The sequence below is a fragment of the Bos indicus genome, chromosome 16 (genome assembly GCF_029378745.1).
Source record: "Bos indicus isolate NIAB-ARS_2022 breed Sahiwal x Tharparkar chromosome 16, NIAB-ARS_B.indTharparkar_mat_pri_1.0, whole genome shotgun sequence".
NCBI lineage: Eukaryota > Metazoa > Chordata > Mammalia > Artiodactyla > Bovidae > Bos > Bos indicus.
The window spans coordinates 47,542,436-47,681,983 of record NC_091775.1 but is presented as its reverse complement, the minus strand read 5'-3'; the positions used below and the strand labels follow the sequence as shown (position 1 = coordinate 47,681,983).

The 139,548-nt window shown below is 49.6% G+C and overlaps 7 protein-coding genes across 13 annotated transcripts in view; 4 read left to right on the top strand and 3 right to left on the bottom strand.

Annotated features, from left to right (window-relative positions):
* NOL9 (nucleolar protein 9) overlaps positions 1-9,184 on the bottom strand; it is a 21,122-nt gene extending 11,938 nt beyond the window's left edge. Inside the window, exons 1-7 of one of the 2 annotated variants that reach the window (XM_070768282.1) lie at positions 7,525-9,184; positions 6,082-6,632; positions 4,826-5,045; positions 4,194-4,321; positions 1,658-1,793; positions 1,438-1,534; positions 796-893 (exon numbers count right to left, since the gene is read on the bottom strand). In XM_070768282.1, coding sequence (XP_070624383.1) covers positions 796-893; positions 1,438-1,534; positions 1,658-1,793; positions 4,194-4,321; positions 4,826-5,045; positions 6,082-6,453 — 1,051 coding nt within the window. In that variant the 5' untranslated portion in view covers positions 6,454-6,632; positions 7,525-9,184. Of the gene's footprint in view, positions 1-795; positions 894-1,437; positions 1,535-1,657; positions 1,794-4,193; positions 4,322-4,825; positions 5,046-6,081; positions 7,382-7,524 lie in introns of those variants that run through there. The other variant, XR_002182450.2, reaches the window with a different exon arrangement.
* On the top strand, positions 7,367-15,467 carry TAS1R1 (taste 1 receptor member 1). Its single transcript, XM_019976160.2, has 6 exons — positions 7,367-7,601; positions 9,176-9,482; positions 11,207-11,968; positions 12,416-12,628; positions 12,925-13,045; positions 14,379-15,467. The coding sequence occupies exons 1-6, from the start codon at positions 7,411-7,413 to the stop codon at positions 15,308-15,310; spliced, it is 2,526 nt and encodes an 841-aa protein (XP_019831719.2). The 5' UTR covers positions 7,367-7,410; the 3' UTR covers positions 15,311-15,467.
* A 292-nt stretch (positions 15,468-15,759) lies between these two features.
* On the top strand, positions 15,760-23,950 carry ZBTB48 (zinc finger and BTB domain containing 48). Of its 3 annotated transcripts, none has more exons than XM_019976153.2 (11): positions 15,760-15,862; positions 16,456-17,152; positions 17,841-18,082; positions 20,858-20,972; positions 21,554-21,646; positions 21,969-22,055; positions 22,227-22,381; positions 22,774-22,910; positions 22,983-23,147; positions 23,412-23,500; positions 23,590-23,950. In XM_019976153.2, exons 2-11 carry the CDS (start codon positions 16,463-16,465, stop codon positions 23,884-23,886), a joined length of 2,070 nt encoding a protein of 689 aa, XP_019831712.2. In that variant the 5' UTR covers positions 15,760-15,862; positions 16,456-16,462; the 3' UTR covers positions 23,887-23,950. The 3 variants fall into 3 exon arrangements, with proteins under 3 accessions (XP_019831712.2, XP_019831713.2, XP_070624382.1); XM_019976154.2 differs by having other exon boundaries at positions 15,828-15,844; positions 20,861-20,972; XM_070768281.1 differs by having other exon boundaries at positions 15,828-15,844.
* A 1,963-nt stretch (positions 23,951-25,913) lies between these two features.
* Positions 25,914-42,348, bottom strand: KLHL21 (kelch like family member 21). 2 transcript variants are annotated; one of them, XM_019976158.2, is made up of 5 exons: positions 37,903-42,348; positions 35,075-35,480; positions 30,786-30,858; positions 28,965-29,291; positions 25,914-27,091 (listed from the first exon to the last, which is right to left on the bottom strand). In XM_019976158.2, exons 1-4 carry the CDS (start codon positions 38,921-38,923, stop codon positions 28,998-29,000), a joined length of 1,794 nt encoding a protein of 597 aa, XP_019831717.2. In that variant the 5' UTR covers positions 38,924-42,348; the 3' UTR covers positions 25,914-27,091; positions 28,965-28,997. The 2 variants fall into 2 exon arrangements, with proteins under 2 accessions (XP_019831717.2, XP_019831716.2); XM_019976157.2 differs by having other exon boundaries at positions 25,914-29,291; positions 37,903-42,347.
* Positions 42,349-46,317: 3,969 nt separating this feature from the next.
* Positions 46,318-54,726, top strand: PHF13 (PHD finger protein 13). The gene is made up of 4 exons (XM_019976787.2): positions 46,318-46,704; positions 49,322-49,423; positions 51,075-51,609; positions 52,132-54,726. The coding sequence occupies exons 1-4, from the start codon at positions 46,666-46,668 to the stop codon at positions 52,356-52,358; spliced, it is 903 nt and encodes a 300-aa protein (XP_019832346.1). The 5' UTR covers positions 46,318-46,665; the 3' UTR covers positions 52,359-54,726.
* An 843-nt stretch (positions 54,727-55,569) lies between these two features.
* THAP3 (THAP domain containing 3) lies at positions 55,570-61,284 on the top strand. Its single transcript, XM_019976430.2, has 5 exons — positions 55,570-55,726; positions 58,123-58,315; positions 59,827-59,889; positions 60,246-60,350; positions 60,573-61,284. Exons 1-5 carry the CDS (start codon positions 55,653-55,655, stop codon positions 60,855-60,857), a joined length of 720 nt encoding a protein of 239 aa, XP_019831989.1. The 5' UTR covers positions 55,570-55,652; the 3' UTR covers positions 60,858-61,284.
* Positions 61,285-61,658: 374 nt separating this feature from the next.
* Positions 61,659-132,138, bottom strand: DNAJC11 (DnaJ heat shock protein family (Hsp40) member C11). Of its 3 annotated transcripts, XM_019976429.2 has the most exons (16): positions 131,986-132,138; positions 107,252-107,381; positions 104,400-104,473; positions 94,993-95,094; positions 81,884-82,012; positions 80,825-80,947; positions 79,848-79,921; positions 76,637-76,826; positions 76,095-76,180; positions 75,651-75,767; positions 66,060-66,215; positions 64,920-64,989; positions 64,392-64,449; positions 64,120-64,262; positions 63,357-63,486; positions 61,659-62,957 (listed from the first exon to the last, which is right to left on the bottom strand). In XM_019976429.2, exons 1-16 carry the CDS (start codon positions 132,055-132,057, stop codon positions 62,932-62,934), a joined length of 1,680 nt encoding a protein of 559 aa, XP_019831988.2. In that variant the 5' UTR covers positions 132,058-132,138; the 3' UTR covers positions 61,659-62,931. The 3 variants fall into 3 exon arrangements, with proteins under 3 accessions (XP_019831988.2, XP_070624381.1, XP_070624379.1); XM_070768280.1 differs by lacking the exon at positions 80,825-80,947; XM_070768278.1 differs by lacking the exon at positions 61,659-62,957 and having other exon boundaries at positions 63,466-63,602.
* Between the last annotated feature and the right edge of the window lie 7,410 nt (positions 132,139-139,548).

Sequence of the window (139,548 nt, the reverse complement as noted above, 5' to 3'; positions counted from 1 at the left end):
CTTGAACCCTTATACTTAGTGAAAACAGCCTGACACTGGAGCACAAGTACTGCATGATTTCACTTGGATGAGGTGCCCAGAAGAGGCAGATTCACAGGGAGGGACAGGCAGCACACCAGAGGTCCTCAGAGGCTGGAAGGGGATGCACTGTTATTTAATGGACACAGCATTTCAGCCCAGGACAAGGAAAATGTTTTGGAGGTAGACAGTGATAATGATTATACAGCGCTTCGAATGTGTTTGATGGCATGGTACTGTACATGTATCAATAGTCAAAATGATAAATAACATGTTATGTACATTTTTGTATTAAAAAAAGCAGCATGGGACTCTGATTTGGATTCTGAAACATAAAAAGGGTATTAGTAGGGTAACTAATGGATTTTGAAAAAATCTATAGATTAGTTTATTAACTATATAATATATATAGTTATATATATAATATATAATATATATAACTATATAATACTATTGTATTATATCAATGTCAATTTCTTGGTTGAGATCATTGTGTAGTATTATGTAAGATGCTCGTATTAGAGGAAAGTGTTTCTAATTTACATAAAATAAAATGGATGGTAGTTCCATTTATTAAAATAGAACTCTAGAAAGGTATCATTGGGTTTTTAGGGGTTTTTTTTTGAGACCAGAGGAATTCTTATGGGAAGACCATAAGTTTCATGGGGAGATGTGTTCATCTTTTTATATTTTATACTTTTGTACTCTTTGACTTTCTTGTATCATTATTTTTGTACTGTGTAAAACCAAGACATTTAAGAAATGTAGAATACATACCTAGAACTGGTTCTGTAATATTAAGCAAAGAAATGCAACCCGGAGGAGTAAATTCTGTCTGCCCCAGATCACATTCCAAATAATCAACGCAGGATACACTGAAAATTTAAAAGAAAGAAATCTTAACTCGTTTTATTTACCATGTCCAAGGTAAATCAGAACATAAAGATTTTATGTGACACACAGGCATACCCCACCCCGCACAGCCTTGCAGGCAGAATGCTCCGAAGATGACACCAGCATAGAGAAAATATCAGTGAAGAGAAAACGGGATGCAGGCCTGGCTACAGTGTCTATTCGCTATATGGATACAACTCTGCCTTTCCTCAAACTTTATTTTTTAAATACCATAGACTTTATCCCTGCTCCGACTCTCTGGGTTTGGACAAAAACAGATTCTGAGATCAACTGATGGCTCTCGTGAGCTCCCTGACCGGCAAGGTGGGCACACCTGAGAGGGCCATAGCTGCACCCCCAAACGGCACAACCAGGAGGCCTCCTCAGCTGAGCGGCTCTGTACAGACTTGTATGTCATCTCTATGGAGGAGCTGAGATGCAATCCCGTCTAGCTTCTCAAATCAAAAATCCTACTTCCTGCTGAAAGTCTGGCAATATGTCACAACAGGATTAAAACACTCTTACCTATTTAACAGCTGGTTAATGAGGTATCTATTAAACGTTGACTTTCCAATGTCCTGGCAGCCACAGACCAGAATGACGGGGCAGCTGTCTGCTTCTTCTGGAGGGGAAACAAACATTGACCCCTGACACGAGCTGTCGTCTTTAGGACTCTGATCATGAACAGTAATCCTCTGAGGCTCTGGCGGACGAACTCTAGACTACATCAGTTTGTATCACTCACCGCTAGAAATGCTCACTAACTCTTCCATAACTGCAAAGGCGCTCTCCGTTAAACGCAAGCCAGTTTTTTTTTTCTCTCTTCTAATACCCACAGATCTCAAGGCAAAATACTCAGAGTTAATCTGGAAAGTCCGGACCTGAAAATGATAACATAATGTGCTTCTTTTACTTTGGTTCGAAATTAATAAGCCTCAAATAGTTGTGAGCTACAAAAGATAACTTTGGGGACTTCCTTGGTGGTCCCATTGGCTAAGACTCCACACCCCTAATGCAGAGGGCCCGGGTTTGACGCCTGGTTAGGGAACTAGATCCCACAAGCCGCAAATGGGACTTCGCATGCCATAACTAAACATCCTGAGAGGTGCAACTAAGACCTGTTGAGGCTAGATAAATAAACATTAAAAAGGAGAAAAAAGATAACTCTGATCCCTTCTTTCGTCTCACCTCTCAGTTGATTCTCAACTATCACTGAGGGCAAAATAAGAACATCTTATAAAATGAGATAATCTAAAGGTTACTCTCTGCCTTATATGAAAATACAATTCCAGAAGGTACTAACACATAGGCATGGGGGGAGGAGGAAGTTATCCAAGAAAGATCATAAGGAATCTAAATAGTGGTGCTTGAGTAGTTGCAGGAAAAAAAACAAACAAACCTGAAAGTAAGTGAAAAAGGAACAAGTCTGATCACAGCACCTGAAACACTCACTGCCAGGTGGGGTCTCCATGTCCACCGCTGTGGCCCTCCCAGGCTGCTAGATTCTGCACTGACTAAATTAACGTGACCGCAGAAGCCCGTGCATCATCCTGCCTGCATTTCTTAGCTTCTCCTTCCATGTCAAACCCCCAACCCCTGCCTACTCCCTATGCCTCCGCTCAGTGATCCCCCGAACCATTTCACAGAGTAAGAGGAAACAATCAGAAGAGAGCTTCGCTCCTCCATCCCTGTCCTGGGCATTTCCTCCAGCCACTCTCAAGGAAGCGCCTCTGCTCCCAAGGCCAACAGACCACACAGACACTGGAACCCCTCCCTCCATCCTCTCCCCACGGCACCATCAGCGTGCTCTTCTGTGGCTTTTTCCTACAAGCTGTGTTCAAGCATGCGGTTCTTTCCATCCATCTTAACAAAACCCAGAACTCTCTCGACCAGGCTTACTCTTCCAACCTGTTTCATCTTTTTCTTTCCTTTATAGCTAAACTCTCTAAAAGCAAAATCCCTAACCACTGAACCCTTGAGCTCCTCCTTCCCCAGCCCTTGATTCCATTCCAATCAGGCTGGTCTGCTCAGCAATGCCATAAAACCACCCTGTCCAGAAGGTGAGCCTGCACGCAATTCCTTTCTCAGGCTTCATCTCACCATCAGCAACGTCAGGCACCCCCACTTCCTTCAGAGGCTCCCTGATTACACTCACCTGCTCTCCTTTAACATGAGCACTACCACTCCTCAGTCTCTCTGTTGCTCCTCAGGCTCAGACCTTGAACTTATCATTTCTACCTGCATCAACTTCTCAGTGTCATTATCCCATCTCATGGGCTTTGGAACCCTATTCTGATAAGAATAGATACTACACTTGATCTTAGTCCAAAGGCCAAGAAGCGATGGAACCCTATTCTACTGAAAGCACCCAAATTTACATTTGAAACCTCTTCTCTGGGCTTCCTGGGTGGCTCAGTAGTAAAAAACCCTCCTGCCAATGCAGGAGACATAAGAGACACAGGTTTGATCCCTGGGTCAGGAAGATCCCTTGGAGGAGGGCATGGCAACCCACTCCAGTATTCCTGCCTGGAGAATCCCATGGACACAGAAGCCTGGCTACAGTCCCTAGGGCCACAAAGACTCAGACACAACTGAAGCGACTCAACACACACCCATGCACACAACCTCTTCTCTGAATTTGACTCACACATTCAACTGCCCAGCAGGCATCTCCAATTGGATGTCTAAGAGGCATCTTTCAGCTACAGATCTAAGTCTCCTCCTACAGCCCCATGTCTCGGCGCACTCAGACAGTCCGGCCAAAAAACCTGCTGCTGCTCCCTGATTCCTCCTCACACCTCACGTGAAGTCTGATGTTCCTATAGATTTGGCTCAATTTACTGGCTCATGGGAGACAATTTTAGGAACCAATCTGACTTCAGGAAATTAATAGTAAGGACAGCAAAAATTTGGAAATGAGGAAAGGAAGAGATGGGACAAAGTGTAAGTACGCTGAAATTACTCAGAATTTATAAAGAATTCATACTGTCTCAAGTTGGTGAATCAAAATATAAAGATAACCATTTTAAAAATATCAAAAGGCATTTAATCAACTATAACAGAAAATGGTGACTTTATCTGGGGAATGAAGCTAAGTGGCGTAGAAGAGACAATTTTTCTGATATATCCTTCTATTGACTTTTTTACTGTACACATGTGTTACATTCTGTATGACTTATAGCACAACATGACAGACAGATAAGACTAGGGGCATCCTACATAGTCATCTGACTGTTTTGGTGAAAGTAATGAACAAAACTCTGAATGAAAACTGGTTCTACCTCTTGTACGAAAATGTAAGATAAACCTGGATGGCTGATTATAAAGTTCACGGTGGAGGTTTTCAGACGTTCCAGCAACACGATGGAACACAGAGGAGAAAAACTGCTCATCAAACAATATCTGTCATCTGTAAAGAGAGACATAAGCTGCCTTAGAAACAGCACTCCATCAAACGCTATGCCCCGCGGGACTTTCCTCTCCTCTGCTAAAGTCCACACCTTTTGAGACTAGGAATTATGTATGACAGCCTTTTTCAGGAGGCCATACTGCATGACAGAAACACACCTGGATGGAGAAATCAATCCAGGTTTGCTACCTGAACACTGTGTGGCCTTGGTGACTTTCCTCATCTGTGAAATGGTAAAAAGAGCTTCACTCTCCAGACCTTGAGGGTTTAAATACATATAGTAAAGAGTGCAAGTTTGAGGCCACAGTAAACAACTAAAAATTATTCGCCTTGGGTCTTCCCTGGTGCTCCAGTGGTTAAGACTCCAAGCTTCCACTGTAGGGGACATGGGTTCTATCAAGGGAACTAAGACCCCACATGCTGCAGGGTGTGGACAAAAAAAAAAAAAAAGTTTTTGCCTTATTATGATACATCCTCAGTAAGTCACTCAGTTCTCTTCATTACCTTGGTTCAGATAAGGTCTGAGCAGAACTCGGGCTTCTCTCTTCATCTCCTTCTTGCTTTTCTCATGCACTGAATAATGAACAGCATTGATGGTCAGACGAGAGTGGGTGTAGGTGGAGAAGACATTTTGGGCAGGCTGGCCCTGGCTGATGGTAAAACCAAACACCTGCACCTGGCCGTAGAGGCAGGTCACACGACAGATCCCACTAAAAGTAAAGCCCTGGAGGGGACGAAAAAAGAAAGGAAAAATAAGCTTACAGATTCTGCTACCAATGACAGAAAACTTCTAAGATTTTAACTGGCTCTTCAGGTTATCAAAAGGAGATGAATTAAAAAAAAGAGAGATTTATCGCTAAGTAACAGAATAACTTGTAGGTAATGATGTATTTTAAACTAATAGATTAAAATGTGAATACTTTTAATCTAAGATCATATCCGGAGCAGCCAAAGGGACAGTCTGACGCACACTGACCTAAGGGGGCCCCCTGAACTTAGTTCTGCTGTTCTCACGGCTCCCCGTCCTTACAAAGCTATAGTGCGGGGGACCTCCCAGACCAACGCCCAGGTGAAGGGTTTGACTGCTGGCTCTGCCTCCACTTATATCTTTCCGGCAGGTTACTTAAGCTATGTTCTGTTTTTCTTTAAACATTCCTAGTGGTAATGACTCCATAGAGCATGTAGCACTAAATGAGCTCAGATACCCATAACACTTAGAGCCTGACATTTCTGAGCACTCGATAAATGCAACCTATTATTACTATTAAAGTCCTTTCAGCCCCAAAGACGGAGAAAGCAATGGCACCCCACTCCAGTACTTTTGCCTGGAGAATGCCAGGGACGGGGGAGCCTGGTGGGCTGCAGTCCATGGGGTCGCTAAGAGACGGACACGACTGAGCGACTTCACTTTCACTTTTCACGTTCATGCATTGGAGAAGGATATGGCAACCCACTCCAGTGTTCTTGCCTGGAGAATCCCAGGGACGGGGGAGCCTGGTGGGCTGCTGTCTATGGGGTCGCACAGAGTCGGACACGACTGAAGCGACTTAGCAGCAGCAGTAGCAGCAGCAGCCCCAAAGACCTAGAATTCCCTCAGGAGGATCCTTGTTACCCTCTGTCCAGCACCACAGCCCGAGGAATGCGACTGACCCGCGGACAGAGTACCCGCAGGGGAAAAAGGGCCTCTCCCAGCCTGCAGCTCCCGGGGCTGTATCCCCACCCTCCCGCGCTGCCCGCCCGGCTCCCCCGGCGCGACCCACCTGCCCCAGCGGCAGCAGCAGGACAGCGCGGCCCGAGCCAGCCGGCCGCACCGGCGGGATGGGGAGGATCGCGGGACCACTCGGGACCGGATCTTCGGCCGGCTCGGGGCTGGAGGCCCGCCTGCGAGCCGAGGTCTTCAGCCTCTGGAGCGCCGCGTCGCCGGACACCAGACAGCCGCCCTGCAGCCAGTCCGCGCCGGCTGCCTGGGCCTGCAGCAGCCGTCGCCGAAGCCGCCTTCGGCTGCGCCAGCGCAGGTTCCGGAGCCGGCGGCGGGGCCGGCGGCTGAGGATGAGCTGGGGCCGGGCCTTGCGGGCCCGCAGCCACGTGTGGCGGGAGGGAACCCGCTTGAGCAGCAGTAAGGAGTCCGCCATGCTGGCTGCCGGGGCCGGTCGCTCGAGAATCTCGCGAGATCCCAACGCTCCGCCCTGCGGCCCGTCAAGGTTCTGGAAGGTGCGGGCGCCCTCTGCCGGCAGTCTTGGTGACGCACCCTGGCCTCCGCAGGCGCAAGTGTGACTCAGGCCCGTTGGAGGTGGTGAAACCTAGGGAAAGCCTGGGCGACACCCGGCCAGGCAGTCCCAACGAGAGCCCCATTTACATTATGCAAAAGCCTCACCCCGGCTGCGTGGAGAGGGAAAGTCAGATACCCCAAGTCCAGGGCCACCTCTCCGGAAATCCAGCTAGGATTTTCCCGACCCCTCCCCGCTCCGCTCCCCGCGACTGAAAAAGCTCCAGGACTGACGTTTTAAACAAAACCTGTCTATTTGCATACCCTCTGTTTGCATGCATTTGTCTTTGAGCTGAAGGGACCGACTGTGTTTAAGGAGGCGAAATGGGGACGATTTACTCAGAATTTCAATTTCAGGAGACTGAGGATTGGGGTGGGTCACAAGTATAACTCAAAGCCTTGTCTCGTTCGGTAAACTGAGGCCCAGGTAAACGGTTCTAAAACCTGCAGCTCGCTGAGAGCAACCTTTCACACTCTGTTCCTCAAGCCCCTCCCCAAAGAAGCTGACCCCCCTCAAATCCCGTTCTGAACCAGGTGATGCCACAGGCACCAGAGCAAGGACAGAACCCACAACCGTCCAGAGGAAGGGTCAGTGGGTGCCACCTGCTTTGCACCTGTGCCTTTACCCTGCCCAGTTCCTGAGGAGGACCGCAGGCCCGGAAGGCAGAGGCAAAGAGCCCTACAACTGGGCTCTAAGCCCGCCCCCTTTCATAGGCATGAGACTGGGAAGCATCTGGGCAACTGCTGACCATTCTGTTTAAACGGCCCAACCTGGTCACAGGGCGTGGCGTGGCCATGCCAGGCGCGGGGCTGTCTGGCCAGCATGTCACTCTGGGGGGTGCGCCTGGTCGGCCTGCAGCTCTCCCTCTCCTGCTGTTGGGCTTTCAGCTGCCACAACACCCCGTCCTCCCCCGACTTCAGCCTCCCTGGGGATTACCTGCTTGCAGGCATGTTCCCTCTCCACAGTGCCCTTCCAGAGGCGAGAGGAAGACCCATGGTGACTTTCTGTGACAGGTGAGTGGGGGGGAGGTCAGTAGAACTGTCACGTGGGGGGAGCCTGTGCCTACAGGTCCTCTGCCAGCCTGCCTCTGCAAGACCTTGTGGGTTCTATCTCTGGAGTGACCATCTGGACTGCCTCCAATCCCTACCCAACCCACAGCCAAGCCACCACCTTTAAGGGCTGGCTAGCCTTTCCCTGGCACTTTTAACACATTCTTTTGTCCTGGCTGTTAAGCGTCCTTTGTATTATAATTCCAGGTCAGTTGTTTCCTGGCTTTGTAATGTAACTAGAGAGCAAAGGTTAAGCAAGGGCACCTTTCCCTCTTCCATCTCCTATCCTACCCCAATCCTCCCCAGTTCACACTTCTTAGTCTCTCAGATGGCAAGTATGGTTCTCCAGGGGGAGAGAAGTGGGGACATATAGCAGAAGATGCTTCAGTAGCCTGAATGACTTTGGTTGGTGCCTTCCTGAAGTGGACAGTCTAGGTAGAAAAAAAAAAAAAAAAAGCAACTGCTTTTCTTATAAAGGGAATAGTATTAGATTCGGTCAGCTCGAGGATGTCTCATGGCTCAGTGGCCCAAAATGTAGCATACCTGACAGCCAGCCTGGGAGGAAGATTCTAGAAAGCCTAGCGTGGGAGGACTGGCCCAAAGAGCTACAGTTGGGAGCCTGGGAAGAGGAAATTTGAGGGAGGAGGAGATACATGAAAAACCAGGTTCAGGTGACTGAAGGGCTGTCGCGGGCAGGAGGTACTACGCTTCCTTCCAGTGACTCAAGGACAGAAGTGGTAGGAATGATGGGGGAGCCTCCCAAGAGGCCGGGAGGCTGGGAAATGGAGCAGGCTGGCACACTGCTCAAGCAGAGCTGAGTCACGGCCCTAGTGTGCCCGTGTCTGTGTTTCCCAGAGAGGCCATGAGGAACACAGGCCCCCACCACAATCACGTGTCCCAGTGAAAGGTACTGGTTAACCGGGTATAAGCGTGTACTGTGGTTAATTTCATGTGTTAACTTGGCTAGGCCCTGCGGTCCAGGTGCTGATTAAACACCAGTCTAGATGTTGCTGTGATGTGGTTAACGTTTTAGCCGTGGTTAACGTTTTAGCCGTGGTTAACATTTAAATCAATAAAGCAGATGCTCTCCATAGTGTAGTTGGGCCTCACCTAATCAGTTGAAGGTCTTAAGAGAAAAGATGGAGATCCCGAGGAAAAGATAGTCCTCTCTTTTGTTTGCGCTCCCTCTCTCTCTGTGTATATATAGCTGGCTAGCTAGCTAACTAGATGTATACATATGTGTCTCATCTTGGTTCTGTTTCTTTGGAGAACCCTAATATAGCAGATATCTCTGCTACAGGACTTGGGAGCCCTTTGATCCTAATATGCTTTGTGGGGGGCATGGTATGTATACTTTGCCAGTTTGCCCCCTACCTCTCCCAAGGCCTGTCAGCAGAACTGTGTGTGTGGTCCAGGACCCATGTTGAGGTCATGGTTGTAGGGGCTGCACAGATGACCTCAGAGGTTCCTTTCTACCCCCAAGCCTAGGGTTCCAGGAAACCAGAGGTTCTTAGCTCTCAGCCTGGCTTTCCCTACAGGTCCAACAGCTTCAACGGCCATGGCTATCACCTCTTCCAGGCCATGCGGTTCAGCATCGAGGAGATAAACAACTCCACTGCCCTGCTACCCAATGTCACCCTGGGTTACGAGCTGTACGATGTGTGCTCAGACTCAGCGAACATGTACGCCACGCTAAGCATACTGAGCACATTGGGGAGGCACTATGTGGAGATCCAGGGAGACCCTGCCCACTTTTCCCCTGCGATGGTGGCGGTGATCGGGCCTGACATCACCAAGCACGCTCTTACCACTGCAGCCCTGCTGAGCCCCTTCCTGGTGCCCCTGGTAAGCTGGAGCCCTAACAGTTCACTCATCTCCCCTCCTGGTGAGTCCAGCGTGGGCTGGGGTGGGTGTGCAGGAGCTGCTGTGCCCAAGGTGAGTCTGGACTTCAGGACCTCCTGGGCAGTCACTGCTCTTGAGTCACTCATCTGGAGTTCCTTCTTCTCCAAGTGCTGCTTCCGAGATCTCCCTGCTTCTGTGCTCACCGGAAAGTCCTTTCTCCTTGGAAACCTCTGCTCGTCTCTCTCCTCCTGCTGTCCCATCACCCCACAGGCTTCACATCTACCCCATCCTCCTCCTCCCGTCCGTTCCTCCAGGCTCAGGCTCAGCTGTGTGGTGCCCTCCCCTCCTCTGCTCATCAGCCTCTCCAGGGCCTCCTCCTCTGCTGACACACTTGCCCTGTCCCCCTCCATCCTCCGGGCACTTCTCCTCAGCCTGGCTGACCTCCCCTTCCAAGGAGACTTCTCTGCAGCCTCTCCATTCCTGCTTGCTTCTCTCTTTGCATTTACTCCTCCCTCCATGGCCTTGGGCTCTGTCCTTTGAGCAGTGCTTGAAGGTGATGACTGCGGGTTGGGTAGGGGTTGGAGATGGGTCAAGTGACCACCCCAAGGCAGAACCAGCAAGGTCTTGCTGAGAAGGACTGGTGGAGGGCCACAAGGTCTCCAACCCATCTGACCATTTTGACACTTTCCCCCAGCATTTATGACCTCCCCCTTTTCCCTTGTGCCACTTCCTTCTTGGTTTCCTTTAGGGAATTCTGTGCCCCCCTCCATCCCCCCCAAGAAGGAGGTGACTGTCTAGGACACACCCCTCCCCTTCTCAGGAAAGCAAAAGGCCCTGGCTGAATTCCCATCTCCACCTTCCATCTCCACTCCTGAGAACCAGCTTTGTCTCCAGAGCCTCACTCAGTGCCTCCACTTAATGGAGCCACCAGGGCCCCAAATGAACTTACCTACCTCATAACAAAAGCCTCTTGTCTTCCTACATCCCCTCCCCAGCCTGTCTGGCAGAGTGACTGTCTCCAAGGAAGCCAGTGCCCGCTGCATTCCCTTCTCTGCTTCCACGTCTAGCCCATCACCACGGCTTCTGCCATGGGGCCCTCTAACCACTGCCAGGTCCATCCCTTCCCTATGGCCACTGCCCCAGCTTTAACTGACTGCAATCCTCTCCCATCTAGATGATTCCATCAGTTCCTTGGGGTTCTGACTCTGGCCTTGAGCCTTTTCTAAACAGGTTCTTCATTGATCAGAGATACACTCCTACAAGTTTGATGTCACTTTGCTGCCTAAACCCTGAGGGGCTCCCTGTGGCCTTGGGGTAAAGCCCTAGCACCTCAGCTAGGCCGAGTAGGGGCTAAGTAGGGGCTAAGGCTTCCTGCCCTGACAGAATACACAGGCTCATGCTCTCCTTCCTGGATCTGCCCTCCAGCTTTCCAGCTGAGTGGAAGTCCCTGGAGGGCCCCACACATATACTATTTCACTCCCTGCTTGCAGGTTGCATTCACTTTGTCCACAGGCCAGAGTCTCCTTCCTCTCCCAGAATTCTCTCTGGGGACCTGCCCCCTTATCCATGGGTAACTTAGCAGTGCTCTGCTTGAGACCCCAGGCCAGGACCTCATCTCCATTCCCCCTTCTCCCTCCCCTCCCGCTCCTATGTCCCTGCACCAAGAACAGGGCTGGCCCTGGGGGGCCCTCAGTCGAGGCTGATGCCACTGAACTTGAACTCCACAGGTCAGCTACGGAGCCAGCAGCATGGTGCTCAACGCGAGGCGGCTCTACCCCTCTTTTCTGCGCACCATCTCTAGTGATAAGCACCAGGTGGACATCTTGGTGCTGCTGCTGCAGAGGTTCGGGTGGGTCTGGATCTCCATCGTGGGTGGCGAAGGTGACTACGGGGAGGTAGGGATACAGGAGCTGGAGTACCAGGTCACCCGGCAGGGCATCTGTATTGCCTTTAGGGACATTGTGCCTTTTTCTGCCCGACCGGGCGATGAGCGGATGCAGAGCATGATACGCTGCCTGGTCCAAGCCAGGACCACCGTTGTAGTGGTTTACTCTGGCAGACAGCTGGCCAGGGTGTTCTTTGAATCCGTGGTGCTGGCCAAACTGACTGCCAAAGTGTGGATCGCCACAGAAGACTGGGCCATCTCTAGTCACATCAACAGTGTGCCTGGGATCCAGGGCATCGGCACAGTGCTGGGCGTGGCCATCCCGCACAGGCATGTCCCTGGCCTGAAGGAGTTTGAAGAGGCCTATGTCCAGGCCGACAAAGGAGTTCTCAGGCCTTGCCCCCAGGGCTCCTGGTGCAACAGCAACCAGCTGTGTACAGAATGCTGGGCTTTCACGGCACAGGCAATGCCCACGCTAGCAGAGTTCTCCATGAGCTCTGCCTACAACGCATACCAGGCTGTCTACGCTGTGGCCCATGGCCTCCACCAGCTCCTGGGCTGCTCCTCTGGAGCTTGTTCGAGGGGCCGGGTCTATCCCTGGCAGGTAAGGCACCTACCGGCCACTGGCACCCACTGTCTGCCTTCCTAAGGCAGGCAGTGTGGTTACTCTTCAGCTACCCTAAATGCTGGGGGTGGGGGGCAAAGGGTGACCGCTAGAGGCTGATCCCTTCTCTGAGGCTCCCCTTGGTCTTCTCTGAGCTGTGGCTCTACCCACCCACTAGGCCTGGGATCCAGGGCTTGAAAGCTCTGGAAAGGGCTGCCTTCTTAGAGACTTCTCTCACTCAGGAGGCTGGTTAGGAGGGTCAAGGGGCCTTTTAGGAGGGGAGGTGGGCTGAGGAAGGGACCAGAACTTCCAGGCAGGCTGAAATGCCCCAGGTAGAAGCTCAGCAAGGCCCCATGCACTTGCTTCCTGGGCCATCTGGGTCTGGAAGGACGCAGGAGGAGCAGCCAGTGTCATTGGCACCAGCTCCGTTATCCCCGTTTGTTTCAGCTTCTGGAGCAGATCCGCAAGGTGAAGTTCCTTTTACACAAAGACGCTGTGACATTTAATGACGATGGCAATACCCTCAGCAACTATGACATAATTGCCTGGGACTGGAGTGGCCCCAACTGGAACTTCAGGGTCATCGGCTCCTCCTCTCCATTTTCAGTATTGCTGGACATAAATACGACCAAAATCCGGTGGCATGGAAACGACAACCAGGTAACAGGGACGTGGTCACTCACCAAGTGACTGCCTGATGGGCAGCCTGGGGGCAGTGCTGACAGCTCACACAGAACATGAGGTTGGATCCCAGGTACCAGGCTGCCCTGCCAGGGAAGCTCCCAGGGCTCAGAAAGACAGATGCCCAGTTGCTGCTGGTTCACATGACCAAGCCGTCTGCTCTGGGAGTGAGCTGTGAGGGCAGATGCCCAGAGACCCCGTTTTCCATCCCATGTGTGACGGTCCCTTGACATGAGCATCTCCACGTGGCTGCAGAACACCATGGCTTCTTGCAGGTGCCTACGTCTGTGTGTTCCAAGGACTGTCCTGAAGGCCACCAGAGAGTGATCACAGGTTTCCACCATTGCTGCTTTGAGTGTGTGCCCTGTGAGGCCGGGACTTTCCTCAATAGGAGTGGTGAGTGACCAGTGATGAGTGGGTGAACCACCAGCACTCCTAGGGTCTGTAGAACAAATGGAAGTGCCTCCCTTGGGCCACATGTGTGCAGAGCCAGGGTTCTGGTCACTTTCCTGCCAGTTAGGGACAGTTTGGAGGACACCTTCCACCAGACGTAAGTTCTCATCAAGCAGAAAGAAACAAGCAGTTGAAGGCCTCATATCTAGCTGTGTTCTTTTTAAGAGAGCTCCAAACCAGCACCTAGAGAGACAATTTTATCCTAAACTCAGCATCTTTATCCAAACAGATGTGAGTTTCATTCCCTTTGTACCCTCCCATATTGTCCTTTGTTTTCTTTTTTCTTCCCATTTTATCTGTATGAAATCCCATTTATTGACCATATCAGTGACACCCACTGCCTTGAACAGCTTGGCTTGAATGCAGACACTAGCATGTCTGTGGCAGGACAAAAAGTTCTTCCATCCTGCGATGCAAGGTCAAGGGCAGAGGGCAGACAGAGGTAGCTAAGGGGCTCAGCCCAGAGCTGGACTCCAGGGGCCACATGCCTTCTTTTTACCATCTTGGTGGCAGTGGGAATGCATCTCTTCCATACTGAGGGAATCAACTCAACTCAGAGAAACCACAGAGTGCAGCTCAAGAAGGTGGATTTGGCTAGGGAGAGAGCCCTGGGAGAGATGAAAATGCCCTTCCTTTGGGGCTGGCTGCTTGCCCTGGATCACAGCCTCAGGGTGGTGTGGGCTGAGCTATAGGGTAAGGCCCTCTCTATGACCTCTTGGCTTGCCAACTCCTTCTGGGATCAGGAGTCACAGAACTGACCCAAATGTCTCCATGATCTGTAGTTCACACAGGCATATTAAGGAAACACATGGCCTGGGGGCTCTCACTCAGGGCTACCCTCATCTTGCTGGGCCTGGCAGAGCCCAGCTGCTGTGCTACAGCCCCACCAGCACCTTGCAGGGTTGTTGTTGTTGTTGTTGTGCAGTCACTAAGTTGTGTCTGACTCTTCGTGACCCTGTGGACTGTAGCACGCCAAGCTTCCCTGTCCTTACCTTCCTCTGTCTTTCGGAGTTGGTCAAACTCATGGATTCGAGGAGCCTGGCAGGCTGCAGTCCAAGAGGTTGCAACAGCTGGACGTGACTTAGCAACTAATCCACCACTACCATGTCCATTGAGTCGATGATGCCATCCAATATCTCACCTTCTGTTGCCCCCTTTTCCTCCTGACCTCAATCCTTCCCAGCATCAGGGGCTTTTCCAATACAAGGGTTGTACAGCCTCCCTTTCCTGCTGTCCTCACCTGGCTCTCAGGAACCCTCTCCACCTTCTCTTCCAGATCCCTATAGATGCCGGCCTTGTGGGAAAGAAGAGTGGGCACCTGAGAGAAGCCAGACTTGTTTCCCACGCACTGTGGTGTTTTTGACGTGGCACGAGCCAGTCTCTTTGGTACTGCTGGCAGCTAATACGCTGCTGCTGCTGCTGGTGGCTGGGACTGCTGGCCTGTTTGCCTGGCACCTAGACACCCCCGTGGTGAGGTCAGCTGGAGGCCGACTGTGCTTCTTCATGCTGGGCTCCTTGGCAGGGGGGACTTGGGGCCTCTATGGCTTCTTTGGGGAGCCCACACTGCCCACGTGCTTACTGCGCCAAGGCCTCTTTTCCCTCGGTTTTGCCATCTTCCTGTCCTGCCTGACGGTCCGCTCCTTCCAACTTGTCTTCATCTTCAAGTTTTCTGCCAGGTTACCCACCTTCTTCCGTGCATGGGTCCAAAACCGTGGTGCTGGCCTGTTTGTGATGATCAGCTCAACAATCCAGCTGCTTATCTGCCTAATTTGGCTTGCAGTGTGGACCCCACTGCCGACCAGGGAATACAAGCACTTCCCTCAACTGGTGGTGCTTGGCTGCACAGAGGCTAACTCACTGGGCTTCATGCTGGCTGTTACCTACAATGGCCTCCTCTCGATCAGCGCCTTTGCCTGCAGCTACCTGGGCAAGGACCTGCCAGAGAACTACAATGAGGCCAAATGTGTCACCTTCAGCCTGCTCCTCAACTTCGTGTCCTGGATCGCCTTCTTCACCATGGCCATTGTCTATCAGGGCAAGTATCTGCCCGCGGTCAACGCGCTGGCCATGCTGAGCAGCTTGAGTGGAGGCTTCAGCGGTTATTTCCTTCCCAAGTGCTACGTGATTCTGTACCGCCCGGACCTCAACAGCACCGAGCACTTCCAGGCCTCCATCCAGGACTACACCAGGCGCTGTGGTTCCACCTGACCACTGGATCGGGCGTGGTCAAGCCTGGCGGGGCGGACTCAGGGGCGAAGGTGGAACGGGGGCGTCCAGGACCTGGGTGTCCGGGAGGCTCCTCAGCCTTGGCGTGCGAAGTGTAAGCCCACGGGAGGGCTCAGTCCGGGCTGCGCCGGCTGCCAATAAAAAGATGAAATGTGTGTCTTCGTTGCGCTTCCTCTCTAGGGCGACGGTAGAGCGCTACCTCTTCAAGCCTCAGGCGCTGTGCGGCCCGGCTAACCGCAGGCGAAACCTCGGGACTCCCAGCAGGGCAAGACCTAATGGCCCGCTTGGCGTTGCTAGGCAACCCAGGGAGGCGGTCCCAATGCCGGGGGGCGGGGGGAACTGGATTGGTTCCGCCTCTCTCTCCATCCCATTGGCTGCTATCTATGTGGTACCGCCTCCAGGGGCCGGATTCGGAGGTAAAGGCCTGCGCCCCCGAGGCGTCCCGCCCAGGCCGGCGCGCCCTGACGTCACGTCCGGCGGCGGCGACGGCGGCGTCTCTGCACTTTCGCCGGGCACGTACGGCCGGGGGAGTTGGTCAGTGGGGTTGTGGGGGCTATCTGGCTCGGGGCTGGAGGGGTAGGCGTAGGGAGCATGGGCCAGGGTGAGGAGGTCGATGGGCAAGGGACGAGGGAGGGGGCGCTGTGGGCCGCCGTGACTGCTGATGGAGTGTGACCGCAGCCGCCTTCCGCCCGGCTGCTCGAGACGTGTGGGCGCGGCGTGGGTTCCTCTCACCTGTCTGCAGCCGCTGTCCTCCCCTGCCTCCGGTCCTCTCGCTGTGCCAGGCTGATAAGTTCGCGCTGATTTAGCGCCTCTTTTCCCAAACTTTTGATTTCCTCCCACCAGCACCCTTTCCCGACTGTGTCCCCACCTAGTCTTCCCGCACCCCCGTCACCCACACTCTCTGCCCACCTCCGATATGGCCTGTTTACTTGGACCCCGCCCCCAGGGAGGCTCTCAGTCTCTTCCCGCCTCAGCTTGCACCTTCTAACCTTGAACTAAGTCCTGGTTGTAATAAACGTGAAAGAATAGAGTCTGTCTCCCTCTACCCTGGTCTCAGCTCCAGGGGCTTTCTCTTGCTGCCTCTGGGTTGGACTGGTCAGTGTCACTGCCGTGTTTCTTCCCTTCAGAGGGACCATGGACGGCTCCTTCGTCCAGCACAGCGTGAGGGTTCTGCAGGAACTCAACAAGCAGCGGGAGAGGGGCCAGTACTGCGATGCCACCCTGGATGTGGGGGGCCTGGTGTTCAAGGCACACTGGAGTGTTCTTGCCTGCTGCAGCCACTTCTTCCAGAGCCTCTACGGGGATGGCTCAGGGGGCAGTGTTGTCCTCCCTGCGGGCTTTGCCGAGATCTTTGGCCTCCTGCTGGATTTTTTCTACACCGGCCACCTCGCCCTCACCTCCGGGAACCGGGATCAGGTGCTCCTGGCAGCCAGGGAGTTGCGAGTGCCAGAGGCTGTGGAGTTGTGCCAGAGCTTCAAGCCCAAAGCCTCGGTGGGACAGCCACCAAGTGGCCAGAGTGGGCTTGGGAAATCTGCCCCCCGGGATGTGAACAGCCACCTCAAGGAGTCTGCGGGTGTGGAGAAGGAGGAAGTTTCAAGGACTCTGGGTCAAATCCCCAGGGATCCGGAGCTAAGCGGTAGTCTCAGCCCCCAGAGGCCCCGGCTTGGCCTCCCTGCTCAGAGTGAGAGCCCGTCCTTTCTCCGTGGGAAACTCAAGCAGGCCCTGAAGCTCTGTCCCCCTGGGGACAAGGAGCCTGAGGATTGCAAAGTGCCCCCAAGGCCCTTCGAAGCTGAAGGTGTCCAGCTGCAGGGCGGGACTAATGAGGTACTGGGCTCAGGGTGTTGGAGAAGGGGAGATGGGGAGAAGGGACTGATACTTTTCAGGGGTAATCTGGACCCAAAGGTACAGTCTGTTTTGTGGGTTTAGAACAGGGTTTTTCCAAATATAGGGCTTCCCAGGTGGCGCAGTGGTAAAGAATCTGCCTGTCAAGGCAGGAGATGCGGGTTCAATCCCTGGATCAGAAAGATCCCCTGGAGAAGGAAATGGTAACCCACTCCAGTATTCTTGCCTGGGAAATCCCATGAACAGAGGAGCCTGACGAGGTACAGTCCGTGGGGTTGCAGAGTCGGACGTGATGTCTCCTAATGCAGGAAGCCAGCTCCATCCCACAGCCTCAGGCTGACCTTCCTGCCAGTTGTGTCTGTGGTTGGCAGCTTCTTGGGGCCGACGTGGGCGGCATTAGGTGTTTCCCCAGGGAAGTGAAATCCAGGTGGACCTCCAGTTACCCACATACAGAGCTCCTGCTCTCAAACCTGGGATTGGGATGTTGCTGCTGCCCTGGGACCTTGAAGGGAACAGGCACTGATGAAGGAACGGATGCTTCCGGTGGCAGGCCTGGGTTGGGACTTGAGATGAAACCAGATGGAACTAGCCACCCTGTAGACCCATCCCCAGAACCACTGCTGATTCAGTTTGGTGACCTTGCCCCCTCCTGCTGCCTCTTCTGCTCTAGTGGGAGGTGGTGGTTCAAGTTGAGGACGACGGGGATGGCGATTATGATTCTGAAACTGAGACTGTGCCAACCAAGAGGAAAGCAAACGTAATCAGAAAGCCTTGTGCTGCTGAGCCGGCCCGGAGCGTAGGTTCCCTGGCAGCCGAGCCTGCTGAGAACAGAAAAGGTACAGCGGTGCCAGTTGAATGCCCCACATGTCATAAAAAGTTCCTCAGCAAATATTACCTAAAAGTCCACAACAGGTAAACGTTCTGTTTTTCTACTTTGTTTTCCCATCTGCTGTTCCTGTGTTGGGGGAGGGGGCCCGCGCTCCCCACTTGCGGCCCACGTAGGGGGGCTGGGGTGCCATCTCAGACCCACACGGTGCCTGGCATTGGTATCCTCTGACCATTGGGGAGTGAGACTCTGACACTGGATGGCTTCCTTCTTCCTCCCACTCCTGTGAGCTCTCTGCTGGGAGCGGGTTTGGGGACACCCAGGTGGCGTTAGTGGTAAAGAACCCGCCTGCCAATGTAGGAGACATAAGAGACAGAAGATTGCCTGGAGAAGGGCATGGCAACCCACTCCAGTATTATTGCCTGGAGAATTCCATGGACAGAGGAACCTGGCTGGCCACAGTCCATGGGGTCGCAGAGTCTAGCAGGATTGAAGCGGCCTGAAGCAGCTGTTACATCAGGCTCCACCCACTGTGGACCTTGACCTCCAGCAGGCTTCTCCCAAGGAGGTGAGAGCAGCCTGAGGGCCCATGCTGTGGCTGAGGCCTGACCGCAGGTATTACTGAAGCCTGGCAGCGTGGGCCTGGGGCCAGGATGTCCATCTGTAGGGTGGGTGCTACCTGCGTTTCTGCAGACAGGTTAAGTCTCAGGTGTCAGCGGAGCACTAGGGACCCTTTGTCGAAAGCTGCTGTGTCCGGTAAGGTGTTGACTTAAAAAATAATCACAACCTAAAAGTTGAGAGTTATGTTTTATTCAGTGGGAATTTTTAGGACTTCAAGCCCAGGAGGCAGCAGCATCTCAAGTAACCCTGAGAGAACTGCTCTGAGGAAGCGAAGGGAGGAGCCAGGTTATATAGAAATTTTTGCAACCAAGGGTATATAGTCTGAACATCAAAAGATTATTGTTAAAGAAAACCAGATATCCCAAGTTAAGGAATTTTGCACTTTTCTGTGTATGGGAAGATGTAAGCTTCTGGGCTCACTGAACTCCTTGGATATGCACCTCAGCTATCTGGGACAAGTATCCTGTGTTTTTCCACATCTTGAGTGTCCTTGGGGCTCACCTCAGGAAGTGGCTGCATTTTGGTGGCCGCAGGTAGCAGGTATTCTTCTCCTGAGTTCCCTTAGGGCTCACTGGCTCTCCTTGGAGGGCTACAATGACTGGTGCCTGTGACATCCAGATTCCACAGGAAGCTATTTTAACTTAAAAGTAATTAAAATGAAATAAGTTTAGTTCCTAAGTCATGCTAGCTTCATTTCAAGCGCTCAGTAGCTACTTGCAGCCCTAGCAGCTGAACGAAGGCCACAGCATGGACGTGGAGTATTGGAGTATTTCTATCATCCCGTACATCCTTGTGGAAGGCACTGCTCCCGAGGCCTTGCTTTTCCTAGGGCTTGCAGGGGGGCAGCTAGGTGATGCGCCTTCCCTCCCTGCCCCTCTTCAGCCCCAGACAGCACTTGGTGCAATGTCTTGCCAAGCCAGGCGGGGCCATGCACGTTTTCTCACTACGACACTCTCAGAGGCCCTTGTGACTGAATGGAGTTGGAACTGAGGACAGAGGCCCCTTGCTCTCCCTGCTTTGGGGGCAGCTGCTGCCAGTGGAGCCTTTGGGCCAGTCACCCTGGGGTGACCTGTATATGCCTGCACACTCCCTAGTGTGAAACTTGGGTGCAGGTACCAGCCCTGTCCTCCTCTTATGCTGCAGGCCACTAGACTGACCTAAGAACTAGGAGGGGGTGCCAGCTGAGGTGCCAACTGAGGCCTTGTGGGTGCGGGACAGTCAGTGTATCAGCAGGGATGAGAGAAGAGTGCCTGTGGCAGGCTGTCAGTGTTCTTCCCACACTATTCCGGGCTCTGAGGTCAGGGTTCACTTAGTTCATTCAGTGAGCTGTCTGCCAGGTGGCTGGGCGCTTCAGATACCTTCATGAAGAGAACAAAGGGACCTTGTGGAGCTTGCCTTCCAGCAGGGCGGTGAGACCCTGAACGACCAGATAAGAGACTCTGCAGTGTGCTGAAGGGCTAGAAGTGCCATGGGAAAAAAGAAAAGGATAGGAGGGCTGGGGAGGGGGACCTGGGGAGTTCAGGGTCGGGTCAGGTTGCAATTGTAGACAGGAGACTACCCAGCAGGTTCAGAAGAAGTGAGAAAGCTTGCAGATGGCTGGGGAGCAGCTCTGGGCTGGAGGGAAGCTGGAACAGAGGCTCGGGTGGGAGGGAGGCAGCAAGGTAAGGGGCAGCAACAGGCCTTTCTCGGGGCCAGATGCCAAGTGTTAGAGGGTTGAGTAAGGTGATGAGATCTGGTTATCCTCGAGGGTCCATCCGACTCCTAAAGTGAAAACTTGTTGGGAGGCCTGCATGGAGCACAGGACCAGGTGGGAGGCCCAGGCAGTGGCCTGGAGGTGGCGCGGCTGCACTGGGTGGTAGCCCGGAGGCCAGGCCGAGGTGGTCAGATTGTGGCCATGGTTTTGAAGGCCAAGCTCACAGAAGCCCCAGGCAGGCTGAGAGGTTTCTCCAGGGAGTTGGGGCCCAGAGGTTATGTCTGCCTTTGGAGAGACACTGCAGCTGGCCCTCCCAGTGGCCTGTGGTTCGGGGGTGTCCCCTACAGTGGGAAGCTGTCCCCTCCTTTGCGGAGTCTCCTGGAGGGAGGAGGGTTTCTGGACGCACCCCACAGCTTCACCAGCCATGTGGAGAGCCTCAGGCGTCAGCGCGGGCAGCTCAGCACTGTCAGCAGAGGTGCCAGAGCGGGCCCTGTGTGAGGGAGGGCGGCGAGTCTACTCAGTCTCCACACCCCTTGGCTTCTCCCAGCAGGAAACACACTGGGGAGAAACCCTTTGAGTGTGCCAAATGTGGGAAGTGTTACTTCCGGAAGGAGAACCTCCTGGAGCATGAAGCCCGGAACTGCATGAACCGCTCAGAACAGGTACCTGAGGGCCAGCCAGGGTCCTGCTGGGCAGGCACACGCTGGCTTCTGTCTCTCTTCCACCTGGGAGGGGCCCCCAGGGGACTGGCCTGACAGGACTGTAGACTCGAGAGCCGCAGGGTCCTTGGATGTCATCGGGTCCCCTGCCTGGTATGACAGTGGGGACATAGGCCCCAAGGGCAGAAGGGACAAGCCCAGGAGGGACACTGCAGGAGGTATCTTGGGTTTGCCTGCCTGGGTTCCTGGCTTTGGAGAAGGGGGCTAACTGCTGAGAAAGGCCACCTGGCCACCTCCCCCACCCCCCGGTGGCCTAAACCCCGCTTCCTAGAGGCTGGTCACCAGTCAGGGTGGGGGTCACAGGTGAGGCCATTCGGCCTTTGTCCCTGGTCTGACTCTCAGCCTGGCGTGGTGGGCTTGCAACACTCCGCGATGTCACAGTCAGGGCAAGCAGATTATGTGTTGCCCTCTCCCACCCTAGCGCCCCCACCCCTTTGGGCAGACTCTTGCCAGCTGTGAGTGGAAGCCCGAGCAGAGGCCCTCCCCACACTGATGCCAGCCCCGCCTGCCCCTCATGCTGCCAGGTCTTCACGTGCTCTGTGTGCCAGGAGACGTTCCGCCGGAGGATGGAGCTGCGGGTGCACATGGTGTCCCACACGGGGGAGATGCCCTACAAGGTCAGGCTCGGCCTGTCCCCGAGGCTGGAGGCCGAGGGGCAGCCCCAGGATCTCCACCCCACCCGCCTCGCCCAGCCCTTCACGTGGGAATGGTGTCCGGGCCTCCCCTCCCTACCCGCCCAGTGCTCCTGTGTCTCTGGGCGGGATTCCATCACTGGAGGACAACCTCAGCCTCTGCCTGGGTGTGACCGTCACACTTGGTCGAGGAGCCTCCGAGCATCTCAGGCTGGGCCCTGCCTCCGATTCCCCCCCAATAGCCCTGGGGTGACCCGGCTTCCAGTGGTGTTGGCGGCTTCAGGGGTGACCGTGACCTGTCTTGCAGTGCTCCTCCTGCTCCCAGCAGTTCATGCAGAAGAAGGACCTGCAGAGCCACATGATCAAGCTGCACGGAGCCCCCAAGCCCCATGCGGTAAGTGCCAGGCCACACCAAGGGTGGGGGCTGGGCCCGCTGCGATGCCGGGAGCCAGCCCAGGGAGGCGGTGTGGCTGGTCTAGAGCGGGCAGGCTGTGCGGTTTCCCAGGGCAGGGACTCCAGGGCGGCCCTGCTCCTCACTCTGGCCCTGCCTGCCTCTGTCCCCTAGTGTCCCACCTGTGCTAAGTGCTTCCTGTCCCGGACGGAGCTGCAGCTGCACGAGGCGTTCAAGCACCGTGGGGAGAAGCTGTTTGTGTGCGAGGAGTGCGGGCACCGGGCATCGAGCCGGAATGGCTTGCAGATGCACATCAAGGCCAAGCACAGGTGGGACTGTCCTCCCTGGACTGCCCTCCCCAGGCCCGGCCCTGCTGCCACTCACAGGGGCCAGAGTGCCCCCACCTGTGTCCAAAGCCTGCAGCCTTTCTGGAGGGGAGGACCTGAGGGATCAGGCAGCTTGCCAAGCAGGGAGGCTGTGGGTGGGGATTCATGCAGGATGAGGCTCTGGGCCTCCCTGGGCAGAGTCCTGGTGTCCCGTGGCTCCTGGGATGGAGCTCATGCCCTCTTTTCCCCAGGCAGCCAGAGTCTGTTCTCACAGCTCAGGCAGGCTGGCCTCAGCCTAGCCTGTTTCCTTGGCTCTGGGATCAGGCGTGTTCCCAGCTGCAGGGGCACTAAGGGGACTGCTTCTTTTGGTGACGCCTGTGTCCCTGCCTGGACAGGAACGAGCGGCCATACGTCTGTGAGTTCTGCAGCCACGCCTTCACCCAGAAGGCCAATCTCAACATGCACCTGCGCACGCACACGGGCGAGAAGCCCTTCCAGTGCCACCTTTGTGGCAAGACCTTCCGCACCCAAGGTGAGGCAGGCCAGCCCCTCCCTGGCTCAGGGCTGAGGCCCGGCGGCTGAGCCCCCCTCCTTGTCCCCACAGCCAGCCTGGACAAGCACAACCGCACCCACACCGGCGAGAGGCCCTTCAGCTGTGAGTTCTGTGAGCAGCGCTTCACAGAGAAGGGGCCCCTGCTCAGGCATGTGGCCAGCCGCCACCAGGAGGGCCGGCCCCACTTCTGCCAGATCTGCGGGAAGACCTTCAAAGGTACCTGGGCCTGTGGAAGGCCATCGCCCTGCCCTACCCTGGGCGGAGGGAGGGCCAGGACCTTTCCCCTTTCCCCGGGAGAGGCTGGGCGCAACAGTGGCTGTCACACGCTCCTTGGCAGCAGAACCCTCTTGCCAGCAGGGAGTGGGTGGAGGCTCCTGAGGGCCCCAGGCAGTAGAGACTTCAGGGTGCCGCCCGAGAACCTGGCAGGGCCGAGCCTGCCCACTTCCTGCGTCCCCCAACCCCAGCCCTTCCCTCCTGCAGCTGTGGAGCAGCTGCGCGTGCACGTGAGGAGACACAAGGGGGTCAGGAAGTTCGAGTGCACTGAATGTGGCTACAAGTTCACCCGGCAGGTAGGCCTGGCTGCCTTGCCTCCTCCCGCCCCTTCGGGCCCCTGAACCTTCCTCCCTCTGCACCCAGCCTGAGACCCCCTAACCCCTAGGCCCACCTGCGGAGGCACATGGAGATCCATGACCGGGTGGAGAACTACAACCCCAGGCAGCGCAAGCTCCGGAACTTGGTCATCGAGGACGAGAAGATGGTGGTGGTGGCACTCCAGCCGCCCCCCGACTTGGAGGTGGGCTCAGCCGAGGTCATCGTGGAGTCACTGGCCCATGGCAGCCTGGCCTCCCAGCTCCCTGGCCAGAGACTGTGTGCGGAGGAGAGCTTCACGGGTGCGGGCGTCATGGAGCCCTCGCTCATCATCACGGCCGCCATCCCCGAAGACTGTGACACATAGCCCCTGACCCGTGCACGGTCCCCTTGGTCCCAGCCCCCAATAAACCACAGGGCTTTGGACTTGACCATTCCAGCCCATCCAGTGGTCTGTTCCCATGGAACCTGGGCTCCGGGAGGAGCTGCTTTCCTGCCATGTCCTCTAAAAGAAATGGGGCACTGCCTGATCTGTGCACCCCAGATCTTGGCCAGCAGCTTCCCCAGGTTGTTGGGAAACCTCAAGGGTGAAACATGGGTTGTTAGCTTTGGGGGCCATGCCTCTGGCTCGGGGCACTTTAATTTTTCTCCCGTCTGGGTTTTAGAACTGCACCAGGTGGAGCAGTAGTGTTCCTATAGCACAGCTTCAGCGATGCCAGCTAGAGAGGGCGGAATTCATCACTCAGCCTCTGGAGTCAAAACAGGGTGGCTGGCCAAGACGGGGGCCCAGTGAGCGTGCAGCCGAGTGGATCTGGGGCTGGAGGACGGGCTTGCGGCTAAGCATACTCTGGATCCTAGCTGGTGGAGAGACTACGGGCAGGTCCCTGGGGAGAACCTTGTCCAGGAGGCTGGCTTGAGGAACAGGCAAGGCCAGGCCTAGAAGGCCAGAGGCCCGGGTAGCACCCAGGTTCCGCAGCTGTGGGAAGAAGTGCGTGGGCTCAGGAGGCCACTTGCCTGCACCTATTCCTCCCCAGCTCCTTCGTGATGTCTGTGACCTGGGGCAAGTGACTAAGCGTTTCATTTCCTTATTTTTAATGGAATTAGTGATAGTGCATGCTTCGTGAAGTGAAGTCGCTCAGTTGTGTCCAACTCTTTGCTTCATAGAGAAGGATTAAATGAGGGAGTCTGCTCTTCCAGTCCCAGGACTGGATAACAGACCACCCAGAACTGCCCACGGGCTGGGGGGCAGGTCTGCTCTCAAGATGGCTCACTTGTGTGTTCCTGAGAAGGTGGCCCTGGCTGTGGGCCGGGTACCCCTTCAGGGCTTGCCTGGGCTCCACCAGAGCATGGTAGCTGAGTGCCGAGAGCACACGTCCCAACAGGCCAAAGCTGCCTGTCTGTGATCCAGCCCTGCAAGTCCACAGTGTCACCCCGCCACATTGCGTCGGTCCAGGCAGTCACCACACATCATTCCTCAGGTTCAAGGCTAGGGAACGTGGACCCCACCACTCACTGGGGGTGTTGGAACCTACACACTTCACAGCTGCCTCACCCGGAGTGTGCCCTTCTGCTCACTGCTTAGCTTGGCAGTGTGCGCACAGTCAGCGGCAGTGACAATCACGACCCACCACTCACCTCCTCACTGGAGGATTCCCGAGGCACCTGCCCCATCCTGTGCTGAACACCTCGGACTTGAGGAAGGAAACTCCGTTTTAGAACCAGAACCCATCCAGCAGTCTTTCCTGTTACTCCTTGACCACCAGGTAAAGAGGTAAAGATAATATTCAAGTGCAGTGACTGCCAGCCAGGTCATGAGCCACTGGAGATGGCCTGGGGACTGAGGCGGACCTGGCCTCAAGATTCCCCCTTCCTGGCTGGGCATTGACTGCTTCCTTGGGTTCAGTGGGCTCTGCAGACATGAGGAATGTTCCAAGCTTCTCAGCCTCTTCTAGGGGGATCTTCTATTTTAAGGGCCCGCAGTTTACCTGCTGCAGAGATGGGGATCTCACCACCACTTGGGACCCCGCTTTCAGGAAGGGGGCGCAAGGCAGTGGGCAGAGTGCCCTGAAGTGGAGTCAGGAGGCTGAAACAGCTCTTGGCCTCCACCACCCACCTTCTTCCCACCTCCAGGGCTCAGCCTCCTCTTTCCACTACTTCCTGCCTTGTAATGACAGAGACGAGAAAGGGCTTGAAAGGCTATGCCCCCAAAACTACCAGCACAAGTCCTGGGCACTTCAACCTCGCCCCCGTTGCCTGTGGGTACAGGGGCAGCTGCATTAATGAGTATTACACACGCTCCTCAAGTGCGCCTTTGTTCCCCTGCCCCATGTGCCTGGCCTCAGCCTGTAAGGTGCCAAGACCCGGCAGCAGCAGGATGGAGGCGATGACACCAGACATAGGAAATGTTTTTATTTCAAAAAGTTAATGTATTGAAGGCATCCTAAAACCTTAACAAGATCCCAGACACAGAAGCCTAACGAACAGACAAATAAATATGCAAACCTGCCCCACGCTCGGGGGGCTGGCACTGGATGTCGGACCCTGGAGGGAGGGTGTGCTAGTCCAGAAGAGTCTCTGAAGTTGTATAAATATAGAATACTTTATAACAGTAGGTCAGCATTAAATACTAGTCACTGAACTCTCATATAACTTAACTTGCCTCACAGACTCAAAGTCATGTACATCTAACACATAGAGACAGTCCCTCCCGGGGTGGCCCCGCCTGTCAGTGTGCAGTGATGCAGCGGAGGACGGAGGGCAGGCAGGGAGGGGACACTTCTCAAGGGTCGGCCCTGCTCCTGCACCCCCAGCAGGAGCCTGCTGTTGCTGAGGCTGGTGCCTCCCCTTCCCAAGGTGGGGTCTGGGGGTGGGGACCTGGGGAGTTTCTAGGAAGTGAACATCACTGCCCCCCCACCCCCAAACCATCATCTGAGTCACCACCGGCGAGTGGGGTGGCTGGTCACACAGTAAAGTACCAAAAACACAGCAAAGACCAGACCAAGGCCCAGGCTCCGGCCCTCAGCACTGACCAGAACGCCGTGGCAGGTGACAAACGCTGATTTAGGAGGAAATCATGTGTCTGCAGCCCCAGCAAAAGGCCTCCCCATAAGCCACTGCCTGTGGAGATTCCTGCCCTTGACACAGAGGAACAGCCCTGCCTGCCTGGGGGGTGGTAGGAGGAGTTCCAGTGACCATGGCACACGCTGCCTTCCACCCCCATCCTGCCTTCGTGGGCTGCCCAGGCCCTCCACAGAGACAGCCCTGGAAAGGGTGTCTGGAGTCTTTCCCATGAAACTGAGTCCCTGCTCCACCCCCATGACCTGTCACGTGTCACCACATCTCTCTGCGTGACGCCACACCCCCTGGGAGGGCACAGACTGGCACTGAACTGGTGACTGGGACAGAATCAGGGCTCCATGGATCCCAAGCACTCCGGCCTTGCTGTCCCCCTGCCACGCACAGGAGACGAGCCATCACATTGGGCAGCCTTGTCTGCCTGGGAACCCACGTTGGCCACTCCATGGAGCCAGACCACCTCTGGGTGGGCTTGGCCCACCAGGCAGGCACCTGGGCTGGAAGAAAGGTCACAATAAGCCCTGGGGAGTGAAGTGAGGGCAGTGGAGGGGGAGCGTCTAGGGCTGTATCCACCCTGGGGGGAGTGGGGCAAGCCAGCCCCAATTCACAAGGGAGGACACTCAGACCAGGAGGGGTGATCTGGCGGGGGAGGTCCCCAAGGAAGCAGAGGGAAAGCACTTATCTTGGCCAAGGCCCAAGGCAGGAAACGCCGACTACCTCCCCCCCGTCCCCCCACCGCCTTCCCACTGTGCCAGCTACACCGGGTGGGTGGGGGCTGGGAGTGGTCCCTGAGCCAGGGCCCAAGGGGACCTGAAGGGCCGGCTCTGGGCTGTGGCTGCTCCAGTGGGGTTTCCAGAGCAAGACGGTCGACCTGACAGCTATGGCTCCCCAAGGGCTCCTCACAGCGGGGAGGCAGGGCCCCCCCACAGCTTCTGCCCAATAAAAGGATTGTTAAGAGCCACTTGGGAAGTGATGAGAAAACTTTTCTTGGTGAGAACATGGATGAATATCCACCCAACGAGGAAAACAAACACCCTCCCCTTTGGAAGGGAAGGAGGACAAATTCAAGCAAAGGGTACTTTGGGGACCTGGAGGGGCCAGGACCAGCATCCACTGAACACTCACACTCCTCAGAACCAGGGACACCAGCTCTGGGGTTCCCAGGGGCTCTTCCAGGCACCCACCTAGAGAAGCCCTGGCTTCTGCAGGGCTCAAAGCACATGCCAGCCCCCTAACCTCCCTGCGGAAAACTTCAGCAGTGGCCTTGGAAGAGTAAAGATCAAACCACCTGGACCTTGCTTCTAGCTGCCCTGTCTTCGTTTAAGGAAAGGCCAACTGCGTTTGAAACCTTGTGACCAACCACCGAATCTGCCCCGCCCCGGGTTCCTTGAGAAACAACCCGTTCCTCTGCTCAGGCTGCCAGGGCAAGGGCGTCCACAGCTGTTTGCCTGGCGGGGCTTCAGCGACAAAGTCCCAAGGCCTCCTGGAGAGAAGCTACGACCTTGCACTTGCAGCCTTTAGTCCTCTCCTGCACTAGCCTGGGACGAAGGTCCTAGAGGCCCCCAAGTCATATGGGGCCACATTGGCAGGTGGGCTGGATGGGAACTCCAGCCCCTGCCCCGGCCCAGGTCCACTGGAGACAGACAACCCCTAGCAGGTCCCGCTGGGCCCTCTTCAAGGCCATGCTCTTGTCCACTCCCCGCCCTGTGTCGCCAGGTCTGAGCTTACTTCCAGGAGGCCCACCCATAGCAGATATCTCGGTGCGAGGCCCCAGCAGGGTTGAGGAGCTGAGCAGGCGGACCCCTTTACTGTGGAGCTGGCCTGCCGGCTGTCCAGCCCTGACCATGGAGTGTGGAACCTCCCTGGGGCCATCGTCGGCCTGATTCTCCATGTTCTGGATAGCAGGATCTGCGAAGAGGCTGTTCTCAGACTCCTGTCCGCTTGTACCCAGAAGTGCTGGGGTTCTGCTCTCCCGGGGCAGGGGCAGGCAGGGGGGCAAGGAGGCACAGGTGGTGACTGCAGGAGGGGTGTGCCTGCATCTGTGAGGTGGGGGCCTGGGGCAGGGGGGATTCACTGGAGCCTGAGACGTGCTGACAGGGAGGCAGCTCTTCCTGGACGAAGGAGCGGGGGCACGCACACCAGCCTTGGTCCCAGCAAGCCTGCTGACAGGGAGGCAGCTCTTTCTGGACCAAGGAGCAGGAGCATGCACATTAGCCTGGCCCCAGGAGGCCCTGAACGCACAGCAGCTCCCCAGGTATTACATCCTGAGCTTTGCTCGCTCAGCTGCCCCCGAGCCCACGCTCTGCCCGGTGGGCCCCACCTGTCCTGTGCACAAGGAAGGGGGTGCTGCCCCCTGAGGTGCCAGGTTACCTGCACTGAGGCCCTCCCCGGGCCGGGCCGGGGCTAGTGCAGCTCAGCGGGGTTCTGTGGCGGCCGGGGCTGGCCCACATCCATGTCACTGCTGCCACCGTCTAGCTCAAAGCCACGCCCGCCCAGGGGTGTCTGAGGCATGAACTGGCGGAAGATGCTGACGCTGCCGTGCCAGAAGGTGGGCTCTGGGAGCCGACCCACCACGCTCCACGCCCGAGTCTCTGGGTCGTAGGCCTCCACCACGTCGGAGAGTTCGAAGGTGTTATCGTAGCCCCCAGAGACGTAGAGCTTACCTCCGAGGACGGCCAGGCTGCCCCCAACGTGCACCTGTGGGCCAAGGTGGGCAGTGAGGGGAGGCTGGCAGCCAGGACAGGGGAGAGCCCCCACAGCTCCCCCTCTGCGGGGAAGGTGCCCGGGGCCCCTGGCAGGGGTGGCCTTGGCACTTCCCTATACCCCGGCTAGTAAACAGGGGCTCTGTGCCCAGGGGTCACATGCCATGGCTGGTCCCAATGGTGGTCAAGGGCCTCCAAGCAGCATCACCCCTGTAAGATAGGCACAATCGTTCTCCCCATCTTACAGATGGGAAAACTGAGCCACACTTGGCTGACAGTGGCAGAGCTGGGCCTTGATCCAGAGTCTGGGCTCTGAACCACAAGACTGGACTATCCCACCTTTCCCAAAATCGCTATAATGAGTACGTGTAGCTCATTATGGGCTTCCCAGGTGGCGCAATGGTAAAGAACCCGCCTGGTAGTGCAGGAGATACAAGAGACGTGAGTTCAATCCCTGGGTCAGGAAGATTCCCCTGGAGAAGGAAATGGCAACACACTTCAGTATTCTTGCCTGAAGAATCCCATGGACAAGGAGCCTGGTGGCCTATAGTCCACAGAGTTGCAAAGAGTTGGACACAATTGAGCACGCATGTGCGGCAGCTCATTATGGGGACAACCAAAGTTAGATCTGGCAACAGTAAAGATGTCAAATAAACTCTGACATTGTAAATTATGACACTGGTCACACAGCGTTATCAAGAGGGAAGGTTTGGAAAATTCTTCTTTTGCTGTGGGGAGGTTGTGCCATGCAGCATGTGGGATCTTAGTTCCCCGACCAGGAATTGAACTCGTGCCCCTCGCAGTGGAAGCACAGAGTTCTAACCACTGGACCACCAGGGAAGTCCCAGGTTGAGAAGTATTAAGAAAGACAGAAAATAGAGATAGAGGTGGGTATAGATGTGTGTCTGGGAATAAGGAAAGTGTCCATGTGGCCAAATGCTACCAAACCTTCTTGGTTCCATCTTATTGTGAAACTCAACAAGCAAAGAGTCACACCCCATTAGGCAGAAGTGTGGGTACACAGCAGGTGCTCAATAAATGTACTCCCAAGGTCAATCCCCAGAGACCTCCTTGTCTGACCTCATCCCTCTGTTGCCCCTGTGTTCACTCTGCTCCAGCCATGCCAGGCTGAGGGCTTGTTCCATGAATGTATCAGGCATGGCCTGCCCCAGGCCCTTTGCACTTGCAGGCCCTCTGTGGAACACATTTCAAGCCTGCTCTCTGGCTCACAGCAGGCACTCGCTGAACTCTGGTCTGAACGGATGAACTAAGCTGTGTGACTCTAGCATCTTATTTAAGGTCTCTGTTTCGGTGACCCCCAAACACAAGTTGAAGATAGCAGCAGCCCACTGAGCAGTGAGACAACACTGGGGAAGTGCCCAGGACAGACCCCTGCCAGCTGGGACTGAACCCCCAAACACCTATGCTGACACTGGTTGGAAACCAGGACCAGCCAGAGCTCCCAATGCTGGCGAGTCTGCAAACTCACCTGATTCATTGACGGGATCTTATCCCATTCGTTCTTGGTGGGGTTATACACATCCACTTCGGCCGAGTCGTCCCTGGGGAGGGGGTGAGGAGGAAGAGCAGGTCAGAGTGAGTAGGAAGCCCCTGGGTGTGAGTGCTGGAGAGAGGGTCCTCCAGGCCCACCTGCTTTGGGGACCTCTGTGATGCTGTTTGGCTGCCCACTGGCCAGTGGGACCCTGCCCCTGGCTCAGGGGGCAGACTTCAGGTCCCCACACCTTGGGCTCTGAGCCTGGAACCCACCCTTGTTCCACACACCCAACAATCACACTTAAACCCTTTCCTGCAGCCCAGCACCAATGCAGCCGACCCTGACCCCCCTACCATGGTCACATGGTAGCCTCAGCTCCAAAACTGACCATGGCCCTTCCGTCCAATCTCCACTTATTCTTCTGATTTGGACTTCTGCCTCCTCTTCAGGACAGCCTTTCAGGGCTGACCAGGCTAGGCCAGGCCTCCCGCCCCACTGCCCACCCCCCTGTGCCCTGGACTGCTCCTCGGCCACTGCCCTCCCACCGCCGCCAGCCCCCATCACACCCTGTTCACTGCTACATCCTAGGTGCCCAGCAGGGTGACCAGAATCGCAGGACCGAGGACACCAGCACTGCCCCCGCTCTGGGCTCAGGCTCCTTCAGTCCTGTTTGACTCACTCGTGATGACTTCACTCAAATGTGAAGGCACAGCCTCAAAAAACACTATCTCCCAAATAGTAGCGTTGATGATGATGATGGTCACAGGTCAGGGGTTAGCAGAAGGGCCAGAGAGTAAATACTTCAGGCCTTGTGGAGCAGACGGCCTCTGCGGCAGGTCCCCAGCGCTGCCGCCGAGAACAAATGCAGCCATAGACGTATAAACAAAGGGGCTGGTTGCCTTCCCATAAAACCTTATTTACGGACGCAGCTTTGAATTTCACATAACTTTCCGCACGTCAGGAAGTATGACTCTCGCTTTGATTTTTTTTTTCCCCTCCAACCACTTCAGAATGTAAAAACCAACCTTAGGTTGTGGCCCATGAGATGACGATAATTGATATGGGAACCCGCTGGGCTGCCCGCCCCAGCTGCAGGAACACAGAAGCTGCAGTCAGAAGGTGCCAGGTTGGACAAGGCTCTTGCCTCCTGCCTCTGTGGGGTTGGGACACCCCAGCCCAGGAGCCATGTGAAACTGGGACCAAAGTGGAGCATGGCTAAGGGGAGGGGGCTGCTGGTTGCTGCTCACAGCCAATGGCAGCTGCAGCGGACAGTGTGGGACACCTTGTCACAGCCTCTTCTAGACAGGAGCTACCCCCACAGGGGGCCTTGTGAGCAGGGGTGATGTGGCCGAGGTGCCCAATGGAGTGGACAGGGTGCATGAACGCTCACGTGCACGAGACCCAGGCCCCTGGGCTCACCCACATGCTCAGGTGAGGCCAGGTCCCCACTCTTCACTTACAGGACAAACAGGCTGCCTTTCCAGACTGCTCACACTCTTGCCAGGTTTGGTGGGAACTCTGGTGGGGGGGTGGGTGTGATGAGTAAAGTCAAGCCCGCCTACCCGGCCCTCCATAGGCTAGGTGACCATGTATGAAGGCTAACAGTGGGTCTTGGGGGGCATCCTAAGGTTCGCATGTGGGGCGGTTTAGCAGCTGACCAGCAACCCCAACCAGGAGGACCAAGGTGCTGGGGCCTTCCGCCCACACGCTGGTCCTTGGGCATATCTTGTTCTAGGACCGTGGGGTGGGGGTAGGAGGGCGTTCTCAAAGGCACACAGCCTGGAACTGCCATGAGGGGCTGAGGTCAAGTTCCTGGCACTCTGAGGAAGGTTCTGGCACACTCGTAAGGTATATTTATAGCCATCCCCACCCCCACTTTGAAGAGGTTTTCACGACTCGGGGAGGAGAGCTGGACGAAGGATCAGACGATGTGATGTTTTATAAGAGGGCCGGGAGCCGGCTGGGTCTCTGGGGCTTCCTCGGAGCCGACCTGACCTTTCTGGGAATCAGGGAGGCCTGGCCACCAGGAGACAAGCAACACCACTGGGTTCTAGCTGTGTTCTCCCAGGAAGCCTGGGAACGAGCCTCAGGTCTGGGGGAGGGCAGGCTCAGCCAGTGAGAGGTGAGTGGCCCAAGAAGCACACAGTCCCTGTCCTCGGCTCCCTATTCAAAGTCCCAGATGGAATGGGGAGGGAGGGATGATCATTCACACCTTCCCCTCCCCTCTGGGTCTGAAGCTTCAGGCAGGCTCTAGGCCAGGGAGGGGAGAGGCAGATACACAGGCCTAGGAGCACGTAGGGCTCCCTGATGGCTCAGATGGCAAAGAACCTGCCTCCCAATGCAGGAGAACCAGGTTTGGTCCCTGGGTTGGGAAGATCCCCTAGAGGAGGGCATGGCTACCTACTCCAGTATTCTTGCTTCAAGAATCTCATGGACAGAGAAGCCTGGCGGGCTATAGTCCATAACGTCACAAAGAGTCAGATACAACTGAGCGACTAACACACACAAGCACGTATGTGTGTGCATACGTGACACACACGCAGAAGCTGTGAGCTGCAGGTGTGGAGCTCCCAGCTCCTCGGATGTCCACTGGCCGATGAAGAAGGGGCATTTGGCTGTGACAAATCGTCAAGACCCACGGATGCATGCTGACCCACTGGGTGCCCAGCTCCACGGCTCCGCAGCTGGGCCCAGGGAGGCTGGGATGTGGTGACAGCACATGGGACCTGGGTTGGAAGTTCTTGGTTCTAACCCAGTGCCACCATTTAAAGCCTGAGGGGGCCTTTCCTGGTGCTCCAGTGGCTAAGATGCCGTGCTTCTAATGCAGGGGGCCCAGGTTCGGTCCCTGGTCAGGGAACTAGATCCCACATGCCTGCATGCCACACCTGAAGGTCTGAGTGCAGCAACTAAGACCTGATGCATTCGCATAAATATACATAAAAGCCTGCAGTTGTGAGCAAGTTCCTTGTTTTTTTTGCCACCTGTGAAAGGGGGACAACAGTGGTGTCATCTTATTAGACAGCCACGGGGGACTAGCCTTGAAAATGCCCATAAAGCAGGTAACCCAGAGCTCGACCCAACTGGGGATTCCAACGGGCTAACTATGGTCATTGTTCCTGCAGGCAGCTCCAGGTCGGCTTCATACCAGGCCCCTCCCTGGTCCAGGGTGGTGGCAGGATCCTGGGAGAACCGCATTCTTTCAGCAAGACTCATGAGCCCTCCTGGGCCAGGCCAGGCAGGAAGGGAAGAGACAGAACCTGCAGAGACGCACTGAACCCGGAAGTTCTGCTTTCTGCAGAGGGGGCAAGGTCAATCCATCCACCTGGTCCCTCACACCTGGCACCAGTCGGCTGATGAGCAAACTGTCTGTCAAGGCCATGCTCCCCCTCTCAAAGACTCAAGTGTCCAGAAAGCTCTCCTCTTATTAAGATTCAAAGTTCCTCTAAGGTAGGATAGGTGGCTCCTTTTGGTAAAGGTCAGATGAGACCAACTTGGGTTTTTAGAGGGACCCAGCTTCCCAGGTTGAGAAGGCAATGGCAACCCACTCCAGTACTCTTGCCTGGAAAATCCCATGGACGGAGGAGCCTGGTAGGCTGCAGTCCATGGGGTCGCTAGGAGTTGGGCATGACTGAGCGAATTCACTTTAACTTCTCACTTTCATGCACTGGAGAAGGAAATGGCAACCCACTCCAGTGTTCTTGCCTGGAGAATCCCAGGGATGGGGGAGCCTGGTGGGCTGCCGTCTATGGGGTCGCACAGAGTCGGACACGACTGAAGCGACTTAGCAGCAGCAGCTTCCCAGGTGGCACTAATGGTAAAGAACCCGCCTGCCAATGCAGGAGACAAGGGTCTGATCCCTGGGTCAGGAAGATCCCCTGGAGGATGAAATGGCAACCTATTCGAGTATTTTTGCCTGGAGAATCCCACAGACAGAGAAGCCTGGTGGGCTATAGCCCACAGGGTCGCAAAAAGTCAGACACAACTGAAGCAACTTAGCGTGCATACACAGGCGAAGTCTAGCCAAAAGACATAGTTAATTTAGCATCTTTGAATCTCAAAAAGTTCTCTGCAAAGACCTAGCTCCATCCATCACACTTGGGTCTCAAGAGGCCACAGAAACCACTCTAAGGAATGAGGGGCAGAACCATGGCTCCATGTCAGAAAGATCCAACCTCAGGGCCCAGTGTGGCCTCAGTCTCCTCATCTGTGAAATGGGAGAACACTGAAGCTGTGCTTAGCTAGTAAAAAAGAGCACCCAGTGGCCTTGGCCCCTGGGGACTCACCTGATGAAGTACATGAGTCCGTTCAGAGTCACTGTCTTGGGGGCAAAGGACCAGGGTGGGAGCTGGCCACAGTCCACCAGTGACCACAGGTCCATGTCTGGGTGGTAGCACTGCATGACCATGGTCTCCTTGCCGGCCAGGGAGCCGATGGCATAGAGCCGGCCCCGGCAGGCCGTGGTAGAACAGTTGTCCATGGGATAGGTCATGGGCTGCAAGGCCTCCCAGGAGTCGGTGGTGTGGTCGTAGCGCTCCGTGCTGTCTGCAGCCACCACGTACAGCAGCCCGTCCAGCACGGAGGAGCTGTGGTACTCCCGGGCCTTCAGCATGGGCGCCACCTCTGTCCACTCATTCACGCTTGAGTTGTACCTCCACACGCAGTCGTAGAGCCGGGAGCCATCAGATCCGCCTGCCAGGGAGGACAATGGGCAGATAGATGATTAACCCACACCAACTCAGGGTGAGTCACCCACCCGTGACTCCCTGAACTTCCTAGAGAGTAAGGATGAAACACACATCCTCTCTTACCAAGGCCAGGGGCTCAAGCCAGGTATAGGCTGACCATTGCCCAGGAGGATGGTCCAGTTTCATGCCATAAAAACACCACCGCACCTCTGTGGGCCAACCGGAGGCCCAGAGGCCACAATTCTGAGTACACAGTAACCTCAGTTTGGATCCCTGCACTCAGAGTCAGACACCTCAACTGGACGGGAGCACCAGGTCTTGGAGTTCATTTTCCCAGGGAGCCACAAGTCATGTGGGTGGGAGGGACTTCCCTGGTGGTCCAGTGGCTAAGACTCTGAGCTCACAATGCAGGGGGCACAGGTTCGATCCCTTGTTGGGGAACTAAGATCCTGCATGCTGTGCTTGGCCAAAAAAAAAAAAAAGAAAAAACAAAGACAGCATATGTGGGTGGGGTGCCTGGGGACTTGTTCATTAAATTCTAGGCATCCCCTAACCAAGGCTGGGCCAGGATGAGTTAAGAGGAAACCTAAGCGCTCAGCCAGGAAGAAACCTAACACAGAAGGTGATGCTATGAGTGAACTTCTGGGGTTGTATTTCTTGATTTACGTGCAAGCTACTGACTTGTTTTGTTTGGAAAAAGTCATCAAGCTGCAAGTATGATGTCTACTTTTCCATCTATATGTCCAAAAAAAGGGCTAAAAAGCAAACAAACAAAGCCCAGTGGTACTGGCTATTGCCAAAAATTAAACCAGGCTCACCTAGGACATTAGGATTCTCACAGGGTGAAGGGACCCTAAGAACCCTGGGGGTTGGATTCCCCTCCTTGCCCGAGCCTGGGGGCACAGGGCAGAGCAGAGCCGCCATGACATTCTATCCGGCTCACAGCCCAGAGCTTTTAGAGGGAGAAGACAGCCTCCTTGTAAAGTCCTCCCAGCCTCCCTTCTTCCTTCTAAAGGAGAACTGTGTCAAAGGCAGCTGAAACCACCTCCTCGCCCCTGTGAGATTCCCTAGAGGCAGCTGTAGGGAATGACCCAGCCACCTGTCTAAACCCAAAGGATTAGCTGAGACATTTATGGAAGGGTGTGCAAATTGGGGCGAGTCTGACCAGTTGTGGGAGTTCACTGACCAGACTTCAGTGGTGGGGGGAGGGGTGGGGTTGAAGGGGGTTGGTTCCCCAACAACACAGGGCCAACCTCAGACTGGGAACCGGCCCATTCTGGCAGATTCCCGTGGAGGCAGGACCTGGAATGGCAGCCATCCTCAGGCAGGACCTGGAGTGGCAGCCTGTCCTCAGGCTGGGTTGAGCCCAACTTCTCAGCTCAGAGCCCCCAGGACACTGGAGGGAGGCGAGGGTACCTCAGAGCTGGCTTTCTCCCGAACTAACGTGCCAGGTTGGACACAGCGCTGCGCTGGCCCAGCTGAGGCCTCCCTGCCTGATCCAGCCCCCTGCAGGCCCTGAGCGTATGCTTGGTCGGGTTCTTTCCTTATATAGCCCTCGCACAGACCGCCCCTCCTTAACCTACGCATGGAGGGAGCCTCATGTTTGAACTGGGATTCATCTTTAATAAAAAATGTGGGAGATGCCCAGGACTGGGGCGGGCTGGGACCCGCCCAGCATGACTCGGCAGTGTTTTGGGGTTTGGGCCAAGTAATTGGAAGAAAACCTCTTAGCATGTGACTCTGTTTACAGTTGCTGGGCTGGGAGCAGCCTAAACACCACGTGACCCACAGCACAGGGCCTAGGTACAAGCCTCAGGGAATGCTGTCACTGGTGACCAAGTGAGTGAGTCAGGGGACTGTGCTGCTCAGCTGGGAGGGAGAAATACCCCCTACTGGGGTAGAAAGGATGTACCACAGGGTGTCAGTCCTTGGGCTGTCCCCAGATTCCTTAGGGAGAAAAGGGAAGCACTCATAGTGCAGGGTTGGAGAAGGAAATGGCAATCCACTCCAGTGTTCTTGCCTGGGGAATCCCAGGGACGGGGGAGCCTGGTGGGCTGCCGTCTATGGGGTCGCACAGAGCCGGACACGATTGAAGCGACTTAGCAGCAGCATGCAGGGAGGCTACCCCAGTGTCTTGCCACCAAATGGGGATACCACCTGGGCAAGGAGGGGGCTGCTCAGACAGGCCCTGTGAGAGCCACAGACGGCTACTTGTCCCACTAACACAAAGGGGTTCTTCTAGATCTTAAGTATCAACCCTAGAAACTTCTGTGCCTGCAAGTCGGGGGTAGGGGGCGTGTCCACCTGCACCCAGGTGCCGCCTGCGTTTCCAGGCACTTCGGGTTCTCTTGCAGGTGAAAGTGCCTGCTTCCCCTTGGGGTCTGGGCGGGCCAGGGTCCTCCTGACCAGCCCTCATGCCCACTCACCCGTCACGTAGATGTCGTTGCCCAGCGCCACGATGCTGTAGCCTCCGCCCAGGTGGTCGGGGAACTCGGCCAGGTAGCGCCACTGGCCCGTCTGCGGGTTGTAGCAGTCGACGGTGACCAGTTCGTCGCAGTCCTGGTCGCATCCGCCCACGAGCACGAGGATCTCGGCGAGGCCGGTGGAGGGGCGCGGCCGCATCCGAGGGCAGGGCCCGCGGTCGTGGCGGTCGTAGCGCGCCGCCTGGAAGTCGCGCGCCTCGCGCAGCAGGCGCAGGCAGGGCGGGCAGCGGGCCACCAGCGGCTCGGCCTCGACGTGCGCCAGCAGGTAGAAGCGGCGCACGAAGGGCAGGCGCACGGCCTCCAGCAGCTGCGGCCAGTGCGCCGCGCGGCGCGGCGGGTCGGCGCGTACCCAGCGCAGTGCCAGCTGGTAGGCGGCCTCCTCCTTGGGCACGCAGAGCCCGTCGTCACGCAGGTAGCGCAGCAGCCGCGCCAGGGGCAGACGCTCCAGCTGCTCGGCGCCCAGCTCGCCCACGTGGCGCAGGATGAAGCGCTGAGCCGCGCTCGCCAGCCCCGCGCAGCTGAAGGCCTCGGCGAAGTCCTGCATGTCCAGGCAGTTGGTCAGGTCGAGCTGCTGCTGCAGGAAGGCGCCGCACGCCTCCTTCACCGCCGGGAACTGCAGCAGGTCGGCGGCGCGCAGCAGCGGCTCGGCGTTGTCGCCGCTCACCGCCACGCGGCCCGTGTAGCTGAAGTCGAGAAGCAGCTGCAGCATGTCGGGCGGCACGCCGTGCAGGCGCACCCGCTCGGCGCGGCTCTCGCGCAACTGCCCAGCGAACATGGCGCGGAAGTAGGGGCTGGCAGCCGCCAGCACGGCGCGGTGCGCCGGGAAGTCGCGTCCGCCCGCCGCCTCCAGGGTCACGTCCAGGAACTTGCGCTCGGCGCGGAGCTGGCTCAGGCCACGCAGCAGGCTCAGCGCGTGCGCGGGGTCCGAGAAGGGCAGTACGGCCAGGGGCGCCGGCCGCTCCATGGCGCCTTGACTCGGGGCGCGGGGCCGCTGCTCGCGGTACTCAGGAAAGCCGCGGCCGGGGCCAGCGGAGAGACACTCGGCGCTGGGAGCCGCCGCAATAAATACGACCGGGCGCGGCGGCCTCAGGGGGGCCGGGCCGGGGGGGCGGGCGTCACCGACACCGCCTACTTAACTCCTTTGGGTTCGGCGCCGCCGCCAGGCTGAGCGCGCCGACTCGCCTCCTCTCGCGCGCTCCCGCCCCCGCGCTCCAGGCTGAGTCACCGCCGCCTGCGCCCGTTCCCTCTCTCCGCCCTTCCGGAGCTTTCTGCGGCCTCCCGCCGACGCCGGAGCCTGGGACACCGGGTGACAAGTGTCCTTTCAGAGGGGGCGGCCCTGCCGTGCGCTGGAATCAGGCCTCCAGAGCCTGCCCATCACCCACTCGGCCCGGCTGCCGAACAAAACCCGGTGGGGGCGAACGAAGCCATCTCTTTCGCGCCAGACTTCCCAAACTGCTCCAGGGCGACTCGGTACAATGGCTTTTTTTTTTTTTTTTTTGGAATTCCACTAGTTCCGAGGGTTGCTTGTTAACCCTATCTCGGGACAGATTTCTAACGACGAAATATGTTTTTACAATTCAGGATTAAAGCAAGAACAAGTATAAAGTCTTTAGGTGACGTTTTCTTCTTGGCGCATCCGTGAGGGACACGGGGCCAGATGCCAGCAATCTGCTCCGCTGCGTTCCTGCAGGAGTTTCTAACTTGACTAACTCGGTCAGTAACTTTCGTCAGCACACAAGGCGCAGTTTTAGTTTCTGAGTCATAGAGACCCTTTCAGGCTCCGAGCTCGCCTCTGAAGGGGAGGGGCCTGCCCTGGCTGTGTTTGGTCATCCTGGCCCTCTAGCCCCTCCTCTCCTGGTAATAGAAATAGGAAAGGCAGAAATCAGGGTAGGAAAGATCCATGAGAATTCGTTAGAATATACTATTAAACTGAACAAAACGCTGAAGCACCAGAATATAATTCCTAGGAAAAACAGCAGTTTTTCCTCTTCCATTTGAGGGGCACCAGGTACCCAGAGGGAACCGGGCTCTCAGCTCAAGATCAGACGGGACTGCCTTAAAAACCAGAGATGTGCCTCTTCAATGTCACCACCACATGTGGGGTGACCACGAAGAAAGAAATCTTCCTTACTTTGGTTCCAGTAGATACAATACCAGGACTTTGCTTTCAAAGAAACCAGACGAAAAAATTCCCTCACTTGGAAGCCATTTTTTTCTTCAGTTCAATGGACGCATTTGCTCATTTTTAGAAAAGACCCTTATTGGGCTTCTTGTGTTGCAGATGAAACCTGGGTTTCTGTTACTGGGTAGCCCCCATCCCGCCCTGAAAGCTTGGCAAACACACCGGATGGAAGCCTCACTCCGCTCGCGTGTGTCCTGGGGCAGGCGGGCCACACCAGGAGCTACTGTCATTTCTTGGTTCCAGCTCACTCGACTCAGCCTTTGGAGAAGACATCTTGATTTTATTCCATCTCGGAGAAGTGAACTGTAGGCCCTCTTTTCTCTTCGGGAATCTCTCACCATCTTGCCGTGAGAAGGTATCTGATCTGAATGCCAGCATGGGAAGCACAGCCCTAAGTCAGAAAACATTCAGGTACCCAGGCCGGCTGCCTGTTGCCCATAGATGGACTGTTCACACAGCTATTAACGGCAGCATTCCTGGGTCCAGGAGCCGGGCCAATAAGCTTACTTGCTCAGGCTTTGTGACAAGAAAGTCTGAGTAGCCAGGAAGTGGGATGTTTTCAGGGAAAAGTACTATAGTCCCTCTAGGTCAAAACCCACCCACCTGGTATAAATCAAATCTTTACATCAATAATGTTTCTGTAGTTAAGAACTGAGCCTACTTTTGTGTATCCCCAACAACAGGGATTAACTGTTTCAGGTTTACTTTGAAGAATAGATGTTGCTATCTATTAAAATAGAGCGATGTTCATGTAATAATGTCAAGCAAACAATCTGATTACCTGTGTGTCCCCCAATTGTTATATGTGTTTATATGCCTACCAAGAAACTGTGAAGATAATATTTTTCTCGAGGTGGCTAGGTTTATTTTGTTTTTTGCTTACCTGCATTTTTTGTTTTCCTATATTAAACATATGTAACCTGGATATTCAAGGAATATTGAAAGTTCAAAATAAAAAGTTCAGTTCTTGAGGAAAAAAAGTATATTACTAATATCCTAGACCTAACAGGAGAGCACTTGAAGCACTTGAAGATGTGTATAAATCTAAGGCAATGAAGGAATGTAGTTAGAAAAGAAAGGAACAGATTTAGACTTATCAGCTGTGTTTGGAATTTTGAATAACCTGCTAACCCAAGCATGCTACTTGGTTCCTTTTTTTTGCTCATTAATCTCATGAGTTCAAAACGGGAATGTGAAAAATTCATTCACTGCAGTATGATAGTGTGATGCATACAGTCAGCAAACTGTATTAATATAGGGGTTTAAAAGTCTCAAATATCATCCAACACCCTGCTGCTGCTGCTAAGTCGCTTCAGTCGTGTCCGGCTCTGTGCGACCCCATAGACGGCAGCCCACCAGGCTCCCTCGTCCCTGGGATTCTCCAGGCAAGAACACTGGAGTGGGTTGCCATTTCTTTCTCCAATGCATGAAAGTGAAAAGTGAAACTGAAGTCATTCACCCGACTCCTAGCGACCCCATGGACTGCAGCCTACCAGGCTCCTCCATCCATGGGATTTTCCAGGCAAGAGTACTGGAGTGGGGTGCCATTGCCTTCTCCAACACCCTAGGTGTGGTGCAAACACCACTTTCTGGTGAGGAGGGTGTTAACTGTAACCAACAAGCAATAGTTTGTGGGAAAATATATTTAAAGACTAAACTTCAGTCATGAATGTTTTAAAATTGTACCTCTTCTAAAATCATGAAACTGGTCTAAGTAAATTTATGATCATGTAATTCAAAGTGATTTAACAAATAATGGTACATATTTCATTAAATACCAAATTAAATAAAAACAAATTTCATTTAAAAAATGAAAACTACTTGATATTTGAATTCTGATTTTAGGCAGTCAGGACAACAGGTAACTGAGATAATTTTAAAAGCTGCTGTGACCTCCTTTTTATTTTCTTTGAGAACATACAGGAAGGCTCATAGCCTCATTGAGTTACACAAGCCTGTTTGCCATGACAAGGCTGTGATCCATGAAGGGGACAGGAACAGTATAAATACTGTAGCATTTATAAAGTCAGAAAGAGATTGTACCTTTTCCCAATTAGACATTCTGAATTTTTTCTGATTCTGGGCTGCCTAAGGTGTGGTTTGTAATGTACTTATTACATATAATTTTTTTCCTTTAAGGAATATTACAGTATTCTGTTAATTATTAAGTGTAGTATTATATGAAAATGACATGCTACAAATAAAAACATTTACATTGTTTGGGACATAGTGTTACCTATTAATCTTTATATTTTACCTGTATAAACCAAAACATGAGAAATCCATTTGATTCATCTATGCACATCTAATTTTCATCATTATATGAAAAGTTGACAAGACCAGTTTAGAAATTATTAACAATTTAAAATTATTCACACTGAGACTTCCTTGGTGGTTAGGGGCTGAACCTCTGTGCTCCTAATGCTGGAGGCCTGGGTTCCATCCCTGGTTGGGAAACTAGGGTCCACATGCTGCAACAGAAGATCCTGCATGCGACAACTAAGATCTGGTAGAACAGCTATGACGAACCTAGACAGCGTATTAAAAAGCAGAGATGTTACTTTGCCAACAAAGGTCCATCTAGTCAAAGTTATGGTTTTTCCTGTAGTCATGTATGGATGTGAGAGTTGAATCATAAAGAAGGCTGAATGCTGAAGACTTGATGCTTTTGAGCTGTGGTGTTGGAGAAGACTCCTGAGAGTCCCTTGAACTGCAAGATCAAACCAGTTAATCCTAAAGGAAATCAATCCTGAATATTCATTAGAAGGACTGATGCAGAAGCTCTCCAGTACTTTGGACACCTGATGGAAGAACCGACTCATTAGAAAAGGCCCTGATGCTGGGAAAGATTGACAGCAGGAGAAGGGGACAACAGATGATGAGATGGGTGGATGGCATCACTGACTCAATGGATAAGAGTTTGAGCAAGCTCCAGGAGATGGTGAAGGACAAGGAAGCCTGGTGTGCTACAGTCTATAGGGTCGAAAAGTGGGACACAACTGAGTGACTGAGTAACTGAACAACAACAAAAGCCAAATAAATAAAAATAAGTATTAAAAAATTATTCACACATTCATACAGTGGGCAAGGTACTAAAAGTTCAAAATACAATTTTGAGGAATTTTCACTTATTTTCCTCTCCTGGAATTGGAAGTGAGAAAGGCAGAAAACTATGGGTAGGAAAACCCATTAAGAACCCATAAGAATATCCTATTAAACTGTGAAAAGATGAAACACCAAAAAATAATTCCTGGAAAAATATATCTTTTGTGTATAACCACATTCAGGCTGAGTTAAAACAGAAGCAGAAAAGCATTCCTGAGTTTCCCCCAAGTGAATGCAGTGTAGAGTGAGATTTAGGAAGGTGAAGCTATATTTGGTAACTCAATTAAAATAACTACATTCTCAAGTTACTTACTGGGAAACCATGGTATTCTTAGTATTTTAAAACTTGTCACAACCTGTGCTAATGTTGGCTTTTTTCTTCCTCTTCCCTGAGTAACTATAATCATCTGAGAATTAGTATTCAGTAGCAGTTTTTTTTTTTTTTTTTTTTTAAGCAGAAAACAAAGATATGGCTACTGTGGCTAATGCTCTTGCATGAATCATGGAATTCTAGATTTGCTCCCTGGAACCCAAGAATAGTAGAGAATACCTGAGAAATAAACTGAGTATGTTGAAGAAACCTAAGCCTGTCATACAGAGGAAACCACCTTTATTATCCCTGCAGCTACATGTATTATGCTATTGAATTGGGTGAGTTATTGGTGTTATAGTCCTTTTTTGAGGCAAGGGATGGTAGGTATTAATATCTGTATCTTCTTCAAAAGCTAAGTTTCTAACAGGAATCAAAGGAAGGAGGGATAAAGAATGTCTTCCTCCATTAAGTTTTCTATTTCACTGGAGTGACAGGTAGGGAGAGAATCAGAGTACACCAGGTGTACTGGTCACCTTTATGGTGGTATTGTTGCTTAGCTGCTAAATCGTGTCCAGCTCTTTTTCCACCTCATGGACTATATAGCCTGCTAGGCACCTCTGTCCATGGGATTTCCCAGGCAAGAATAGTGGAGTGGATTGCCATTTCCTCTTCAGGGGATCTTCCCGGACCAGGGATGGATACATCTTCTGAGTTGGCAGGTGGATTCATTAGTGCTGAGCCACCAGGGAAAGCCCATCTTTGTATACTAAGAACTTAGTCACAAAATAACTATTGGATACCTACTCTAAGCAAGTTATCACTGTCACATGATATTTTCTGGGATTTTCTTAGTGTGACTGAGTGGTCCAGTATAGATCCCTGAATTCTAGGTACTTCAAGTACGTTATTATTGTAAGTTCTTTATATCAGTTTCTTAATGGGGGGGGGGGTTAATGTTTATTATGTGAAAAGTTATACTATTAGGGAATAATGATCTTTTAAAAAAAATTCCTCTATTCATTTGGACTTTGCCTCTCATAATTATTCTTTTCTTGGTATTTACACCTTTAAACTAGCAGTAGGATAATGTTCTTCTTGGCCCTTTCATATTTAGGCAAAACAAGTTGCTCTGGTGAATATGACCCTTGGCGAAACTGGCAAATCTCAGGACATTTGCTCTGGCAACAGATCAGATAACATTCCAAATCTGGCTAAGTCACCTAAACGTGAGGACTCTGTGAGAAGGTGTTAATGTTTTCACAGGCTAAATCTGATGTCTGTTTTTATCTTACTAGCTTTGTAAAGCACCTCAATTTACTATCACTTCTGGGGAGCTCTCCAATCTTTGAAGATCTTGCTGAAATATTTTTAAAAGTAGCAACAATGATAAAAGTAAACTACTATTTATTGAGGCAAGTAAAACATTTTATAGCTAAGGTATTAAAGGCTTAGAGAAGTAGTTCTAAGATAAATCAGCCTCTTAACCACTAAGTGTTTCCATCAGAATTATCTTAACCATCCAAACAGCAATAGACAACCAATGCAGCGTTTACTACCACGGAAATAGTCTAATTTTTTAGGGGTTCTTCCGATCATCTTTCTGATGTAGTATGTAGATAAGTTAGTTTTCTGATCTGAATTTAAATTTTATGTCATTCCTGTTTAACAGTTTGTCTTCGAAGCCACCTAATACGTTATTGAATTATTTACATTTCATATATAGACTTTTCTTTTTCAAATGGTTATTAAAAATATTAAAGTACTTGAGGCCTCTTCATGGTAAGTTTATCAGAGCAGTTAATTTTCAACTAAGTGTTCAGAGTCAATCAACCTTCAACATATAAAGTTGTAAAATACTCGGCGGTCCAGTATTTAAGTACAGCCAACTCAGTTAAATATCAGTAAACAAAGTCAATGTCAATGCCAAGTATCTCTATATCTCTATCGGGTTTTCGCTTCACCCACTGTTGTAATCCTGCGAAGAATACATTCAGGAACTAAGTCAATGCAAGTAAAAAAAAACAGGACTGATGTCAAGGTTAGGCGAATGGGAGGAAAAAAAAAATAGCGCATTTAAAACACTTTCTAAAACACCGGCAACACTGGTGTAGTTTTTTAAAATGCGCTGGTAACCCGACACTTCGAAGTGTTTGCTACGGGGGAGACTCGGGCGGTCCCACCCCTCTCGGCCTCGGTCCGCTGTCTCGGAGCCCCGGAGCCGGCCAGAAAAAGGCACAGCCGTGAAAACAAGTTCGCTTCGGCCGGTCCGAGGCGCGGGGAGTCAGCCGTGGGGCGGCTGCGACGTCAAAGCCCGCCGTCCCCGCCCGGCTGTGGAGACCCCAGCCCCACAAGGGGTACAGACCCCAAGTCCCAAAGGCATAAGAGGAGGCGCAGCCACCGCCCACCACGACCAAGGCCGTCAGCCCCGCCCCCACCCGCGGGGGCGACCCCTGACACCCCGCCCCCGCGGAGACCGAGGCGCTCTGGGTTGCGCCGCCCCTCCCCCATCGCCGAGCCGGCGCGAGTCCCCGCACCTCCCCCGCTCCGGCGGTCTCAGGTCCCCGAGCCACTGCCTCCATAGACCAAGCAGCCGCCGCGGAGCTCTCTGGGGGTTGGAGTCCTCGAGGGGGCCTTTGTGCGCCTCAGCGGCGGAGCCGAGGACTATGACTCCCACAATGCCTCGCGCCCGCCCCCTCGCCGTCCGCTTTCCGTCGCTCCCAGACTACATTTCCCGGCAGCCCTCGCGGCTCTCCCGCCCTCCCTCCCGAGACACGAGCCGAACTGGGCGTCAGGTCGGGGAGCCGGTCGGGTTCCCGCTCGCCGCCGCCGCCGCCGCCGCCCCCCGCAGCGACTCTCCCGCCTCTCCAGTCGCGCTGGTCGCAGGACCTGCATCGACAACTCTGCTCGGCTGTGGAGCCGCCGGCCCGAGAGTATAGTGTCCAGGACGCGACACACCGACCCCCCCATCGTCTCCAGTCGGGGCGACCCCTCCCGGGTCCGCCTTCGCCCTGCGCGGCCGCCAGAGCCCCCGGCTCCGAGCGGCCCCGCGGCCCGGCGTCCGCATCCCGGCCCCTGCAGTCCGCGGTCGCCGCCCCCCACCCTGAACATGGACTCCGACTCCTGCGCCGCCGCTTTCCACCCGGAGGTGAGTGAGAGCTGCGCCCCGACAGCCCCTGACCACCCTCAGGCCGATCCGGTGCTCCCGAAGGCGGACCCCCGCCGGCCGAGCGCCGTTCTCCCCTCCCCCAAGCTATCTCTCGTCGCCCCCCAGGCGCCCAACCCCGCCCCCCACTCGGGCCCGCGCCCGGTCTTCCCCGCCCCCCGTATCCTCCGCGTCCCTTCCGCGGGCGTCCGCGTCCTCCCGGCGCCCCTTCCCCGTGGTCGCCGCGCCCACCCTCCCCGGCTTTGCGTAGCCGGGGGACCTGTCTGCGCCCCCGGCCCCTCCTCGCCGGCCTGGCTTCCCCCTTCCCCGCCCCCGGGGACTCAGTCCGAGCCGCCTCCGCCCTGCGCTCCCGCTTTCCGGAGGAATCACCCACCCCCTCCCAGAGGGGCTCGCGGCCCCCCTCGGAAGGGGACTCCGCTCCGCGCGCCCCCCGCCTCCTCCTCTAATCCCCCCGAGCCCGGTGGCCCGCGCCCCGCCCCCTGACTCCAGCTCGGCCCCCGCCCCCTCTGGCTAGGGTGGGGGAGGCTCGTCCTTCAGGGTCCCCACCCCTGCGGGGGCCTGAGCTGTGCTCCCACCCCCAGCGCGTTTGCCTCCCCCTCCAGGGCCGCCTCCCCTTCCAGGGCCCCCTCCCCCGAGCTCGGCTCGCCCCGCCTCGGCTCCCCCTCCTTCCGGGGATCGGCTCTCGGTTCTCCCGGCCGCCCCCCAACCCCCGGGGCCCCCGCCGCGGTCCCCTCCCTCTCCCGAAGCTCGCCGAGTCTGGGGTGCGGGTCCGGCCGCCGGCGGGTGGGGGAGGGGAGGCGGCGCCGGGCGGGCTAGTCCGCCGCTCTGCCGCCTCGGGGGCTCGCGGGGCCTGTGAGTCCCGGACCCCGAATCCTGCCCGGCTACTCGCGCCCCCTCCCCCGCGGGATGGGCCCCGCACCTTCCGGGGCCGCTTGTCGGCGAGGAGCGGCTTCCGCGGGAGGGCGGGGAGGGGGCCGCACCGCCATCTGCTTTTCTTACGGGCGGCGTTGGCGGGGCCGGGGCGGCCGGCGCGGTAGGAGCGGCGCGGGTCCCCCGCCCCGGGCCCGAGGGCACCGCCGCCATCCACTGAGTCCCGGCCACTGACCCACTTAAGCACATTCCCCGCCGAAATAAAAGTTCTCCCCGCGAGTTTGAGGGCCGCAGCCCTCCCACCCAGCCGGAGGGAGGGCGGTCAGTTCTCCCTGCGGGTGGGGGCAGGGTCTCCCCGGCGCTGGAAGCGCTGGGTACCGCGCGGACTCTGCCTCGCCGCTGTTCTGCGCGCCTCTCCGGGTCTGGGCGGCCGAGGGCTGAGGGCAGAGGCGGTTTGCTAGCACCGAGTTGAGAAAATAAAAAGAAGTGGAGCCCTTGGAAGGAGACCTGCGGGTAGCAGGCCGCCCGCGCTGTTTTCTGGGCGCGCTGGACTGAGGGGGCGGGGGTGGTTGGACTAGGGCAGAAGCCGGAGCCCACCCCGTCGTCTCCTCCCCCTACTTTCATCCGAGTGGGGAGTGGGCCCCTCGGCTCTGGAAATGTTAGCTGAACTCCTAAGGATGGGACTGAGGTGGGTGATAAAGTGCTTAAAAAAAACCTAAGTAAAATACGCTAGTCAAATGAACCGAAGGAAAGCACAGTTGTTTTGCTTAGTAGCAAATAATCTTTTTCTTCCCAGCTCCTCTTTCTCAGCAGAGAATCAATTCTTGTTGAGGGCGATTCTTAATTGAATGGGGATGGGACACACAAGCCAAAATTCCTAGTATTTCATCTTCAGTATGCAAATGGTTTGTTGTTCAGTCCTTAAGTCATGTCCAAGTCCTTAAGCCTGCGGGACTGTAGCCCTCCAGGCTCCTCTTGAGCAGGGGATTTTCCAGGCAAGGATACTGGAATGGGTTGCCTTCTTCTCCTCCAGGGCATCTTCCCCACCCAGGGATTGAACCTGCATTGCAGGCGGCCTTTAGTGACTGTAATTATATACAGAGTTAGGTTTCCTAAATGGTAGTAGCAGGATTGTTTCTGGTTTGTTCTCTAGGTTGGGGGGTGTTGGAGGAGCCAGAGGGACCAGCAGGAAGTGTCTCCTCTGGAGGAGAGAGCTGGGTAGGAGGAGGGGGTCCTCCTGCAACCCTGCCTGGGGAGGGGTCAGGCGAGATTCAGGTCCAGGATTCCAGGTCTGAGCTCTGCAGGTTGAAAAGTAGTTCACTTCTAAAGTCACTTAAAATACTTCAGCTGCAGCAGTTTATCTTCAAAGTGGAAAATTTGTGGCAAAAAAGTTAATTATTAGGGCTCTCAATAGGCCTGTAGAAACTTAATAGATAATGTCAGAAAATGCCACATGAGCACTAATAAATAGACTTTTGTACAGTCTTTTATCTCCTAACCAGTTTCCCAGTATTCTTGGCATAGCATCGCATACCTCCTCTTTGAACCTTCTGAAAACTGTTAATTCTTGACCCAAACTTACCTTATCTTGTTTCTAGAGCGTTTGTAAATCTAGCAGTGTGTTTTTGAGTGGCAGACTATGAAAGCTCCAGCCTGTTTAGTATTGTTTCTTTGATGTCACCTGTAAGTGTCTACTTCCAAACATGCTCCCTTTTCTCGCTGTTAACAGGAGTACTCCCCCAGTTACAAGCGGCGCAGGACCGTGGAGGATTTCAACAAATTCTGCACCTTTGTCTTGGCCTATGCAGGCTACATCCCTTATCCAAAGGAGGTAATTCAGCACTTCAGAGACCTTGCTGGCAGCAAAACCAGAGTTTTTGACAAGGTGGTGGGTCTGGAAGGGGTTGAATGGGAGGACTTGAGCCGTAATAGTCAGGCAGAAATCTTTCTTACAGACTTAGATGAGCCTGGGAAGTGGTTCCTAAGACGGATGGAAAATGTAGACTTGCCTAGAAATGGTTCGATAAACTTTCAAAGTTTGCTTACAGATAATCTAACTGATATCTTCCTAATGTTCAGTGTTTATTGAGAGGTTACTGTCACTTAGTCATGTCTGACTGTTTGCGATCCTATGGACTATACAGTCCATGGAATTCTTCAGGCCAGAATACTGGAGTGGGTAGCCGACCTCTTCTCCATTGGATCTTCCCAACCCAGGAATCAAACTGGGGTCTCCTGCATTGCAGGCAGATTCTTTACCTTCTGAACCACAAGGGAATCCCCTAGAGCTTACTGTGGCTAGGCACTATTTTTGGCCATTATAATGATATGAAGTAGGAGCTTTTACTTATATCCTTTTCATTAGTAGTTTATTTATTTTGGCTGTGCAACATGCCTTGTAGGATCTTAGTTCCACGACCAGGAATCCAACCCAGGGCCAGCAGTGAAAGTGCTGAATTCTAATCATTGGACTTCCTGGGGATTCCCTATTTGTTTTTTGTATTTATTTTTTCTCTTCCATTTTGAAGATGAGGACACTGGAGATGACACAGAGAGGGAACTCCTTACTCTGCGTACAGGCTCATTGGTGGTGGAGCCTGGGGTTCAAGCAGATCAAAGGGTCAGGCCCAGTCCACCCTGCCCTACCTGGTGGGTGGCCTCCTGGTTGGTGTCATTACAGAATCTTCAGGGACTCGTGGCCAGAATCCCATGTAAATTAAGGCGTTTTTTCCTTGCTGAGAAATGGGCAGGTGGACCAGCGCTGCCAGGGTGCTCAAACTTCAGGGGCCTGGTTCATACTGTGCAAGACTCAAGAGAAAGGAATCCAGTATTTTTAGGAGGCCAGATCCCAGCACTGGGTTATTGTTTCCACTGCCAGCTAGGTGGATAACGCCTACATGAATGCTGCTACTGTTTGCACATCAACAAACAGTAGCAGTTTGCTTGATTGACCTGAAGGAATCAGAGAGGAACTCACTGCTTTGGGGCAGTAATTACATACTTGGATTTTGCAGTATTTTGAGATGCCTCCAAGTTTTTAAAGAAAAGTGTCAGAACATTCTCACCATTAATTTACATGCACTTAATTAAAATGTACATCCTTTGGGAGGACAGTTGTGGGGGAGATTGTAAAATCAGGAAAGATTAGAGCTTGAGGGTGGTGTGTCTTTGGCACTCCTGTCCCAGAAGTGGATTGAGTATCAACTAAGTTCTTGGTGAGGGTTCACCCAGGGCTGGAGGTCCCCCTTGTGGGTTCATGTTGTAGTTGGAAGGACACACTAAATCCTAGTGATGGTGTTCCTAAAGAAGAGCACTGGTGAGAGCTGAGGAGCTCTGGGTTCTTTGTTTCCCACATCTGCAGACCTGACCTGGTAGGGAGTGGGGAGGGCGGGGTCCTGGGGAAGCTCTGCTCAGGGCCAGCTCTTGGTGTTGGAGGCTAGTTGAAATAACCAGAAGCCGCCGTGTTTTCTCTGTCCTTTCAGGAAGTCCCTCTGAGGAGCAGTCCCAGCCCCGCCAACAGCACCGCTGGTACCATCGACAGTGACGGTTGGGATGCCAGTTTTGCCGACATCTCGTCCACCGTGCCCTTGCCAGTCTCTGACCGCTGCTTTGGCCACCTGCAGCCCACCCTCCTGCAGCGAGCCAAGCCTAGTAACTTCCTGCTAGACAGAAAGAAGACCGACAAGCTGAAGAAGAAGAAGAAGAGGAAGCGAAGGGACAGTGATGTGCCTGGGAAGGAGGGCTACGTGGGGGGCTTGCTGCAGCTGGAAGCCGCCGACCCATATGCAGAGACCCCCACGAGCCCCACTCTGCAGGATATCCCCCAGGCCGCTGGAGACCCCTGTTCGGGCTGGGACTCTGATACTCCTTCCAGTGGGTCTTGCACCACGGTGTCACCGGATCAGGTCAAAGAAATAAAAACTGAAGGCAAACGGACTATCGTCCGGCAGGGCAAGCAGGTGGTGTTCCGGGACGAAGACAGCACGGGCAACGACGAAGACATCATGGTGGATTCCGGTGAGTGGCCCAGAGGTGGGATGCTAAGAGCGGGGTTTCAGGGCCCTAACCTTCCCCTTCCACTGCAGGGGTTGTGGGTTCGATCCCTGGTCGAGGAGCTGAGATCCCATGTGCCTGCCATGAGGTGCGGGGTCTCAGGGCGGTGGTTCCTTCCTTGGAAGGGGACAGGGGAGCATAACCCACCACCTTCAGGGGAAAGGGTGTGAGAAGGCGGATGCCGAGATGTTTAGGAAGGGATGATCACAGCTGAAGACAGCGAACATTCCAGAGCAGGCCTCAAAATGTGAAAATAACATAGCTCATGAGTAACCACCTTGTGGGGATTCCTCGTACCACACATTTCAGTGCTTTTTGTGCACGCGTGCATTTTCAGAGCGGGAAGTATCACCCTGAAACTTGAGATTGGTTTCACTGCAGCTCAGCTGCCCTGTCCCTTTGGAGAGTGGCTTTCCTGATGGGAGGGGTTCTGATTGGGGGTGTTGTGAGAGATTTTTCCACTCTTACATGGTTCTCTGCTTTCAGATGACGACTCCTGGGACCTGGTCACATGCTTCTGCATGAAGCCGTTTGCTGGCCGCCCCATGATAGAGTGCAACGAGTGCCACACTTGGATTCACCTGTCCTGTGCAAAGATCCGGAAGTCCAACGTTCCGGAAGTGTTTGTCTGCCAAAAGTGCCGGGACTCCAAGTTTGACATCCGCCGTTCCAACCGGTCCCGAATGGGCTCCCGGAAGCTGTTTCTGGACTGACTGCTGGAGGGCGAGGAGTCGAAAGGGACTGTGGGCCTGCTGGCCCTGGTCTTAGTTGAGCACAGGACTCTTAGCTCCAGCGCGGGCAGACCCCTGCCGTTCAGGTGCCTACATGAAAGGACCAGCTGTCCAAGGTATAAACTGTACATAGCCAGTGACTGAATAAAATCCTTGTTGGCCAGAGCTGCTGCTGGAGCCATGGTCTCTGCAGTGGAGGTGGACTGCACACCCAAGCGCAGCGGGTTTGGTCCAGCCGAACATGAGGGTGTGTGGTCGTTGTGCATTTTTGCTCTCATTGTTGACAAACCCCCGCCAATCGGAACAAGTGCTGTCTGTTACTCCTGCTTCCGCTGTGTTGGCGCGAGGAGATGATGTTTCCCCGGCCTGTTTATGAACCGCCATACGTGTGAACTTCTCCAGTCCGTCTTTTACCATAAGTGTCTGTATAGCAACCATCAAAGCCGCTCCTCCCTTAGTGGTCCCCCTCTCCCCTGCCTTAGGGGATGCCTGTTCTCCTGGGGCTGGAGTCCCTGGCCTCACCCAGGGGTGGTGAGCTGGCAAGTGAGCCCCAGGTTTCCTTCAGTTCGTCAAAGGGGACACTATGCAGCTGCTTCTCTGTGGAAAGGGGGTTGGTTCGGGGGTGGGGTCATGGTGGCCCATGTTCATAACTCAGTTTCCTGTTTTGCACGATGTAAAAAAACCTGTCTCTTTGCACGAAATAGCCAAAAGTATTGGCAGACTTCTGCCTGGGTTCCCTTCCTCTCCAGTTGGCTTTGGAGGTCCTGGGGGTGCCCAGCAAGCTGTTTTCAAGTGAGGGGGCGCCTGGATCCTCTCCTTGTCTCTCCCCCCTCACTTTGTTCTAGCAGCGACATTAAAGGTTAGGCAGTCTCTGGGGGAGGATTTTCTCCACATAGTGGGCGGGGGGAGGGAAAATGGGAGGAAGGCCTCCCTTATGGGTATAGTATGCCCCTCATACAGGCTGGCCTGCTGGTTCCACGGGGCAAGGTTAGGACTTTTGAAGCATTTTTTTGGTTTGAGTTGGTGGGTGAGTGAGATGGTAACGCTGGCCTCCAGGAAGGTACCACTGAACTTTGCAAAGTTCCTTAGATCTAAAAGGGCCCTGGACCGAGGCGACCCCTGTGCAGGCCAGCTCGGGAGAGGCCAGGGAGTTTGAAGCCCGGCGGGCCTCCACCGGAGGGCCATGTGGCGGGACACTGATGGCTCTCAGGCTTGAGGGAGAGGGAGGACGTCAGTGTTCCTCGAAACTGATGTTACTCTAGCAGTTTAAATACTCATTCTCAAAAATTTTTTTTTTGTACATTGATGAGTGTGTCTTCATAAACATTATTTCTCACGAAGCATGAAGAGGGAAGAGTGCCCAAGTCAGGCATATTTATTGACATCAAGGTGGAGCCTCAGTCTTCCCACGGGGAGACTTCTCTACGTGGTCCGCATGTGTAGGGCCATCAGGCGGACTTGTGTCCACATTCTCTCACTGAAGCATCGGGGGGTTGAAGTGTAATTGGCTGATCGGAGCCTATATTTTGTCCTAGTATCTTTCATGCTTGACCAGCCAACTGCCTTTTTTGTTTTATTTTTAATTCTGTTGTTTCTGTTAACACAAAAAGAGAGAGAAATAGTTTTTGAAATCCATTTTATTGTGAAGAGCCCCAAGGGAGATGTTCTACTCTAGAGAAAAATAGTAAGGAGCTGGCTTAGAAACAACCTTCTCCCCAGACAACCGTCTGGCTCTGACTAGGGCAAAAGTCCAGGAAAAGTTGGAGAGAAATTTGCCAAAGATCTGCACCGTGACATTGCCTGTCCTTTGTCTTCACCGTGACAGTAGCCAAAGTTTCCAAGTGTTTCTCTCTTAAAAAAAAAAAAAAAACCTCCACAGTTTTACAAGTGTGTTTAAGAATAGGTGTGATTTTAGGGTGGAGCTGCCAGTCTTGGCAATTACCATATTGCTCTTAGAAGACTCAGTTCCTGGTGACGCCTCTGGAAGGCATTTGATACTCATCTCGATTTCTGTTTCCTTCATTTGCTTTTGTTCTTTTAACAGAGTTATCCCTGTGGGTGGTGTCTTAAGAAGTCAGGACACCACGGTTTTTCTGTTAGATTGAGCTGGGCAGCTGCAATCAGCTTTATGCAAATTAGGTATGGCCCATCTCTGGGTTCCTGGTTGGTGGCTGATGGAGAAGGGAGGGAAAGTTGTCATCCCCAAAGCAAGTCCCTCCTGTCGGCTTTGGCCAGGCCAGACACTTAACATCGTTTACATTGTTCTGTGTAATTATAAAGTTTATGTGTATAAAGCGAAGCTGTTTCTGTGAAACTGTATATTTTGTAAATAAATATATTGCTACTTTGAGGTTCATGTCTAGGTGTTTGTGTTCTGTGCTGAAGGACTGACCCTCATCACCAACTCCCAAAATCATGGTTACATGAAGACTTGGGAAGTTTAGAGTGAGTTTGGTTTAGCAGGATGAAACATTCTCACATCCCTTAATACACTTTTCTAGTAAATTCTCCAGAAACAAACCACAGCATGAAGAGACGTGAATAGCTTTCACAATTTCTTCACATTGTACATTAGCTTAAATCCCAGTGAGTGGTTAACCTGCATTGTAAAAGCTGCAGCCATCTCTAAGCTTATGCAGGTGGGATTAGAATCTGCCCCGTACTCATTCTGCCCTTCCACTTGGGGGTCCCAAGGGGCTGAGCCTGTTCTGTCAGTCGGCTGTGTCTGCCTAGCCAATCTGGGACCAGCTAATGGTCAACTAGTACTTTCTAATGTGACGTTGGAGCAGCCGAAATCTATGAATCAACACCTACTGAAATCTTGAAAATACTGGCCTCGGTGGCCGGTGAGCCTGCCTTTAACCAGTTGTCCAGAGCTGGGTTGTGTGTGTGTGAATTTTGGAGGCTCAGAGCAAGGAGGTGAGGGTGACGCTTCAGCATAACTAGGGTAAAACCTGCATCGGGGATGTCCGGTCTGAGCCGGGCGTTGAAGCACCCCTTGACAGGGTCGCGGGCACTGTGCACGAGATGCTGGCTAAGGAACATAACCCGACCCGCCTTTACTCACCAGCCTCCCTGCAAGCCCCGCCCCTCACGGAGGCCCCGCCCCTCTCTCGAGGGCCTGCCGCCGGCAGGCCCCGCCCCAATCGCTCGCCCCGCCTCCACCGGTCAGCCCCGTCCCGTCCCGTGACCCCGCCCCTCCCGGAGTCGCTGCCGCGCCCCGCAGGCCCCGCCGCCGCCATCTTTGTTTGGGGCAGCCGGGCCTGGCGTCTGGAGATGCCGAAGTCGTGCGCGGCCCGGCAGTGCTGCAACCGCTACAGCAATCGCAGGAAGCAGCTCACCTTCCACCGGTGAGGGGCGGGGGCACCGGGGTGCGCGGGGGCCCGCTTCGCCCAGGCCGATGACCGCGGCCCCCGCGGAAGCGCCAGGCCTGGCGCGACAGGCTTGGGGACACTCGGGCCGCTGCCCGACCGCCGGGAGGCCAGAGGACGTGCGGCCGAGCCCTTTGCGGAGGGGCGGCGGCCCCCCGGGGAGTGGCGAGGTCCTGGTCCAAGAAGCCCGGCACCACCTCGGCCGCCTGGGCGTGCAGGGAGACGGTCGGAGAGGCTGAGTAACGCCCGCGGGCGCACAGCCTCTCTTGGGTCGGGGGAGGCGGTGGCGGGCCTGGTGCGCGCTCAGCGCTGCGCCCTTGCGGTGACTTGGCATGCGTCCCCTCCGCGGCCCAGGGACTGTGCAGCCTGGGACGTAGTTAAGTGTGCAGTATTTGCTGCAAGATGCGTTGCTAACCTCCCTTAGGTGTGTGGTGCGCTGCGCGCTCTGCTCACCTCTCCGGTGGTGGAGGAATGAGAACGTTCAGGCGGGTGGGGCGCGGGGCCGGGACGCGCGACCTTTGCTGGAGCCGCAGGAGGATGGTAGGACTTCTGGAGTCTGTCCCTGCGCGCCCCGCGCCCCTCAGGTGTGGGACCCGGCCGAGTGCACGGCCGCTTGCGCATCGATGGGTAGAGTGTTGCACACTTTATTGCTGGTTCCAGCCACAGCGCCTTCCTCCATCCTGCTCAGAGTATGACTCCAAAGGGCTGCGCTCTGTTCATCTACACTTCGTCTCCTCTAAGCGTTTTCTTTTTTAACGTGAGTATGTCTATTGATATGTAACACGCCTACGGAAAAGTGCACAATTTATAAGCACACAATTTAACCAAGTGAACACCCGGTGTGACTGCCAAGAGTTTAGAACATAGAAGCCCCCAGGAGACCCGGAAACGCACCCCCTTCCAGCCCCTCACTCAGTCCCCAAGGGTAAGGCCTCTGTCAGAGGGGACTGCCTTGGCCTGTTTGGAGCCTCACTGAATGGAGCCACACGCTGTCCTTTTTCCTGTCCTTTGCTCATCACTGTGCTTGTGAGTCCTTCATGTGGCCTGAAGCAGCCGCAGCAGTTCATCCTTTTCATTGCTGTGTAGTGATCCAGGAGTATATTTACTCCAACCAACTTGTTCTACAATTGAAGGGCATTTGGGCCCCTCTGTGTTTTGGCCATCACGGGTACGAGACTTGGGGCGTCTTTGCTGGGTCTTGTCTTCCAGCGCCTGTACCCCACCACTCCCAAAATTTGCTCGGTCAAGTCCCATTGGCCCTTCTCTGCAGCCTATGACACAACAGACTGCTGACCCCTTGAGGCCATCTACCACCTGGCTTCTGGGACACCTCTTGTTCTCTTCCTTTGTCACAGTGTCCCTTCTCAGTCTTCTTGGGTAGATTCTGCTTATTTCCAACTCCAGACAGATATTGGAGCACTTCAGGGTGCCGGCCGTGCCGCTGTCCCATCGCTGTCCACGCTGGCTCCCCAGGGCAGCCATCTCACCCAGGCTTATGGCTCTGCCACCTTTTACATGGGGATACCCGCATGGTGACAACTCCAGACAACTCTTGTCCCCCTGCCACTCAGCTTCAGCACGTGGACATCTAAAAGGCACCTGAAATTTAACATCTCATGTATATTAATAAAACCAAACTGCTGATCCCCCCCAAGCTGCCCCTCCCCCATAATCTCAGCACTTGAAAGTCCTTCCTCTGCTTCTTAGCCCACAGGCAAACTTCTCTGCCTGGCTTTCATGATGCACCCCAGATCTGCCACTCACCACCTTCTCCAGCTCCACCTCTGCCTGAGCCTCCAGGAAGCCCCTTCTGACAGTGGCCTGCATCCTCTTCTTGCTCTGTGTCAGCCAGACCTGCCTCGTTGGCTCCTCACACCCTCGGGCCTTTGGACTTGCTCTTCCTTCTGTTCCCGTGTTGCTGTTCTGTGTCCCACTTTCTGCAGCCTCTGCTCCAGTGTCACCTCCTAGGTGGCCTTCCCCAACCACTTCCTATTCTATTCTTGCATGGTCCGTGACTGTCTAGTGTACTGGCTGTCTCCTTGCTCTAGAATGTAGGTTCCAAGAGGGTGGGCTCACTTCCCCTCCTGCTTCCCCACACAGGAGCAGGAATGGAGGCCTGCCTGGCAGATGTGGCTCTGGGAGCACCTCACTGAGGCTCTGGCCATGTTCATGGTCTCAGATATCCTACTAAGGATGCTGTCAGCAGCCACGATGGAAGCTTCCCAACATGGAAGGATGTGGTTTAACAGGACAAGGCTATTGAGTTTTCCAGGCTGTCCAGTAAAATGCAGGGCAGGGATGCAGAAGGTCCCTGGGACCCTGAAGGTGTGTGTTTAGCCCCGCAAGTCCCTCGTGCCTCCTTGCTGTGCCCCCAGGTTCCCGTTCAGCCGCCCGGAGCTGCTGAAGGAATGGGTGCTGAACATCGGCCGGGGCGACTTCGAGCCCAAGCAGCACACGGTCATCTGCTCCGAGCACTTCCGGCCCGAGTGCTTCAGTGCCTTTGGGAACCGCAAGAACCTGAAGCACAACGCAGTGCCCACAGTGTTCGCCTTCCAGGGCCCCCCACAGGTGCACGGCCGTGGGGGTCCCCCACCTGGCAGTGGGGTGGGCAACGGTGTCATTTGTGGGGACAGCAGAGGCTGAAAACTGACAGGCCCCTAGGTCCAAAGCCCAGGGTCCCCACCTGGCCCTGAGCTTTAGGAAATCTGCAGTTCAAAGCTGCCTTAAAAACAAGTCACTTCATGATGGGTGCTACGGAAGCAGCTGATGGGGAGGGGCCCACGAGCTTGCTTCTTTCTGCACTTCACTTTGTGGGGCCTCACTTGGGCTCGAGGGAGGTGAGGACTTTCCTGTCCAGGGCACAGGAGGACGATGGTGGTGGAGTGCTGGAGGGGGACAGGGACAGCGGAGCGAGGCTGGGTGGGGGCAGGATCTGAGCATGCTCAGGAGCAGCAGCAGCTCAGGCCCTGTGGAGAGCGCAGGGCCAGGTGGTGACAGCCTTGGACAGGCGGTGGTTTTCTTCAAAGGGGCGGAGGGCTTGACATACAGGGATCTGAGTTTCCCAACCAGGGATTGAACCCTTGTCCCCTGCAGTGGAAGTGCAGAGCCCTAACCCCTGGACCACCAGGGAAGTCCTGGACAGGAGGTGGGTTTTTGGGGGGAGGCTGGTGGGGAGGGACGTGACTTCCGAAGGTCCCTCTGGAGGCTGGTTCAGAGGCCTCTGTGGCATCGCAGGTAAGGATGGTCACAGTGGCCTGAGCCAAAAGTGGGTGTCATGATGAGAAGATGGAACAGGCCAACTCTGGAGACCTGTTGGGTTGAAAAGGAGGTGGTCTAGGGGCCAGGGGGGTCCCTGAGGGCTGGGCTTTGCTCCATGGCTTTTATTCCCATGTCCAGGAACATTGCTTGGCACAAAGTAGACGCTTAATGGGGGAGCTCTTCTTTCTTTTAAACGTAGAAGGCCTTTTGTTTTATATATATATATATATATATATATATACTTACTTTATCATGGTAAGAACACTTACCCTGAGATCTGCTGTTTTAACACACATAAAGTGCACAGCACAGTATTGTGGACTGCAGGGATGTGGTACCGGGGACTCTGGAAATTACAGTTTGCTGATCTGAAACTCCCATCGTGGATCAGGAACCTGTTCAGTCAGGGTGATGACTTCCATGGCATTTGTAGGAAACTGCTCCACGGCCAGTGATGACAGGTTAACCCTAAGGAGACGTTTGTGGTCCTGCCTCTAGTGCTTTTGGTGCCTGGGGGCAGAGTGGGGGTGCGGGGAGTTGAAATTGTGGTCCCCATGGTTTCTGCTCAGTTCTTTGGAGGCCTGGGGACTGCAGGCTTTGAGTTGGGTGTTTTCCCTTGAAGAATGCCAGGTCTCTGGCTTCAGTGGGTCTCTGACCCAAGGTTTGGGGACTGTGGAGGAGGGGCACTGGTGTATGGTGAGAGGAGAGCTGGGCTGGGCTGAGCATGGGGACAGAGACAGGTGAGGCCTGATGGACCCTCTGGTGCAGATCTCCTGTGCCCACCCCGGGGCCTGTCCACAGCAGCTCTGCATCTCTTGCAGCTGGTGAGGGAGAACACGGACCCTACCGGCCGGAGTGGAGACGCCACCTCTGGGGAGAGAAAGGTGAGTTTGCCCTGCTGGTCACAAGTGTTCCAACTGAGCTCCTGCGCCTTCCCGCCAGGCCAGCCCACTGGAGCTCATCATGCTTTCCTTACAAGTTGGGGTTTGGATTCCGTTTTCCTAGAGAAGGAGAAGCTGAAGCTGTCCATGCCTCCTCCTCCCTGTTCAGTATCAAGCAGTGGCAGCCAGTCGCAAGTCTGGCTCCTGCTCATCTCTAAAGGTTTGGCCCCAGGCTGTGGAGGCGGCTAGCTGTCCTGCTGGTGCCCTGGCAGCCCCCATGTGGTGTGAAGGGACTCCTGGCAGGATAAGTAGCAGCTGGGGAGGACCCACGAACGGCTGGCTCCGCCCTGTCTTTACAGGTCCTCCCTGAGACGGGCTCCGGGGAGTGTGGCCTGGGGAGGAAGATGGATACGACAGTTGAAGTGCTGCAGCTGCCCCCCGAGGTTGGAGGCCCAGGAGCACAGGTGAGGCCGGGCTTGGCGTGAAGGCAGCACAGGACTGGTCTCAGTCTGAGGGGATTTGCTTCAAACAGAATGAAGAAAACTGGTGCTCGAACCAGAGCACCAGCCTGGACCTCAGACTTTACCCGCAACAGCTGCGGCCCAGCAGTTCTGGGTGTCAGGGGAGCCCCCTTGGCCTCAGGTCCCTGGCTGCTGCTCTGGTCCCTCACTGACCTCTGTCCTCAGGTCCCGCCACACACACCAGAAACTTCTGGGGTCCCTGGTCAGCCAGCTAGCCCCCCAGAGCTGAAGAGGCGCCTCCCCACACAGCCGTCCGATCACAGCTATGCCCTTTTGGACTTAGACACCCTGAAAAAAAAACTCTTCCTGACTCTGAAGGAGAACGAAAAGCTCCGCAGGCGCCTGAAGGCCCAGAGGCTGGTGATGCGGAGGATGTGCAGCCGGCTGCGTGCCCGCCTCGCAGGGCGGCCGGGACTCCAGGCCAGGCCTCGGCTGGGGCAGCAGAGCTGAGCTGCCTACTGGGCCGTTTGAGCCTCTGAGAGGAGGGGCCATGGTCTCCAGACTCTCTGGCTGTGGACCTTTTGGTCCCACTTTGACCCTTAGGCCAGCGCCGCCTCAAGTGGGAGTGTGGTGGCCCCGGCGGGGAGGAGGCTGGGGCCCTGAACAGGACACCTTGGCTCTCCCTTCAGAAGGTGACAGCCCAGCTGCCTCTCTAGCACAAGCTGGGTGAGCGTCCTTGGAACCACCCTGGGCCAGTGTGGCCGACCATGTCCCTGAGGGGTAGGTAGGCCCCGGCTGGGGTGGGGGATGTGGGGCGCTAGCTGACCCTAAGGCAGCGAGGCGTCCCCTCCATCACCTGGACGGCTGGCTCTGTCCCAGGAGTACCTCTGCGCGGCCGGTGTGAGTGAGCAACGTAATAAAGTGTCTTCCTACCCCGTGTGCTGCCTCCTTTATTTAAAAGTGAGTGAGCACTGGTTTGAGTTCTCCTGAGCATGGTCACAGCTGAGGAGACTGACTTCCTGTTTCCTGCTGAAGGACCAGCAGGGCGTGACCATATTTGACTTCCCAAAAAAGTTGCCTTTACTTAAAAACAAAACGAAACAAAACAAAAACCACCTAGCCTGTGATTTGAACTCTGGACTCTTAAAATTCTCAGGCAGATGTCTGGCAGAGAAAATACCCCAGCCTCAAGTCAGGTCTCACAGTCTGAACCCTGAGAACAGAGGGTGGGGCAAGGCCTGTGAGGAGGAGGCAAGTCCCTCTACCTGGTGGCTCCTAAAATGAACACACAGACGCATACAGACACTGCCCCCGGCTTTCAGGAAAGGTTTATTGTGGTAAGAGCGTGTCCTCTGTTCAGTCCCTGTTCAACAACAGGAGGGACGGCCTGCCAGGAGGGGCACAGGCTATGGCCAAGGTCGGACTCCACTAACTCGACACTTATTGCACGATTTACATTCAGAGCAGCTGCTCTTGCAGGGAACTTTTAAGTGGAGATAAATATTACAGAATTGGACAACCTGAACTACCTTTAAACACTGGAGGAAGGGGGTTGTGAGTGACTTCTCCGGTACCGACATCAGGGGCAAGGCCTGATTGAACAGGAGCCGCACAGAGGCTGCCTGAACCCCAACCAGCCAGGCGTCTGCTCCTCCAGTGACTGTTCACCAGCCAGGCTGGTTAGGAGGGGCCTGGTCGTGAAATACTCTGCATCCTCAAAAGAGGCGTGTGAAGGAAGGGGTTCCTGGGAGCAGACACCCAAATGGGTACGGGCAGCCCAGAGGAGACTGACTGAGCCGGTGTGGGAGCAGCAGTGCCACCTGCTGGCAGCGAGCAGGGAGGGGCCCCTGGAACCCCTTGAGCCTCTTGGCTCCCACTCTGACCTCTCCGGGCCGCATGGACTGAGCTGTGTGGGGGAGGGCAGAGGCAACGCTGCTTCGCATGAGGACACAGGTGGCTCCTGGGACCGGAGTGACATCCTCTGTCCCAAGCCAGGTGCCAGTGGAATGACTTGAGAAGTTCTGGGAGGGGACGGAGGAGACTTAATTCCCAAAGCCACTCGTTCTCAGGTAAAAAGCAGATTTATAAACCCACACCATCCTGTCCAGATTCACGCAGTCACATTTCAGCAGGAAGGTGACTCAACAGGCGTTCCCTTGATCCAGAGACTCTGCTCCTGGGAACGGCTTCCCTCCTTCCGTTTTGTTTTCTGTGTTCAGTGTGGATTTTAGGAAAGGTAGCTCACGCTCACGGGCATGAGGGCGAGGTGTTCATAAATACCTCACGGCAGACAGAGCTACTGGGTGGCTCAGCCGGCGAGGGACCCTGAGGCCCCGGGGGCTGGGCCTTCCCTGCGGGGACATGATCCTTGGGAACAGACTCGGGCCCAGCTGCGGTTCCGGTCCTGGTGGGGTTGCCTCGGGGCATCTGTGTGTCCCTTCACATAATTGAGCCAGTACCACTTTCTATGCAAATACAAAATAAACATCTGATTCTGGGTTTTTTTCCCTGCTTCTTTCCAAAATTTGTTGACTCCTGGGGAAATTCTTTTGCAGCCCCTTTTGAATCTGGCTTCTCAAGTAGTTTATCCATCAGTATCAATTCTGTGAGCTGTAAAAGAAAAGACAAAATCAGCGCATCTAAAGGCAACTGTTTCCACGCACTCTTTCCACGTAGCGGGGATCAACCAGGCCCTGGCCAGAGGCTGCCTGGCCTGAAGCTGGGCAGAGGATGAGCTGCCAAAAATCACTGTGTTCTTGAACACAGAGGAGCCACTGGGTCTGCCTCATACCTAGTCACGCCGGCTGCAGTTTCCAAGAGCTCACTACCACCTGGGAAAGGGCTGACCCCTCCCTCAGGGCATCATTTCCCAGGTCTGTGTAGGTCACGATGCCCAAGCCTATGGCTCCCCGGCCAAAGATAGAAGGAAGGCTTTTGTTGCCCCCGCCACTGAGGTCCCTGGGCCTGTCTCTGGGCAAGGACGGGTGACAGCCAGGGGCAGCTACTCACACTGCTTTGGTATCCTGAGTGCCTCGCTGTCGAGCGCCATGACCTGATGAAGGACCCCGCGGAACTGGTAAAGCACTTTCAGGTTCTTCTCTTCACCCACACACGGGTCGTAGAAGCCGGGCAGCCCAGCCTGCAACAGACAGATTCTCACTGGAGACAGGCGTTTGAAGCCCAGTGGCGCTGTAGTCAGTACCTGCCCGGAGGGGCAGTGTGGACACTGCCCACGAAGGATGCAATCCTGGGAGCCTGAGTACAGGAAAGAGGATTTTAACAAGCTGCCTACTTAGTCCTAGACTTGCCCCACTGCCACACTAAAACACCCTCCATCTTCAAGGAAGCCCTGCAGAGGACGCAAGACCAGGAACCCACTCAGGGACCAGGGCACTCTGCCTGAGCTCCTCTGTGCTTTAACTCACCTCTGGCACACACCCCACTCCCCCTGAGCCTCTGGTGTACTACAGGCGGACCCCCCTTCTGGAACCAGGCAAGGCACAGAGTGTGAGCGCCCAAAGGCAGGAGGTATATTTTGTTTGCTGCTGTAACTGGCACACAGTAGGGGCTCAAAAAACAGTTGGCAATGGATGGACAGATGAGTGGCTGGATGGATGGATGACGTCAACTGCTCCAGTGTGGCTGTAACCTGGGTCCTGGGCTGCATCTCGCATAGGGAATGCGGCAGCATGACGGGTTCCGCTGCAGTGACATGGCCCCTTAGAGGGTCCCTCTTCCCCAGGTGCCCCTCCCATCTACCTCGAGCGCCCACCTTGGAGGCCTCGGTGAGGATGAGCTTGGAGTCCTTCACCAGACACTGCAGGGGCACGGTCACATCGATCACCTTCACCTTCTCGCTCTTCTTGCTCTTGTCATTGACAAATTTTCCATACCAGGCGTTGACAATGATGAGCCCTGAGGACAGGGCTGGTCAGGGCAGGGCAGCCTTGGCAGGCAACCCCCGTGCAGCCTGGCTGCAGGAGCCATGTGCTCCTGCGGAAACCCAGCACCCACCCTGTCCTCAGAGAGGCCAGGCCTGCTCACCCATTCTGGACTCTTCGGCCTCAATTATTCTTCGGACAGATTCCTGCATCAACCGAACCTGCAGAGGACAAGGATGCTACTATCAGGGCCTCCGGAGGCTCCCTCAGAGCCAGGGCCACATGCCTGGTGCCTGTCGGTCCTGCTTGTCCATTTCTCTGGACGTGGCTGCTACTGCAGTCTTGGAAAAACAATTCACTCACAGGGAAGAAAAAGGACAACACCCACCACTTTTAAAAAACCTGGTAATGTCTTTGCAGGGTAACAGGGTTGACTCTTCAGGGCACAGACAGACGCGCCCAGCACTGCATCCCACAGGCAATAACGTAAAGACTAGATGACCAGGGAGGCTGTTGGGGAAGAAAAGCCCAAGACCCAAGGCTCCTGAGACCACTCTGCAGGGTGTGAAGCATGTCCCCCACAGGTTTAAGAAACGTGGACGAGAAAGGATGGGAGCATGGTGCGGCCTGGTCCACGCTCAGATCCTCACACGGCAGAGGCCTGGAAGGGAGCCGGTGACGCAGCACTTACGGCAGCTTCTGCCTCTTGTTTCTTCTGCAGGATGTCGGTGGCTGTGCTTTCCCTTTGCTTCTCCAGTTCCCTGAGGTGAGGAAAACACAAGCCATGTGTGAGGAACATGGGTTACCAGCACGGGAGGCCACAGTGCCCCAGGCTGGACCTGCACCCTGCCAACAGCCTGTAAATCTTACTGCGTTCCCAGTTCTAGAACTTTAAACACTATTTCCAAGGCAAGTTCAAGCAAATCTGTTTGTCCCAGGCCTGTGCAGCTGTCCTGTGGTCCCCAGATGGCTCTCCCCAACCTCAGTGGGAGGAGGACTCCTCGCAGCAGTAATCTCAGGAAAGCGGGAGAGGGTGAGACTCTCAGGAGATGCCCCCAATCAGGCATTACCACAGGACACCCTTGGCAGGGACAAGGCACGCTTCATGCGATAAAATACAGCAGAGCACGGGGACCTGGGCAGCACACACGTGTCCTACCAGCCTTGCCCAGCACACCCTCTGCTCCAAGCCTTCAGTCTGCTGGGGAATTAGGATCCCGAACTCAAATGAATCAGAGGCTGGAGGGGCCCCCCAAGAGCCTTCCTTGGGCTCCTTGCTCCCTGACTAAGTTCAGTGATCTATTAAATGAGATCATTGTAAAGTAATGAAGTTAAACCTCCTCTTGGGTTTAATGCTGGGCTAATGGATTATCTCTAAGAAACGGCAAAATAAATTACATCTAGATGACTTCCAAGACTGTAGTTAACATGGGCCTTGTTTGTAGGAACTCAGAGCCCGATCTCTTTGAATTCAGTGCCAGGCAAAGAAATGGCTAGAATGAGAAAAAGGAAGACTTCTCATTTCTGTGGTCATGGCTTATAGTCCCAACAGTTTGGTAAACTAACTCTAATTCTTTCTGAAAGTAGGAATGTGGACAGACAGAAGTTAACCCAAGTGTTGCCAACAGCAGTACCGCTACTACTGATAACAACTAGCTAATACTCACTGAGGTCTTGACGTGCCCAGACTCCGCAGTGAGCACTGTACACCTATCAGCTTAGGGGGTTTCCCTCACGCCCTGTGGGGCGGCTGCTACCCTCTCCACGTCACAGACGGGGGAGCTGGGCACAGGGCAGTTCGGCCCCGTCCCCGGCAGTGCTGAGAACTCACTTCTCCTTCTGAGCCCTGAGGTAGGGTCTGATGACCAGGCGGTGCAGAGCGAAGTACAGCACGAGCGGCCCCGCGGTGGCATAGAACACGGCGCTGGGCAGCAGCTGGTCTGTCAGGTGGATGGGGAAGAAGTAGGTCTGACTGGCCCTATTTAACCTGAGAACAGAACAGAGCCGAGTGCCCATGTGAGTCAGGTTCCCAGGGAACGGGGGCTCGGCGAGGGTGTCCCAGCCCAGGAAGAACCTCTTGACCCACAGGACCTGGGGAGGCGGAACCCAGTCTGCACGCCTCACGGTCCACTCCCCTGAGCAGGCCCCTAGGTCTGGCAGAAGAAAGGGCTCGATACCTGCTGACCGCAAGCAGCAGACTCACACCCAAGCAGAGCACACATGGCCCGGGAGGCAGGGGAGGCCACGCCTCCAGATGGCCTGTCAAGCCTCAGTGATGGCCGGGTGGCTCCCACAGGTCCAGTTAGCCCACAGACATCAACTGCGAACTCTCGACCAATGTGACCCACACCCTCGGGGACCAGACAACAACAGAGGGCAGAAGCGCCAACTGGCACTGGTGAGCTGCTGGACTTGTTAAAAAAACAGCCTTTAGCCTGAAGGCAGTTCTCAGTCTATACCACAATGGATGATTACAACTGCAAAGGAATCTGTAGTCCTATTGAAGAATTAAAGTTCAGAGTCTGGGGCAACCACTGTGTCTTGGAAGAGGGGGGCCCCCCAAAGGGAAGTCACAGGTGGGGAGCCCCAAGGTCTCAGTGTGCCAGAGATCCCCAAAGGATGCATGGTGCTGTGTTTTGACTGTGGCTACATGGGTAAGTCCAAGTTTGCAGCCAGACTTCACCCAAGTTCTAAAAGGAAACAAAAATTAACACTTACTACAATACCAACTATGCTACATCAGATCAGATCAGATCAGATCAGTCGCTTAGTCATGTCCGACTCTTTGCGACCCCATGAATCGCAGCACGCCAGGCCTCCCTGTCCATCACCAACTCCTGGAGTTCACTGAGACTCATGTCCATCGAGTCAGTGATGCAATCCAGCCATCTCATCCTCTGTCGTCCCCTTCTCCTCCTGCCCCCAATCCCTCCCAGCATCAGAGTCTTTTCCAATGAGTCAACTCTTTGCATGAGGTGGCCAAAGTACTGGAGTTTCAGCTTTAGCATCAGTCCTTCCAAAGAAATCCCAGGGCTGATCTCCTTCAGAATGGACTGGTTGGATCTCCTTGCAGTCCAAGGGACTCTCAAGAGTCTTCTCCAACACCACAGTTCAAAAGCATCAATTCTTCGGTGCTCAGCCTTCTTCACAGTCCAACTTTCACATCCATACATGACCACAGGAAAAACCATAGCCTTGACTAGACGAACCTTTGTTGGCAAAGTAATGTCTCTGCTTTTGAATATGCTATCTAGGTTGGTCATAACTTTCTTTCCAAGGAGTAAGCGTCTTTTAATTTCATAGCTGCAGTCACCATCTGTAGTGATTTTGGAGCCCAGAAAAATAGTCTGACACTGTTTCCACTGTTTCCCCATCTATTTCCCATGAAGTGATGGGACCTTTGCTACATACCCAGATACAATGAGAAAAAGATAATAAAGAGCGATCTCAGATGCTAGAGCCAGCAGATAAGGATTTTAAAGCAACTGTTTAAACTCTGCTCAAAGACATAACATATTAATTGATGGTTTAACATCAGATTGGAGATGAGAGAAGAGTAAGAGAATTTAGTAGAAATGATCCAACGTGAAGAACAAAGAGAAAAAGGATTGAAGACAAATGCGCAGAGCCTCAGAAACCAGAGGTTTAGCACAGAAGTAATTAGGGCCCCAGAGAGGAGAGGATGATTAAAACTGCAAGGAAATATGCACTCCTACTGGACTGAAGAATCAGAGCTCAGAGTCTGGGGCAACATTGCAGCTGGGAAGAAGTATATTAAATATTTAACATTTAATGAATTAATGTCCTAAAATTTGCAAATTTAATAATTCTACATAAATAAATACATCAATTTATAGAAGCAAGAAGTTTAGCAAACCCCAAGCAGCAGACATAGAACAAAATCGCGTGTAGCTACACTCAAGTGCTGAGAAACAAGAGTAAAAAAAGTTGAGTAACCAGGGGGGAAATAAACAAAAGAGACATCAGAGTATAAAGGCTCAAAAGACCAATGACTTGTCAGGAACAGAGGAGTCAGAAGAGAGCAGAACACCATGACGGCACTGAGAGAAAACTCCATTAACCCTGAAGTCTATACCCAGTGACAAGACCCTTCAGTAACAAAAGCAACTCCAGAGATGATGAAGAATGCTCAACACTAAAAGGAGAACTCCAAAAACCCAATAATGAAACAGACAAAAGATATGGATAGAGACTTCACTTAAAAAAAACAAACAAAAAGGATGTCAAATCAGCACTTGAAAAGCCAGTCAACATCTCAGACAGGAGGTAAATGAGAACCAAGAGGACCAAAACGGGACACACCTACATCATCTGCTAAACAGGTGAAATTAAAAAAAAAAGGCCCTCCCCAGGGCTGGGAAGGATGTGGAACAACTGCAACTCTCAGAGCTGCTGGTGGGAAAGGAAGATGAGACGCTGCTTTGGAAAATGGCTTGGGACTCTTATGAAGTTAAACACAGCCTCCCACATGACTCAGATCACCAGGGTACTTACCCATGAGAAATGAGACCACTTGTGTTCACACAAAACTTGAATATGAATGTTTGTACTGCTTAATTTGTAACTTCCTGAAGCTGGAAGCAAGTGAAGTATTTACACAACAGATAAACCGTGGCACATCTACGCCATGCAGCACCCAACAGCAATAAGGAGGACCGCACTGCTGATGCCTGCAACAGTGTGGATTATCTCAAATGCATGATGCTCCTGAAAGAAGCAAAGGCCTTCACCTTGGATGACTCCAATTATGTGGCATCCTGGAAAAAGGCAAAGATATAGGGAGCAAAGGCACACCAGGGCTGCTGAGGCCTGGGAGACCACACAGGGGCCTGTGGGCCTTTGAGGAACGATGGAGACGTCCTCTACATCTATCTGTGATGGCGTTTACATGTAAAACACAAGATCAAACACAGCGGGTAAATCCTGAGAGGTCTCGTCACAAGGGAAAACCATTTTTTTTCTATTTCTTTAATTTTGTATCTACATGAGATGGTGGATATTCACTAAATGTGCTGTGATGTATGTAAGTCAAATCATTATGCCGTATACCTTAAACTTATAAAGCACTGTTTGGTCAATTATATCTCAATAAAACTGGAAGTGAGAGTTGGACTCTAAAGAAAGCTGAGCACCGAAGAATTGATGCTTTTGAACTGTGGTGTTGGAGAAGACTCTTGAGAGTCCCTTGGACTGCAAGGAGATCCAATCAGTCCATTTTAAAGGAGATCAGCCCTGGGTGTTCATTGGAAGGACTGATGTTGAAGTGGCAACTCTGCTACTTTGGCCACCTGATGCAAAGAGCTGACTCATTTGAAAAGACCCTGATGTTGGGAAAGATTGAGGGCAGAAGGAGAAGGGGACGACAAAGGATGAGATGGTTGGATGGCATCACCGACTCGATGGACATGGGTTTGGGTGGACTCTGGGAGTTGGTGATGGCAGGGAGGCCTGGTGTGCTGCAGTTCATGGGGTCACAAACAGTCAGACACAACTGAGCGACTGAACTGAAACGAAAACTGGAAGGGAGGAAAAAAAGGGATGAACCAGAAAATTGGAGAAGCCCTGTATTTATGAAAGAAATTGAATTCACTATCAAAAACCTTCCTATAAATGAAAACTCAGGCTTGGTTGATTTTACTGCTAAACTCTATGAAACTAGGGGAAAAAAAAACAACCAAGACCATTCTCATACAAATTCTTTCATAAAACAGAGGAAGGCATAATTCCTAACTCTTTTTATCAGGCTGGCATAACGTGGTCCAAAACCTGATAAATACATAATAAAAAGACAATTATAACTGGCATCCCTTAAAAACAAAGATTCAAAAATTCTTAGTAAGACATAAGCAAATCAAGCAATATATATAAAGTATCACATGTCATGATCCACTGGAATTTGCCTCAGGAAATATAAGGTTGGTTTAACATTCAAAGATTAGTGTGATTTGTCAAATAAATACAATATAAGTTAGCAAAGAGCAGCTGCTATTGCTGGACTGAAGTGCCTTTCAGTTATATTTACCAATATAACTCGGACAATGCAGCCTATGGACAAAGAAGCAGGCTGGCATCCTTGGGACAGGAATTCAGTTCAGACTGTGTAACGTGACTTCTGCCGCGGAGGAGCATTTACAACAGAGAACGGTGCCTCATTGGAGGTCCCGATGTGGGAGGTAGGGGAGGAGAAGGGACTGGAATGCAGAAATCTGCCGGCTCTGTGTTCTTTATTAAATCCCGGGCATCTTCACATTTCAGGTTAGAGAAGTGCCTGACACCAACTGTGGCTATGGGGACCTGCAGACCACAGCTCCATAGCCGAGCTGTGGTTTGCTTTTTCTCACTCATGCGCTCACAGAGTCCCTCTTCAGTGCTAGGCTGTGTCCTTGGTGGCAGGAGCACAGAGAACAGAGAAAATGGACTGAGTTACGGCACTCTGAATGACGGGTGGCGAGGGATGGTGGCTTGTCAGATGGAGAAGGTACAACGGAGAATAAGAAATGGGCAAAGGGGAAATGGACAGCTCAGGGCAAGGTGAGGGCCACCAGTTTTAACAGGGTGACGAGAGATGGTTTTGGCAATCAGATGACACTTGAGCAGAGACCTGAGGGAACTGAAGGAATCAGCCATGTGGCTCCCTGGGGACTGGGGAGCAGCAGGCGCCAGCCAAGCCTAGAAGCAGGAGTGGGCTTGGTGTGCTCCCGGAGCAGCCTGGAGGCCAGAGTGAATAGGATCGGGTGGGGGGCAGAGAAGAGACTGAGGGGCTAGATCCTGTGGGCTCTGAGGGGGCCGATTTGCCCCGAATTGAGGGAGTCCCTGAGGGCCTTAAGCACAAAGCCAAGAGGACCCCATGCCCGAAGGGCGGCGGCCAAGAGGAGTTACCCCACGTCCGAGGTCAGGGGCAGTGGCCGAGAGTACCAGACTGCGGCGGCGCAGGAACTGCCGAGAGGAGCTATCCCTGCGTCCGAGGTCAGGGGTCGGCCGAGAGGAGCTACCCCACGCCCCCACGCCCGAGGCCAGGGGCGGCAGCCGGGAGGAGCAACCCCACGTACAAGGAGCCATGGCTGCGCGGGCGCAGGAGGGCCTAGAGGAGCTATCCCACGTTGAAGGTCAGGAAGGGCAGCAGTGAGGAGATACCCCTCGTCCAAGGTAAGGAGCAATGGCTGCACTTTGCTGGAGCAGCCGTGAAGAGATACCCTACACCCACGGTAAGAAAAACCCAAGTAAGACGGTAGGTGTTGTAAGAGGGCATCAGAGGGCAAACACACTGAAACCATACTCACAGAAAACTAGTCAATCTAATCACACTAGGACCACAGCCTTGTCTAACTCAATGAAACTAAGCCATGCCCGTGGGGCAACCCAAGATGGGCAGGTCATGGTGGAGAGATCTGACAGAAATGTGGTCCACTGGAGAAGGGAATGGCAAACCACTTCAGTATTCTTGCCTTGAGAACCCCATGAACAGTATGAAAAGGCAAAATGATAGGATACTGAAAGAGAAACTCCCCAGGTCAGTAGGTGCCCAATATGCTACTGGAAATCAGTGGAGAAATAACTCCAGAAAGAATGAAGGGATGGAGCCAAAGCAAAAACAATATCTAGCTGTGGATGTGACTGGTGATAGAAGCAAGGTCCTATGCTGTAAAGAGCAATATTGCATAGGAACCTGGAATGTCAGGTCCATGAATCAAGGCAAATTGGAAGTGGTCAAACAAGAGATGGCAAGAGTGAACATCGACATTCTAGGAATCAGTGAACTAAAATGGACTGGAATGGGTGAATTTAACTCAGATGACCATTATATCTACTACTGCGGGCAGGAATCCCTCAGAAGAAATGGAGTGGCCATCATGGTCAACAAAAGAGTCCGAAATGCACTACTTGGATGCAATCTCAAAAACAACGGAATGATCTCTGTTTGTTTCCAAGGCAAACCATTCAATATCACAGTAATCCAAGTCTATGCCCCAACTAGTAACGCTGAAGAAGCTGAAGTTGAACGGTTCTATGAAGACCTACAAGACCTTTTAGAACTAACACCCAAAAAAGACGTCCTTTTCATTACAGGGGACTGGAATGCGAAAGTAGGAAGTCAAGAAACACCTGGAGTAACAGGTAAATTTGGCCTTGGAATACGGAATGAAGCAGGGCAAAGACTAATAGAGTTTTGCCAAGAAAATGCACTGCTCATAACAAACACCCTCTTCCAACAACACAAGAGAAGACTCTACACATGGGCATCACCAGATGGTCAACACCGAAATCAGATTGATTATATTCTTTGCAGCCAAAGATGGAGAAGCTCTATACAGTCAGCAAAAACAAGACCAGGAGCTGACTGTGGCTCAGACCATGAACTCCTTATTGCCAAATTCAGACTTAAATTGAAGAAAGTAGGGAAAACCACTAGACCATTCAGGTATGACCTAAATCAAATCCCTTATGATTATACAGTGGAAGTGAGAAATAGATTTAAGGGCCTAGATCTGATAGATAGAGTGCCCGATGAACTATGGAATGAGGTTCGTGACATTGTACAGGAGACAGGGATCAAGACCATCCCCATGGAAAAGAAATGCAAAAAAGCAAAATGGCTGTCTGGGGAGGCCTTACAAATAGTTGTGAAAAGAAGACAAGCGAAAAGCAAAGGAGAAAAGGAAAGATATAAACATCTGAATGCAGAGTTCCAAAGAATAGCAAGAAGAGATAAGAAAGCCTTCTTCAGCGATCAATGCAAAGAAATAGAGGAAAACAACAGAATGGGAAAGACTAGAGATCTCTTCAAGAAAATCAGATATATCAAAGGAACATTTCATGCAAAGATGGGCTCGATAAAGAACAGAAATGGTATGGACCTAACAGAAGCAGAAGATATTAAGAAGAGATGGCAAGAATACACAGAAGAACTGTACAAAAAAGATCTTCATGACCCAGATAATCACAATGGTGTGATCACTGACCTAGAGCCAGACATCCTGGAATGTGAAGTCAAGTGGGCCTTAGAAAGCATCACTATGAACAAAGCTAGTGGAGGTGATGGCATTCCAGTTGAGCTATTCCAAATCCTGAAAGATGATGCTGTGAAAGTGCTGCACTCAATATGCCAGCAAATGTGGAAAACTCAGCAGTGGCCACAGGACTGGAAATGGTCAGTTTTCATTCCAATCCCAAAGAAAGGCAATGCCAAAGAATGCTCACACTACCACACAATTGCACTCCTCTCACACGCTAGTAAAGTAATGCTCAAAATTCTCCAAGCCAGGCTTCAGCAATATGTGAACCATGAACTTCCTGATGTTCAAGCTTGTTTTAGAAAAGGCAGAGGAACCAGAGATCAAATTGCCAACATCCGCTGGATCATGGAAAAAGCAAGAGAGTTCCAGAAAAACATCTATTTCTGCTTTATTGACTATGCCAAAGCCTTTGACTGCGTGGATCACAATAGACTGTGGGAAATTCTGAGAGATGGGAATATCAGACCACCTGATCTGCCTCTTGAGAAATCTGTATGCAGGTCAGGAAGCAACAGTTAGAACTGGACATGGAACAACAGACTGGTTCCAAATAGGAAAAGGAGTACGTCAAGGCTGTATATAGTCATCCTGTTTATTTAACTTATATGCAGAGTACATCATGAGAAACGCTGGACTGGAAGAAACACAAGCTGGAATCAAGATTGCCGGGAGAAATATCAATCACCTCAGGTATGCAGATGACACCACCCTTATGGCAGAAAGTGAAGAGGAACTAAAAAGCCTCTTGATGAAGGTGAAAGAGGAGAGTGAAAAAGTTGGCTTAAAGCTCAACATTCAGAAAACAAAGATCATGGCATCCGGTCCCATCACTTCATGGGAAATAGATGGGGAAACAGTGGAAACAGTGTCAGACTATTTTTCTGGGCTCCAAAATCACTGCAGATGATGACTGCAGCCATGAAATTAAAAGACGCTTACTCCTTGGAAGCAAAGTTATAACCAACCTAGATGGCATATTCAAAAGCAGAGACATTACTTTGCCAACAAAGGTTCGTCTAGTCAAGGCTATGGTTTTTCCTGTGGTCATGTATGGATGTGAAAGTTGGACTGTGAAGAAGGCTGAGCACCGAAGAATTGATGCTTTTGAACTGTGGTGTTGGAGAAGACTCTTGAGAGTCCCTTGGACTGCAAGGAGATCCAACCAGTCCATTCTGAAGGAGATCAGCCCTGGGATTTCTTTGGAAGGACTGATGCTAAAGCTGAAACTCCAGTACTTTGGCCACCTCATGCAAAGAGTTGACTCATTGGAAAAGACTGATGCTGGGAGGGATTGGGGGCAGGAGGAGAAGGGGACGACAGAGGATGAGATGGGTGGATGGCATCACTGACTCGATGGACGTGAGTCTCAGTGAACTCCGGGAGTTGGTGATGGACAGGGAGGCCTGGCGTGCTGCGATCCATGGGATCACAAAGAATTGGACACGACTGAGCGACTGATCTGATCTGATCTATAAGACACTGGCTTAGATTTTAAAAGACTATGGAGAGCAGCATCCCGAGGGAGAAGACTGGTCAGGAGGACACGAGCAGTAATTCAGACCGGAGATGGCGGCCGCAGACATTCTGAGAAATGGTCAGATGAGGATGTGCTTTCTGAGGAGAGAGGATGCTAAGCTGGGAGACTGGGAAAGGGTGACTGGGAGATTCGCTGGGAGACTGGCTCCCGGCTTTCTGGCCAGAACTGGTGGAAAAACGGAGCTTGAGGTGCCGAGAGCGGGCGGACTCCAGGCCCAGCAGGCTGTGAAGGGCACATATGACCGAGGGCGGGGGAGCATGGGAGTGGAGGTGTGACATTTGTGACGCTGTGAGATCCCCCAGGAGAGGTGTGGGGAGGGATGAGGGATGCACAGGCTGGAGCTGGAACCCTTAGCGCTGTGTGAGCATCACGGAGCCCAACAGTGGTGAAGCCAGGAGGCTGGAGCAGACCACTGTGGGGTGAGTCTCAGCAGCCAAGGGTCTGACAGTGAGGCCTCCATTTAGAGGCAACCAGCTGGGCCACCGAGGTGGGAGGATCTGGCGCAGAGAGCCCAACGCTGCCTGCCCTGTGGACCATGAGGTACATGCCACACTGTGAGCTGTGTGGCGTGTGGGTGAGCGGATGTGCGGGGCCACCCCAGGGCCTTTCAGGAGAGGGGCGGCAAGTAGGGGCAGGTGGGCACAGGAAGTTCTCTGAAGCAGAGACTTGGTCTTACTGACCGAATGTCGGGCTTCTGGACTCTACAGTTGCTGACACACCCCAGACAGAAGCGAGCGCATCTCTAATGGAATTCTAAGCAAAGGCTCTTTTTTTCTTAATGCAGGTGAAGCTCAGATGAGTTACCAAGTGTGAGACAACCCTTGGCCAGAAGGACCTGAGTCCAACCTACTTGATTTTGAGGGAAACGCCCTGTGGGACTCCAATGCTGACAGCCGCCCCGAGGACACTGTGCCTGGAGATCTTCCTCTCTGCTCCGTACTCCACCACCGTCCCGAAGAAGCCAGCCCTGCAAGGAGCGGACCAGTGAGCCAGCCAGGCCCCCTGCTCCTGCTCCCCCAACAACCCTAACACCACTGGCAGCCGTCACCCAGGACGGAGGCCAGGCTCCCATCCCCAACTCCCTCGCCCTCCCACCACCCACGGGGAGGACTTTCAGGACGGACACCCCTGGTCAATGACCGGAGAGGAATCCGACATTAGACGCCGAGCTCCTCAGGGTGGGATGGCAGGGTAGCAAGTCCCACGGCCTCACAAGGGAGATGTGCATTAACCCTAGCAGGTGCCCGATGGCACAGACCGGGTGGACTCCCACGTTGGCCTGGCCAGCACTCACTTCAGGGACCCCTTCACTCGGGTCTGGTCGTCATCCTGGAATTTGTGCTGATAGCTGATGAGTGCGAAGGAGTGAGGGATTCCAAGCTGGGGAGGTGGAGGGAGAAAAGGCAGCTGAGACCGAGCTGAGGGGGTCGCCCCACCCGGCGGCCAAGCACTGTCGGGGGCAGGGGGCTTGTCCCACAGGGTGTGTAAAAATCCACCTGGAGCTGATCTTTATAAACTGGGAGATTTCACTTAAAAACCCAGTCTTCTGACTTCTCAGGAAAAATAAAAACTCCTGCACCCGAGCAAGCGTTCTCACAGGGCAGCAGCTGCCTCGAGCTCCTGCCCAGCCACCACGGCACCCCGACCCCGATCCTGTGGCCTTCGGCAGAAAAGACCTCTCACTTTATGAGGGGTGGAACACAGCTCCCCTGGAGCCTGAGCACAACCCTGTTTCAGCTCCTGAGGGTGGATGGATAGAACCTGCCTTTGGCCCTGCAGGCAGTGGACTTGGGGGTGGGGGGCAAGGGACTGGAGGATCCCCCGAGCTGTCCTCACCTGCAGGGCCACGGTGAAGTGGCTGGTCTTGGTGTCCCGGACGATGCTGGTGTTCATGGCTGACTGGACGCCCCAGCGCCACTGCAGGTAGCCCACCGTATTCTTGTCCAGGTTCCGGGCCAGGACAGTGGTGAGGCCCGGCCGGATGCCGCGGGACGAAAACTGCAGGGCACAGTGTGTCGTCACAAAGCTGGGGGGATACACAGAGAAAGTCCCTAGATGATATCGGGCTTGTTGCCAGGCTTGGCTGCGTCCTCTCCGCCAGTCCCCACCCTGCTCACCATCACTCCCGTGGTTTCCCAGGTGGCTCCCCACAAGGGGGCAGGAGGGTAATCTGGGGACTGTTCACTTATCCCCCTACCCCATCCTATTCCAACTGCAGCCACAACCACAGAGGCACCCGTGTATCTGCGTTCCTAAACCAGGAGGTCAAATCCTGCTGCAAGTTAGAACCACCTGCAGGCTCCCACCCCAGGTGTGCTGACTTATTGACTTGGCATGGAAAAGCTGGCCAAGCGGTGCTAACGTGAGGCCATGTCTAAGTGCCCCTCACCCAGAGCCCGGCCCAGACCAATGGAGTCATTTTTCTGGGGCGCAATGGGCAGGCATCAGCGTAGTTTTCAAAGCTGCAGTGTGAGGCTGATGTGCACCCACAGCCACACAGTACGACTGAAGCTGCTTGAAAAGCTAGGAAACTGTCCCTCTGCAAGGCCTGTGAAGTTCCGTTTCCAAGGGAGTCAGCCCCACCTTCTGGCTAAATAAGGGTATTTCATTTCAGTAACAAAGGGATTCACAGAACTTTACTAAAGATGAGCAAACAGCTGGTCTCCAGTGAGCAGCCCTCACTAGATGGATGCCTGTTTAGTTTTTCTCCTTCCTAAGCTCTTCCCCGCTGGCTCAGACAGTCGAGTCTGCCTGCAATGCAGGAGACATGGGTTCGATCTCTGAGTCAGAAAGATCCCCTGGAGAAGGAAATAGCAACCTACTCTAGTATTCTTGCCTGGAGAATCGCATGGATGGAGAAGCCTGGCAGGTTATAGTCTATGGGGTTGCAAAGAGTTGGACACAACTGAGTGACTAAGACTTTCACTTTCCTTTGGGTGTCTGTGTCTCGCTTTTGCCACTAAAATAATAATACAAGTGGTAACTGATGACATTTGCTCCTGTGCACGCAAAACTCTTCTCAAGACCAGATGAATGAGGAACCAACCCCTTGCTCTCCACAGGGCCCCCAACCCAAGCCTGCCCTCATTTATCTGACACTCCAGCCACACCAGACAGAGACCCCATTATTCCGCTCTGGCCACAGTGGGATCCGGAGTCAGGGGGAAAGCAGACAGAGGACAGATAAAAGTCACCCTGAGATGTCACGAAGCAACATTTAAAAAAATCAAAACATAAAGAATGAGATCTCTGCTTAATCAAAGTAATATGATTTCGTGTTCTTATGGAGTGTGTCCTAGAGAGAGACGAACTCTGGGGAGAGAGCAGTAAGGCAGGCACTGCCCAGGGAGACTGAGAACATCCCACAGGCTGCCTGCCAGGCTCTGGGCTGATTCCACACCCACCAACAGTCACCAGTTTGGACTTGCAAATAATTTGACCCTGAGACTCAGGCACCCATAAGATGAGATAAGAGTATTAATTAGCTAGTATTCTTTCTATAAATCTTCATGATCCCAAGTCTGATAAACCAGGCACCATGATGAAATTCAATTCCAGACCCGCAAAAGCAGCAGCATGGGTGGTGACAATCCTAAGCAGACAAGGCTAGGACAACGGTGATGTGGATACATACAACCCACCGGAAGTTCTGGTTAAAAGCCTAAAGCCCTGTGTCCATCCCAGACCCAGTGGGTCTGAGTCCCAGAGGAGAGGCCAGAGAAACCATGGGGGGGTCCCCGTGCCACGGCATCCGGTTCACCCCACGCCCTCTGCCTGGAAGTCCCGCTCATCTCTGCAAGGGGCTCTGCTCATCTCCATCAGCTTCCAGCTCCATCTGTCAAGAAGCCACGCCCTCTCTCACGACACCACTCACTCTGTGTGTCACACGGCTCTGCACACTTGCCTTTACCAGGAACTGAAGGCAGGCTCGTAGATGAACATCTGACTGGGGATGAAATACTGTTTTTTCTTTTTTTAAAAAGATGCTACAATCCCTGGGTTGGGAAGATCCCCTGGAGGAGGGCATGGTAACCCACTCCAGTATTCTTGCCTGGGGAATCCCATGGACAGAAGAGCCTGGTGGGCTACAGTCCATAGGGCTGCAAAGAGTGGGACACGACTGAAGCAATTTAGCACACTCTCTAGTTGTGGTATGTGGGCTTCTCACTGCGGTGGCTTCTCTTGTCATGGAGCACAGGCTCTACAGCATGGACTTCAGTAGCTGTGGCCTGTGAGCTCAGTTGCTCCGTGGCATGTGGGATCTTCTTGGATCAGGGATTGAACCCGTCCCCTGCACTGGTGGTCAGATTCCCAAACTCTGGGCCACCAGGGAAGCCCTGCTTTTCTTTTCAGACATGTGCTCCTTTCCAGGACTCCTTCAGCTGCGTTTCAATCGCCAGATGAACGAGCTGTTTATCCTCCACCCAGTTCTTCTACCTGAGCTCACACAGGTACCCCTAATGGGGAATAAGGACACGTGTGTCCTATAAGGGACAGTCCTAGGGGTGCAACATCACTGCAAAAGCAAAGATGAAGCTGGGGTGGGGGCAGTTTAATATTCCGGCCTAACACAAAGCTACCAGAGAGACAGGTTGACAGGCCGCCTCACTCACTGCCTCACTGCTTGGTAAAGCCCCATTCCAGACCCGAAACTGTTCTCTGCAACAAAGAAATGACCCACTAGTGCATAAAGACTCAGACCAGGACCCACTTCCCTGTGAGCATGCATTCCCTCCAGGGCCTCACATCATGGTCCTCACAGCCCACGTGACCAGCAGGGGCCTTTCCCCACAGAGCAGGAACCTGAGGACCATGGAGGGCCTGGTCCCTGGCTGGGACAAGGGCAGGCCCCTCCCACCCCACTGCCCAATCCAGTGCTCTCTGCACCAAGCACACTGCCTGGACCCCGTGCCAGCGTGGCAGGGTCTGCCCGCAGTGACCGTGCAGGTCAGAGATGGTAACTCCAGATGACCTGACAAGAAAAATACACAGGCTCTGGTCTAAATACACAAAGACCACCAAAGGGCATTTATTTCGATATACTTACCATCTTGGTGTGAGATTACGGAATAGCTTCAGGCCAAATAAAGGCCCCTGCAGATCCCCAGCTCCAAATTCTAACTGTTCAAAAAAGAAAAAAAGAATTAATGGTGTTTTACCTCACAGCAGTAACCAAGGTGTCAGTAAGCACTTCTGGTTCTAATTTCTTCATTTAATTCAAAGCCACCAGCCCTTGCCAGGCCTCTAAAAGTAGGGGCAGGAAGATTCTTAGTATCTCATTCTAACCTTTGACAAAGGGAGATGACTCTGTGCACAGACCCAAAGAAGCCATGTTTCAGTGAGGTGAGTCTCCTCAAGGAGCCCCTCCCCAGACAGCGCTGCGGGCCGCTGGTCCCTGTTGCCCTAGCTGGAGCCATCGCACACCGCCTTCTGCCGGCGGGATTGGCCCTGCCCACGCAGTGCTGGCTACTGTGCAGGTCCATCTGCTCTGCCTCACCGTCTGCAGGTCTCACAGGTGACTGGAGATGGCTTTCAGGGGTTTGACGTGAAACCCACCAGCAGCTCTGCTCTCACAGCCATGAAGTCCAGCCGATCCTGGCTGCCTCATTACTAGTCTGGGTGACTTTCAAGGCAACTCCTCTATATTAATTTGATGCGGCTCAACTTGCTTGGCAGAACTGGCTGTTTAACGACTGCTGAGCAGCGAACCAGCGCACTAAGACAGAGGTGACCCGCCTTCTGAATTGTGCAGGAGACGGGAAGGGCCTGCAGGCTTGTTTAAGGAATAGAGATGCTGAGTTTCCAGATTTCTGGAAGCTCCAGGGGAATCCTGTTGCTCTGTCCTGACTGTGAGCTGATGGCAGGCTCAGCGCGCCCCTCAGATGTGAGACACAGGTTTCTAGTGGGGACCATCAGTTGATACAAGTTTGACAGCTGCACTCTGTTATACCTGATGTGGCCACTGAGGTCATTCTGAGGGTGGGCTCGGCGGCTGACAACCCGATCTCCCGCTGGCGTGCTTACCTCTCCCCAGCCCTTCGCAGAAGTGACTCGTCTGAGCGCAAAGTTAATGGAACCCCCTCCATTCCCATTCTGGGTTGAGAGGCTTCCAGAGAGGATGGCTGTGTCTGAAGCTGTCAGGGGTGCCTAGGAAATGATATCAGCCAGTAATATAGTAATCGAAGTAACTGGAAGTGCTGAGGACAGCAGTCTGCCCAATGCGCCCTGAGTGTGAGGCCAGAAGCACAGCTGTGTCTGCAGCTCGAGTGGGCAGGATGTGGGCCTGCCGCACCCCTCTCCCACTGTGCCATTGAATGGCACCTGGCCACCACGGTCAGGTTTTGCAAAAGCTTGAACGTGCAAATTCCAAAAAACTAGGACCAATGTAGGGCTAGATGCTGGTTTCCAGCGTCCCCTCAGCATCAGGCTCCATGGTGACATCACCCATGGGGATGTCCAGGACTCCCCAGTCCTGCCTGTGGCAGCACTGACTGACTGGAAGCCCCAGGAGGGGGAAAGTTTCCCTGAGTTGGGACTTCACATTCCAGGCTGATGCACTTGAGCAGAAGTGGATAAGCTGAAGGGGCAGAGACCTGCCGTAACTGTCAGCAGATGGCCCAATGCTGCCATGTCCCAACGTCGGCCAGACAGATGACACTTCAGTGACCCCAGGGCTCAGCACACAGGAGCATGTGCCTTCAAATTAAGACCCATTCCTGGAATTTCCCAGAGATCTGGTTTTGCTCCTAAAATCATCATGACTTTGGCTCCCACTTCTCCTAGACCATAAGCATGGTGGTGGCCCTCCACCACCTGCTGGAGAGCCCCGGGACCCTGAAGCTAAGTGTCACCCTACCCCCTAACCCTGCACTCATGGTGCTAACATGTGGGTCAGGAAAGCAGGATAAACAAGGTTGTGACTGGAGCTATTCTTTTTTCAAGTGGCTAACTGCACCCTTTCATGAACACAGATGAGAAAACCCTGAGCAGACTGTCATTCCAGCTGTGTGCGGTGCTGCACCTCATTAACCCAAGCACCCCCCCCGAGCCCCCCTGCACTGGGGGACGTGTCTGTGGCTTTACCTCAATGGACTGTGATATGTGCATCTTGTTAATTTCAATCTGTGGAAAGCCACTTCCGGACACATCCTCGTACTCCTCCTCATAGCGATCAAAAAGGTCAGTGGCGTCGATGCCAACACTGATGGTCCCCTGCGGCAGAAAAACAAGCCGTCAGCATCAGGCCTGGGATTTGTGGGAAGAAACACAATACTACACACGCCAGAAGCCGCGGGATTCGTTGGGCACGTACGACTCCACTGGCCCACAGAACATGAATGTCACAGCTCACACCAAGCAGCGGCCGAGCACCAACGTCTTCTAGAGTCAGAAAACCAGGCGTGAAGTGGGCGAGTGACTTACCGAGGACAAATGGTGGGAAATGAAATGAAACTGCCCTGCTCATGGTTTGCTATTGCTTACCTATGGATTTAACCCACAAATGCAGAAAACAACCAGAAACTAGCTACATGGGAGAAACACTCTTAATATTCAATTCCAAACACTGATATGTCACAAAGTACCTTAAATTTCTTTAAAACATAAAAAAATACCTTCAAAGACAGAAGTGCAAACCAAATTATATACAAATGGGAGATTTAGAAATTGTTCTGCCTCAAGTTATGAGAAACAGAACCCCCTATTCTCTCAGGAAACAAGCCAAAATTTTGCTGACTGATAAAAATGCTCTTTACTCAGGAAATCAGTATTTACTATTTTCTTTTACTGTCATAAGACTTTTCAAATTAGATACTTAAAAAAAAAAAGTACTTTATGTGGCTCTGTCAGGTCTTAGCTGTGGCACAAAGCATCTTTGTTGCAGTGTGCAGGCTCTCTAGTCGTGGTGTGTGGGCTTACTTGCCCTATAGCATGTGGGTCTTAGTTCCCCGACCAGAGCTCGAACCCATGTCCCCGGCACTGCAGGGTGGATTCTTAACTACTGGACCACCAGGGAAGTCCCTCAAATGGGCGGCTACCTTAGTCCAACATATAAAGACATGACTCCACACACATTTTCATTAAATTCTCTGCAGTGCATGAACAAAACTTTATTGAGGTTTAATTTACATATAATATAAACTACTCCTGTTTGAAGTGTGCAATTTCATGAGTTTTGACAGGTGTGTACGCTTGTGAAACCACCTCCAAAATCACTATACAGAACACTTCTACCACCCCAAAAGAAGCTTAGGAGAATGTGTTTTTCTCCTGGGGAAGGGGACTTGTGAACGAAAATGTGTGAGGGAAACGCAGGAGGAGACAGTGAGTATCCATCTGCCTGTGAGGAGTGCAGTGGGAGGGAGGTGGCAGAGGAGGGGCTGGAGGCTGCCAGGCCTGGGTGGTCATGGGAGACGTCACAGGTGGGATTTATCTGGGATAACACAGTTTAACCCCGATGTTTTGGTTGGCTCAGCAATCACCCTAGATGTTTTTTAAAAAGTGATATCATCACCAACAGTATTTTCATCACCATCACTATACAGTCCATGGAATTCTCCAGGCCAGAATACTGGAGTGGGTAGCCTCTCCCTTCTCCAGGGGATCTTCCCAACCCAGAGATTGAACCCAGGTCTCTTGCACTGCAGGTGGATTCTTTACCAGCTGAGCTACCAGGGAAGCCCATTTTCATCACCAACAGGAATCAAACCTGTGTCCCCTACACTGGTTGGCAGATTCTTATCCACTGTGTCACCAGGGAAGTCCCTATAAACTGTTTTCTCAACACTGACCATCCACAGTGCTAATTCCAGCCATATGAAAATTAAAAGCCTCAGATCTGCCTTAGAAACACCAGCATCTTCAATAGTGAGTGTTCTTTAAAGAGTACGGCCAAAAGTGAGGCTGCCAGCAGCAGGGGTATTTACATACAGCTGTGGAAAAATGACTTTACATTTAGATCAAAAGGTAGTTCCTCTATGTTAATTTCACTCTCTTTTCCATGCTAAGGTTCATAAGGCACACATGAAAGATACAGCAATAGCTGTTTGTAAGTTGGTATCAGCAGAAGCTCACAACTGCTAATGCGCCAGTTTTACATCAGTGTCAACCAGACGTTTCAAACGAGAAATGACTGATTCTCTGAAGGTGAAACACCTGCTTACTGTAATCCTGTAAGCTCAAAAAGTTCCACACTGAATGTAAAATGGTGTGCTTTTGTGGTGATACTCAAATACCAATTTTGGTGAAGGTACAGCCTCCTGGTAAAAGTGCTTTAATTAAATCAAGAAACCCATGGAGCAGAAATAGTCTTAGAATTATAGTGTACACAATGCACAATTTTGTTAAAATGAGCTGTGATATTCTGCCTACGGAAAATAAAGCTAAAGTTGTCAAAATACACAAACACTTTTGTGTATTCAGAGTAACAAGATCATTTCTTGTGAAGCCTATTCTGAATAGAAGAACTGCAGCATGTGTTAAATCTGTGTATTAGGAAAGTGTGAACCTTTGTAGAACTGCTTTTAAAAACCCTTAAATCATGCAACTTTAAAATATTTAAGAAACTGCAATCATTGAAAACTGTGTAACTAAGAATACTGTGAAATTGATCTCTTGAGGAAGGAAAAACTAAACAAATAAAATAAGAGCTCTGTTTATTGCATTTTGAAATTACAGAATGGCATTTTGGAATATCTCAATTTTGGGTAGGAATTGTCTGGTGGAGCTGTCATTTTCCATTAAATTTATATTCTTTCCTGGAATGGGATGAAATTAACAAGGTTTGTCTACAGTTTTATGGCATCTCAACTTGAAGCATTCAAAAAATCATAAACAATTTATTTCAGAAATTTTGTCAAAGAAAAAAAAGTATTCTGAATGGAGGCAAAAAGACAATACCTGTGAACAATATTTACATGTTCTGAAACAAAGAAATTTAAAATTGAGAGTATTTTCGCAATTAAAAATACTATGGTTTACAGACCACAGTAACAAATTATGGTGAGGATGCAGAGAAAAGGGAACCCTACCACACTGTTGGTGGGAATGTAAACCAGTACAGCCACTGTGGAAAGGTTCCTTAAAAAACTGAAACAGAGCTACCATATGGTCCAGCAATCCCATTCCTGGGTATAGAGCCAAAGAAAATGAAAACACTGATTTGAAAGATGTAAAAGGAGATCAGCCCTGGGTGTTCTTTGCAAGGAATGATGCTAAAGCTGAAACTCCAGTACTTTGGCCACCTCATGTGAAGAGCTGACTCACTGGAAAAGACTCTGATGCTGGGAGGGATTGGGGACAGGAGGAAAAGGGGACGACAGAGGATGAGATGGCTGGATTGCATCACTGACTCGACGGACGTGAGTCTGAGTGAACTCCGGGAGCTGGTGATGGACAGGGAGGCCTGGCGTGCTGTGATGCATGGGGTCGCAAAGAGTCGGACACGACTGAGCAACTGAACTGAACTGAACTGATGTACCCCTAAGTTATATCACAGCAGCATTATTTACAAAAGACAAGGAAGCAACCTAAAGTGTCCACTGACAGAGGAACAGATGGAGAGGATGTGGTATATACATACAATGGAATACTACTCAGTTGTAAAAAAAGGACAAAGGCTTGTCACTTGCAGTATGTATGAACCTAGAGGGTATTATTTTTGAATATAAATGGAGCACAATCTATAAAGATTTTGAGTCATTATGTTGTACACTTGAAACTAAAATAATACTGTAAATCGATTATACAAAGATGCTAAGTGAAATAAGTAAAAGAAAAAGAAAATATTACAGTATACAGAGAAGAATCAAATATGCCAGAAATGTCAAAATCTACTAAATAAATATGCTCCTTGTATGAACATGGTCAGCAATGTTATGAAGGGAAAAAAAAAAAAAGACACTGAGAAGACATTCTTCAGAAAAACAGCAGTGACACAGTGCGGCCTTGAGAATCCCGCGTGCGGGAGCCCCAGGCTTCAGAGTCCCTCCTTGACCTCCATGGACCCAGGACTTGCCTTCGTCCAAGAGGATGCTGTGGACGGGATGGCGCAGACTTCAAGGCCAGGTCGCAAAGGACCCTGCAGCTTCATCTGGGGATATGCTTTTGAGGGGCAGTTAGCTACCCTGTAACAATGCAAGTACCCTGCAACTGCTGGGCTGCTGGGATGGGAGGAAGCCCGACCTAGAGCAGGGAGAGGCTGTATGTGAGAAACGGCAGGCCACCATCAGCCACCCCAGCTGTAGTTATGAGGGGCACCCGTGTGCCTCTTTTTCAACAGGACACAGCTGCCATCAGCTGTGAGCACACTCCAAGCAAGCACCATCGGGCTGAGTCTCATTAACCCACGGGTGTGTGAGAGGAGATCAAATCATTCTCACAAGCCACTGAGTTCTGGAGTGGTTTGTCATGCAGTAATATGTAACCAGAACACAAAATACCAGAGAGAGAACTTATTAAAGTATATGAGTGTGTGCCAAGAATAATGAGTCTGCTTCTGCTACTTTCTTGTAAACATCCCTTTCACTCTCAAAAATGTCCTAGTCTGGATGATGAATGGCACAGTTGCCCCGCCTACAGGTCACTGTGAGGACGCTGGCTGACCATGAAGGACGTGAGCCATCAGAGCGCAGAGCAGAGCCACCTGGCCTGACCCGCCGGCTCCTCTGGCTCTGTGCTGGGGCCAGGAGGAAAGCAGGATCATGAACCACTGATTCACAAGCCACTGATTTACATATGTGGGTTTCGTCACTGGCCAACTCATTCAACTCTTGAGTTTTCAGTTTGTTCTCTCATTCTAAGTGAAAGTGGAAAGTGTTAGTCGTTCAGTCGTGTCCAACTCTTTGCAACCCCATAGACTGTAGCCTCTCAGGTTCCTCTGTCCATGGGATTCTCTGGGCAAGAACACTGCAGTGGGTAGCCATTCCCTTCTCCAGGGGATCTTCCTGACCCAGGGATCTAACCTGGGTCTCCCACATTACCAGCAGATTTTTCTTCTTTTACCATCTGAGCCACCAGGGAAGCCTCTCTTTCTTTCTAAAAGTTATTTACTTGGCTGCACCAGGTCTTAGTTGTGGCACACAAACCCTTAGCTCCAGCACGTGGGATCTTAGTTCCCTGACCAGGTATCAAACCTGGGCGCCTTGCATTGGGAACTTGGGAGTCTTAAGCACTGGACTACCAGGGCAGTCCCTCACTTGGTTCTTTAAAGAAAGGCAGTCAGGGACTTCCTGGGGGTCCACTGATTAAGACTCTGTACTCCCAATGCAGCGGGCATGGGTTTAATCCTGCTTGGGGAACTAAGATCCCATATGTCACATGATGCGGCCAAACATAAATAAAGACAGGCAATCACACCACATGCAAATGATGAAAATCCTTCCAATATTTATGTCTTTTACTATTTGTCTAGTTGTATTGGCTAAAACTTCCAGAATAACATCAAAGACAGTTTTCTTTCCTTTCCCAAAGAAAACCTCTGAAATGATAAACATCTGTGTTAACTCCACATTGTGTTAACTGACTCACCAGAGGGTAGAGCAGACTCTGCTGCTGCTGCTGCTAAGTCACTTCAGTCGTGTCCGACTCTGTGCGACCCCATAGATGGCAGCCCACCAGGCTCCACCATCCCTGGGATTCTCCAGGCAAGAACACTGGAGTGGGTTGCCATTTCCTTCTCCAATGCATGAAAGTGAAAAGTGAAAGTGAGGTTGCTCAGTCGTGTCCGACCCTCAGCGACCCCACGGAGTGCAGCCTACCAGGCTCCTCCGTTCATGGGATTTTCCAGGCAAGAGTACTGGAGTGTGGTGCCATTGCCTTCTCCAAGAGCAGACTCTAGAAGTTTAAAAACAGTGCTCAAGGCATCACTTTCTCTCAACTATTTTGTTGTTTCTTTAAATAAGGCCCCAATAGTCAAAAACTCCAATGAGCCAGTCACTTTTGTGATTCGACAGCCTTTGGTGCTGACAAGTTTATGGAAAATGACCGCCCCTTCCCCTCCAAAAAAGAAAAAAATGACCCAGAGGAGTGGAGAAGTGAGGAGAACCTGAGGCTCAGGTGCCAGCCATGTCTGAGGAGCCGCCCCAGACAGGGACTGATCAGGTCACTGTGCGGCTGCAAGGACACATCCTCCTCACTTCAGAGAGTGGTCCTGATGCTTGCTTTCTGCTCTTCTTCTGTTTCCAGGAAAACGACCTTCTAAAAATTGACTGGTCACAGCACCAGAATTAGACTTCCCTAGGAGTCAAACAGGGTTTCGCTGCAACTTACAATTCATTTTCACTTCCAACATAATATGCTTTTCATACAGTGGGAAGACATGACTTAGGAATGAGAGGCCGATTTGGGTTAGACTTCTTCCAACCACTAATTCAATATATGCAAGTTTATATCCTTTTATTATTAAATTGGTACTAAATCAGATTTTATCAAATGAAAAGTTTACAAAGGAAAATACTTTCAAAGAATCTTTGCTATTAAGTATGAAACACAAAACTTTTAAAGAATTTTGTTTTCTCCCTGCTACGAGCACATTTCACCTTATTTTCCTACAATAGGGTAATCACACACTTTTCCATAAATAGCCCAGTATCAGTGCTTAAGGTTTTGTGGGCAGATGGTCTGCTCTGATGCTATAGTGCAAAACAGCCAAAGGGAATCTGTAAATGAACAAGCTTTGCTATATAACAATAAAACTGTATTTATGGACACTGAAGCCTGAGTTTCATATTATTTTTATGTATGACAAAATATTATTCTTTTGATTTCCTAAAAGCCATTGAAACAAGTAACACTTATCAGCTCCTGAGCTGGACAAAAAGAGGTAGCAGGCCACCACTGTGTGCTGACCTTTGTCCAAGGGCACCTACCTCTGCTGTCAGAGCATCAAGGACAATGACAGTGACAAGTCTCGTACAGTCTTTTCCACACAATGATAACACTACTGAAAAACTGCCGAGAGACACCCAGCAGCTGCAGATGTTCAACTGAGAACTCTGTGACTTTTCTGAGGCTGAAAGTTCCAATCTAGAGCATGGGACAGTCACACCATGCCCCCCACCCCGGCCTCAACCAGAGCTAACAGACTCCACGGGAGCACACCCCATGGTTCCATACTATTTTCAATCAGGTCACAGTCATAAGAGTATAACACAGGTTGTCAAAAGAATCTGATTTACTTAGTTTCTCAAGTTTTGAGCTCCTGAATAAAAATCACAAACTGCTAAGATTCAAAGATTTAATGAGCTAAACACAAGGGGAAGTAGCTGACTGCTACTTGTAAATACTTATTCCAATCTGTAAATTACAAACCCACTGGATCACTATCCTCCTGAATGACCAAATATCCATCCTTAAGTCAATCCCCGCCCTTTGTTCTTTAACCATTAATGAAACACTGTAAAAAATATATCTTTTTATTCTTTCATCTGTAGACTACTGCATTCTTCTATATTCTTCTCATATTCAGTCACCCATCTGAATTTCTGGGGTGGGGACGTGTAAAAACACAGATTCCCAGGTAGAAGCCTGATAATCTGAATTTTTAATAGGCAAACACATTGTGATGTACATCAGTTAACTGACTAGTTTCGCTGACGTTGTTCAGTTGCTCAGTTGTGTCCTGCTCTTTGTGACCTCATGGACTACAGCATTCCAGGCTTCTCTGTCCTTCACCATCTCTTAGAGTTTGCTAAAACTCATGTCCATTAAATTGATGATGCCATCTAACCACTTCATCCTCTATGTCATCCCCTTCTCCTCTTGCCCTCAACCTTTCCCATCATCAGGGTCTTTTCCACTGAGTTGGCTCTTCGCATCAGGTGGCCAAACTATTGGAGCTTCAGCATCAGCATCAGTTCTTTCAATGAATATTCAGGGTTGATGTGCTTTAGGACCAACTGGTTTGATCTTCTTGCAGTCCAAAGGACTCTCAAGAGTCTTCTCCAGCACCACAGTTCAAAAGCATCGGTGCTTAGCCTTCCTTATGGTCCAACTCTCACATCTGTACATAACTACTGGAAAAACCACAGCTTTGACTAGGTGGACCTTTGTCGGCAAAGTGATATCTCTGTTTTTCAATATGCTGTCTATGTTTGTCATAGCTTTTCTTCCAAGGAGCAAACATCTTTTAATTTAATGGCTGCAGTCTCTGTCCACAGTGATTTTGGAGCCCAAGAAAATAAACTCTGCCACTGTTTCCATTTTTTCCCCATCTATTTTTCATGACTGGGCCACCTTATCTGCCTCCTGAGAAATGTGTATGTAGGTCAAGAAGCAACAGTTAGAACCGGACATGGAACAATGGACTGGTTCCAAATTGGGAAAGGAGTATGTCAAGGCTGTATATTGCCATTCTGCTTATTTAACTTATATGCAGAGTACATCATGAAAAATGCTGGGCTGGATAAAGCATAAGCTAGAATCAAGATTGCCAGAAGAAATACCAATAACTTCAGATATGCAGATTATACCACCCTTATGGCAGAAAGTGAAGAACTAAAGAACCTCTTGATCAAGGTGAAAGAGGAGAGTGAAAAAGTTGGCTTAAATCTCAACATTCAAAAAACAAAGATCACGGCATCCAGTCCCATCATTTCATGGTAAATACATGGGAAAACAATGGAAATAGTGACAGACTTTATTTTCTTGGGCTCCAAAATCACGGCAGATGGTAACTGCAGCCATGAAATTAAAAGACATTTGCTCCTTGGAAGAAAAGCTATGACCATCCTAGACAGCATATCAAAAAGCAAAAACATTACTTTTCTGACAAAGGTCCATCTAGTCAAAGTTATGGTTTTTCCAGTAGTCATGTGTGGATGTGAGAGTTGGACTATAAAGAAAGCTGAGCACTGAAATGGTTTTGAACTGTGGTGCTGGAGAAGACTCTTAAGAGTCCCTTGGACTGCAAGGAGATCCAACCAGTCCATCCTAAAGGAAATCAGTCCTGAATATTCATTGGAAGGACTGATGCTGAAGCTGAAACTCCAATACTTGGGCCACCTGATGTGAAGAACTCACTCACTGGAAAAGACCCTGATGCTGGGAAAGATTGAAGGCAGGAAGAGAAGGGGGACGACAGAGGATGAGATGGTTGGATGGCATCACTGAGTCGATGGACATGAATTTGAGCAAGCTCCAGGAGTTGGTGATGGACAGGGAAGCCGTGTGTGCTGTAGTCCATGGGGTCGCAAAGAGTTGGACATGACTCAGCAACTGAACTGACTGATTTTCCATGAAGTGATGGGACCGGATTCGGTGATCATTGTTTTCTGAATGCTGAGTTTTAAGCTGGCTTTTTAGGTTTTCAACTCAACTTACCAGGGCTTCTAAGGAAACTCGGTCCCAACTGCAATGCTGCCCCACTACCCCGCCCTGTAGCCTTTAACCCTGACACTTAGTTTATCAGCCGGTCTCTCTGGCAGGATACAGATGCAGCAGCTACGACCCAGGTAAAAGAGCTTTCTACACATCCCTCCAGTTGGCCACCTTGCCTCTCCCCCAAAGATCCACTTAATATCAAAGCACTTTTTCGACCTGGTCCCTTCTCCTTTGGTGACACCATCCTGGTTTGTTCACTTTCAACAGCAGCCCATTTCTGCATATGGTAAATTGCCCCTTTCTGCCACTGAGCACAACAAACATATGGGTTCAAACAGCTTTTCTTCTGCATGATTATCCTGTCAGCCAAGTCGATTCGGTTTACGACATTAGAGTCACTTCCATGGAACAGACTGAAGCTATAACCATGGACTCATTCCAAGGGCTACAATCATTAGGCATGGCAACCAAAACTAATCTTAAAAAAAAAAAAAAAACTTTATGAAACTACTTTGGGCTTACATGTCTTCCTTGACACATATTTTTTCTTCTTGATAAAGCTGAATTGTGATTTTCGGCTATTATAGAAAACCACACCGATAAGATGGCCCTTCTAAAATCAGGAAGACATAAACTTACCAGGGAGTTTATGTCTACCCCTGTAACAGTGAAGGGAGAACAAATGGTCCAGGGAACCCAGAAACAATCTTCATGAAACTCTTATGTAACAGGGTCCAAAAGAAAGGAAATGATACTCTCAAAGTCAGACAATGAAGCCCATTAAACAATCTTTGACTTAACGTCCTGCTTCTTATGGGGTCTGGACAAGTTCATTAACAAGGCAGTGAAAAGTCTGACTCCCAGAGCTGGCTCCTGTCCAGAGAGAGAAGATTTATGGGTATTAGCAAAAGAAAGGGATGACAGTAATCAATAAGACGTGAACACGGCAGAGAACAAGCCTATTGTATGATCTTAAGGATGGAAAGAGGAAGGCCAGGGTAGTCCCCTCAGACCCGTCACACTCAGCCCTCAAGGATGCAGATGAACCTCACCGTCTGTCTGATTATAAATCCCCTCCCCAATATCGGCTCAACGTGGAGTGCCCTGGAGACCCTGGGACCCAACAACCTAAGCTTGGCATTTTCCAGCAGGAAATGCAGATAGAGGAATTTGATCACACATAGCCGGAAAGACAGGAAACAGGTGATGAAGCTAAGGATTCTGGGGTCTGAGGATATGACCTTATGCTCTGGGCCTCACGGCAAACCTCTCATTTCACACAGGGAGAAACCGAGCTAAAGCTGGAGAAGTGACTGGGTCCAGGGCCCAGAGCTGGGGGTGGAGTCCAAATCCAGAGCCCCAGTGCCAAGTGCGAGGCTCCCCAGGCTGCCCTGGCATATGTGGAGCCTGTGCGCTCGACTGGGTCCCGCCGGCGACAGGGCCAGAGGGAAGGAGGCGCCTGCTGGAGCTGGCACCACTCCCTTCTTCCCACCCTGCAGCACTGCCCACAGCACCCTCACGCAAGGCAGGACTCACAGGTGGCTAGCCACATGGAAGGCACTGCACTTCGGCCAAGGGAGCAGGGGGGTAGTATCTGTAGAGGGCCATTTCCAGAACCCAACTGACAGATTTCCTTCCAACAAACCCAGCTACTGGGGGCAACGGACCACCCGAGTGAGGCGAATGCTTTCCACATGGTGCTGATCGAGATACTGAAGCAAGTTCTTCACCCAACCTCGGTATGCATACCACTTTGCACTTACAGAGCAGCCTTGTCTGTCTCTAAGAAATTAACATCGATGTCATATTTCTTCAATCATTTAACAACTTGGCATGGTGGTTAGGATAAGCATCCTTATTTTACAAACTAGAAACCTGCACAGAGGTCAAAGTGTGAGCTCTGCATCCCACATCACTGCGTCAGAGGCAGTATTTCCAAACTATGGGTTTCTCCCACTTGATCTTTTTGCCTGTTCTTGGTACATACTCCAACTGGAAAATTCCTCCCCAGTGAACTCTTGTAAAAATGGAGAAACACCCACACCAGTTTCAGAGGCAGTATAACAAACATTATCCAGTCTGCCGCTCCCCTCCCCTACAAAGCCATGGTCCCCTGTGGGGTCCGGGTGACAGACCAGTGCAAGCCCCCCGGTCATCAGAAGGGTCCTCCTCCTTCTGGTCATCTCAAAAGAGATCACCCCTCTCATTTTAGGATGAGAACATGATAAACCTCACCGCTCATCTTGCAAAGCAAAACACTTGGAAATGAAATAAGAGATCCAGCTCGAAACCTCTCTTCAAAATGCCGCAGAGCCAACATCTGGTTATCACTCAGTACTTCTGGTTAGGAAATATCCTTATTTATCCGGCAGCACTTTATAGAAGTAGTGAAGTATTGGGAATCGTACAATATCCCGCATACCCGTGTGGAATGGTCACAGCTGTGCTTCCTCATTCCACATAAACATGGCCTGGAGACACATCTCCATAGAAGCACAATAAATGATCACCACACACACCCAGATGGACCATCTCATCCCAGGACACAGAGGCGTGGGTTGCTGTGACACTCTTTCCCCCTCACTGCTCTGAAAACAGCAGAACTTCAGCCAGCAAAGCAAAGACACCACAGGAACGGCCCGCTCCTGCCAGGCACCCCTCCCCACTCCCTGACACTGACCTCCACCTGCCAACACTGACATTTACCCAGACCCCATCTGGTGCGCTGGCTGGACCCTCGAGAAGGGAACCTGTCAGCATGGATCAGAGCACCTTGGAGATTTTCAACTGTCTGAACATCTCACAGCCCCTGACCTGGTGCAGCCCGTGTCTCAAGTCTCTGTCTTGGTTGACCCAAAGGAACTGTTCCACTGAAGCTGTCACTCACTGAAGAGTTGGGGAGAGCCCCTGGCGTTTACGAATACACCCTGCAATGTAACAGGATTCGAAGAGATGGGAGTTTTCTGAATATGTGGGCCTTTAAATGATGTAGGGTCTTAGAAAAGTTCATTTTGTACAGTGCATGTGATCAGAAACTCTGAACATCAAGCTTCCCTCATGTAAGCCAGCATTTGTTCTTCTCCTTTAGAAGATCTTCAGGCTGCCTGCCGGGCTGTCCTGGCCACACTGACAGAGCCCGCCTGCCGAGTTCTCTTATTATTAAACACTGTGGAGCAGGAACCCTGAGCCAAGTGCAGTCAGTCATTCAATACCACTGGCATCGTGAACTGACCAAGTTATCCTGTGTGTCATGGGACCGAGGTGCACACGCAGAACAATCTGCCTCTCTAACGAATCACAGGAAAGAGAGACCATAACTGGACTGAAAAGTAACTCTCAGACTCAGGCGTGTCCCTGGGTTATATGACTCGGCCTCCATTGGGGACCTGACTGACGGGTAGAAGAGGTCACTCTATGGCTGCAGAAACAGTCTGTTACCCGGTGTTCACAGCGCTGCTGTCCTGGGTGATGCACACACGGCCCCCACTTAATGCGGTTTGGAAATGGCCCATGGTCTGGGCTCTCTGGCCCTCCGTATCCTAACTGGTTTGCAAGGAACCCTGGGCCTCAGTGTGCGGGCAGGAGGCTGTCCTCTCTTGACACGGGCCTCTGGCTGATTCTTACAGTCAAGAGCTCGGGCAGCGTGATTATAAGGATGGGTCTTCACCAGCTGGCCTGTGCCCGTACTCGGGATGTCCCCCGTTTTGCCTTCTCCCCAGGCATCACCAGCAGGCCTGCCAGTGGCCCTCCAGGCAGGTGGCACTCTGAGACCTGATAAGCGACACTCGGTTCCTCCCAATTCTCACGGCCTCACTGTAAGAGCCCGCAGCACTGACCACATCAGACCGCTGCTCCCCCCAGAACCAGCCACTGACCTTGGGGTTGGTGCGCTGCTGCAGTCTCCTCTCCTCCCTCTCGCGCTGCAGCCGCTCAAACTCTTCTCTGATCTCAGCTGGCGTTCTCCTCCTTTCCACAACCTGTGGGCAGAAGTGAGAGAAGTCAGCTGAGGACCCAGATGGTGAGGAAGACACAACAGACCCGAGTGTTAACCGTGTCCCGGTGCTCCTCTCCCCCGGGACCGTGAGAGCCCCCAGTGAGACCAGGGGACGTTCCTGTCCAACCGTGTGGGCCCCGGTAAAGCCAGGTTCGCCTTCACATCTGCTCAGTCCCCAGTCCGTGCTCTCCCTCAGCACTCCAGAGACTGAAGTGATTTTTTTTGGTCACTTGTCTCCAAGGCTGCAGGATTCTTACTGAGAAAATGTCACCTCAAGTATCACAGTTTAAATTTTCCCGTGAGGCCACCACAATGCAGGCTAAAAACAACATCCAGAGAGGGGCGAGGCCTCCACAACAGCCCTGGCACATTTCCCTTGTGCACTGGGCCTCCACCAGGGGCACCCTTTGAGCTTCCTAGACCAACAACCTTAAGCCATGAGGTCTCGTGTTTTAGCAGTAGGGCCCTTCCTCCTACAACCTGAAATGAACCTTAGGATGTACGATGTCGGCTATATATTGTCAGAGTATAAACAATACTCAGGTACCAATCAGCAGCCCTTGAGGACGCACAAGGATGTCAGGCCTGCGAGCAGGCAAGGCCTTTCTTGCCCACCTCAGCCTTTCTTCAGTTCAGTTCAGCTCAGTTGCTTGAAGTGAAGTGAAGTGAAGTGAAGTGAAGTCGTTCAGTCGTGTCCGACTCTTTGCGACCCCACCAGATTCTCCAGGCAAGAATACTGGAGTGGGTTGCCATTTCCTTCTCCAGGGGATCTTCCCGACCCAGGGACTGAACCCCAGTCTCCCGCATTGCAGGCAGACGCTTTAACCTCTGAGCCACCAGGGAAGCCACCTCAGCCTTTCTTCAGTTCAGTTCAGCTCAGTTGCTTAGTCCTGTTCAACTCTTTGCGACCCCATGGACTGCAGCACGCCAGGCTTCCCTGTCCATCACTAACTCCCGGAGTTTACTCAAACTCATGTCCATTGAGTTGGTGGTGATGACATCCAACCATCTCATCCTCTGTTGTCCCCTTCTCCTCCTGCCTTCAATCTTTCCTAGCTTCAGGGTCTTTTCCAATGAGTCAGTTCTTTGCATCCGGTGGCCAAAGTATTGGAGTTTCAGCTTCAGCATCAGTCTTTCCAATGAATATTCAGGACTGATTTCCTTTAGGATGGATCGCCTTGCTGTCCATGACTCTCAAGAGTCTTCTCCAACACCACAGTTCAAAAGCATCAATTCTTTGGTGCTCAGCTTTATTTATAGTCCAACTCTCACATCCACACATGACTACTGAAAAACCATAGCCTTGACGAGATGGGCCTTTGTTGGCAAAGTAATGTCTCTGCTTTTTAATATGCTGTCTAGGTTGGTGATAACTTTTCTTCCAAGGAGCAAGCGTCTTTGAATTTTATGGCTCCAGTCACCATCTGCTGTGATTTTGGAGCCCCCCAAAATCACTGTTTCTATTGCTTCCCCATCTATTTGCCACAAAGTGATGGAACCAGATGCCATGATCTTAATTTTCTGAATGTTGAGTTTTAAGCCAACTTTTTCACTCTCCTCTCTCACGTTCATCAAGAGGCTCTTTAGTTCTTCTTCACTTTCTGCCATAAGGGTGGTGTCATCTGCATATCTGTGCTTATTGATATTTCTCCTGGCAATCTTGATTCCAGCTTGTGCTTCTTCCAGCCCAGCATTTCTCATGATGTACGCTGCATATAAGTTAAATAAGCAGGGTGACAACATATAGCCTTGACGTACTCCTTTCCCAATCTGGACCAGTCTGTTGTTTCACGTCCAGTTCCAACTGTTGCTTCCTGAGCTCCATACAGATTTCTCAGGAGGCAGGTCAGGTGGTCTAGTATTCCCATCTCTTTCAGAATTTTCCACAGTTTGTTGTGATCCATGCAGTCAAAGGCTTTGGCATAGTCAATAAAGCAGAAGTAGATGTTTTTCTGGAACTCTCTTGCTTTTTCGATGATCCAACAGGTGTTGGCAATTTGATCTCTGCTTCCTCTGCCTTTTCTAAATCCAGCTTGAACATCTGGAAGTTCATGGTTTACATACTGTTGAAGCCTAGCTTGGAGAATTTTGAGCATTACTTTGCTAGCCTGTGAGATGGGTGCAATTATGCAGTAGTTTGAACATTCTTTGGCATTGCCTTTCTTTGGGATTGGAATGAAAACTGACCTTTTCCAGTCCTGTGGCCACTGCTGAGTTTTCCACATTTGCTGGCATAACGAGTGCAGCACTTTCATAACATCATCTTTTAGGATTTGGAATAGCTCAACTGGAATTCCATCACCTCCACTAGCTTTGTTTGTAGTGATGCTTACTAAGGCCCACTTGACTTCACAGGATGTCTGGCTCTAGGTGAGTGATCACACCATCATGATTAACTGGGTCATGAAGATCATTTTTGTGTAGTTCTGTGTATTCTTGCTACCTCTTCTTAATACCTTCTGCTTCTGTTAGGTCCATACTGTTTCTGTCCTTTATTGTGCTCATCTTTGCATGAAATGTTCCCTTGGTATCTCTAATTTTCTTGAAGAGATCTCTAGTCTTTCCCATTCTGTTGTTTTCCTCTATTTCTTTGCATTGACTGAAGAAGGCTTTCTTATCTCTCCTTGCTATTCTTTGGAACTCTGCATTCAAATGGGTATATCTTTCCTTTTCTCTTTTGCCTTTCACTTCTCTTCTTTTCACAGCTATTTGTAAGGCGTCCTCAGACAACCATTTTGCCTTTTTGCATTTCTTATTCTTGGCGATGGTCTTGATCCTTGCCTCCTGTACAATGTCATGTACCTCCATCTATAGTTCTTCAGGCACTGTCTATCAGATCTAATCCCTTGAATCTATTTCACTGTATAATCGTAAGGGATTTGATTTAGGTCAAATATACCCGAATGGTCTAGTGGTTTTTCCTACTGTATAGCTCATCCAAAAGCAAGATAGTCTCTGAGATTTCAAACAGGATGGGAAGGGCCACATGGGTCTTGGGTACCACACCTGTGAGAGAGGAACCCCCACCAGGTGATTCCCAAGGGCCCCAAAAGGTACAAGTCCATGAGGGACACTGAGAGTGGGAGCAGCAGAGACACTGCCAAGGTCATTGGAGGAAAAGATCAGACAGTCCTGAGCCTGTGGTAGTGGGAGAAACACGGGGGAGACTGGAGGGGCTGCTCAAAGAACGCCTACAAAGGCAGGTGATGTGAAAGAAAGCTATCCTGGAAATCACAAGTTTTAAAAATTATTCAAAAAATGCATGCTTATAGCAAAAAACCAAAATGGTACAGAAAAATATGAAGTAAAAAGGTATAGTCCCTCCCCATACTCCTCCTTCTCACAGGTTAACAATTTTTTATGTATCTTCCTAAAAACCTACGCATATGTATGAATATATACATTAAAATTACACACATATGTACACATATATGTATATATATTATATATATACATATTATATATACATATAATATACACACATATATACATATATTATACATATATAATACATGTACACACATATAACATATATAATATATACATTAATGTATAATTTTAATTATACATTAAAATTAATGTATAATTTTAATTATACATTAAAAACAGCCTTTGTGCAACCTGATTTCATTATTTGGCAATCCAGAAAATTAAATACAGGAGCTGGCCTACCCCCCTAAATTGAGAAATGTGTTCACTGTCGCTTTCAGCAAGTAAACAGAAAAAAATAATGAAAACATTTTCTCCTCTCCCATATAAATTGTTCATTACCAAAAAGGGGCAACTGTTTCTTTTAAACGGGGTTTTAAAATAAAAACACTGTTAAAATAATCTAGGAACTGAAAGTCCAAATGGTACAGCAACGATCCCTTTGTGACCTCACAAAAACGTCCTCGGTGATATTGAACTGATGAGGCCTGCTCACAACGCTAGTGCTTAGAAACACTCAGCCTTGTCCATCTTTTCTATTTTTGTCTAAGCCCCTTGGCTTATGTAATCTTAGTTCCTGGACCACAGATCGAACCTGGGCCCCGGGAAAAGTATGGAGTCTTAGCCACTGAACTGCCAGGAAGTGCCCATGCACATCTATTTACGGTGCTTTCACTTCCCCGTCACCCCATCTTGGACTGATAGGGTGCTCCCTCCATGGGGCCCAGAGCAGAACAAGATTTATTTTCAACAATTCCAGCTGTGTGACTTTTGCAAATGACTCTCTGCCACACTATGTGACAGAATGAAGAGGCAAATATCCCAAAGGTGTTAAGTCACTCTGTTTCTAGTCTATTTGACAGAAGTTTTGCAAACAGTTGGTACGTATCAGAGCTAACTGCAGAGTCAAGCTGGCCGGCCACTCTAGAGCTATAAATACCTTGGCTGGGCATCTCATTCGAACTCCCATGGGGCCCTTTACTATTTATTTTTTCAAAAAATTCATTTGTTTACTTATTTTATTTTTGGCTGGGTCTTTGTGTTGCAGAGAGCGGGGGTTACTCTGCAGCTGTGGTGCATGGGTGCTTCTCATTGCGGTGGCTTGTTTTGGAGCACATGGGCTCTAGAACAGTCTCAGCAGTTGTGGCACACAGCCTTAGTGGCTCCGTGGCATGTGGGGCCTTCCCGGACCAGGGATCCAATCTGTGTCTTCTGCACTGGCAGGGAAATTCTTTACCACTGAGCCACTAGGGACACCCCCAGCCCTTTACTGTTTACATCCTTCTCTACACAGAGAACATCATGGTGGAGAGTGGAAGATGCCTAAGCCAGCTGCAAGTCACTTTTTCTTCCCTTGGGTAACCCCTTAGATACACGAGCCTGGAACACAGCATCCCAAAGTGCGTTAAATTGGAAAGTACAGTTGGAAAGATATTTTCAATGTTTTTCATCAGTGAAGTGTATCACATGCAGCCCATGAGTCTGTACACCTGCACGGTCCACCCTGATCACCTATCAGCTAGGTCTATTCTGTGCTAGTCGGATGACTTATCCTGCAGACGAGGGGGTGCAGAGACCAGTAGAAGCAGGTGGCGCAGTGGGAGGAGGACAGGGACCCAGGCTTTCCGACACCACCTGAACCTCCTGGAGAACTCAGGCGAGTCACTTCACTAAGCTTCAGCTTCCTCCTATAAATGCTTCTACACTACAGTGTGTATGTGCTAGGTCACTTCAGTCATGTTCGACTCTTTGCCACCCCATGGACTGTAGTCCACCAGGCTCCTCTCTCCATGGGATTTTCCTGACAAGAATACTGGAATAGGTTGCCATTCCCTTCTCCAGGGGATCTTCCTGATCCAGGGATAGAACCCAGGTCTTTTACATCTCTTGCATTGGCAGGTGGGTTCTTTACCAATAGTGCCACCTGGGGCATTAAAATCACACAAGATGCTGTCTGTTCTATGATTCTGGTTAGACAACTTTTCACTTGAATAATTTTAGAAAATTATTTAGAACTTTAGAGAAGCTACGAAGACGACACAGAAAGTTCTCATCTACCCAGCCTCCTCCAAATGTGAACGTCTTACATAACCAAGAACAAACACCTGTCAAGTCCAGGATGCCAACATTAGTACAAAGCTATTAACTGAACCCAGACTTCTGGGATTTCACCAGTCTTTCCAGTAACATCACAGTTACGTCCTAGGATCCAATTCAGGGTCCAGGACTGCATTTAATCACGTCTCATTAGTCTCCTCTGATCTGTGGGAGTTTCTGTCTTCTTTTCCATGATCTTGACCATATTATACCTCTTAATACAGGCTGATTGTCTCTTTGGCTGTGCTGGGTCTTTGTTGTGACACGCGAGATCTTTGATCTTCATTGAGGCATGTGGGATCTAGTTCCCTGACCAAGGATTGAACTGGGCCCCTGAATGGGGAGCTCGAAGTCTCAGCCGGACCACGAGGCAATTCCCCAGGCGAATCTTCTTAGACACTGTAAGGATGATGTCAAATAGGTAGGGAAAAGTGAGATATGGATGAATGTAAAGGACTGCAGACAGAAACCAAAGCATGGATGATCCAGGCCCAAGGCTGCTCCTCTAAATGTACATCAGCTGGTCTGCAAGCGCCCTCCGGGTTGTATGGTTTCCACTCCACTTCCACAGCTCAGAGCTGGATTTCTGCCATTTAAGAGAAGAAGTGGCCAAGTTCATTTTCAACATGGGTATCTGCACAAACACTGCAACTTTGGGGACTCAGGTGGCTGGTGTTATGAGCTGTGAATGGCGGCGTCTTACTCCTTTGGAATGCTGCCAGAGGATGATCCACTTTCTTAAAGGTTAAAGACAAAAGAAGAGACAGAGACAAACAGAAAAGACCAAAACCTATCTAATGCCTGAAAACAGAACCAATATTTGATGCAACCTATAAAAGCTCAATTTCACCCCCGGCCTCCGCTGGCAGAAAGGCTGGTGGTATCATCCAGCCACCAGCATGTTGGTGGCTACTCTGAGATCTTTGGATTAAAGGAGCCCCAGACACTAGGGGCTTTAGCAGTGCCCTCCACCCTCCTGACCACCTGTGTGTTTAGACTAACAGATGTGTGGCAAATGGACACCAGTCGGCAAGTAAAAAGTTCAATAGTCTAAAAACACCAACACCACCCTGAGGGGAACACAGCTTCCTCTGTGGGGTGGAAGCTGTGACTGAAAAGAGAGAACCCTTGCACTGAACAAACCACCACCTGGAGAACTCCTCGAGGGAGTGGTGACGCCAGCTCTGTGAACTGCTCTTGAGTTCAGTGAGACTTTTTCTTCACAGTATGAAGAGTGGGGTCAATCTTCCTATTACATTAAGCACCGATATATCTCTTGTAAATATGTATCAGGAGAGGTAACTTCTATCTTTTCCTTCTACTGTCAGGGAAGGCTTAGTATTTATTTTTATTTTTGGCCGTGCCACATGGCATGAGGGACCTTAGTTCCCTGACCAGGGACTGAACCCGGGCCCCCTGCATTGGAAGTGAAAAATCCTAACCACTGGATCACCAGGGAAGTCCCAGGGAAGGCTTAGTATTAATATCAGTGCAAAAAAAGCCAATTCTGGTGGATGAGAACTTGATTCCCTTAAAGTAGTCTACTGAAAAATGTGAACATAAAAGCTTATCCAGTTACCACCTACGACTGCTTACATACTTTTATATTTTTATTATTATTTTTAAAATTATTTATTTATTTGGCTGCACCAGGTCTTAGTTGCAGCATTTGAACTCTTAATTGCAGCATGTGGGATCTAGTTCCCTGAGCAGGTATTGAACCTGGGCCCCGTGCACTGGGAGCGTGAAGTCTTAACCACTGGACCCCTGGGAAGGTCTCAGCCTACACGCTCTTATAATCACTGCAGTGTGTGGTGCTTCTGTTTCTAACGGGGAGACGGTTTGGTCTTATAATAGGAAACCATGATGTTTTGCTGGGAAGAAGTCACCCTGCTGTTCCACTGAGTGGGGACAATGAAAAGCCTAGACTCAGGAGGGGATATGTACCCGAGGCCTGAGGCTTTTCAGTGGCCCCAACTGCTGCCATGAAAAACTGTAACCAACCCACATCTTCAAAACACAAGGGAGCTTTAAACTGGGGCACGAAGTGTGAGGAGAAATTCAGTAAATACAACAGGATTCTATTTTCCTTTTTTGATGAAAAAAATTGTAAGCTATTAGATCTAACACTTTGCTACCATGAACTAATGTGACACGATGCACTGTTACTTCCACCGAGCCAAAAGCCAGAAACCAAATGCTCACTGGGAGCTCACTGGGACTGTGGATGGGTCAAGGGCCAGACACGATAGGGAGTGGTGGGGACTGGGGCAAACTGGATGGTACAGTCCAGTCCAAACAGCAGGGGCTCCTCATATCTGGATCGACTGTTGCCTCAGAGGGGAATTTAGATACAGTGTTGTCAGATCTTCTAATTTTTCCAGAGAAGATAAGATACTTCTATGTAAAGCTTCCCAAATTTTAAAGTCAGCAACTACAATTCATTGTGTGGACAACCAAAACACAGCCGCATGTAGAAAATGGCCTGTAGGCTACCAGTGTTAAGCACTGGAGAAATCCCGTTTCGCTTCTCTTCCCGTCTGTACCCAAAGGTCTTTAGAAGGTTTTCATATTAGAATTAGAAGAGACAGGCATACAGGTTTGAGATCAAAGGAACTTCAAGGGAGAGTTTATACATCAATGAAGAAGTAACTCAACGACAGTTAACGTTAACATCTACCAGAATTTCTTGGGCATCAGAACCAAGTTTCTATAATGAAATTAAGTAATAACACCTACATGTTCTTATAGCTAATACAGAGTTTTACAGTTTTCAGATTAATTTCTCTACTTGATTTGCAAATCATTATTTTTCAGATAATAACTTGGAAGCGTGAAGCAATCAAACGGCCTGCCCAAGGTTCTAAGACTGCTCAGGGGCAGAGTGAAAGAAAATGGAACCTTCTTTTTTTCACGTCTCTGGGTCTTCACTGCGGTGCACGGGCTTTCTCTAGTTGTGGTGAGTGGGGGCTACTCTCCAGTTGCAGTGCACGGGCTTCTCACTGGAGCACGGGCTTCAGGTGCACAGGCTTGGTAGTTGTGGCCCACGGGCTTAGGTGCCCAGCAGCATGTGGGATCTTCCTGGAGTAGGGATTGAACTCGTGTCCCCACACAGAAACTTCTGGACTTCAGTGATTGTTCTCACAAGGCACGGTGGCCCAGGTTATCTACTACATAGACACTGCTATCTATTTCGTTTACTCTCTATAACATCCTAACAGTACAGCTCATTAAAGCTGGAAGGATCATTACAGAGAATGTAATCCAGTAGCTCTAAACTTTTCTCTGTTTCCATCTTGTTTACATGTACAACTCTTAATATCACCAAACAATTCCTACGTGCAGTTATGACCTCGGTTGGAGAGAGGCACTCAGGACCCTGGAGGGTGGAAGGAAGTGTGTGTGTGGAAGGACGTGTATATGTAGACAGAACTGTACCCTTGCAGACACCCTCTGACCATCACCCCGACCAGCCTGTTCCCTCCCCGGGGTTAAAACTTACTGATCTAGTTCATCCCTCCATTCCCCTGACGGGTTAGGAAACACAGGATGAGTTCAATGACTGACGGTCCCAAGTTCTATAAAGTGGCAAAGCCAAGTGTAAAATTCAGTCTCTTAAACCAAAATATAAGGTGAGAAAGGGACTCTGACATCGTCAGACATCCTCACAGGCCCCACAGCAGGTTGCAGGGTTTTGGGGGTGTTATTCTGTAGCTGTTGAGGTGTCCCTTCCTGGGATACCAGGCGCAGAGCTTCTCTTACCTCCCAGCCTTCCATCTCCAGTCCTCTCTTGCCATAGATGTCGTAGATGGCCCTGGTCTGGGGGTCACTGAGCACTGCAAATGAAAAACCCAATGTGTTTACAAAGCACTGAATCCTCCACTTAGTTCTGACCACACCAGCAGCAGGTAAGCCCACCTCTCTTTGTCCTTCTTCCAACCACAATTTTCCCAGAGACTCTGCCATTCCTGATGTGTCTTTCCTTCTACTTGCCTTCCAGATCCAACTAAGAACGTGTTTAAAGGCGGCTCCAGGTGGAAAATGTTGCATTTTTCATGTCCGAGCTACCTTGTGAGGGGTGCTGACTCTGTATCACTAAAGGACAGTTGTTTTTAAAAGACTGTCCTAAGTTTCTGTCACCGTCTATAGAGTACCTTGGCTTGAGACAGCAAATTCCAGTTTCTAATAAAGCCTAATGTAAACCTAAGGACAGGCTCCGACGGGAAAAATCTGTCTTATTTACCCTATAGAATCTCACTAACTCCTACAGCCAACCATGTAAGAAATGTTTTTTGCGCCTCTCTTCTTTATTTACACATCAGTTAAAAAGGCGCAAACACCTGTCACTACGGTGTCAGCCATGTCACCTAAAGTGCATCAGGAAAAGACTGTTCAATAAGAATGAGAGGGACTTTACTGGCAGTCCAGTGGTTAGGACTCCACACTTCTACTGCAGGGGGCCCAAGTTTGATACCTGGTTGGAGAACTAAGATCCTGCATGCTGCATGGTGTGGCAAAAAAATTAAATAAATAAACATTTTAAATCACTACATTAAAAAAACTAAAAGGGCGGTAGCTAACTGATTCTGAACATCTGTACAGCTATTTCTATTGGGCCAACTTCTGTTCAAGACCTTTGAATCTCCCCACTCTTCCCTACCCTGGCCCCTGAGAATTCCCATATATTTCTAGGTCTAATTAAAAAATGATGTAAATGACACTGTGCTGTGCTATGCTTAGTCACTCAGTAGTGTCCAACTCTTTGTGACCCTATGGACTGTAGCCTGCCAGGCTCCTCTGTCCTTAGGGATTCACCGGGCAAGAATACTGAAATAGGTTGCCATGCCCTCCCCCAGGGAATCTTCCCAACCCAGGGATTGAAGCCAGGTCTCCTGCATTGCAGGTGAATTCTTTACCATCTGAGCCACCAGGGAAGCCCCAAAATACTAGAGTGGGTACCCTATCCCTTCTCCAGGGGAACTTCCCAACCCAGGAATCGAACTGGGGTCTCCTACACTGCAGGTAGATTCTTTACCAGCTGGGCTATCAGGGAAGACCTGTAAATGACTCTTGGTTTAATCGTTGGTTAAGTTGCGAAGTCATGTCCGACTCATGTGATCCCATGGACTGTAGCATGCCAGGCTCCTCTGTCCGTGGGATTCTCCAGGCAAGAATACTGGAGTGGGTTGCCCTTTCCTTCTCCAGGGGATCTTCCTGACCCAGGAATCAAACCTGGGTCTCCTGCATTGCAGGCAGATGATTTACCAGCTGAGCTATGAGGGAAGCCCATGTAAAGACTCTATCCATATTCAAATCTAACAGGGAAGAAAGAAATGCTGACCATTGTAAAACCTGGGAGCTAAACTTCTTGAGCTGATCTCTAGGAGTTAAGAAGGAATTATTTATTCACCACCTCAGTCTCCCTTCAGGCCAAATACTTGGGCCAGGCCTGCTGCTACAACATGTTCACAAGCATTGGTAGGCTTTTCTGCTAACTCTTCCCCAAATCTCCAAAACAACACAGTCCAGCTATGAGGGTAATTCAAACAACCAAATACAAGAAAAGGAACACGCTATATTCAGACCAGACAAATAGCCCGAACAGTTACATCTGGTGAAGACACAGGCTGATTATACACACCTGTGTGCCACAGTCTCAGTTTTACTGGTCATTAAAATCTAACTTTTTAGTAAAACCATAGTGAAATACAGCAAAGTGCTTTTATGTCCACAATGAGAAATCTTTATTTCATAAAGAAAATCTAATTTTTGGTCTGTTTAATTAAGGAGCAAATCACCAAGTGGCTCTGGAATGAATAACTGACTTTACTTGACATATATCCTAAGAGTAAGTTCACATTGTTTTAACTTTAATTTTAAAAATTGTGGTTATAATATACACAACATAAAACTGATCATTTAAACCATGTGTAAGTGCACAATTCACTGGTGTTAAATATATCACTATGTTGTATAACCATTGCCACAATCTACTAGAACTGTCTCATCCTCTCAAACTGAAACTGTACCTACGAGTGATTTTACTATTTCATAAGCAAATATATTATACACTTTTCTTTCTGAAATGTATGAGGTAAGTATAAAAATCTGAATTATTTGATTCTATTTCCTATTATGCTTTTTAACATCATTTTCTTCCTTTTGTTAGAACCTTTCCTTAACTGAATGCTACAGAACCAAGAAAATCACTTTCAGATGGAAAAAATGTTCTTTGTATCTTCTCAAAAGAAAAGAGAGAACAAAGTAAGCTTGTCTGTAGCGATCAGCCTTTCACGTTTAAGAGTTCCCTTTAGGAGAAAACGAGGAAACGATTTAAAACTGGAGTATTCCCCTAGAATTCAGATCCGGGACTATTACTTCACCTGCGGTCTCATTTTCTATTTACTGGACACATATTGATTTCCAAAGCAAAATACTACTCTTTCAAAGGACCCCGTCAGTAAAAAGCACTAAACTAACTGCCTCTTTTATGTACCTCGAAGGACTCTCTTTTTCTATCCTCTACAAATCAAACCTCTTAAAAATCGAGTGTCTGCTACAAGACACTGCTGTTTCTACACTGGTGCTCCTACAGAGCCAAGCGCCACACTGACCTTCATAAGCCTGGTGAACGAGGTTAAACAGCCGCTCGGCCTGCGATTTGAGCTCTGGGTCTCTGTGCTTGTCCGGGTGGTAAAGCATGCACAGCCGCCGGTAGGCCGCTTTTAGCTCTTCGCAAGAGGCCTGCAGGAAGAAAAATCCAATTAGAAGACAGTCGATGTGACTTAAATATTATCATGATCAGAATCAGCCTTGAAATGGGAAGCTATCAGCCACGTTCCAACACGTCTGCTGTCTACATGCAGGATATAATGAAGTTATGCTTTATTACTTCAATAAGGCCTCTTTTTTCCAGTTAATAAAGTGATCAATTATGTACATCGAAAGCAACTGTGTTTTGCTGGGAACTGCTGCTATCAGAGAGAATGAAAGCATGTGTCCCCACCCTGGTTCTCTGCACTCTGAGTGGAAATGAGAATCGTCACAGAGACCTGCTTGCTATTTAACCCAAGTCATTCAAAGTCGATCGTGCCAAGGTATTCTCAACAGAGACTGTTCAGAAGGGGGAGAAGAGCTATAAACCATTAGAAAGAAATGCCATGCATGTACTCAGTCTTCAGACAAAGGAAACTCAGTGAATATTCATCCTTTAAAAAATCAAAGACATCAAATTGTCAAATGAACACCTTTCTATTCAACCGCTAATTCTAAAAGCAAGCACACAAGGCAGGCAGAAATGCTTCCCTATCTGTAGTAAAAACAAGCCTCCCCACCCAGAGCACCCAAAGGCTCAACACACACAACCCTCCAACTCCTTCTCATTTATTTATTGGCTGCCCCAGGTCTTAGTTGTAGCACTGGAAACTTTGATCTTTGTGGCGGCATGTGGGATCTAGTTCCCTGACCAGGAATTGAACCTGGGCCCCCTGCCCTGTGACCCGGGTTCAATTCCTGGGTCAGGAAGATCCCCTGGAGAAGGGAATGGCTCCCACTCCAGTAGTCTTGCCTGGAGAATTCCATGGACAGAGGAGCCTGGAGGGCTACAGTGCATGGGATCACAAAGAGTTGGACATGACTGAGTGACTAATACTTTCCCTTTCCTCTGCACTGGGAGCACAGAGTCTTAGCCACTGGACCACCAGGGAAGTCCCTCTCCAATCTTATAAGTAATCAGTTTGAGGGGAGAAGGTGCCATTAGAAGAGCACAGATGACACAGAGTACAGGCGGGCTCTGGGTGTGTTTTAACAACGCAGAAGGGAGGGAGGAGGAGGGCTGACAGAAATCCACTTTGTACTCTGCCTGCCTCACAGCCACCAAGAACTTCTCAGAAAGAGGCTTCACTGGAGGCTCTACAAACACCATGCCATCTCTTGCGCCACCTCGCTGGCTGGGCCCTCAGGTGTACTCTGGGAAAGTACAATGTCTGATTTTATATCAACCTCCAGGACCTTTTTAGTCTATCATAGGTGATACCAAATGTGTAGCTTTGTCAAATGATTTGTTTTTAATTGGAATATAATTGCATTACAACACTGTGTCAGTTTCTGCTATACAGCAACATGAATCAGCTATGTTGTTCTTTAGTTGCTACGTCTTGCTGGACTATTTTCGACCCCATGTACTGCAGCATGCCAGGCTTCCCTATCCTTCTCTGTCTCCCGAAGTTTGCTCATATTCATAACCATTGAGTTGGTGATGCTATCTAACCATCTCATCCTCTGCTCCCCCCCTTCTCCTCCTGCCCTTAATCTTTCCCAGCATCAGCGTCTTTTCCAGTGAGATGGCTCTTCGCATCAGATGGCCAAAATATTGGAGGTTCAGCTTCAGCACCAGTCCTTGCAATGAATATTCAGGGTTGATTTCCTTTAGGATTGACTGGTCTGATCTTGCAGTCCAAGGGACTCTCCAGAATTTTCTCCAGCACCACAATTTGAAAGCATCAATTCTTTATCGCTCAGCCTTATGGTCCAACTCCCATATCCATACGTATATACATATGTCCCCTCCCTCTTGAGCCTCCCTTCCACCTACACCCCATCCCACCCCTCTCAGCCATCATCGAGCTAAGCTCCCAGTGCTATACAGCAGCTTCTTGCTAGTTATCTATTTAACACACGGTAATGTATATACACGTCAGTGCTTCTCTCCCCATCTGTACCATCCCCTCCTCCCTTTCCACAAGTCTGTTCTCTGTCTGCGTCTCTGTTCCTGCTCTGCAAATAGGTTCATCAGTACCATTTCTCCTAGATTCCATATATATGCAGTAATATATGACTTTTTTTCCCTCTTTCTGACTTAGTTTGTTCTGTATGAGTCCCTAAATTCATCCATATCTCTACAAATGACTTCATTTTGTTCCTTTTCATGGCTGAGTAATATTCCATTGCATATATCTATCACATCTTCTTTATCCATTCATCTGTTGATGGACATCTAGGTTGTCCAGGTGATTTGTCAAGAACATATTTTTTGGGGAGGCAACTCCACCATTTTGACAACAAAAGCAAATTCTGGGTCACTGACAACATGCCAGAGGGTCCTGAAAAGCCAGCCCTCCAGGTGGAGGATGGGACCAGGTCCACAGTGAGGATGCTGAGGAAGGACGGGAGGTCTGGGCCCCGGAACACAGGGAAGCAGTCACAGGGGTGTGACGAATCAAGGCATCAGGGTTACAAGGGAAGACGTCGAACTGAGTTTTTCTGTAATTTCCACCGTTTTTCAGTATCTTCCAATTCCAGGAGTAATGAGTGCTTCCGTTGTTGTTGTTGAGTCACTAAGTCAAGTCCGACTCTTGGAATCCCATGGACTGTAGCTCGCCAGGCTCCTTTGCCCATGGGATTCTTCAGGCAAGAATACTGGAGTGGGCAGCCATTTCCTTCTCCAGGGGATCTTCCCAACCCAGAGACTGAACTTGTGTCTCCTACATTAGCAGGTAGATTCTTTACCACCGAGCCACCAGGGAAGCCCTTAAGAACAGAGGCTTCAGGCAAATGAATTTTCTGACCCTTGGCTTTCTCACCTGCTAGAGCAGATGACAACCGTGCTCAGGGGTGGTATGGGAATAAAATGAGACAGTGATCACAGTGCTTCTTATGGTACATGGCAACAACCTATTCTCTATAGCTCTTCTAAAATCTTTTCTTCACACTATAGACAACAGTACCTCTCTCACACCTATTTTGAGGAGTAAATAGTATGTGTACAAGCTCTTAACAGTGCCTTGCATGTGAGAGGAATTTAATCATTATAGCTGTCATTAATGCCACAATTCAGCTTTGATACCCTTTTGGCAGCAGGAATAGGGAAACTGGGATAATGACAGCCCTTGTGGGAAGATGACAGGAGCATTCATTCATGAAGTGGCCCACGTCTGTGAAAATTTACTGAGCTGCATGCCCATGATGCAGACTCTTCTATGCAAATGTTCTATTTCAATAAGAACACAAGACTCCAGGGACTTCCCTGGTGGTCCAGTGGATAAGACTCTGGGCTTCTACTGCAGGGGGCTTGGGTTTGATCCCTGGTCAAGGAACTAAGATCCTGCATGCCCTGCCTGCAGTGTGGCCCCAAACAAAACAAGACTCCACGGAAGACAGGGGCCTCAATGCTCCCATCTCTGCGGTTCCCCTTTTTCCCACCGTAAGCCTCTTTCTATACTTATGTCAACTAATTATACAACACATTCCTTGCCACACTTACCAAGATGCCACTTGCACCAAGCTTCAATGTTTTAAGCAAATAAAGAACAGCTAACCAATGGCAAATTCAATGTCTTTTCCAGATAGGTTTACTTATGTGATGATGTAAAAGGAGCTTGTTCCTTCCTGAGGAACCAAAATGAATTAGTCCCTTTCTGCAAATTTTAATTGTTCTTTCCAGCATCTCATAAAAATTACAAGTGCAGGATTAGACAGATTTGACTGACTTTAGGTTACACTGCTATTTCCTGGTTGTAAAAAGTAAACTAGAAGACAAGGGAATAGAGTACCTAGTTCGCAATACCTTCTTTAGTCATACTAATAAATGGCTTAACGTGCTATTGATTAAGTAATAGAAACAAGAAGTTTCATTTTTAATAAATATCACATTCAATAAAAGGTTAGATTGAGCCTTTTATCATAACTGAATAGCTAAGGTCACTGGTTCGATATTTCATAAATGATAAACTCTTTCACTATCATAAAAATACAGATATCAGGACTTCCCTGGTGGTCCAGTGGTTAAGACTCTGTGTTTCCAACGCAGGGGGCATGGGTTCAACCTCTAATTGGAGAACTAAGATCACACATGTCACTTGGCATGACCAAAAAATGAATAAAATAAAAATGCTGATATCATTTCAAAATATGTGATAACATTAAAAATGATACCTCAAATTATGTACTTATTCCTAAAATTGTATATAAAATTAAGTGATGTATCATGCTGTAAGTCTGAAAAGTTTCATCATCTCAATTATCTAGTTATAATTTTAATGGAAAGTAAATCTAATATAAATTCAATCTTTATATATCATAAAATTCATAGTGAAAAGATCCCTAGAGACCTGTAGAGTTTAGTGGTCTTTTAAAACTGTTGGATTAGATGCTGTATGATACAAAAACGCAATAAAGCACAAAAAAGAAATTCAAGACAAACATAGTAAAAAGTTAAAATGTCTCTATTTGTGCAGATGTCGTCTATGTAGAAAATCATAAAGAGTCTATCAGAAAACCTACTAAGTGATTTTAGCAAGGTCATGGGATACAGGATCAATAAACATCAATTTATTTCTATATATTAAAAACTGAGACTTGGTATCACTGACAAACATGAACTACTTAGGGATACACTTATGACCCGTACAGTGAAAGCTACAATGCACTGTGACAGAAATGACACAAGGCCGAAAATAACGGCACAATAAGCTACCTTCATGTACCAGAAGATTCAGTATCATTCAGACGTCAAATTTCCCCCTACAGATTCAATGCACTCCAATCAGAATTCCAGTACGCAATCCAATCAGAATTCCAGTAGGCTTTTTTTTTGGGTAGAAACTGACAAGATAATTCTAAAATTTATATGGAAAAACAATATGGAGCAAGAAGAAATTTTACTTTCCAGTTATTTTACTAACCAAAATAACTTTGAGGAAGAACTGGAGGACTCACAATACTGGACTTTAACACTGCTCTGGTAATCAAGACAGCGTGCTACCAGTAAAAGAACAGACATACACAAACCAGTGGACCAGACGTGAGTCCACAAACAGACCCCCATGTATGTGGTCAGGCTTTGCAATAATGCAAAGCGGAAAAGACAGTTCTTCAATAAATGACGATAGAAGAAAGGAATATTCACATGTGGAAAAACGAACCTTGACCTTTACTGTGAGACACTGGACCTGCCTGGTGAAATGAAAGGATACCAGACAGTAACTCAAAGCCACATGAAGAAATTAAGATCTCAGAAAAGGAAATACACGGGCAATTATAAAAGCTAGTATTATTATAAAAATGATTTGTAACTCCGTATCTTGTCTTCTCAATGATTTCAGACATTAAAAAAAAAAGATTAATCTAAAAGGTAGTCTTATTGTAGCTCCAGCTTATAACTTCATGTTTTGTTTCTACATAATTTAAGAGACTAATGCATTCTAAAAAAAATAATCCCTAGTTTATTTTTTAGACACACAATATGTAAAAATGTAATTTTATGACATCAATAACTGAAAGAGGTAGCATAGAGTTGCAAAATAAATTTTTGGTACATTATTCAAGTTAAACTGGAATAAGTTCAAATTAGAGTATTACAACTTTAGGATGTTAAATGTAATCTAAGGAGTTAAATGTGACCACAAAGGAAACCGTTATAGCATATACATGAAAGGATATGAGAGGTGAATTAAAATCCAGCAAACCCACTGCTGGGCATACACACTGAGGAAACCAGAAGGGAAACAGACACGTGTACCCCAATGTTCATCGCAGCACTGTTTATAATAGCCAGGACACGGAAGCAACCTAGATGTCCATCAGCAGATGAATGGATAAGAAAGCTGTGGTACATATACACAATGGAGTATTACCCAGCCATTAAAAAGAATACATTTGAATCAGTTCTAATGAGATGGATGAAACTGGAGCCTATTATACAGAGTGAAGTAAGCCAGAAAGAAAAACACCAATACAGTATACTAACGCATATATATGGAATTTAGAAAGATGGTAACAATAACCCTGTGTACGAGACAGCAAAAGAGACACTGATGTATAGATCAGTCTTATGGACTCTGTGGGAGAGGGAGAGGGTGGGGAGATTTGGGAGAATGGCATTGAAACATGTATAATATCATGTATGAAACGAGTCACCAGTCCAGGTTCGATGCACGATACTGGATGCTTGGGGCTGGTGCACTGGGATGACCCAGAGGGAGGGTATGGGGAGGGAGGAGGGAGGAGGGTTCAGGATGGGGAACACAGGTATACCTGTGGTGGATTCATTTCGATATTTGGCAAAACTAATACAATATTGTAAAGTTTAAAAATAAAAAATAAAATAAAATAAAAATTTCACTACAAAAAATCAGCTTAACACAAAAGATAATAATGTGGGACATGAGACAAAAAAAAACAAAACCACCAAAACAGTGCACAGAAAACAAGTAGCAAAAATATTCCTTCTTATAAGTAATTACTTTAAACATCAATAGATTAAACTCTCTAATCAAAGACAAAGACCGGCAGAACAGATAAAAACACCACATGACCACCTGTATACTACCAATGAGAGGCTCAACTGAGAGCCAAAACAAACAGGTAGAGAGCTGAAGGATGGAAACAGACATTCCTTGCAACCACTGTAGTGACCATAAGAGAGCAAAGCTATTAATACCAGATAATACAGACGTGAAATCAGAAAAGGTTACAAGACACAAAGAAAGACACCCAATAATAATAAAAGGTTCAGTGCAGCAAGAAGACAGAATAACTATAAACTTCAGTTTCAGCATCAGTCCTTCCAGTGAATATTCAGAGTTGGTTTTCTTTAGGATTGAAAGTTTGATCTCCCTGCTGTCCAAGGGAGTCTTCTCCAACACCACAGTTTGAAGGCATCAATTCTTCAGCACCCAGCCTTCTTTATGGTCAAACTTTCACATCCATACATGACTACTGGAAAAACCATAGGTTTAATATATGGACCTTCGTAGACAAAGTGATGTTCTGCTTTTTAACACGCTGTCTAGGTTTGTCATCATTTTCCTTCCAAGGAACAAGTTTTGTTTAATTTCATGACTGCAGTTGGCATTCACAGTGATTTTGGAGCCCGAGAAAATAAAATTTGTCATTGCTTCCACTTTTCCCCCTTCTATTTGTCATGAAATCAGACACCATGATCTTAGTTTTTTGAATGTGGAATTTCAAGTCAGCTTTTTCACTCTCCTCTTTCACCCTCATCAAGAGGCTCTTTAGTTCCTCTTCACTTTCTACCAAACACACTTCTATATGTAAAATAGATAGCTAAAAAGAACCTATTGTATAGCACAGGGAACTCTATTCAATACTCTATAATGACCTATATGGGAATAGAATCTAAAAAGAAGGGTGAATATGTGCGTATGTATGACTGATCCACTTTGCCGTACAGCAGAAACAAATACAGCACTGTAAATCAACTATGGGCTTCCCTGGTGGCTTAGCGGTAAAGAATCTGCCTGCAGTGCAGGAGACTTGCAGCAGATGTGGGTTCTATCCCCGGGTAAGGAGGATCCCTGGAGAAGGAATGTTAACCCACTCCAATATTCTTGCCTGGAAAATCCATTGACAGAGGAGCCTGGCAGGCTACGGTCCGTGGGGTTGCAAAGGAGTCAGACACAACTCAAAAACTAAACAACAAACAACAAAATCAACTATACTCTAATAAAAATAAATTTAAACAATAAAAGGAAAAAACGAGAGAAAAAGAAAAGCTAAAATCAAAAATGGCAGAAGGAAATCATAAAGATTAGAGCAGGGATAAATGAAATAAAGAATGGATATGCAATAGAAATAAAATGAAAGTTGGTTATTCAGAAAGATTACAAAAATCAACAAACCTTTGGCTAGACTGAAGGCAAAAAAGAGAGAAGATTCCAATGACTATGAAATGAAAGTGGAGCTATTACTATTCATTCTATAGAAATAGAAAATAGTTCATAAGAGAGCACTATGAATAACTGTACACCAAAAAAAATGAAAACAGATGAAATGGACAAATTACTAGAAATACAAAACCTACCGATCAAATCATGATGAAGTAGAAAATCTGCATAGACCCATGACTAATAAAGAGATTGAAAGTGAAAGTCGCTCAGTCATATTCATGGAATTCTCCAGGCCAGAATACTGATGTAGGTAGCCTTTCCCTTCTCCAGGGGATCTTCCCAACAAAGGGATCGAACCCAGATCCCCCACATTGCAGGCAGATTCTTTACCAGCTGAGCCACAAGGGAAGCCAAGGAGACTGAATTAACAATCAAAACCTCTTGACAAAGAAATGCCCTGGACCTGATGGATTCACTGGTGAATTCTTCCAGACATTTAAAGAACTAATAGCAATCTTCAACTATTCCAAAATATTGAAGAGGAGGGGACACTTCCAAACTCATGCTATGAGGCCACTATTACCCTGATGCCAAAGGCAAACAAAGACTCCACAAAAAAGAAAAAAATCTACAGACCAGAATCCTTTATGAACAGTGATGTAAAAATCCTCAACAGTATACCAGGAGCGTTCAGCAGCATATTAAAAGGATAAACATTACAACCAAGCAGTATTAATTCTTAGAATGAAATGACAGTTCCATGTATGAAAACTGATCAATACAATACACCATATTCAAAGAAACCCCATACGATCATCTCAATAGATGCAGAAAAAGCGCTGACAAAACTCAATACTCTCTTGTGATAAAAACACTCAGCAAACTAGAAACAGAAGGAAACTAAAAGAAACAAAAACCATTAAGAGGCTTTTACAAACTGAGGAAGAAAACTCAAAGCTAACATCATATTCAATGGTAAAAGACTGAAAGTTTTTCCCCTAAGATCAGGAAAAAGGGAAAAACGTCTGTTCTTACCACTTCTATTCAACATAGTACTACTGCAGGTCCTAGCCAGAGCAATTAGGTAAGAAAAAGAAATTAAAAATATCCAAATTGGAAAGGAAGAAGTAAAATTATCTGTTTACAGATGATACAATCATATATAGAAAACTCTATAAAAATTCCACATACACAAAAACCTTGTTAGAACTGACAAATGGGTTCAGCAAAATTGCAAGCTACAAAGGCAACACACAAAAATTAGCTGCATTTCTATACATGAACAATAAACCATCTGAAAAGGAAATGAGGAAAACAGGCCCATCTACAATAGCATAAAAAACAAGCAAACAAAACTTAAGAATGAGCAGGGAGGTAAAAAGGCTTACAAGACATAAAGATGACATACAGAAATGAAAAGGATACTTTATGTCAAGTGTCTCTGGAAAACTTTGGATTGGAAAACAATATTACTAAAATGTCAATAATATGCAAAGCAACTAACAAAACCAATGTAAGCTCTATTAAAATACCAATGACATTTTTTACAGAAACAGAAAAGTCCACTCTAAAATTCACATGAATCTCGAGGGATCCCAAAAGCCAAAGCATCTTTGTCTTGGAAAAAGACAAAGATGGAGGACTCATACTTCCCTATTTCAAAATTTACAACAAAGCTACAGTTACCAAAACGATACTGGCATAAAGACAGACATATAGACCAACAGAATAGAACAGAGAGCCCAGAAGTAAATCCTCAAACAAACGATCAAATTATTTTTGACAACTGTGCCAAGACTACTCAACAGGGAAGGGGTAGGCTTGTCAACAAATGGTACCAGGATAACAGAATATCCACATGAAGAGTGAAGACCATTACCTAACACCATATAAAAAAATTAATGCAACCGATTTTTGTATGTTGACTTTGTATCCTACAATTTTGGCTAATCCACCCAAACTTGATTAAAGATTTAAACGTAAGAGCTGAAACTTTAAAACTCTTAGAAGAAAACAGACCAAAAGCTTCAAGACATTGGATTTGGTGACAATTTCTCAGATGTAACATCAAAGATTTTGGAGCCCAAAAAAATAAAGTCTGACACTATTTCCCCATCTATTTGCCATGAAGTGATGGGACTAGATGCCATGATCTTCGTTTTCTGAATGTTGAGCTTTAAGCCAACTTCTTCACTCTCCTCTTTCACTTTCATCAAGAGGCTTTTGAGTTCCTCTTCACTTTCTGCCACAAGGGTGGTGTCATCTGCATATCTGAGGTTACTGATATTTCTCCTGGCAATCTTGATTCCAGCTTGTGCTTCTTCCAGCCCAGTGTTTCTCATGATGTACTCTGCATATAAGTTCAATAAGCAGGGTGACAATATACAAACTTGATGTACTCCTTTTCCTATTTGGAACCAGTGTGTTGTTCCATGTCCAGTTCTAACTGTTGCTTCCTGACCTGCGTATCACTGTAGATGGTGACTGCAACCATGAAATTAAAAGATGCTTACTCCTTGGAAGGAAAGTTATGACCAACCTAGACAGCATATTGAAAAGCAGAGACATTACTTTGCCAACAAAGGCCCATCTAGTCAAGGCTATGGTTTTTCCAGTGGTCATGTATGGATGTGAGAGTTGGACTGTGAAGAAAGCTGGAGCACCGAAGAATTGATGCTTTTGAACTGTGCTGTTGGAGAAGACTCCTGAGCGTCCCTTGGACTGCAAGGAGATCCAACCAGTCCATTCTAAAGGAGATCAGTCCTGGGTGTTCTTTGGAAGGAATGATGCTAAAGCTGAAACTCCAGTACTTTGGCCACCTCATGCGAAGAGTTGACTCATTGGAAAAGACCCTGATGCTGGGAGGGACTGGGGGCAGGAGGAAAAGGGGACGACAGAGGATGAGATGGCTGGATGGCATCACCGACTCGATGGATGTGAGTTTGAGTGAACTTCAGGAGTTGGTGATGGACAGGGAGGCCTGGCGTGCTGAGATTTATGGGGTCGCAAAGAGTCGGACACGACTGAGCGACTGAACTGAACTGGACATCTGAGATACAGGCAACAAAAGAAAGGAAAGAGAGAGAAACTGGACTTCATCAAAATTAAGAACTTTCGTGAATCAAAGAATACTATCAAGAAAGTAGAAAAAATCTGAAGAATGGGAGAAAATAGTTGCAGATGGTATATATGATGAGAGATTAATAACTAGCATATATAAAGAATTCCTAAAACTCAAAAAAAAAATCTGATTCGAATATGACTAAGGACTTAATACATCAAAGAAGATATATTAATGGCTAAAAGCATACGAAAAGATGCTCAATATCACTAACCACTAGGGAAAAACAAGTCAAAGCCACAATGAGACATCACTCCATACCCATTAGGCTGGCTACCATTCAAAACAAAACAAAAACAGGAAAAAAATAAGTGTTGGCAAAGATGCAGAGAAACTGGAACCCATGTGCACTGCTAGGGGGAATGTAAGATGGTAGAGCTTTTATGGGAAATACATGGCAGTTCCTCAAAAACATTAAAAACAGATTTACCATACAATCCAGAAATTCCACGTCTGGGTAAATACTCAAAAGAACTGAAAGCAGGTTTTGAACAGATATTTGTACACTTATATTCAGAGCAGCATTATTCACAACAGCTAAAACATGGAAGCAGCCCAATGCCCATCAACAGATAAATCGATAAGCAAAATGTGGCATATACAGACAATGGATATTATTCAGTCTTAAAAAGGCAGGAAATCCTGACATGTGCTGCAATAAGGATGAACCCTGAGAACATTATGCTAAATGAAATAAACGAGTCACAGAAAGAGAAATACTGTACACGTTTACTTACGTAAGGTACCTAGAAGTAGTCAAAATCATAGACATAAAGTAGAACGGCGGTAGTCAGAGGCTGGTGGAAAGGGAGGTCAGGAGTTACTGTTTAATAGGGATAGAGTTTGAGTTCTGCAAAATGAAGAGTGTATGAGATGTAAACGGTGGCAGGTGCATAACAATATGTAAACATTTAACATTGCGGAACTGTATACTTAAAAATGACTAACAAAAAAATTGCACAGAATTTTGTGTGTATCTTACAAGTTAAAAAGCTGGAAACAATCCAATCCTTTGCAACCTGGTTTGGAAACTTTCAGGACCCTCTTTAACCTATGATTTCCTTTAGTACGGGGGTCTTTTACTCCTCAATCCACTGTTAGTTATCTGATTGGCCCTTTTTACCTGTATTCTCACATCTTTTGAGAAAATTTTCTCATATTAATTGTTTAATAATGTCTTCTCCTTCATTTTACTTTATTTAACGCCTAAAAAACTTGATCTTCCAATTTTTAAAATTTACTTTTGTGGGTATTTCCTCATCTTTAACTTCCAGTTATTTGTTATCTTCTTTTTAAGTTCCAAGAACTCCTTCTTTTTTTATGTAGTATTTCTTTTCGATGAATCACCTTGCTGTTATTTCTTACATGCAGGATCTTATCTATCTGAAGGCAATCTAGTTCCCAAACTCCTTGCATTGTCTGCTTCTTCTAGTTTCTCCTTGCTGTCAGCATGATCTCTCAGAATTCCTCTGGAGGCTTCCCTCAAACACCTGATGTTCTTTGACAGTTGATTTACACTTCATAGTAAGACACTAATAGGCTATTTGGAAGCTCTGTATGTGTGAACAGGCCTTGTCATCTGATGAGGTTCTTTCTGAAATGGCTGGAAGGGAACCTAGAAGTTTCATTTGGCAGTCTTTTCTCTTTATAGGCTAGTTCCTTCAGGGAAGAGCCCAGGAATAAGGGGAAAAAAGCTAGAAGCCTCACCACGCAGGGTGCAAACACTTATGTTTCCCTGCTTTTGTTAGGGAGCCACTCTCACCCTCTATGCTCTATGTCTAAGCTCCAGAGTCTTTCTGGCTCAATTTCTCCAGGGAATAATCCTCCTGTCTTCTGGCAGGGTGGGCTAACAGATTTTCATCTGTCAGAGCTGAATACTATCATTAAAAAGGAAAAAAAAAAAAAAAAAAAAACTTCGCCAATCTGGTAGAGAAAAAGCAAAACAACAAACAAACAAAAAACAGCCTTGTTTCAACCTGCATTTGTTAATTTACAAGTGAGGGTGAACATTTTTCCAATCCTTTATTTGCATTTCAGATTTCTTCTACTTGTTTCCTTTGTATTGTTTCCCTATTGGGGTATTCATTTTTTTTCCCCCCTTTTAAAGCCAAGAGTTCCTTATATATGTTGGAAATGTGATTCTGTACCAAATATAGACTCCTTTTAAATCTTTAAAAAAAGTTTTAGAGATGTTTCTCATTTTTGTAAAATCAAACCTATCCATGCTCTTTTCTGATTTCTGCTATAGTATCGTGCTTAGAAAAGTCTCCTGATAACAATTTCATTGTATTTGCTTCCCTTAGATAATTAAGGCACAGAAGACACTGCTCCATTTTCACTTTAATTTCTAGTGACAGACACCATCTCTGCATTCAAAGTGACAGCACAGAGTCAAAGAGTATACGGTCACTCTGCTTTTATTTCCTATCTTCAATTAGCAAAGTCAGCTACAGCATGTGGGAACACTGGTATGGCTATCCATTGGACAGGCTACATCAATGGTTCTTAAGTGTGGTGTGGGGCCCCTAGGAGTTCCTGAGACCCTTTCAGGGGGTCCACAGGTCAAAACTATTTTCATAATAATACTTAGGTGTTATCTGCCTTTTCCTCATCCTTTCATAAGCATTGTTATGCAGTCGCCAAGTCGTATCTCCATGGACTGCAGCGCACCAGGCTCCCCTGTCCCTCACCATCTCCCGCAGTTTGCTCAAGTTCATGTCCATTGAATCAGTGATGCCATCCAACCGTCTCATCCTCTGTTGCCCCCTTCTCCTTCTCTCTCAATAAGCACACAGTGAGATTTTCCTGAGGTAACATGAGGTGTGATGATACCACTGCTCTGATGGTTAGTGAAGTGTGTACTTGTACACTTTCTTGCTTTCTAGAAGCTTGTAAGGTGGTAGCTTTATGCTATAAACACAAGTTTTCAGAGATCACCTCAATTGATTCTCAGTGTACTATCTTTCGTTCTGCCTGCAAACTCATTATTGTCCAATACATAGTTATTTTGAAATCCATAAGTTTTTCTCATGCTTATACTGAAATATAAGAAGTACATTTTGTGTCTTATTGTTAAATATTGATAGCTATAAGCCACATAAACAAAAGCTCTTTGGGGCCCTCAATAATTTAAGAATGTAAACAGGCCCTGACATTAAAAAGTTTGAGAACTGCTGGGTTGGTGATACTGCGGTGACAAACAACCCCCAGATTCCAAAAGTTTTTTTCTCCCTCACACTACATGTCCATCTTGGGCCAGCTAGTTCTCTGCTTGGCAATGTCCTCAGGTCCCAGGTGGACAAAACAGACCCTTTGGAACCACCGCCAATCATGGAGGCAGAGGGAAGAGCATAAGACTCCGGCTCACCTGCCCTTTAAGTGCCCCAGCCTGAGCAGCACACACATCCCTTCCACTCACGCCATTGGCTAGAGCTGGTCATATGACCGCACTTAACCACCAGGGGACTAGGAAGTGCAGCCCCTCCCTAGTTAAGAGCCAATAATGTTCGGTGTACAGCACATCTAACTAGTACAATGATATTTCATTCAATACTTTGAAGACCCGTTAGAGTATACAAGCAACAACTTAAGCAATACCTCAGACCTTCACTTTAAGAAAAGTAAAGCTGGACTTCCCTGGTGGTCCAGTGGTTAAGAATATACCTGCTAATGCAGGGGACACAGGTTCAATCCCTGGTCCAGGAAGGTTCCACATGCCTCAGAGTAACTAAGCCTGTGAGCCACAACTACTGAGCCTGTGCATTCTAGAGCCCATGCTCAACAAGAGAAACCACTGCAATGAGAAGCCTGTACACCACAACTAGAGAGTAACCTCCCGCTTGTAACAACTAGAGAAAGCCTGCACAGCAACGAAGATCCATAAATAAATAAGTACAAATTTAAAAAAGTAAAGCTACCAGGCTTTTTATTGCTGAAGCCTATAAATTTCAAGCTCAAACTTCCAGGCTATATCTATATTACTGTATCTCAGCAACAAAACCTCCACAAACTATGTTCTTTTGGATTGTGGGAAGTCTGCCTAATTACTGCAATTGGAGATTCATGACTGCCCATATGCTCCACGACAATCTGATCGAAATAAACTGCATCAGCTAATAAAAGGCTGTAATTTTTTATGATACTTTGTGCTCACAGAATTTAAAGGAAAAGGCAGATTTCAGAGCTAATTAACAGCAAGACAGCATGGGTACTTTGTGCTGAGCGAGAGCCGCTTCACGAAGAGAAAGGGCGCTAGAGTATGTGGTGTCGTTGAGTAGATTCTGATCACACAGAGAGACTAGCTTGTGTGAAGGTTCCCACACAGTATGCAGCTTCAGAAGACCAGAAAACTGCCCTCCGCATGGCCCTACCCTCTTCTGATGCCACTTTCCCTGCTCAGCACAGTCTTCTACTCTTTTTGTTTACTTATGGGGACATCTTTGGAGGCTCTGGAAATAAGTTCCTGCACATGGGGGTTCATCCACAAATAAAAGACCCTGACAATGTATATGGGACTTCCCAGGTGGCTCAATGGTAAAGAACCCACCTGTCAATGCAGGAGACACAGGAGACGTGGGTTTGATCCCTGGGTCGGGAAGATCCCCTGGAGGAGAGCATGGCAGCCCACTCCGGAAGAACCCTATGGACAGAGGAGCCTTGAGGGTAAAGTTGAACACAACTGACTGACAGAATGCTACTAAGTAGGTGGACTCACCCTCAAGTGTGATACAGACTGTCCTAGCATTTCAAATAGAACAGGATTTCAAGAGAAACTAACCAATGCCTATGGTAAAAATTCAGCTCTATTTAACTGACAAAAGGAAAAAGAACTGTTAAAAAATAAATCTAATCCATCTGAAGCTTTCTACAAATACCATTACTGGTGCTAGTACAAAAGATGATAAATATGTAACCTTTTCTCATCGCAATAAAGAAACGTAAGAGAAAGATGATCAATATCTGCCGGATGAAAAAGGACAAGCCCTGCGGGGAAAGGCGTTCCTTCCTCTTCTCTCACGGCATCCAGTCTTGAACTGAGTCTCCACAGGTCTTGGCTTAAACCGGGGCCCCAGCTATGAATTTGCACTCATCCTCTGCTCCCTGACTTTAAGCAATTTTCCTAAGGGAAAGTTGAGATTTACCAAGCTGAAAATTATCAAAGTGCTTCCAGTACATTCCTCTAGGATGACCTGCCACCAAAACTGCAACATGTTCCTCAATACAGGTGTCCCACAAAGTAAAATGTACCTGGACAAGGTGAGTATGGCATTAGCAAATATTTCGTCATTTCAAACCACCACGTTAACTGAATGTCAACTCTGCTCTAAGTACCACAAGAAATACAGAAGAAGTACATCATCCCTGCCCTCAAAGAGATTATAAACTAAGTGCATGTGTCCATTCCCTAAAACTCCCCATGCATGGATTTAACTAAACAATAACGAAGACACGGGACTTCCCTGATTGTGTCCAGTGGTTAAGACTTCGCCTTCCAACACAGGGGGTGCACATTTGACCTCCAGTCAGGGAGCTAAGATCCCACATGCTTTACCCCAAAACACATTAAAACAGAAACGATATTGTAACAAATTCAATAAAGACTTTAAAAATGGTCCACATAAAAAAAAAAAAGACCTAAGTTCAGCGCTGTCAGAATGGAAAGAAAACTTCATGGAGCCAGTAGTGTTGAAATAATGCAAAAGGCAGACTGAATTTGTTTCAGTATCGACAACAGGCTGGGGCATTTCAGGGGAAAAGAGTGCCCCGAGGAAACAGGTGAGACAGAACACTGACAAACTGGCCTTATTAAAGGCAAAGAAGAAGGCAGGAAGTAGGCAAGAAATTAACGCGGATATCCACCCGCCTGCTCATTCACTTGGCAAACATCTGACAGGTATGTGTCATGTGCCCACAGTGCTAGGAACCCAGTGGCGAGCCAGGCAACCACGGTGCCTGACCCCACATGGAGCCTGCTTTGCAGTGGAAGAAAACAGAACATCAGCACAAAGTGGGCAGAAAATATAGAAAACATCTAATTTGTAAGGGGCTTTAAAAACAGAGCCAAGAATTTGACCTTTATCCAATAAAAAATAGGACGTGACAAAAGACTTCTGGCTACAGAAACGTGATCAGTACTGTGTTAATATTAACTGGTACAGCTTGACTGAAACAGACAAAAGGTGAAAACAAAGAGACCTGAAGAAAATAGAAATGAGGGGGTCAAAGTCAGCTGGAGTGGAGAGGATTCATGGACTGAGTACCTGTGGGGAACCTGAGAAGGGACTCAATACTACTTGGAGAAGAAAAATCAAAGAGCATCCGAGGCTTTTCACTGGGATGCACAGGTGAGCATGAAATTGGGAGGCAGCCAGGCACAGGAGGCAAGTGATCCGAGCATGTAATCGTAACGGCCAGAAGGCAGAGATGCAGGGTCAGAGCAAAGCTAACAAAGTGCTATCACCAGTATTTCCTCCATTTGAATACTCATAAAATGCCTGGAGACTGGCGTTAGAACCCCCGTATTTCAGAGAAAAACAGTGAATATCTAAAAGGTTAACTAAGTGGCTTGTCTGAGATGGAGAAATTTACCTGATTATGTATCCCTGACCCAAAAGCTGGCTAGAAATTGGAACTCGTGTAGCCTGGCTCAAACCAAACTTTGGTTGGCAGACATTTACAAGGAGGAGAGGCAAACTACAGAGAGGGGACATTTATACTAACCTGTCAAAGGATTCATCCGAATTCTGTGAAGAACTCCTACAAATCAGTGAGAGTACTCCTTATTAACTTTTATGCTCATGATACTAATAAAAATATACTGGCATTTACTTTACATAATAATGTGCCCATTACTATGCTAAGCACTTACATGCATTCTCGATTAATTCTCCCAACAGCACTACAACAGTAAAATTATCCTCTGGATTTTATGGATGAAGAAACAGGTTCAGAGAGGTTAAGGAACTTAGCCCAGGTGGCTAGAAAGTCAAACTTGGACTAGACTTCAAAGGCTTTGCTCTTTAAGCCACTGACCTCTTCTCAAACTCCATCTTCACCTTTGGCCTTTTCAAATAATCATCAACACACTCACAGGTGCCTCACATGCCAGATACAAGGTGAGCGATCCTAGCTGTCCCTCCCTAACGCCCACCTTTGCTGCATATGGAGGTCAGACGCACACATTCTATTTCTCATGATTTTGGAAGTCAGCTTCCTACCACCACTTTATTTAGGACCTCTCATTTTGAGAAGGTGGGCTTTAGAGAGAAAAAATCAAATCATGAATGCATCAGAAAGGCTAAACAGGAGGTTGAGCAAACAATTCCAAGATTCTACAATTAGGAATAACCTTAGAAAACTTACATAGGTTCTCCTTAACACAGAAGGAAAAAACTTACAATTTACCCTCAAGACGGCATTGTAACTTCAAAAACAGGACTAGGGAATTGGTAAGAACAGGAACTCTAAATACTGGGGGAAAAAAAAAGGCAGGGCCTTTTTTCACCTTTAAGGTTTGTGGGGCTGACGGGGCTCCCATCCTTCAGGACAAATCCCTTCCTGACAACAACACGTGAGAACCGGGCCAAAGGAGCAGAAATTCTGATTCTTGATTAAAGGTCATTCCAAGGGCTCAGGAGAGACTTTCCTACCACTGTACAACTCTGTCTTCATTTCTCTTCCTGGTTATGTCCGTATGTTTATTTGGTGCCTTTGAGACATAAGAGTGAATAAAAAGGCCAGCATCTGAGGGCCATGAGCTCAAGTTCCTTCCTGGGTCAAAACTCACGCTTCAGATCCTCTCTTGCATCAAGGGTTCGGCTTCTTTCCCCTACACACCTGACCTTATACTGTCTGTGGTCCGTGCCCATCCGCTACATCCTGCCCACTCGATGCCCACATGATTCTTGTGGTTTGATGTCTGTTGGCATTTTACTACTGAGGAATGTTCTGGCCGCAGCAAACCCGGGTGGGAACACAGTGCACTCACTGCAGGCAGAAGTGGTTCCAAAAGCCCAAGAGCCAAGCAGCCCGCAGCCATCAGACCACAAGAGCTTCCACAAAGGAGCGTGACCCATACAATACAGGGGCCACGGAAGCAGTAACATTCCCAGTGGTCTTCTTTTTTTCTTTTGGATGGTGCCCCCTTTTAAACATTTCTTCTATTTTGTCTTCTCATCTCTGTTAGCTGTCTTAAATCCTCTCTTTGAACATGGTAGGGTGTAAATAAAATACACGAGTGAAATTAAAACGAAAGTTTAATGAAAGTAAACTCTTAAAATTCCGTAGCCAAGCAAAACATGTGGCTTGTGTGTCCCATGGTTTCCTCTCCATTGTTTTACTGAACTCACAGCAAATAGAAAAGCTTACAACTGAATTCCCTTTAAGAAAAAAACAAAGAAAAAAGAGAGGTAGTTTGGTCAATAATGTAGAACTAGAGCATTAAAATTTCAAGACCCAATTGTTTGAAATGCCCAAAGCAGAAAGGTAGTAACTAGCTTAAGGTTCATTAAAGAAAACAATTTCAAAATTCAGCCTTGCGGTGTTTGCTAATCACAGTATGAGGTGACACTGGAACTTGAGGGGTACCCTAATGGCCCCCTCCTCACCTCAGGAAGACCCCCAAAAGCTCCACCGGTCACCGTCCTGACCGCCAGTGCTGTCATGCTGTCGCTGGAGCAGAACCTCTGCCAGGCCCTGCCCTCTCTGCCTGGTCCCTTCAAAGATGACCGCTCACAACAACTTGATCTGTGGGTCCCACTCTGCTTCCAACCCAGACGCTGTCTCTTTAAATCACCCCATGGCTCTGCACCCCACTCTCAAGCTTAGCCCAGCTGCTGGGGACCACTCCTCCCGCCACCCAAGTCAAATGCATGACCTTGCGGGAAGAGTTCAGATAACTGTCTTCTGAAGAGAATAAACTTAGTAATTTGAACAGAAAGAAGAAAGCTTTGGGAATTTAGAACCTAATACTTAGCATAAAATCTTAAATTATGCTTAGCACTATTTTTTTTTTTATTACTACAACAGTAAACTGAGCCTGGATGGGACAGACCAAAGTCTTCTATGTACATGGATGTCTTTTTCAAACAAGCAAAACCTCATGTTTATCAAAATCCAAGAAGTAGTAACAATAAACATCATTAATCAAATACCTACTTATGCGTCAGGTACTTTATACATAGCCTCATGCTCCAATATACAACACCCTGGCTCAGAGCGAGTACTTCATATTAATACATTTTTATCTGTTACCTACATTTCAAGAAAAGCTCCCAAAAAAACAGAGAGCAAAAAGGTTCAACGACTAGCTACCTAGAGGCACACACCTTCCGGGGGTAAAACTAGGATTCGAACACAGGATGGTCTGGCTGCATATCAGTAAAGGAGACTCTGAGGTTGAATGACGTGTTCAAGGTCACCCTTGGGGGCCTGAGTGGCCTGAAAGCCCTGCTCTTAAGGACTATGCTCCTCTTCACTGACAGGCAGCCTTAGGAATGTGACCATTGGGCTAAGTCAGGTTTCTGGACAACCAAGGCTCACACTACTTGCTCAGCACAAGCGGGTTCACTGTTGTAACTATCAGACTTTGAACCTAAGGCAGCAAATGGAAAACTCGATAAAGAAAACCTTTGTAGACTCACCTTCACATCCCTCATTAAGACTAATCACCTGCCCATCAGGTTAGATAAGTACCTCAGGGCTTTAGGTACCTACATGTGCCCTGGCTTACCACCCTTTTACATTCAATTTCTGTGGATGGCCCTGCCACCTTGGTTGGGGGTTGGGTGACTGTCCCCCAAGGTCAGTCTTGGCTGTGACGGGTAGACCTTCCTCATTTGCTCTAGCCTTTTCGTCTGCAGTCCAAACTCAGATTTTTCAGCCCCAACTCTGTGACTGTAACCTGCAGCCAAAGTAACCCAGACAACCAAAAACTGTGGAGAGGATGAGATGCCCTACACCAGGGAAGGAATGAAAATGCAGGGACTTTGGGAAAACTTTCCATTTAGGTGATGATTTTGCACTTCCAGTTTCATGGCTACTTTGGAAGGAAGGATGAAGATTCCAGAACACTGATCTCCATATGTGGGCTACAAGAAAAGACATTTCTACTTGAGTTTGTTTTTTATTTAATGACTGTTTTTTTTTTCTTAACAAAAGTATCTACAACTTGAAAAGGAGACTGGCTCCTTTAAGGCTAAAATTGATTGGGACCAGAGATCTTACAACAGGTTATAAACATTGCTGACTGACATACATAAAAATGAAACTCTTTCAACTACAACACTGGTTAAAGTAGGAGTTAAACTCAATTATTTAGGAATAAATTAGGTTTAAAATGTGTCAATTATAATGTCGATAAAAAGTATGTACATCAAGAAAATTTCACTAATTCTTCAGGAATCCTTTCTCCAAATAAATTTTGGAAAATCATCTCAGAAATCTCAGATCAGAGTTTGGGCCTCTGATGGTGCATATGGCTACGTAAACCAGAGATGCCAATCCAGTTTCAATATGCCTAGTTAATGATAAATTATTCCCTCCCCTCAACGTGTGGCAGGCAGATAACTACTCCACTCTGCAGACAGACAATGTAGGAACACTAGAGAAAGGGAATTAGTAAAGATCATCCAAGTTTTATCTAGCTGCCTACTTCACTCTCTGCGATACAATTTAAAGGGGATATTTTAAAGTTTAAAACATGGCAAGGGAGATTCTTACGCAGATTTCAGACATTTCTGTATTACTCCATTTGTTATCATCATGTATCATGCTTATAAATTTAAAACTTTATTAATTAGAGTTCCCTGGTTTGGGTTCAGCTTGCTTCCATCTGAGATTCTTGGCAGAAAGTCACGAACCTCCTGAACATGAGACTTCTGAAAGCGCTCTGGGGTGCTGGTGGGAAGAGGACCTTGCCTCCTAGTTACACTTCAATGCCATCAAGCTGTAGACCTGACACATCAACAGGGTTATTACCTTCTTTTGACCACACGTGTAAGATAAAGATTACTTCTATTTTCTTCTCTAATCTTCAGCTAAATCATGGTCTTTCAACTTCAGGTTGATTTCTAATTTCACCAAAAAATCTTAGTTAAAATCAAGTCCAGAGATCACTTTCCGAGCTTCTTTTCTAATGGAACCCTGGAAAATCACACCACAGAGGATGGTGTTCTATACTGAGTTTGTTAGCAGCAGCAACACAAAATGATTTAAGCCAGAGGACTTGTTTCACAGGACTTTCACCTACAGCCAGAAATGTGGGAGGTGACTTCACTGTTCCGGAGAAGTGAAATTTCTAAAGAAATACTTCTTTGACTTTCACCCATCAGCCTAATAACAATGACAAGTCCCAACACTCTGGCAATTTCAAGGTATACCTCTGACAAATATTTACCTAGGACTTCAGCCAAGCTTACTACTCTAGACCTTTTTGATCATTTGCAGCCACTTAAGATTCCAGGCAATGGCACCCTACTCCAGTACTCTTGTCTGGCAAATCCCATGGACAGAGGAGCCTGGTAGGCTGCAGTCTATGGGGTCGCTAGGAGTCGGACACGACTGAACAACTTCCCTTTCACTTTTCACTTTCATGCATTGGAGAAGGAAATGGCAACCCACTCCAGTGTTCTTGTCTGGAGAATCCCAGGGACGGGGGAGCCTGATGGGCTGCCGTCTATGGGGTCGCACAGAGTAGGACACGACTGAAGCGACTTAGCAGCAGCAGCAGCGGCAGCAAGATTCTAGGGGCTTTCTAGGTGGCACTAGCGGTAAAGAACCCAACTGCCAAAGCAGATGTAGGAGAAGTGGGTTTGATCTCTGGGTGGGGAAGATCCCCTGGAGGAGGGTATGGCAACCTACTCCAGTATTCTTGCCTGGAGAATCCCATGGATAGAGGAGTCTGGTGGGCTATGGCCCACAGGGTTGCAAAGAGTCGGACACGACTGAAGTGACTTGCATGCAAGATTCAGTGAACAGGTATTAGTATCTTTCCCCAGGCAAACTATAAATGAGTGGTAAGAAAGGCTGATTTCAGAAAAGCTGGTTTCATTTACCACTTCTAAGAACTGGAGAAAAAGAATAATGAGCCAGACAGCTCCATTCAAAGGGAAAGAAACAGAGGCCAAAGAAGCCTCACCAATGACTCGTTCCAAGAATCTCTAGGTGACCCTACTGCAACCTAACAAGATCTGAAATTCACTAAAATATTTCACTGGATGTTTCCACGGTAAACAGTGACTAACACATTTAAGGAATTCCCACCTGGAGTGCCCAAAGAGTCCAGCAGCTCTGGAGTCTGAGGAGTGGTAAGCCAGGCAGTACAGCACAGAGGTCAAGAACTGCGGCTTCAGAGTCAGACTGCCCAGGGGTGAATCTAGGCTCTTGCAATTCCTAGTGGTGTGGCTTTGGGCAAGTTACTTAATCTCTCTATGGTTCAGTTTCCTCAGATATCAATCAAGAACTCTCTGAATGCCTACCTTAAAGGCTAATACGGTAATTAACTGCAATAACATAAAACAAAGTGTCCATTCAGCACTGTGGCCCTGCACAAAGTGAGCACTCACAGAACATTAGCTATTATTAACATCACGCAGACCTGAGCTCACTGACATAACAGCCTGATCAGTTTTGCCAAGGACAGCCAAATGAGGCTACTTCTGATCAATGGAAAATCTGAGCCAGAATCAGAGATCCTATGGTCGGGCTGGGAAGACCCTACCTAGCAGTTTAGAGAGAAAGAGTTCACTTCATGAACATGACCTGACCTTGGAAGCCTCTCTGCCCTTCACGCTGACCTCAAATGTACTTGTCAACAAGAAAGGAAATTTAATTGGAACCCCACTATGTCCAGGACACCATGTGAGGCTCTCTAGTGTTATCTTTCAATCTGTGAGGAAACGAGGGATAAGCACTTGGCGTCTGGAAACGCGGGTGCAAGTGGTGGCGTCAACTCTTCTTCGCTTATTCCTGAGTTTATTCCTAACCTGGGCCTCCGAATGGAGGCTATTTGTCCAAGAGACTCTTTCTTCCATTTCTGGAAGCCGCTCAGGAAGAAGGAGGACACAAGACACGTGCCTCTGAGCCTGGACTCACTTCAGAGGCGGGATGTCCCCGTGGAAGACTTGGGGACCGGACAGACCCCTGGGGAGGTTCCCTGGTGGCTTTGACCTTGGCGCCTGGGACTCCGTTTCCCATCCTGCCGGCTGCGGTACGATGACACAGCCCCTCGGCCTAGGCGGGTGTGTGAGCCGAGTGTGGCAACTGGTCCTGGAGGACTTGGATTCCCCATTCCACCTTCACCTCGGGACCCTGTTTCCCCCAGGGGGCGCGGGGCCCTCTGGCTTTGCCGGGACACAGTGCACACGGCAAACCGGCCGCGGAGAGCTGGGGGAGAGGCCAGATAAGATACCCCCGGCGCAAGGGTCAGGGCGGTGGGGACAGTCTGGCCGGCCAGCGATCGCGCACGTCAGCCGGGGTCACGCGGCCTCCCCGCCAGGGTCCGGCCGCCCGAGGAGGGAACGGGGCGGTCGCTGCCAGCCCGGCCCCGCCTGAACGACCTGGCCCGGCCTCGGTCCGGACGGCGGCCCGCCGCAGGCCTCACCTCCCTGCGCACGTTCAGCAACGAGTAATAGTCTTCATTGTCCAGCTCCTCCTCGCTCAAGGCCGTCGCCATCTTCGCAACCTTTCACCCCGCCAAACCTGCAAGGCCGTGCTCAAGAGGGACTGACGGTCCGCGGCTCAGATAGCGCGAGCCGGCGAGGCTGCCCCACAGCGGCCCCTGGCGGCCTGGAGTCGCGCCGCCTCCGCGCAGCCCGGAAGGAGCGCGCCTGCGCCCTGCTCCCCGGCGCGGCCGAGGGCGGGCCCAGTCCCTCCACGTGTTGCCCGGGGACCTAAAGCCGAGCCCGGGGACCCTGGGGCTGTGCCTTGGCTAGAGACAGCGAGTTTGCGGTCACTTCCGGGGGTCGTCACGTCTGGACGCCGGGGAGACACACCTTTGCGACACCCTCTGTCTCCCCCGCCGGCGTCCAGTGCGGGGCACATCCGAATCCCAAATATAGCCTCAACTGGGCTACGTGGCCATCTCCCCACCTCCACCCTTACCCCGGTACCCCTCCGACGGGAGGCTACTGGAGGCCCCACATACTGATTTGTCTTTGCACAGGAAGCTTCCAGAATGGCATGTGTTCCTCCAGTGGTCTTTCACTTTCATCTTGACAACCCTGCCCAGGGGACAGGCCCCCTCATTTTCATTTATTATTGTCGTATATTTGGAGCATCTGGCAGTTTTTCTGCTGCTTAAACGACGAGGCTATAGCCATTGTGAAAGTGAAAGTCGCTCAGTCGTGTCTGACTCTTTGCCACCCCAGGGACTATATAGTCCATCGAGTTCTCCAGGCCAGAATACTGGAGTGGGTAACCTTTCCCTTCTCCAGGGTATCTTCCCAACCCAGGGATCGAACCCAGGTCCCCCGCATAGCCATTGGGTTTCCACTCTAATTGTTTCTGGCAGGCGTGTATATCTACTGACCCCACCCTGGAGCTGTTCTCTTGTAAATTTCTACCTTATGATTTAGCATTGGAGTCGAATTGATTTCAACCTTGTGCCTGTGACGTGGTGCGTTGTTGAAGATGTCTCTGCAATCATTTAAATAATTTAAATGTCTTTTAAATGATCCAATTATCAAGATAAAGTGGACAAGAGAGTGCCCCTGGTCTTGTCACCTGTTTGGTTCATGCCGACTTGTACCAATTCTTCGCTAATTCTCAGTAATGTTTGCTCTGTAACTAACCACTGACTTAGAATCATCCTTGCTGCCCTTCCTAAGCCAGTCTCCTGGGAAGCCCCAAACACCTGTCTGTGGATTTGAGAAGTTGATTTCTTTCTCTTCCTAATTTTTGACCAGATGTGCATCATCTGGGCTTGTGTACAGTCCCTTGCAAGTTGCCCAGCCCTCTTAAGGCTCTCTTGGCATGAGTCACTTAGGTGTGCTGAGACTGGTTATTCTGGAGTGTTGAGTCAGTCTGGAACAAACTGTCAGCCAGAGTTGTAAATTAAGACCTATTTCTTTATCTGTGTGAGATTTCCTCACAATAGCTTTCTTTCACACACACTCATATTCCATCAGCTAGTCCAGAAATTTTTTTGTTATGATCTTTCCTTTTTTCTCCGTTGCAGAGCAGTGATTAGGGCTAAACTGCACACTGACATTTGCTGGTTTTTAAGAATGTCTTATCGAGAGGCTGGGGGGAAAACTAGAATGTTGTGATATTCCTTTTTTCCTCCTGTTTGTAGACATTAATTGGGCTATAATGCTCAGTTGGGTAGAGGAGCTCTTTGCCATCTTTCCTCTGCTTTGGAAAACACTGCCTCTAGGAATTACACAAACGGAACACAGCATATGTCTCAGAACGCCCAGGTCGGTGTTGGTATGATTGAGAATGACCTGGTTTTTATCACCACTCAAACAAAATAAATAGTGACTCAGGGATGCTCTGTGCTTTTGTCCTCTCTTGGGCCCACGGTATTTTGTGTTACTTGGTTACTTGGAAAGTAACTTGGAAAGTGATTGTGACAAATAAGAAATAAACTTAGATACACTACAGGCTCAAGCATATATTGACTTCGGAGATTGGCTCTCTTGTTTCTCTCCTCCAAAAACCATAATCTCTGATGGGCAAAATAATGAAAACTGAAAGATGTACAAATTTATAAGTTAACACACACATCCAACAAACTACTCATGCCAGAGCAAGTGACAAAACTCAGTCACATTAACTCACTGCCTTGCACTTTAGTTTTCCTTTGATTGGGTAAAGTCACAAAGCAATTTGTCACTTAGTTGCAAAGCCTAATATACCAATACTTATGTAATATGCTCCTATAACTATATGACTATGTGTGTGTATTATTATATATGTATATAAAATTGAAATGGGGGAAGGGTAGAGGACATAATCTTTATATTTTAATTTTTTAAAAGTCTTTCTTGAATTTGTTAGAATATTGCTTCTGTTTGTTTTATGTTCGGTTTCCTGGCCCCAAGGCATATGGGATCTTAGGGCCCCCATCAGAGATTGAACCCTCAACCCCTGAACTGGAAGGTGAAGTCTTAACCACTGAACCACCAGGGAAGGTCACACAACCTTTAAAAGAATGATTGCTGTTGGGGATATACCAAGATCTGGTCGGAACTAATTATATCCAAAATGGTGGAAGAGTCAACTTCCAGTGGAACTTGAGCCTCATTATATGCTCGTTGTAATTCATTAGCTAAGTGACACACCCACAGGTGCCATGACAGATCGAACAGTGTTGGTTGCTCAGTCGTGTCAGACTTTTTGTGACCGAGTGCACTGTAGCTCACCAGGCTCCCATCCATGGACTTTTCCAGTTGAGAATACTGGAGTGGGTAGCCATTCCCTTCTGTAGAGGATCTTCCTGACCCAGGTGGTGGCTCAATTCCTAGAAATCCCCGCCCCTTCCCCCAAATAGTTGGAATAATCCTCTCACTCATCAGTGACTAAGTCGTGTCTGACTCTGTGCAACCCCGTGGACAGTAGCCTGCCAGGCTCCTCTGTCCATGGGACTCTCCAGGCAAGAATACTGGAGTGAGTTGCTGTGCCCTCCCCAGGGATCTTCCTGACCCAGGAATTGAACCACATCCACCTGCATTGGCAGGCGGATTCTTTACCACTGAGCCACCTGGGAAGCCAGCCCACTAAAAACTAACTGCCGCATATTTGGGGGTCTCCCACCTTCTGAGAGCGGCCCACACTCTGTCTGTACAGTGTGTTTCTCCCAGGCTCACTCTTGCCTTTTGAGACAGACTGCATTCTGTCTCTGGAACATGTCTCTCTCTAGATAAATCCACTTCTTACCTATCACTTTGCCTCTTGTTGAATTCCTTTTGCATGGAGACATAAAGACTTAAAGAGCTTCATTAAGTCCTCACAGCAGGTATGTGATTTTAATAAAAAGACAGTGGGTTCCAGTCCCAAATCTGAGTCTTGACTGGATTCAAATCCCAACCTGAGTTGTGAGTTTTCATAACTGTTATTGAATTCTCTCATCTTAACAGTAACCATAAGGATAATTACTTCTACCATCATCATGTTCAGAGTGACCCCAGATCATCTGGCTTCTCTGAGCCATCCAGGAAGTTTCTTTTATTTAAAGACTCGACCCCAGGCCTTGCATCTAGCATGTAGGATTAGGGTTGTGAGGTGAAGTATAGGATGCTCATTAAATCTGAATTTCAGGTAAACAATGAATACTTGTCAGTAGTATTGCACCGGGCACACACATATACTAAACAAATTGAGACCCTGAGGACTGAAGAATAGCAAGAAGAGATAAGAAAGCCTTCCTCAGTGATCAATGCAAAGAAATAGAGGAAAACAACAGAATGGGAAAGACTAGAGATCGCTTCAAGAAAATTAGAGATACCAAGGGAACATTTCATGCAAAGATGGGCTTGATAAAGGACAGAAATGGTATGGACCTAACAGAAGCAGAAGGTATTAAGAAGAGGTGGCAAGAATACACAGAACTGTACAAAAAAGATCTTCACAACCCAGATAATCACAATGGTGTGATCACTCACCTAGAGCCAGACATCCTGGAATGTGAAGTCAAGTGGGCCTTAGAAAGCATCACTATGAACAAAGCTAGTGGAGGTGATGGAATTCCAGTTGAGCTATTTCAAATCCTGAAAGATGATGCTCTGAAAGTGCTGCACTCAAATTTGGAAAACTCAGCAGTGGCCACAGGACTGGAAAAGGTCAGTTTTCATTCCAATCCCAAAGAAAGGCAATGCCAAAGAATGCTCAAACTACCATACAATTGCACTCATCTCACATGCTAGTAAAGTAATGCTCAAAATTCTCCAAGCCAGGCTTCAGCAATACGTGAACCGTGAATTTCCAGATGTTCAAGCTGGTTTTAGAAAAGGCAGAGGAACCAGAGACCAAATTGCCAACATCTGCTGGATCATGGAAAAAGCAAGAGAGTTCCAGAAAAACATCTATTTCTGCTTTCTTGACTATGCCAAAGCCTTTGACTGTGTGGATCACAATAAACTGTGGAAAATTCTGAAAGAGATGAAATACCAGACCACCTGACCTGCCTCTTGAGAAACCTATATGCAGGTCAGGAAGCAACAGTTAGAACTGGACATGGAACAACACACTGGTTCCAAATAGGAAAAGGAGTACATCAAGTTTGTATATTGTCACCCTGCTTATTTAACTTCTATGCAGAGTACATCATGAGAAACACTGGGCTGGAAGAAGCACAAGCTGGAATCAAGATTGCCGGGAGAAATATCAATAACCTCAGATATGCAGATGACACCACCCTTATGGCAGGAAGTGAAGAGGAACTAAAGAGCCTCTTGATGAAAGTGAAAGAGGAGAGTGAAAAAGTTGGCTTAAAGCTCAACATTCAGAAAACGAAGATCATGGCATCTGGTCCCATCACTTCATGGGAAATAGATGGGGAAACAGTGGAAACAGTGTCAGTTTAAATAAAGTGGAAACTTTATTTTATGGGGGCTCCAAAATCACTGCAGATGGTGACTGCAGCCATGAAATTAAAAGACGCTTACTCCTTGAAAGGAAAATTATGACCAACCTAGATAGCATATTCAAAAGCAGAGACATTACTTTGCCAACAAAGGTTCGTCTAGTCAAGGCTATGGTTTTTCCAGTGGTCAGGTATGGATGTGAGAGTTGGACTGTGAAGAAAGCTGAGTGCCGAAGAATTGATGCTTTTGAACTGTGGTGTTGGAGAAGACTCTTGAGAGTCCCTTGGACTGCAAAGAGATCCAACCAGTCCATTCTGAAGGAGATCAGCCGTGGGATTTCTTTGGAAGGAATGATGCTAAAGCTGAAACTCCAGTACTTTGGCCACCTCATGCGAAGAGTTGACTCATTGGAAAAGACCCTGATGCTGGGAGGGATTGGGGACAGGAGGAGAAAGGGACGACAGAGGATGAGATGGCTGGATGGCATCACCGACTCGATGGGCGTGAGTTTGAGTGAACTTCAGGAGTTGGTGATGGACAGGGAGGCCTGGCATGCTGCGATTCATGGGGTTGCAAAGAGTCGGACACGACTGAGCGACTGAACTGAACTGAACTGAACTGAGGACTGTAGCCTGCCAGGTTCTTCTGTCCGTGGGATTTTCCTGGCAAGAATACTGAAGTGGGTTGCCATACTCTACTCCAGGGGATCTTTCTGACCCAGGGATTGAACCCATGACTCCCGAGTCTCCTGCAGTACAGGTGGATTTTTACTGTTGAGCCACCAGGAAAGCCTATATACTAAACACAATTTATTGTTTATCTGAAATTCAAATTTAACTTACTCTGGCAACCTCAACTAGAAACACTATAATCCTTCCCCTTGATACTAAAAGCTCAGCCTCCCTGTATACTGGGGCCAAATCAAATCTCAGGGTTTTGAATGAAGTGGAAAAGAATAGATTTATCACTTTGCCAGGCAAAGAGAGACACAGCAGGTTCTTGCTCTGGAAAATGATGTGTCTCAACCCAGGAGAGTTTGGTGAGGAGTTTAGGAGGAGATTGCTGACAGGATCAGGATGTGTGCAGGGTCTCAGGTGGTGGGTGTCCTAATCTTGATGAGCTTCTCTGGTCCCTTTCATCTTGCCTCCAGTGATTTCTTGGCTGCTCCTCTCCCTATTGGGCTTCCTAGATGGCACTAGTGGTAAAGAACCCAAGTGCCCATGTTGTTGTTCAGTCGGTAAGTTGTGACTCTTTGAGACCCCATGGACTGCAGCACTCCAGGCTTCTCTGTCCTTCACCATCTCTCAGAGTTTGCTCAGATTCATGTCAGTTGAGTTGATGATGCCATCCAGCCATCTCATCCTCTGTCACTGCCTTCTCCTCCTGCCTTCAATCTTTCCCAGCACCAGGGGCTTTTCCAGTGAGTTGGCTCTTCACAGCAGGTGGCCAAACTAGGAGGCACAATTGAAGATCTTCCTGGATCAGGAAGATCCCCTGGAGATGGAAATGGTAACCAACTCCAGTATTCTTGCCCAGAGAATCCCATGGGCAGAGGAGCCTGGCAGGTTACAGTCCATGGGGTGGCAAAGAGTCAGACATGACTGAATGACTTAGCATGTACACCTCTCTTGATTAGCAGCTGTTTGAATCTGCCCTTTGGGATTCAAGGAAGGTCATGGCAGCTGGAATCTTGCCTACAAGAAACAGGGGACCTAAAAGGCCTCCAAGCCCAGGGGCCCCAGAGGGCCCCACTCGGTTTCACCCTTTTCCTGAGAGATGCTCTGGAGAGATGAGGTGAACAGTCTGAATCTACACCCCTATCTCTATAATTCATAAGGAAAAGTCACCTGTACTTTTTCGGTTATTCTCTTGTCACTGAGCCTGGATGGGGATGTTGTTGCTTGCTTGCCAGCTATTCATAGTCAGCTTTCCGTTTCCTCTCATGAGCTCTGATAACCTCGTTAAGCGGAGTTAAGGAGGAAAAAAAATCCTTAGCTGGGGAAAAGAAGGGAGAATCTGCGGGCACTCAAGAATTAAATTTTCTTGATGTTATCTTTTCCCTTAGCATTTAAGTGACTTGTCATTTTCCTCTTTATCCAAGATGATAATTGTAGGAGGGTTGAGTCAGGCAGAGGAAGAGCCATACCTGCTTGAATGAGATAGTGGCTGAGTGGCTTGCAGAGCCTGACCCCAGAGGCAGCCTTGGTAGGGGTGGCAGGTGGTGCAAACAGATGGGACGCCTTGGGACTCTGCAGTTTTAGACCTCACCATCCCATCAAAGTATGCATCTCCAGGGACTTCACTGGTGGTCCAGGGGCTAAGACTCCACCCTTCAACTTCAGGGACTGGGGGTTCGATCCCTGGTCAGGGAACTAGGATCCACATGCCACAAACAAAATGTTCGCATGCTGCAACTAAATATGCTGCATGCTGCAGCTAAGATCCGGTGCAGCCAAGTAAGTAATGAAATTTAAAAAATATATATATATATATTTTAAAAGTATGCATCTTCAGGGCTTCCCAGGTGGCCTTAGTGGTAAAGAACCCACCTGCCAGTGCAGGTAGACATAAGAGATGAAGGTTCAGTCCCTGGGCTGGGAAGATCCCCTGGAGGAGGGCGTGGCAGCACACTCCAGTAT

Excerpts from the sequence above, each read along its gene's own strand:
- TAS1R1 (XM_019976160.2), top strand. The coding sequence starts at position 7,411 with ATGTCACTCTGGGGGGTGCGCCTGGTCGGCCTGCAGCTCTCCCTCTCC. Across the intron at positions 9,483-11,206 it reads GCCCCTTCCTGGTGCCCCTG|GTCAGCTACGGAGCCAGCAG; the intron begins GTAAGCTGGAGC and ends TGAACTCCACAG. Across the intron at positions 11,969-12,415 it reads GCCGGGTCTATCCCTGGCAG|CTTCTGGAGCAGATCCGCAA; the intron begins GTAAGGCACCTA and ends CGTTTGTTTCAG.
- ZBTB48 (XM_019976153.2), top strand. The coding sequence starts at position 16,463 with ATGGACGGCTCCTTCGTCCAGCACAGCGTGAGGGTTCTGCAGGAACTC. Across the intron at positions 17,153-17,840 it reads TGCAGGGCGGGACTAATGAG|TGGGAGGTGGTGGTTCAAGT; the intron begins GTACTGGGCTCA and ends CTTCTGCTCTAG. Across the intron at positions 22,382-22,773 it reads CACATCAAGGCCAAGCACAG|GAACGAGCGGCCATACGTCT; the intron begins GTGGGACTGTCC and ends CTGCCTGGACAG.
- KLHL21 (XM_019976158.2), bottom strand. The coding sequence starts at position 38,923 with ATGGAGCGGCCGGCGCCCCTGGCCGTACTGCCCTTCTCGGACCCCGCG. Across the intron at positions 30,859-35,074 it reads GGACTCATGTACTTCATCAG|GGACGACTCGGCCGAAGTGG; the intron begins GTGAGTCCCCAG and ends CCCCCTCCCCAG. Across the intron at positions 29,292-30,785 it reads AGATCCCGTCAATGAATCAG|GTGCACGTTGGGGGCAGCCT; the intron begins GTGAGTTTGCAG and ends CTTGGCCCACAG.
- PHF13 (XM_019976787.2), top strand. The coding sequence starts at position 46,666 with ATGGACTCCGACTCCTGCGCCGCCGCTTTCCACCCGGAG. Across the intron at positions 46,705-49,321 it reads CCGCCGCTTTCCACCCGGAG|GAGTACTCCCCCAGTTACAA; the intron begins GTGAGTGAGAGC and ends CGCTGTTAACAG. Across the intron at positions 49,424-51,074 it reads ACATCCCTTATCCAAAGGAG|GAAGTCCCTCTGAGGAGCAG; the intron begins GTAATTCAGCAC and ends CTGTCCTTTCAG.
- THAP3 (XM_019976430.2), top strand. The coding sequence starts at position 55,653 with ATGCCGAAGTCGTGCGCGGCCCGGCAGTGCTGCAACCGCTACAGCAAT. Across the intron at positions 55,727-58,122 it reads AAGCAGCTCACCTTCCACCG|GTTCCCGTTCAGCCGCCCGG; the intron begins GTGAGGGGCGGG and ends CTGTGCCCCCAG. Across the intron at positions 60,351-60,572 it reads TTGGAGGCCCAGGAGCACAG|GTCCCGCCACACACACCAGA; the intron begins GTGAGGCCGGGC and ends CTCTGTCCTCAG.
- DNAJC11 (XM_019976429.2), bottom strand. The coding sequence starts at position 132,057 with ATGGCGACGGCCTTGAGCGAGGAGGAGCTGGACAATGAAGACTATTAC. Across the intron at positions 79,922-80,824 it reads CTGCGAAGGGCTGGGGAGAG|TTAGAATTTGGAGCTGGGGA; the intron begins GTAAGCACGCCA and ends TTTTTTGAACAG. Across the intron at positions 63,487-64,119 it reads TCCTCACCGAGGCCTCCAAG|GCTGGGCTGCCCGGCTTCTA; the intron begins GTGGGCGCTCGA and ends TGTCTGTTGCAG.